The sequence below is a fragment of the Tachyglossus aculeatus genome, chromosome 3 (assembly GCF_015852505.1).
Source record: "Tachyglossus aculeatus isolate mTacAcu1 chromosome 3, mTacAcu1.pri, whole genome shotgun sequence".
Classification (NCBI taxonomy): Eukaryota; Metazoa; Chordata; class Mammalia; order Monotremata; family Tachyglossidae; genus Tachyglossus; species Tachyglossus aculeatus.
In genome coordinates, this window is record NC_052068.1 from 54,815,543 (window position 1) to 54,949,041 (window position 133,499).

Genomic DNA, 133,499 nt, shown 5'->3' on the forward strand with positions numbered 1-133,499 from the left:
GACTCTCCCAAGCACTTGGCACAGTGCTTTGCACACAGTAAGTGCTCAATAAACACTATTGACTGAATGACTGACTTATTAAAGCCTCATCTGTCCCCAGCCTGGTCCTCACTAAAAGCCCCATCCGGCCCCATGACCCCAGCATGGTCCTGGTCTCCCCAGACTTCACCCAGAACCGGCGATTGCAATCTCTGCTCCCCGTTGCCATGGCTACCCCGGCTTGCTTAATAATTTAATAATGACATTTATTAAGCACTTACTAAGTGCAAAGCACTGTTCTAAGCACTGAATTTTGGTATTTGTTAAGCGCTTACTATGTGCAAAGCACTGTTCTAAGCGCTGGGGAGGATACAAGGTGATCAGGTTGTCCCATGTGGGGCTCACAATCTGAATCCCCATTTTACAGATGAGGTCACTGAGGCACAGAGAGGTTAAGTGACTTGCCCAAGGTCACCCAGCTGACAATTGGCAGAGGCGGGATTTGAACCCATGACCTCGGACTCCCAAGCCCGGGCTCTTTCCACTGAGCCACGCTGCTTCTCAACTGCTTCCAGAACCAAAGGGCCACACGGGCCCGGAAGCAAGGACTGCTGGGGAGCAAACAGGCTCCAGAGAGGAAAACACCGGGTGGCTCAGTCTGCTGGCCTTGCTTGAGAAGGAATCAACAATGGGCATCCAACTTGTACTTCCCAAGCGCTTAGTACAGTGCTCTGCACACAGTAAGTGCTCAATAAATACGATTGATTGATTGATTTGACCGGGGAAGGGAGGGGGTCACCTCATGTTGCCAACTTGTACTTCCCAAGCGCTTAGTCCAGTGCTCCGCACACAGTAAGCGCTCAATAAATGCGATTGAATGAATGACTCCCCACAGCACATATGTATCTATGTGTATATCTGTAATTTATTGATTTATCTATTTATATTAACGTCTGTCTCCCCCCGTAGACCGTGAGCTCGTTGTTGGGTAGGGACCGTCTCTATACGTTGCCAACTTGTACTTCCCAAGCGCTTAGTCCGGTGCTCCGCACACAGTAAGCGCTCAATAAATATGACTGAATGAATGACTCCCCACAGCACATATGTGTCTATCTGTGTATATCAGTAATTTATTGATTTATCTATTTATATTAATGTCTGTCTCCCCCTGTAGACCATGAGCTTGTTGTTGGGTAGGGACCGTCTCTATCCGTTGCCAACTTGTACTTTCCAAGCGCTTAGTCCGGTGCTCCGCACACAGTAAGCGCTCAATAAATACGATTGAATGAATGAATGAATGAATCTCATCCATCCTACTGTCTCCATGCAGAATATTCTTTCTGTGTGCATATGTCTGTGTGTGTGTTGGGTGTATTTGTGTGTATGCCTGCACTAGTGGGGGAGTCCGTGGGTGAAAAACACTCATCAAGATAGCTGGCTTTGAGACTGGGCGGAAGGAAAGCCCCCACAGGATATGCAGGGTGCCCCTGTCTCTGGGGAAATGAGTATTTCCAAGCAGGAAATTTGTATTGAGCCTTCCGCAGGCCCTGAGCCGCAGCTGCTGGAGGGGCTTCGGGGCTTCCTGGAGGGGACACAGGAGCCTGCAGACCTCTCTGTGGGAAAACCGCCCGGAAGCCCCCTCTCCCCCACAACCCGCACCCTCTCTGCTCTGGGAATGGATCAGCTTTAGCTTAGGGGAAAGGGCTCCCCAGAGCAGGGCACAGCATGGGCCCTGGGCAGGGGACCCAAGCCAGCGGTTGTTGGAGCGGGAGGAGAAAGGGAGGCCCAGCGCAGCGTGGCTCAGTGGAAAGAGCCCGGGCTTTGGAGTCAGAGGTCACGGGTTCAAATCCCGGCTCTGCCAATTGCCAGCTGTGTGACTTTGGGCAAGTCACTTCATCATCATCATCAATCGTATTTATTGAGCGCTTACTGTGTGCAGAGCACTGTACTAAGCGCTTGGGAAGTACAAATTGGCAACATATAGAGACAGTCCCTACCCAACAGTGGGCTCACAGTCTAAAAGGGGGAGACGGAGAACAAAACCAAACATACTAACAAAATAAAATAAATAGAATAGATATGTACAAGTAAAATAAATAAATAAATAGAGTAATAACTATGTACAAACATATATACATATATACAGGTGCTGCGGGGAAGGGAAGGAGGTAAGATGTGGGGGATGGAGGGGGGATGAGGGGGAGAGGAAAGAAGGGGCTCAGTCTGGGAAGGCATCCTGGAGGAGGTGGGAAGGTCTTCCCTTCTCTGGGCCTCAGTTACCTCATCTGGAAAATGGGGTTGAAGACTGCGAGCCCCCCGTGGGACAACCTGATCACCTTGTAACCTCCCCAGCGCTTAGAACAGTGCTTTGCACATAGTAAGTGCTTAATAAATGCCATTATTAATTAATTAATTAATCTTAGGGCATAGTGAGGATCTGGAGCAGGGCCAGTGATAATTACTACTGCTACTACTAATAATGATATTTGTTAAGCGCTTACTATGTGCCAAGCACTGTTCTAAGTGCTGGAGTAGATACAAGCCAATCAGGGTGTCCCACCTGGGGCTCAAAGTCTTAATCCCCATTTTACCGGTAAGGTAACAGGCACAGAGATGTTAAGTGATTTGTCCAAGGTCACACGGCGGACAAGTGGCGGAGCGGGGATTCGAACCCGTGACCTCTGACTCACTAGGCCATGCTGACAAATGTGAACCTCTCCCGGGCGTTGCAGCAGGGGAGGGCGGGCCTGAGAAGGGGTTTAGGGGGAGGGAGTACTGGGACAGGAATACCGGGGGCCGTAGTGCCACTCAGTGCCAGGTTTGCCAGGGGAGGGGCTGCCAGGGAGCGCTTTTGGGGCGGGGCAAGGGCCCAGCTCACCCTGTTCCTCCAGCCCTGGACTCCTCACTGCTACAAAGAAGCAGCCGCTTAGGTCTTCCAGCCTAGGCCTCGGCTCTGCCGTCCCTTGAGTCGGAGGTTATGGGTTCAAATCCTGGCTCTGCCAATTGTCAGCTGTGTGGCTTTGGGCAAGTCACTCCACTTCTCTGGGCCTCAGTTACCTCATCTGTAAAATGGGGATGAAGACCGTGAGCCGCCCGTGGGACAACCTGATCACCTTGTAACCGCCCCAGGGGAGGCTATTATTATTATTATTATTACTATTACCCCGAGACCCAGACGGCATCCGATAGACCCTGAGCCATTCGAACACGAAGGAATAGCGCTGTACTGCATTCTGGCACTCTGCTTTGCCCACCCTGTGCCCTGCTGTGAGCCCAGGCAGGGAGCTGAGGGTCCTGGCCCCCACATAGCCATTCCTAGCGTTTGAGCTGCTCCTTCCTGGGCTTCGATAGGCTCACCCTGGGTGCTCATTTTAGCCATCTCCATTGTGCCTCGCAGGGCACTGCAGGATGCTGTCCTGGCATTCATTCATTCATTCATTCAATCGTATTTATTGAGCGCTTACTGTGTGCAGAGCACTGGACTACAAGTTGGCAACATATAGAGACGGTCCCTACCCAACAGCGGGCTCACAGTCGAGAAGGGACGAAGCCAGGAGGGCAGGTAAGACCTGTCCAAGGCCAGTACAGTCTCGGGGTGAGAGACTGGTTGATGCAGCCTCCCCCTCCACCTAGTGGATAGAGCTTAGGCCTGAGCGTCAGGAGGTCATGGGTTCTAATCCTGACTCTGCCACTTGTCCGCTGTGTGATCTTGGAAAAGTCACTGCACTTCTTTGTGCCTCTGTGACCTCGTCTGTAAAATGGGGATTGAGACAGTGAGCCCCATGTGGGACAGGGACTGTGTCCGACCTGATGACCTTGTATCATCATCATCAATCATCATCATCAATCGTATTTATTGAGCGCTTACTATGTGCAGAGCACTGTACTAAGCGCTTGGGAAGTACAAATTGGCAACGTATAGAGACAGTCCCTACCCAACAGTGGGCTCACAGTCTAAAAGGGGGAGACAGAGAACAAAACCAAACGTACTAACAAAATAAAATAAATAGACTAGATATGTACAAATAAAATAAATAAATAAATAAATAGAGTAATAAATATGTACAAACGTATATACATATATACAGGTGCTGTAGGGAAGGGAAGGAGGTAAGATGGGGGGGATGGAGAGGGGGACGAGGGGGAGAGGAAGGAAGGGGCTCAGTCTGGGAAGGCCTCCTGGAGGAGGTGTATCTACCCCAGCGCTCAGAACAGTGTTTGGCACATAGTTAGTGCTTAACAAGTACCATAATTATTGCTATTATTATTCAGGAGAAGGTGGGGTCAACCCCCCGGGTGGGGCCCACCATCTCGGCTTCTGACACTCTCCCCTCTGCCCATCATGGACCTGTGGCCAAGGAAGCCCAGAGCAGGGTCCATGGCAGGAGCAGCGGTCCAAGGGCATAATGGACCTGTGGCCACAGGAGCTTGGAGCAGGATGCATGGTGGGAGCAAATGACCAAGGGCATCATGGACCTGTGGCCACAAAAGGCCAGAGCAAGATGCCCAGTGGAAGCAACAGGCCAAGGGCATCGAAGTTAGCCATTGTCTGAATATACAAGAGCCCTGAGGAGCCACGAAGTTTGTCTTTTCTCTACAGTAGGCTTATTTACCCTCACGGTGTCCCCAGGCGCCAGAGGAGCCAAGAGCCTCCCTCTTCCAACCTCACTCCCCCCACCTCTTTTTACAGAGAGGTTCATCCAGGCCCCCAACCCCACACAACGAGGAAGATTTTTGGTGTGTGGCACGGCCGGGTTGCAGCCCCTCAGCTCTGTGAACCTGGGGCTCGGCCTCGGCTCCAGCGGGTGGACGCTGAGCGCCTGCCCCCGCCGGAGCCCTCGCCCGCATTATCTTTCCTGAGTAAGAGAGGAGGCCAAGGTTCAGGGGGCTAAGTCACCAGGGCTTCCCTTGCCCGCGGACAGTGTCAGTGCCGAGTGACCGGGTGGCAGCTGGGCCTGCCAACTGGGCTCCTGCCTGGGCAGACTCTTCAGCTCTGGACCCAGGGCGGGGCCTGGCTGATCCACCCAGCCACAACAGGAACATGGTTTGCTCTTCCAGCCTCTCTCAGTTCCAGCTCTCCCTGCTTTCACTCTTCCCTGCCCACTGGGTATAGGCTGGCTCCTGCGGGGTGGGGAGTGTGTGTGTGCTGGAGGGGGGAGAGAGAGACACAGAGAGAGAGAGAGAGACAGAGAGGGAGAAAGAGAAACAAAGACAGGCAGAAAGGAAAGGAGAGAGAGTAATAAAAATAATAATAATAATGGTTTTTGTGAAGCTCTTTCATTCAGTTGTATTTATTGAGCGCTTACTGTGTGCAGAGCACTGTACTAAGCACTTGGGAAGTACAAGTTGGCAACATATAGAGACAGTCCCTACCCAACAGTGGGCTCACAGTCTAGATGCTCTTACTATTGTTAAGCACAGGGGAGGTTACAAGATGATCAGGCTGTCCCACGGGGGGCTCACAGTTTTTATCCCCATTTTCCAGATGATGTAACTGAGGCACAGAGAAGTGAAGTGACTTGCCCAAAGTCACACAGCTGATGCAGCCGCGATTTGAACCCATGCCCTCTGACTCCAAAGCCTGGGTTTTTTCCTCTGAGCCAGTGGGAGAAAAGTCACACAAAGGAACAGAGAGGGAGAGCGGAAAGGGGAAAGACAGAGAGAAAGAAAGGGGGAAAGAAACAGAGAGAGAGATAGAGACAGCAGAGGCCCATTGGAGCAGCTGAGTCCAAACCCTCTTTATTTAGTATAAAAAATTCCGATCCCCAGGACAGAGCCTAGCGCAGTATGGGGGAACCAGAAAGCAGTGCTGAGGGCTGATCCAGCTCGAGAGCGGGCTCCCAGTCCGGCATGGTGGTGGCGGTGGCAGAGGCGAAGCAAACAGGTGATGGAAAAGAGGACCAGGGCCCGATGTCCATCTGCGTCTGTCCTTTTGTCCGGCGAGGGCTTCCGGGCAGAGGTGGGCTGGGAGGGGGCTCGTTGCTTAGGGCACAGATGTAGCTATGTTTCTAGGGACTCTCGATGACTCTGCTCGGGGCAGCTCTGCTCCAGATTAATTCCCACCATTGTCCTGAGGACGGAGACATCGTGAGAGTACATGCTCACGCACACATTCATTCCATAGTATTTATTGAGCGCTTACTGTGTGCAGAGCACTGTACTAAGTGCTTGGGAAGTACAAGTTGGCAACATATAGAGACAACAGTGGGCTCACAGTCTAGAAGTCACAGTCACATATGCTTGCACACACACATTCACTCCCTCCCACATACATATCCACATACACTAGTACCTGTGTGCACTTACATCCCTAGACACATATCTCGAAACACGAACATACATGCATGCACATGTACACTCAGCGCTTAGAACAGTGCTTTGCACATAATAAGCGCTTAATAAATGCCATCATTATTACACACATATTTGCACACATCTACCCCTCCTTCCCAGGATCTGATTGTGGCCATGCCTGTGGGGCCGTGGGTCTGGGGGCGGCGAGGTCACTGCGGTCTCAAAAGACCAAGAGGGGTCGAGGCTACGGCTGGAGTGAGAGGCTGTGAGGGGCAGGACGCAGGGTGGGGCGGGAGGGGACAGGGATGACGGGTTGGTTGAAGGAAGGCTTGGGAATGGCACAGCCAGGAGGCCCTTGAACTGGAGTTCAAGAAGAAGCCCAAGATGGAAGACTAGGCTCCATGGGGCAGGTGCCCGTGAGGGTCCAGGATCAGCCGCCCCCTTCCACCTCCTCGGCCCCCAGCCCCAGTTTTCAGGAGGGAAAGGCCAGCCCAGGGCAGATACCTCTTTCTCCGTGGCTTCTGGGACCTCTGCCGGGGCTTCCGCTGGATTCTCCTCTGCAGCCGCTTCTTCCAACTGGTCTGGGCGCAGCAGGTCCTCCTGGGGTGGGTGTGGGGGGATGCAGAGCGAGAGAGAGGATGGAGAAGGAGAAAACACCCCAGAAAGGTTAGAGTAGAGGCATGGGTGGGCAGCAAACGTGTGTGGCTGACAGACTGTGTGTTCAGGATGTGTGTGTATTTGTGTTTCTGTGTCTGCATGTGTGCAGGACATATTCTGTGGGCCCTGTGAATGTGTAGGGTTTATGTCTATGTACGTGTGCAGTGTTCTGTTCGTGAATGCAGTGTGTCCGGTGTGAAAGTCCGTATGTGCATTTTGTGTGTTGCATGTGCTTGTGTGAGCATTCTGAGTTCAGCTCTCCATGCCTAGGAGAGAGAACAGCGGGAAGCAAGCTGAGCACCTCAGAGCCGGAGCACCCCATGACCCCTGACCCAAAGGGACTCTTGGATTCCAGCCCTGACTGCCCTGGGCTCTTGGGGTCCAGGGAGACGACTCCAGTGGTGGAGGCTGGTTGTCTGGGTCCGTTGATGCGAGCGGTCAGATGGGTTCAAGGAGCACAATTTGACCAGGGAAGAGGGCTGAGGGATCCCAGCTCTGGGCTGTGACTGGTTGCGGGGAAGGGACGAAGCACCCAGGCCTCACTTCCTCCAGCTTCCCCTGGCTCTGCTTCGGGGCAATGGTGAGGCCTAGGCCCGGGAGCTTCATCTCAGGGCTCGGAGGCCAACCGGCACCAGCCCCTTCCCAATCTCCACCCAGAAAGGACCAGAGCAGAAGGGGAGGAGAGCCTAGGACAGGCAGAGGCTGGGACGCTGTCCTTGAGAATCCATGTTGCCACTTTGGTTCACCTGGCCTGGGGTCAAGAGGGAGAGCTAAGGAGTAGCATGGTCTAGTGGCTAGAGCAAGGGCCTGGGAATCAGAAGGACCTGGGTTCTAATTCCGGCTCTGACACTTGTCTGCTGTGTGACCTTGGCCAAGTCACTTCACTTCTCTGGGCCTCAGCTACCTCATCTGCAAAATGGGGATTAAGACAGTAAGCCCCATGCGGGACAGGTACGGCGTCCAACCTGATTAGCTTGTATCTACCCCAGCGCTTGGCACCTGGCACATACTAAGCGCTTAACAAATACCCTCAAAAAAAAAAAAAGGAGTCCATAGACCTGAGTTTTGATTCTTCCTTCTTCCAGGAGGCAGGCAGGGTGGAACATGGGGACTGTCTGCAGGAAGTCTGTGGGTGAGGGCTGGATCTGAGGAGCCCCTCCTCAGTCCCTCTAGGATCCCTTCTGGGCTCAGGATGGAACTAGGGACGGGGGTCTCAGGTGAGCAATCGCACCCCACTTCCTTCTCCAGGCTATTTTTAAAGGGCCGGAAACCAGGCTGGGGGAAGGCTTTGAACCCTGCAGGCCAGAGGAGCCACACAATGGGAGGAAGACCGAGAGGTGATGTTCAGCTTTGCACTGGCCTGCCCGTCCCCCAACAGGGAAGCCTCCCCCAGGCCAGGGGATTCATTCAATCGTATTTATTGAGCGCTTACTGTGTGCAGAGCACTGTGGGATCTCCACTGACCAGTGTCACAGGAGTGGGGAGACCAGACACTGCAGTCAGCCCTGGCCCCTGGGGAGCCTGAGGAAGGCCCCAACTCCCCTGCGGGTGGTGAGGGCCAAGGGGACCGCATGAGGAGGCTGGGTGGGGCAGAGTATGGCTGTCTGACTAGAGCCTAGGTTGGTGTTGTGAGAGAAATAGCTTCTTGCACCTGAATGGCTTTGACAACAACCCGTGAGATTGAGCTAGAAGTCAAGGCTTGGAATTAAAGGGGTGGGGGAGTTTCTGTCAGAAGGATCAGAAGATGAATTCCTGACTGAGCATCCTTTGGGCCTTAAAGGGGCAGGTAGCTCTTTTCCATTCTCCTGGACCTTTCTTTTCCTCCAGATAATTTGTGCTTGTCTGTCTTCCCCATTAGACTTTTGTCTCTTTGAGGGCAGGGATCCTCGTCCTGAAATATGGCTCACTATGGATATACTACCAGAATGATTGCAGATGGAGGTGTGCCATTCTGTGAGAAATGTGTCCACGGAGTCGCAATGGGTAGGAGACGACTCTACAGCATAAGACATGACAATCCCAAACCCAGAGGTTTACCGGGCTCTGTACACTGCTGGAGACCAGAAAATATTAATAAGTGGTGAACTAGACAACATCTTAGGGTCCCAGGAGGTCTGCAGTGTGGAGCACCTTGGGGCCCGGGGTCAGGAAGCTGGCTCTAGTCCATGAACTGCCCTGGCTCCGGGGTGACTTTAACAAGTCATGTAAAATGCTCTATGTCTCAGTCTCCTCACCAATAAAAGGGGAATATACTAGATTGTGAGTTCTGGGTGGGAGAGGGACTATAACGGGTTTAATAACCTTGTATTTACATTAGGGTTTAGTACACAGATAGCACTTAATACATGCCATAATTATCACCCCCAGACGTTTTTATAACTTGCTCTTTCCTACAGTCTTCTGAACTTTCACTGCCGTGAAGCAGTGGCCAAGAAAGGGGCAGTGATGATCCGTGGGTGGGGGTGGGGTGTCACACAACATGGGGGCTGGAGCTGGGAAAGCGCTTAGAACAGTGCTGGCACATAGTAAGTGTTTAACAAGTACTATTATCATTATTATTATTATTATTATGTTCTGCCTGGGAGTTTCTCTGTTCATCCATTGCGGCACTCTGAGACTTCAGTGGGCATCTTTCTGCGGTCACGCCACACACTTCTGGATGAGAGGAGTTGGAGACCAGGGCTCTAAAACCAACCAGAGGACCCCCCCGTCTCCCCCGCCTCCTGCCCAAGCGAGTCTCTGGGGCTCAGGAAGTCCAACGAACAATTGGTGAGGTAAGTAGCACCAAGTCCCCTGTGCAGGGAGGGAAGGGACCCCAGCTACTGGACTATCAGGGCAAATGGTCTCCTAGTGGATCTTTAGCCTGGGGGAAGAAGACAAGGAGACCGTCTGGGTTTGGACTGCCCTGGCTAGCCCTGCCCACACCCAGGAGGGAGCGGGAAGTGAAGGGGATCAGTGGGCGGACCCTGCCACCCCCTCTTTGCTTTAGGCACTGAAAAAAGCACAAAATGTCCTCAAAGCTCCATCATTCATTCATTCATTCATTCAATCGTATTTATTGAGCACTTACTGTGTGCAGAGCACTGTACTAAGCGCTTGGGAAGTACAAGCTGGCAACGTATAGAGACAGTCCCTACCCAACAGTGGGCTGACAGTCTAGAAGAGGAAGACCATCATAGCCAGGAGCCCGGGGAGAAGCACAGCTTGGGCATTTACGGGTGGAGTGCCAGGACCCAGCTCAGATTGCAGCAAGTGGTCTGGGAACGTGTCTATCAATTCAACTGAGTGCTCTCACGAGCGCTTGGTACAGTGCTCTGCACACAGTAAGCGCTCAATAAATACCACCAATTGATTGAAGACGGCTCCCTTCCCAGCCATAGTCATGATCTTCTGGCTTGACTTCAAACTGAGAAGTTAAAAGTTCTATTTGGACAGGGACTGAGTCCAACCGGCTCATCTTGTATTTACCCCACTGCTTACTATAGTGTTGGGCACACAGTAAGAGCTTAACAAATATGAGAAGCAGCATGGCCCAGTGGAAAGAGCACAGGCTTTGGAATCAGAGGATCTGAAGTCCAAATCCAGCTCTGCCAAAATGCTTGCTGTGTGATCTTGGGCAAGTCACTTAACTACTCTGTGCCTCAGTTCTCCTGTTCTACTTCTTACTTATATGTGAGTGGGGATGTTGTCCAACGTAATGCACCTAATCATCATTATTAAGGGGGGAATAGGGGCAGATGGAGGAGAAAGAGGGACAGTGAGGAAGAAGGGGAGAAATAAAAGGAGGGAAAGGAGGTAGGAGGGGGTAAGGAGGGAGGAGAAGGGAGAAGACTGCAATCTTGCCTCTAGGTTGTAATATTGTTGTGAGCAACTCTCTTGTATTCTCCCAAGTGCTCCGTATAGTGCTCTGCATGCGGTAAGTGCTCAGTAAATACCATTTCAAAAAAGAAAAGAAAATAAGGAAGAGGAGAGAAGAAGGAAGAGGAGGAGGAGAGGAGAAGGAGATGATGATAAGGAGGAGGTGACAGAGAAGAAGAGAAGAAGGAGGGGAGGAGGAGGGATAAGAGGAGGAGGAGGAGGAGGTGGTGGTTTCTCTCAGGCCTTAGAGCCCAGCTTCAGGAGGAGGAATGGGAAATTGGAGCTGTCTCTTGGGTCTCCTCAGTCTGGCTAGAATCCCCAGCCCCCTACCCGCGGAGGATCAGGAAGCCCCCCAGTCCCTGCTCCCCCATGAGCAGCCCCTTCTATCCCCTGTCTGGCTTGGCCCTGACCCTGTTGCCAGTCCAGACCCCAGCCCGTCCCCCAACCCCACCACTGGTTATAAAGGGATAGTCCCCAACCCCCGCCGACCACGCAGCAGAGCTTCCAGGAAGGGAAATGCCCTGTCCCTGGAGCTGGGGTTGTTACAGATAGCCCCCCACCCCTCCTCCACCACCCCGGCCATTTGTGAGCAGGATTGGAGGGGGCAGGGGGCAAAGTCTCTCCTGAATGACCCCCACACCACCAAAATAAACTTGGGGGACAAAAGTCTCAGTCCAGCCCAGTCCTGTCCATCCCAGCCCTACCCAGACAATCTCTGCCCAGGCCTGTCCTGCCCATCCCTGCCCTGTCTAGCCCAGCCCAACGTTACTCAGACCAGTCCTGCCCAGTCTAGCCCTACCCAGATAATCCCTGCTCAGACCTGCCCAGCCCAGTCCAGCCTTGCTCAGCCCAGCCAGGCCCAGGCTTGCCCTCCCCTCCCTAGCCACCCCAGCACAGCTCTGCCCAGCCAATGCCTGCTCAGCCTAGCCCTGCCCTACCCTACCAATCAATCAGTCAATCAATCAATCACTCATATTTATTGAGTGCTTACTGCGTGCAGAGCACAGCACTGAGCACTTGGGAAGTCCAAGTCGGCAACAGCTAGAGATGGTCCCTACCCAACAGCGGGCTCACAGTCTAGAAGGGGGAGACAGAGAACAAGACCAAACCTATTAACAAAATAAAATAAATAGAATAGATATGTACAAGTAAAATAAATAAATAAATAAATAAATAATAAATAAATACATACCAGAGAAGCAGCATGGCTCAGTAGAAAGAGCCTGGGCTAGGGAGCCAGAGGTCATGGGTTCAAATCCCGGCTCTACCACTTGTCAGCTGTATGACCTTGGGTGAGTGACTTAATACTACTACTACTACTAATAATAATAATGGTATTTATTAAGCACTTACTATATGCAAAGCACTATTCTAAGAGCTGGTGGGGGGCGGTGGTTACATGGTGATCAGGTTGTCCCACATGGGACTCACAGTCCTAATCCCCATTTTCCAGATGAGGTAACTGAGGCACAGAGAAGTTAAGTGGCTTGTCCAAAGTAACGCAGCTGACAAGTGGTGGAGCCGGAATTTGAACCCATGACCTCTGACTCCAAAGCCCGGGCTCTTTCCACTGAACCACGCTACTTCCCCACTTAACTTCTCTGAAGGTTGTGAGCCCCACGTGGGACAACCTGATTAGCTTGTATCTACCCCAGCGCTTAGAACAATGCTTGGCACATAGTAAGCGCTTAATACCAACATTATTATTATTAACCTGCCCAGCCCTGCCTAGGCCAGGCCTGCTTAGCCCAGCATGTGAGCGGTACTCATCTCCAGGGGGGTTCCCTACTCTGGGCTGTGCAGGCTCATGGCAGTGTATAATAATAATAACGATGACATTTATTAAGCGCTTACTATGTGCAAAGCACTGTTCTAAGCGCTGTACAGCCGGCTTCTTGGCCACACAGTGGCGACGGGGTCAAAATGGCACATAAAGACTCCCAACTGTACATAGGGGGGCTCAGAGCAGCACATCAAGAACTCAGAGCTGCACATGGGGAGTCCAGAGAAGCAGTGTGGCTCGGTGGAAAGAGCACGGGCTTTGGAGTCAGAGGTCATGGGTTCAAATCCCGACTCTGCCAATTGTCAGCTGTGTGACTTTGGACAAGTGACTTAATTTCTCTGTGCCCCAGTTACTTCATCTGTAAAACGGGGATGAAGACTGTGAGCCCCTTGTGGGACAACCTGACCACCTTGTAACTTCCCCAGTGCTTAGAACAGTGCTCTGCACATAGTAAGTGCTTAATAAATGCCATTATTATTATTATTATTATTATTATTATTATTATTACATGTAAGGGCTCAGCTTCATATGGGGGCTCAGAGCTGCATATGGAGAAGCAGCGTGGCTTAGCAGATAGAACACAGGACTGGGAGTCAGAAGGTCTGTGTTCTAACCCCAGCTCCGCCACATGTCTTCTGCATGACCTTGGGCAAGTCACTTCACTTCTCTGGGCCTCAGCTACCTCATCTGTAAAATGGGGATTAAGAGCTTGAGCCCTATGTAGGACAGGGACTGTGTCCAACCTGACCAACCTGTATCTACCTCAGCACTTAGAACTGTGCTTGGCACATAGTAAATTCATTCACTCATTCAATTGTATTTATTGAGCGCTTACTGTGTGCAGAGCACTGTACTAAGCGCTTGGGAAGTACAAGTCGGCAACATATAGAGGCGGTCCCTACCCAACAGCGGGCTCACAGTCTAGAAGGGGGAGACAGACAATAATAATAATAATAATAATGATAATAATAATAATAATAATAATAATAATGGCATTTATAAGCGCTTACTATGTGCCAAGCACTATTCTAAGCACTGGGGAGGATACAAGGTGATTAGATTGTCCCACTTGGGGCTCACAGTCTTAATCCCCATTTTACAGGTGAGCTAACTGAAGCCCGGAGAAGTTAAGTGACTTGCCCAAAGTCACACAGCTGACACTTGGTGGAGTCAGGATTTGAACCCATGACCTCTGACTCCAAATCAATCAATCAATCGTATTTATTGAGCGCTTACTGTGTGCAGAGCATTGTACTAAGCGCTTGGGAAGTACAAGCTGGCAACATAGAGAGACAGTCCCTACCCAACAGTGGGCTCACAGTCTAGAAGCAAAGCCCGTGCTCTTTCCAATGAGCCACGAGACAACAAAACAAAACATATTAACAAAATGAAATAAATAGAATAAATATGTACAAGTAAAATAAATAGAATAATAAATTTGTACAAACATATATACAGGTGCTGTGGGGAGGGGAAGGAGGTAAGGCGGGGGGATGGGGAGGGGGGGAGGGGGAGAGGACTTGCTTAACAAGTACCATAATAATAATAATTATTATTATGTGGGGGAGCTCAGAGCTGCACATGGTAGGGAGAATCTAGAGCCAGACTGGAGGGCTGGTTACTTATACAAAGGGGACTCGGAGCTGCACCCAGAGGTTCAGAGTTTATTCAAGCATAACATTGCTCTTCTGTGAAGACTGGAGCAAGGAGCAGTTGGGAAATGGAGGAGGAAAGGGCACAGGGGATGGAGAGGGACAGAGTGGACTTGTATCTGATGCAAGATCGAGGCCTAAAGGTCAATCCCTCCCCGAATGGGCTCATGCCCTCTCCTGCAGCTGGGCAGGGATCCGCTTTGACAACAAACAGACCATTTTCCAGCAGGGAGCTTAGCGGCTCACGGCACTCAGATGGCTCCCCCCTGCTCCCGCCCAGCTCCCCTTCTCATCCCTGTTTCTGGCCTAGCAGGGGAGAGGGCACTGAGCTGGGGGTCTGGGACCTATTCGAGACCCCTCCCTGTTGGATGGCAAGCCCAACTGGAGTGGGGCACCGCAGCCTGGGACCCATGGTGGAGTCTAGCTCATCTGGCGGGATCTTACTGATGATGATGTTGCAGAAGGAGACCTTCCCCATTTAACCCTGCCACCATTCTCCCCATCCCAGCAGCCCACGACTTTGGCGTCAGCCTCGACTCTCTGCTCTCCGTCAACTCACATTAGGCTACTGGTCCAATCCTGCCAGTTCTTCCTCACCGTACCTCGTTCTCTCCTGTCCCGCCATCGACCCCCGGCCCACGTCATCCCCCGGGCCTGGAATGCCCTCCCTCTGCCCATCTGCCAAGCTATCTCTCTTCCTCCCTTCAAGGCCCTGCGGAGAGCTCACCTCCTCCAGGAGGCCTTCCCAGACTGAGCCCCTTCCTTCCTCTCCCCCTCGTCCCCCTCTCCATCCCCCCCATCTTACCTCCTTCCCTTCCCCACAGCACCTGTATATATGTATATATGTTTGTACATATTTATTACTCTATTTGTTTATTTATTTTACTTGTACATATCTATTCTATTTATTTTATTTTGTTAGTATGTTTGGTTTTGTTCTCTGTCTCCCCCTTTTAGACTGTGAGCCCACTGTTGGGTAGGGACTGTCTTTATATGTTGCCAATTTGTACTTCCCAAGCTTAGTACAGTGCTCTGCACATAGTAAGCGCTCAATAAATATGATTGATTGATTGATTACCGCAGAGAAGGAACTTGTGGGCTCTTTGTCACATGCCCCTCAAACCTCTTCTAGGCTCTGTTAGAGCCCCAGTCCAGCAGGGTGTGGAGAGTTGTAGGGAGCCGTGGGGGGCCATGGGGGACTGGGGTCTGGGATGTGGCAGGGGCTTGGGCAGGGGGAAGGAGCTGGGGGCTTCTCTGGCCCTACCCAGAGGTCCCTCATCTCCATCGTCTGTCTCCAGCGCTTCCCAGAGAGTCTCTGGACCCCCTCTGGTTCTCTGGGTGGGAGCTGTTTATCCCATCCTCCCCACAGGCCTGCCCCCATCCACCCACTCTCAAAATGGAAAGTAGCCCTCATGGGAGGACGGGGAGGGCGGGTTGCACAGAGAGATTAGTCTCGGGTGGTCAGCTGACCCCAGAGGAGCTTCTCTGGCTCCCAGACAAGTAACCCCTTCCTTCGCAGGTGGAAATTCAACCGTCTGTACCCACATCCCCCCGCTGGAGGAACCCACTCTGGGTTCTGGGACCTAGACACACTGAACTGATATGGCCAGGCTGTGCTGGCGTGGCCAGACAGGGCTGACCTGGCTGATGATGACTAGTCCAGTTGCTCACGCTGTGATCCCAGGACTGGGACTCACCTTCTTGACGACACCAGCCGTGACGACGATGCTCTCCGCTCCTTCCACCGTTTTGCTGGCCACGGTATTGACGCTGGCCACCATCGCCTCACTGACCGCACTGGCCTGTTCCTTTGTCTTCTCGGCCACTGAAATGGCAAAGTGGTGATGGTCTGCCTCCTGGCATCGCCACACCTAACTCACCTGTTGTTGGGGTCAGGGGTTCTCCCTGGGATCGGTGATCTCGGCCCACAATCCGTGGAGGCGGCCGTCGCAGCCCCTCACCAAGAGGCCTCTCTGGTTTCCTACCCCGCAGGAACCAGGGCTTCCCGGGCAAGGTGATGTTGGCCCCTGCCTCCCAGGAACAGGGTGGCAGAAAGGAAATTTCCGCAGTCTATCTAAGGCTGGAAGACCTGGCTCCAACCCTGCAGCCTCCTGTGACCCAGCCTGAAGCCCAGCCTCACCCCGGTTCCCTTTGGGTGTGCCCGCCATTCCCTATTCCTTTGGATGGGCCGCTCCAGCCCTGCCACCCCACCCCGCCACCCCCTCTGGCTGTGCCAGCCTGTTGACCATGAGAAGGGGCTGGGCCTGCAGGAACCTCTTCCCTGCCTGGCGCTGGCTGAGTACGAGGGTGTTGCTAAATTCCCGAAGCCTCTGGTGAGGGCAGCCCCTCGGGGACCGAACAGAGCCTCTTACCTGAGCTCACGCTCTGCACCACCCCCTCCTTGGTCTTGGTTCCTGGAAAGGAAACAGGCCACCGGTCACTTTGGCCAAAAGAGCCTGCATACTACCTCTTTGCCCCCAGCCCCCCACCCCACTAAAAGTGGCAGAGAAATCAGGGGTGGCCTTCATGGAAGCCACAAGTTACTGCTCCAGAGAACGAAGGCAAGGCTGGGGTCCCTGCGGGGAGGGACACTATTTCACCCACGCAATCCACCTCCACCCCAGCCTGTCCCTTTGGTTTGGCTCTCTGCCTGTGGGCCCAGGGATAGTCCACGGGATCTGACCGGTAGGGGATCGGAGAGGGAGGAAGAGATGGGGGAGGGTCAGATCTCCATCCCACCCCATTCCAGACCCAAGTGAGACTCTGCAATATTGAAGAGGTCTTGGCCCACCCCAAACCGGGTGTGCTTCCTCCTCTCCCGCTGTCATCCATCCGCCCTCCCATCCATCAGCCCTGCAGCCTTCCAGGAAGCAGATCGGATAAGGCGGCCGAGCAGGGAGATGGGGCTGGCCAGGCCAGATCCCTAGCTTAGGGACTTCCTGAGCCGGTCCCATGATGACCTTCTGCTCTGCCCTCTTGGGGCCTGCAAACATCTTCCGTGCTGTGCCCCCACAATGACACTGAAGAGGGGTCTTTCCCTTTGAGTTCAGAGGGGATTCGGAGTGGGTCAAAGCCTTGAGGTTGAGATGGGAGAGCTGCTGCCTCCCTCCCTCCCAATGTCCCCTAACACTCCCTCGCCACCCCAGCCTCCCCCTCAGGCTCCATAAGGCAGGCCCCATTTGGCCTGCATCTTGTCCTTCCTGCTCCCTCCCTTCCCTGACTCCCTTCCCTCCCTCCCTTCAGAAATCCCAGTTGCCTAGGGCTACTGGAAAAGCTGGAGGGGCAGGGGCAGCATGGGGCAGTAGCCCTGATGTAGGGCGAGTGGTCGAGTATGTGGCTGCTTGGGACAGGGGGTGACCACTCCAGGCTTGGAGCGGTGCCAGTTCTACCTGCACAGGGGCCTTTCCTCCCCTCACCCCCAACTCCCAGTGCAGCCTAACACTGTTCTCCAGCTTCCAGATTCCTGCCCCCACCCCACCCTTTTCCTCCAAATATTGCCTCCTGAAGGGGAGGAGGATAAATCAATCAATCAGTTGTATTTATTGAGAGTTTACTGTGTGCAGAGCACTGTAAGAAGAGCTAGGGAGAGTACAGTATAATAGGATGGGGGGAAGGGGATGATAGAGTTGGGGGGGGAGCTGGGGATTGGGCTTGTTCACGCACTGTCTTGGGCCTCAGTTTCCCCATCAGTTAAACAGAATGGCGAATCTGTTTTCTGAGTTGAGTCACTCCTGGATCGGGTGAGAGAGTAGGAGGGTGGGACCCTGTTGGGGAGGGTGTTGCGGAACAGATGGGACCAAGAACTGGGGAAAGGGGATGGGATTGAATCAGAACTAGATCAGAACCAGGGAATGGGATCAAGTCAGGAAGGGGAAGGGGCCATATTCTGGGAGACTGGGCTGGACTGGAGTTTCTGGCCTGAATTATGGGCTGGACTGAGGGTGCTGGGAACAGAGTGGGACTCTGGGCTGGACTGAGGGACTGGACTGGGGGATTGGGGCCAGAGTAGGATTCAGAGCTGGATTCGGGGAGGACTCAGGGTACTGGGGCTGGATTGGGGGCTGGGCTGGGCTTCTGGAGTTTATGGAGGGCTGGATTTGGGGGGCTGGAGCTGGACTGGGGGCTGGATTGGAGTGCTGGGGCTGGATCTAGGTCCTGGACATGGGGATTGGGATTGGATTTGGGGCCTGAGCTGTGGGGCTGGAGCTGGATTGCGGGGCTGGATTTGGGTTGTAGACTGGGGGACTGGAGCTGGTTTAGGGTGGACTGGGGGTGCTGGGGTGGAGAGGATCTGGATGGGGGGGGTACTAGGTTGGATTGGGCCTGGACTGGGGAGTTCTGGACTGGATTAGTACAGTGCTTTGCACACAGTAAGCACTCAATAAATATGACTGACTGAATGAATGATTGTGGGAATGGACTGAAGTGCTGGGGTTGGATTGGCGGCCTGGACTGTGGATGCTGGGGCTGGATTAAGGTGGACTGGAAGTGCTGGGACTGGATTGAGAAGCAGCGTGGCTCAATGGAAGGAGCCCGGGCTTTGGAGTCAGAGATCATGGGTTCAAATCCCAGCTCCGCCAATTGTCAGCTGTGTGACCTTGGGTAAGTCACTTAGCTTCTCTGTGCCTCCGTTATCTCATCTGTAAAATGGGGATGAAGACTGTGAGGCCCATGTGGGACAATCTGATCACGTTGTATCCTCCCCAGCGCTTAGAACAGTGCTTTGCACATAGTATGCGCTTAACAAATGCCATTATTATTATTATTATCATTATTATTGAGACTGGGGCTGCTAGGCTGCTTTGGAGTATACTGGGGATGCTGAGGTTGTTTGGAGGCTTGCACTGGGGCTACTAGGCTGGATGTGAGGGCTAGATTCGGGCTGGGGCTGTGGTTATTAGGCTGCATTCGTCCCGGACTGAGTGGTGTTGGGCTGGACTGAGTGGCTGGACTGGGGTACTGGGGTTACTGGGCCAGATTGGGGGCTGGACCAGAGGTTCAAGACTCGATCCTGTCCACATGTTTTGTTTTGTTGCCTGTCAGTCCCTCTAGACTGTGAGCCCGTTGTTGTGTAGGGACCGTCTCTATATGTTGCCAACTTGTACTTCCCAAGCGCTTAGTACAGTGCTCTGCACACAGTAAGCGCTCAATAAATATGATTGAATGAATGAATGATCGAGGGGCTGGACTTGGGGGCCTGGGGCTGGATTGGGGATTTTAGACCATACCAGGCCTGGACTAGGGGTGACAGGTTGGATTGCGGGTCCCGGATCGAGAGTCCTAGGTCTTTACCTTTTAAACAAGTAATAATAATAATAACTGCGGTATTTGTTAAGCGCTTACTATGTGCCAAGCACTGTTCTAAGAGATGGGGTAGATATGTGATAATCAGGTTATCCCATGTGGTGTTCACAGTTTTAATCCCCATTTCACAGATGAGGTAATTGAGGCACAGAGAAGTTAAGAGACTTGCCCAAGGTCACACAGCAGACAAGTGGCAGATCCGGGATTAGAGCCCTGTCATCTGACTCCCAACTCCGGGCTCTTTCCACTAAACCACGCTGCTTCTCTAAGCATTACCAGCTCACTCCTAAGTAAATTAGCTGGGGGTTGGCTAGGGTTTCTAGCTGCGATGCTTCAGCAGGAGGGTCTGCGGCGAGGAATTGTAAGCAGGTGCCTCCCCACTTCTCCCCCCGCCACCCTGTGCCCACCAAGACGCTCCCTGAGATGTCTGCGATCAGCATCAGAGGCCGTTTCCAGAAGCCTCTGCATCCCCACCCTCCCCAGGCCCACCCGCCCCTGCTCTGTCCGGGTATTGGGCTCCGGACTACCCTCCTCCCCACTATTTCCAGACTAGCCTCTGGGCTAGTGAGAGGGAAGCCAGCAGATTGAGACAGAGGACTGGGCGACGTGGAGGCGGGGCAGGACCAGGGGCAAGCACTGGGGCAGAGGTGGGGGCTGGAATGGGGTTGGGGGAGGAGAGGAGGCGGGGCAGGACCAGAGGTAAGGATGGGGTGGGTTGGGATTGGTGTTTTGAGGGATTGTTGGTAGGGCAGTGGGAGAACCCAGGCCCCAGGACTCCGGCCAACACTCTGCCCAACCCAGGGTTCGGGGAAGCCCGCAGGGACCACTATGCGGTGGTGCCATGGAGGGCATCATCGTGCTGGGCTGGGCTGCACCAACTCCCTGGAAATAATAATAATAATAATAATGGTATTTGTTAAGCGCTTAATATGTGCAAAGCACTGTTCTAGGCGCTGGATGCCACCTCCCCTCCACCACCAGCCTACAGAGGTTCAGTCAAGCATGTAGGACAAGGGGCCCATGGCCATCAGAGGCAGCAGATCCGCCCTTACACCGCTCTCTCACCCAGTGACCCATAGTCCACCGCCCTCCTCCAGAACCAGCTACCCCAAAGCCCTGTAATAATAATAATAATGATAATAATGGCATTTATTAAGCACTTACTAAGTGCAAAGCACTGTTCTAAGTGCTGGGGAGGTTACAAGGTGATCGGGTTGGCCCACGGCGGGGGGCTCACAGTCTTCATTCCCATTTTCCAGTTGAGGTAACTGAAGCCCAGAGAAGTGAAGTGACTGGCCCAAAGTCACAGAGCTGACAATTGGCAGAGCCGGGATTTGAACCCATGACTTCTGACTCCGACTCTTTCCACTGAGCCACGCTGCTTCTCCATCTTGCTGACAGGGGCTCTCTCTCTCTCTCTCTCTCTTATCTCCCTCTCTCTGTCTTTCTCTCTGTCTCTGTTTCTCTCTCTCATCTCTCCCAGATGGATTGTCCCCGGGGGCGCTACCCGGGTACCAGCTGTAAACCCAGTAGTCCTGCAGCCCCCCTGCAGTTCTCACCCAAGGGTCAGAGGCTGAGGGGGCCCTGCCTGTGCCTCCGCATGACCTTTGGGGCCCCCAGGGAGCTCAGGCCGGCGGCCTGCTGACTCACCCACATACATCACCCCCTCCTTCGTCTTCTCGGCCGCCTCGGTGACCCCCTGCTTGGTCTTCTCGGCTGCGGCCACCACGCCGTCCATGGCGATGGAGAAGCCCTTCTTGAAGACGTCCATGTCGGCCCGTCCGTCTGTCCGGCTTCAGGAGGGGCCCTGCTGAGGGAGGCGAGCCGAGGGCACTGCAGCTGGTAGGCCGGTCCCGGGCTAGCGGAGGCTGCTAGCGACGAAGGGCGGCAAGTGAGGCATCGGAGCCGTCCCTGCTCTTATTGACAAAGAGCCCTGCAGTGTGGCTGGCCAATGCCTGCTGCCGCCCCGCGTTGGCTGCGATATTAATGACCCCCATCGGCTGCAGGGGCGGGAGGAGCTGGAGCGCGGCCAGGGGCGTGGAGTCGAGCGGAGACCGTTGCTGCAGGAGGATTCTCTGAAGGGCATTCTTTGGGACTGGGCAGATCCCTGCCTCCCTGGGGACTTGGGGGGACCCCGGTGGCCCTGGGGTGGCGGGGGCAGAGAGAAAGGCTTGAGAGGGCAGGGGACAGGTGGACTAAATCAGTTTTGAGCTGAAGCGTCGAGGAGAGGGTTGGCCAAAGCCAGACTGTCTCTGTCCAGTTCCCAGAGGAACCAGGCCTCTGATGCAGTCCAGAGGACTGTAAACAGTGAACCCCTGGGATGGGGAGGATGAGCCCCTAAGCGTGTCCGTGGCTCAGTGGAAAGAGCTTTGGAGTCAGAGGTCAAGGGTTCAAATCCCGGCTCCGCCAACTGTCAGCTGTGTGACTTTGGGCAAGTCACTTCAGTTCTCCGGGCCTCAGTTACCTCATCTGGAAAATGGGGATTAAAACCGTGAGCCCCCCGTGGGACAACCTGATCACCTTGTAACCTCCCCAGTGCTTAGAACAGTGCTTTGCACATAGTAAGTGCTTAACAAATACCATTATTATTATTATCATCCTCAGAGCTCAACTTCCTCCTGATCCCATGCACCCCTGGCTGTGTACAGGGAAACCTTGGCTCGGGTCCAGCAAAAATGGTACTTGTTTGTTGAGCACTTAGTGCCAGGCCCTACTAAGCACTGTTGGGGGGATACAAGCAAATCGGGTTGGATGCAGTCCCTGTCCCAAGAGGGGCTCACAGCCTCAATCCCCATTTTACAGATGAGGTAACTGAGGCCCAGAGAAAGGAAGCGACTTGCCCAACGTTACACAGCAGACAAGAGGTGGAGCAAACTCCTGGGTTGTGGACTGCCAACGGCTCCTACTCTATCCTAATCCTCCTCGACCTCTCAGCTGCTTTTGACACTGTGGACCACCCCCTTCTCCTCCTCCTCCTGGCACAGCCTCGGGCAGGGCTGTGATGATCCTGCCCTGAGGGGTTACCAGGGAACTGGGCAACAGAAAGGAACTGGGCAACAGGACCCCCAGCCCCCGTCCTCCCCCTGGCCCGGAATGCCCTCCCTCCACACATCCACCAAGCTAGCTCTCTTCCTCCCTTCAAAGCCCTACGGAGAGCTCACCTCCTCCAGGAGGCCTTCCCAGACTGAGCCCCCTTTATCCTCTCCTCCTCCCCATCCCCCCTGCCCTACCTCCTTCCCCTCCCCATAGCACCTGTAGATATGTTTGTACAGATTTATTACTCTATTTATTTTACTTGTACATATTTACTATTCTATTTATTTTGTTAATGATGTACATTTAGCTTTAATTCTATTTGTTCTGACGACTTGACACCTGTCCACATGTTTTGTTTTGTTGTCTGTCTCCCCCTTCTAGACTGTGAGCCCATTGCTGGGTAGGGACCGCCTCTATATGTTGCCAACTTGTGCTTCCCAAGCTCTTAGTACAGTGCTCTGCACACAGTAAGCGCTCAATAAATGCGATTGAATGAATGAATGAGTGAATATTCTTATTGTGATATAATATATAATACAATATATAATATAGTATAATAATGTACCATTTGTTAAGCTCTTACTTTGGGCCACTAAGTGCTTAGATACAAAAGAGTCAGGTCAGTCTCCACCCCATCCTACATGAGGCTCACAGTCTGAGTGGGAGGGAGAACAGGTACTGAATCCTCGTTTTACAGATGAGGAAACGGCGGCATAAAGAGGTTAAGTGACTTTCTCAAGGTCCCAGAGCAGGCCCCCTCAGTCCAGATAGACTGAAGCCCCCACCCGTTGGCAGTGAGCACCCTTCACTCCCTGAATCCCCGGGCTGGTTTTTCTTGGTCGTTCCCGTCATCTTCCTTGTCCCCCCCCAACCTCCGAATATCAGAGTGGGGTCTCCTGCCCAACTTACCAGCTGCCTGTGTCAGATCATGTCACCCTGTTCACGGCAATAGAGGGGAAGGACTGAGGAAGGGGGCAGACATCATTCTTGCCACAAGCCCGGGGCTCCTTCCATCCTCGGGCAGCCAGACTGCTGCTTGCCCCCTGCTTCATTCCTTCCCCTCTCTTGCCGGGAACAGGGTGACGTGATCTGACACAGAAGAGAGCTGCAGGTGGGACAGTACAGGGTGACCGGAATGATGGGGTAACTGAGGCACAGAGAAGTGAAGTGACATGCCCAAAGTCACACCGCTGACAATTGGCAGAGCTGGGATTTGAACCTATGACCCCTGACTCCAAAGCCCGGGCTTTTTCCACTGTGCCACGCTGCTTCTACTTGTCTGCTCTGTGACCTTGGGCAAGTCACTTCACTTCTCTGTTCCTCGGTTACCTCATCTGGAAAAGGGGGTGAACCTGATGTGGGACAGGGACTGTGTCCAACCTGATTTGCTTGCATTTACCCTGGTGCTTAGAACAGTGCTTGACTCATAATGAGCTCTTAACCAATACCATCATCATCATCATCATCACCCATGGAGCTGCACAGAGAAATAGTGGGACCTGCACAGGGCCATTAGTCAAAGGACCTGGGTTCTAATCCCAGCTCTGCCACTTGCCTCCTGTGAGACTTCGGGAAAGTCATTTCACTCCTCTGGGATCAGTTTTCTCATGTGTAATTGAGTCTGGGATTGAGTACCTGGGCTTCCTCCCACTTAGACTGTGAGTCCCTTGTGGTACAGGGACTGGGTCCAATTTGATGTTCTTGTACCTACCCCAGTGCTTAGCACATAGTAAATACTCATTATTATTATTATTATCATTATTATTATCATTTTTCTTATGGAGGGTGGCAAGTTCAAACCAAGCAGCTGGAAAGCCTTCCTCCCCCTGCAGGGGGTGAGCACAAGAGGTCTTCTCGCCCAAGAAGCTGCGCAGCTAGAAAATCCAGCAGGTTGTATAGCTGGAGCCTTTGCTGGGTCACTGGAGGCAGTACAGGATGGAGAGGGGAGAGTTAGAGGTGTTGGTTGTCCCACCCTTAACCGTGAGGACGGGTATCTAGGAAGACGAATATCCCAGATTCCTCAAGTATCCCTAGGTGACTGTTGGAGACTGTAAGCCCATTGTGGGCAGGGAATGCACCTACTATTGTATTCTACCCAGTGCTTAGTACAGTGCTCTGCACACAGTAAGTGCTCGATAATAATAATAATAATAATAATAATGGCATTTATTAAGTGCTTACTATGTGCAAAGCACTGTTCTAAGCTCTGGGGAGGTTACAAGGTGATCAGGTTGTCCCACGGGGGGCTCACAGTCTTAATCCCCATTTTACAGATGAGGTAACTGAGGCACAGAGAAGTTAAGTGACTTGCCCAAAGTCACATAGCTGACAAGTGGTGGAGCCAAGATTTGAACCCATGACCTCTGACTCCTAAAGCCCGGGCTCTTTCCACTGAGCCACGCTGCTATCTCGATAGATACCACTGATTGATTGGTTAGTTGATCCTGGGCTGGTTGTACCTGGACCTTCCCTGGGGTCCGGGCTCAAGGTCTGCTTTCCTTAAACAACCCGTTTTTTCCCGGGGCTGAGTCTGGGAAGGAGCTGGCTGGAGACCCTGAGGGTGACCATATACCAGTAGAGGGAAAGCCTAAAACCCCACCCACCCTTTCCTCCTCTCCACAGAGAAGCAGCGTGGCTTAGTGGAAAAAGCACGGGCTTGGAAGTCAGAGATCGTGGGTTCTAATCGTGGCTCTGCCATTTATCAGCTGTGTGACTTTGGGCCAGTCACTTAACTTCTCTGTGCCTCAGTTACGTCATCTGTAAAATGGGGATTGAAACTGTGAGCCTCACGTGGGGCAAACTGATTACCTTGTACTTATTCCAGTGCTTAGAACAGTGCTTGGCACACAGTAAGCACTTAATAAATACTATCATTATTATATTATTATTGGGTCTCCCCACTCCAGTCTCAATTCAGCGAACCGGGGAAGAGCAGATCTCCCTCCCCACCCCATATATAGGACATAGCTGCTGAGGGATTCTAGATGAATTTCTCCTGTCCAGCTGAGTCTCTGTACCCCCTGACCCCCTAAATCCCATCTGGGCTCCACCCCCTGGAGATTGGGCAGCCAAAGACTGTGAGCTCCTTAAAGGCAGGGATCGTGTCCACCAACTCTACTGAATTGTCCTCTCCCAAGCACTTAGTACAGTGCTCTGCAGCAGTAAAGGCTCAATAAATACCGCTGATCAATTGATTGTTTGGTCCACGGCTCTGGGCACAGCCATTGGGCTGTTGCAGGCTCAAAGAGGAGAGGACAAGGATTGAGACTGATCACTACTCCAACGGACCCAGGGGTCCTGGCCCCCAGTTCAGGGTGTGTCTGCCATTCCCCCACACTGGCTTCCCAGTTCTCTCCCAATCCCTAAGCTCTAGGAACCCCCACTTCCAAACCTTATTGAAGGCACATCTCCCAGAAGCCTTCCCTAAGCCCTCCTCTCCTCTTCTCCCACTCCCTTCTGTGCCGCTCTTACTTGCTCCATCACTCATCCTCCCTCTCATCCCCATAGTACACATGTATATTGTTGTGATTAATTAATTAATCTATTTATTTATATTAATGTCTGTCTCCCCCACTAGACTGAGAGCTCATTGTTGGCAGGAATGCGTCTGTTGTCATATTGTAGTCTCCCAAATGCTTAGTACAGTGCGCTGCACACAGTAAGCGCTCAATAAATACTATTGAATGAATGAATGAATGAATGAATGAATGAATGAACCCATTGTCGGCAGAGCTGAGACAAGGACCACCAATCTCTTTGGTGCTCAGACACCCCCTCCTCAGCATCTCTCTAGCCCAGAGCTGTCAGAGCGTGCCGGAGGGGCCTGGGGTTTCAAGGGTTTGGTCAGAGTGGACAAGATATTGAGGGATTTTCTTTTACAATATTTTTGAAGCGCTTACTATGTGCCAGGCCCTTTGCTAAGCACTGGGACAGACGCAAGATAATCAAGTTGGACACGGTCCATGTCCTATGGGGAGCTCACAGTTTTAAATCCCCATTAGACAGATCAGGTAACTGAGGCGCACTGAAGTTCATTGAATTGTCCAAGATCACACAGCAGGCAAGTAGCGGAGCCGGGATTAGAATCCGGGTCCTTTTGACTCTCAGGCTCATGCTCTATCCATGTGAAGCTCTTGTGCTTGGAATTCATTCATTCGTTTGTTCACTCAATCGTACTTATTGAGCGCTTACTGTGTGCAAAACACTGTACTAAGTGCTTGGGAGTGTACAATATAATAACAGACACATTCCCGACCATAACAAGCTCACAGTCTAGAGGAGGGACAGAGTCATTAATATAAATAAATACATTGATAAATAAATTACAGATATATACATATGCACTGTGGGGTTGGCAGGGAGGATGAATGAAGACAGCAAGTAAGAGCCGCGCAGACGAGTGTGGAAGGAGATGAGAGGAGGGCTTAATCAGGGAAGGCTTCTTGGAGGAGATGTGCCTTCGATAAGGTTTTGAAGTGGGAGAGAGCAAATATCTGTCTGATAACTCTGATAATTCTGGTTCCCGGCCGCCCACAGCTGGCCCCATCCTCTTTCCTTTGGCTGCTGGGCAGCCAGCTGCTGTCACGGAGAGCCTAGTTCCCTACTCTATAAACACCCCAGCCCCCACTTCCCATTTTATAGTCACTCCAGCCCCTTCTTCCCACCCTAAAGACAGTCCAGCCCTGGTTCCCACTCCCCGCCGGTAGACGCCCGAGCCCCAGCGGCCCCTCCCCACCCTGTAGCGGCTGCAGAGACCCCCTGCCTGGGCTCAGCAGGCTGAGGGGCCCATTCTGCACCAGGGCGGCCGCGACTGTTTCTGAGTTTTTCTGTAAAACTAACATCCTCTTCCTGCCTCCCGCGGACAAGGCACACCACAACTCGGTTCCTGTTGGCTGGGGGGCTCAGGAGGCTCGTAGGTTCCAAGACCCAGATTTGGGCCCAGATCCGGACTCAGGACCCCAACCAGAATGTGACCCAGATTCTGACCCAGAAAAGATCCCAACTCAAAACCCGATCCCAATCCCCGAACCTGACACCAACTCAGAATCCGAACGAGATCCTAATCCAGAACCTGATACCAAACTAGAACCTGACCCGGCTCTTTGCCTGAATCTAGCCTCAGGACCAGATCTCTACCCAGAACCTGACTTGGATCCTGCCTCAGAACCAGACTCTGACGCAGAACCTGACCCCAATCCTGCTGTGGGATTTGACACCTACTCAAAACCCAATCCGGATCCTGACCCAGATTAGGACCCAGATCCAGGCCCAAACCCAGCCCCGGAGCCTAATCCAGAGCTGGAGCTGGAGGCTTCCCTGCATAAACTCCATCCTGCCCAGAGAGGGTCACCGCCTGCTCCCCCCACCCCCCATCTCCTCCCCTTCCACCCTGGACCTGCCCATCACACCCCCGCTAAGGAGGGTGGGAAAAGGTTTTCCGGCCATTGTTGAAACAGTGTGGGATATTTTTCTTCCTTCCGAGATTTAAGTAGAGGAGCCTGGAGCCGGCTGAGTGGCGAGTCACACTGTAGGCGAAGCTGCCATGCCGGGGAACTGTGGGCTTCTCCTCTTCCTCCTCCTCCTCTTCTTCCTTCTCCCCTGGGATCCCGAGGGGCTGGCTCAGCCATCGCCCTCACCTCCTGGCCCCAGGCAGCCTGATGATTCCCCTGCCTGGGCCCCCAGGCCACCCCCGCACCGGGCTCCGAGCACCCCCCTGGTGATGCCCGGGTTGGGGGGCAGCCGGAGACCCCCAGGAATGGACTGGGTTGAGACCCCTCCACCTCCCACGCCCCTTTCCCAGCAGAGGGTCCAGGACGACCCCCAGGATGGAGCCTCGCGGCCCCGGATGGGGTAAGGACTAGAGATGGGGGGCCGTGGGTGAGGTAACATGGTGGGGCAGAAGGGCAGCATGGGCAGAGTGAATGAAGCAGACCAGATAACATCCCTGAGACCAGCATCAGGTCTTGTCTGCCCTACTGCCCCCGTGGTTCAGAATCCATAAACTCTGGGGGAACAGGAGAAGAGTAGTGGACTGCCAGTGATGAAGAGGGAGGGAGGTCCAGGACAGAGGCAGGATGATGATGGTGGTATTTGTTAAGCGCATAGTATGTGCCAGGAGGATGTGGGTGAGGGGTTGTCGGTGAGATAGATGAGATCGAGGTACAGTAAGTAGGTTGGTGTTAGAGGAGTGAAGGGTGCGGGCTGGATAATAGAAGGAAATCAGAGGGTTAGGGGAGGAGGGGGTGAGCTGAATGAATGTTTTAAAGCTGAAGAGTTTCTGTTTGAGGTGGAGGTGGATGGGCAATCACCGGAGGTACTTGGGGAGTGGGGAGATGAGGGCTGAACATTTTTCTAGAAAAATGATCCAAATATCAAAGTGAAGTATAGACTGGAGTGGTGAGAGACAGGAGGCGGTTAGGTCAGCAAGGAGGCTGATTCAGTTGTCAAGGCAGGATAAGTGCTTGGGTCAGCAGAGAAGCGGTTTGGATGAAGAGGAAAGAGGGACTTTAGAGATGTTGTGAAGGTAGGACTGACAGGATTTGGTGACAGATTGAATATGTGAGTTGAGTGAGAAAGATGACTTGAGGATAATGCCAAGGCCATGAGCCTGTGGTGTTGTCTACAGTGATGAAAAAGATATGGGAAGGACAGGGTTTGGGTCGGAAGATGAGTTCTGTGTTGGACATGTTAAGTTAGAGTTGTCAGTGGGACATACAGGCCAGAAAGAGGGTGGGCAGTGCCCCAAGGGCTGGAAGACCTCAAATGTGGTGAAAGCCTCAGGGCTGAGGACAAGGATAGAGCATGAATCCTGGTCCCTGACCCCTGGCCTCTGGTCCTTGGACATTGGCAGCAGGCCAAATCGAGGACCACAGGTGGGGCAGGGAAGGAAATGATCTCGTCTAACCCAGCAACCAGATCTGGGCCACTCTAAATCTCAGGCTAAACTGTGCCCCCCACCCTGCCCCTGCCCCCACCCATTCTGCCCCGTCCCCATCCCTGCCAATGCTCCCTGTCCCTACCCCTGCCCCTTTTCCCCCCTTAACCCCATCCCTGCCTCTACTCCTTCCCCCGGGACGGGGTATCGACCGAGGCCTCTCTGAACCCTAAAATGAGGGCCATGCCTCAGGCTAGTTTGGCCCTGGGCTTATCAATCCCTCGATGGCAATGTGATGCCAATTTGTACTTCCCAAGCGCTTAGTACAGTGCTCTGCACATAGTAAGCGCTCAATAAATACGATTGATTGATTGATTGATTGATTGATGGCTCCCTAAGCTGGGAGCAACCAGCCAGGTTGGCAGCAGGGGTAATGACTGGTGGAGAATGTGTTGGGGAGCTTACTGTGGGACCGCGGCAAGGGCCGGGTTCCAGAGGAAGGCTGGGCAGAGCCGGGGTAGGAAGACAGGCAGCAAAGCTTGAAATAGCCTTTCTCCTGGTGGCCCAGCAGGGCAGCAGTGGCAATGGCATGGCTCTTGCCATCCTCGTGGGCTCCTGGTGCACCTGCCCTGCACCCCCGTTTCCCAGAAGGGAAGACTAAGCTGGTGGGGCTAACTAGCCAGAGGACCGGGGAGACTGGAGACAGAGTCCCTAGGCTGGCCCGGGCACGAGGGGTCTTCTGCAGCCAGAGGACCCAGTCTTACTCTCTCTGCGCCTCATGAAAGGCTCTGGCCGGACTGAGGGGCTCGCCCCCTCATTCATTCCTTCATTCATTCAATCGTATTTATTGAGTGCTTAACCGTGTGCAGAGCACTGTACTAAGCACTTGGGAAGTACAAGTTGGCAACATATAGAGACAGTCCCTACCCAACAGTGGGCTCACCCTCATGACTAGGTGTCCTGTCTCAGCCGGGACTGGTCCCGGAACAGCGGCTCTGCTCGCTCCAGCTGGCAGCCAGAGCGCTTCTCCCTAATTGGGGCCCCTCCGTCCCAGAGAATCAGCATGACGCAGTGGAATGACATGGGCTTTGGAGTCAGAGGTCATGGGTTCAAATCCTGGCTCTGCCAATTGTCAGCTGCGTGACTCTGGGCAAGTCACTTAACTTCTCTGGGTCTCGGTTATCTCATCTGGAAGATGGGGATTAAGACTGTGAGCCCCCCGTGGGACAACCTGATCACCTTGTAACCTCCCCACTGCTTAGAACAGTGCTTTGCACATAGTAAGCACTTAATAAATGCCATCATTATTATTATTATTACCCTCCAGACCTGCCTCACCCTGACTTCCCAGGAAAGCAGAACGGATCTGGGGGTGAAGCCAGGATCTTCTGGCTGGAAGGGGCTTTCAGGGGCCAACTTGTTCCACTTGAGACCTCCAGCTGGGCAGGCTCTCATCTCATCACTAATACCACCTGGAGCACTTTTGGTGGGCAGAAAATGCTATGCCTGAGGCATCGGGGCCAGAGAGATAGCATCTCCCTACTCATCAAACACATCTGTTTAAAGCAGCCCCCCCCCCTCTAGTCCAGAGCTTATTTGGGGTGGGAATGTGGTGGTTTTGGCTCAAGCTGCTCAGACATGGGGAAGGGGGCATCCCAGAGAATCTGCTGCCTCCTCAACACCCAACAGCTCAATGCAAGGTGACTCCAGTCCTGGGGCTTAGACTAGGTTAGCGTGTGAAGACAGGAGCCCCTCTGCTCCCCCCTGCCCCCCCATCCATATGGATACCGCTTCTGAGCGACCAGATTTGGCGGCAAGCAGAGGGAGCCTGGCAGTTAAAATGAAAATAGCAGGCACGGAGACATCCGGTGCTGAATCTATAGCAGGCCAGGAGCGGAGCTGGCGACAACAGTGCTGTCCGATCTAACACCGGAGGAATGGCCACCCTACTAGATCTGCTTGGAGCTGCTCTCGTTTCAGTAAGCAGGGAAGGAAACCCCTCCCATCTTCCCCTTCCGGCCCCAAGGCTTCCTCAGCCTCCCTTACGAGGAGCAGCTCATGAACCGCACAGCGGGATCGGGGCAGGGGAGGGGGTGAGTCCGGCTGAAGGAGGAGAAGCGGCCATCTGGCCAGCTGGCTGGGGCCCCTCACACCCTCTCCTGTTCCTCCCAACTTCACCTGAATCTAGGCCGGCAAAGCTGGTGGGGCTGGGGGGGGGTGGTGGTGGTGGTTACTGTGATGTGTGGCCATATATGTGGATTAACTTCCCATGGACAGCACAGGCCCGGTTCTCAGCAGTGGAGACAATGCCTGGTGGACGTGGAACTCAACTCATTGAGGAGTGACTCACCCCAGGGTAGTGGGCCATCGGGTCTGACAATGCAAAGTGTGCTTTCCAAATGGTTTGGGCTCAGTCTGGGGTGGTCCCCTTTATGTGTGGTATTTTAACATTCGTTGCCCACCCTCTCTCCTTCAGAGCATTCTGATGCTAGGCTGAAGAAACTGCATTCCCATGGACCTGGGAAGGGAATAATAATGATGGTATTTGTTAAGCGCTTACTACGTGCAAAGCACTGTTCTAAGCACTGGGGAGGTTACAAGGTGATCAGGTTGGCCCACGGGGGGCTCACAGCTTTAATCCCCATTATCCAGATGAGGTAACTGAGGCACAGAGAAGTTGTGACTTGCCCAAAGTCACACAGCTGACAGTAGGCGGAGCCGGGATTTGAACCCATGGCCTCTGACTCCAGAGCCCATGCTCTTTCCACTGAGCCACGCTCTGAAGTGTGTGGGTGTGTTTGTGGGTGAGGGGGCGGCTGATGACAGGATACCATGGAGAAATGTTCTAGGTTCAGGCAAATAAGGAGGATTTATGCAAAAATGACATCCTTTTTCATCCTCAATTTATCCTGGATATTGATGTGATAGGTGTGACGTCAAATGCCTGTTGGGAACTGGGTTTTGGGGCGCCTTTAATGAACTCCCCGTCCACACATTGTGCTACTAAAACCTAGATATTATCCATCTGTTGCTGTCCTGAAAAGCACAGTCTGTCCGTTGCATAGCAGGAGGCTCTGATTGGGATCCCGGAGTATTAGCATACCATAAACCCCTAAAGTGGGATAGGTACAGAAGCCAGGGAAGAGGAATGGAGCTTGAAAACTATTTTTGGAGTTTCTTTGGTTGTTCATTTTTGTTTTTTTTTCTAAAGCTGGCCAAGTGACAGGAGAGAAGTCACATGTGTTGTATGGTACTTGTTGTTGTATTGCTTTGTATTGTACTTGTATTATACTCTCCCAAGCACTTAGTACAGTGCTTTGCACACAGTAAGTGTTCAATAAATAAGACTGAATGAGTGAATAACCTCTAGTGGCTTGCAGCTGGCCAGGGAAGCAACAGTGTCATTCATTCATTCATTCAATCCTATTTATCGAGCGCTTCCTGTGTGCAGAGCACTGTACAGAGCACTTGGGAGAGTACAATACAACAATAAACAGACACATTCCCTGAACTCAGTGAGCTTACAGTCTTGGGGGAAGACAGACATTAATATAAATAAATTAGTTACAGATATGTTCATAGGTGCTGTGGGGCTGGAAGGGGGAAGAACAGAGGGAGCAAGTCAGGGTGATGCAGACGGGAGTGGGAGAAGAGGAAAAGGGGGCTTAATCTTGGGAAGGCCTCTTGGAGGAGAGTAACTGTCTGTCAGATTTGAGGAGGGAGGGCATTCCAGACCAGAGGCAGGACGTGGGCAAGGGGTTGGCGTACAGAATATAAGGACATGCCCATAAGTGCTGAGGAGTTGGAGTGAGTATCAGAGTGCTTATGGGGCATGAACTTAAGTGCACAGGTGACACAGAAGGGAGAGAGAATGAGGTCAGGAGATGAGAGATTAGTCTGGAAAGGCTCTCTGAAGGAGATACAATTTTAGAAGGGCTTCAAAGATGGGGAGAGTGGTGGTCTGTCGGGCGATGAAGGGGGAAGCAAGGAGTGAGCAGGGGTGGATGGCGAGAGAGATGAGATCAAGGCTTAGAATTTTGGAAGGGAAGGCACTCTGCCGGAGCAGGTGCGTTAGGAAGGTGAACCAGGATGCTGTTTAGTCAGTAGCCAGAAGTTTCTAACCTGGGCCATGGTAGGCAGGCAGAGTAGGCTGTCCCTGGTGGGAAATGTGGACCTGGGGCCCATAGCCCCACGTGACAAACCCTTTGGTTCTGATGACCGGGTTTATTGAGTTGGAGCTCGCAGGCTTTAGCTCCCCCTGACCGCAGACCATCTCCCCACTGCCACCTCCTTGTCCCCACAGGGTCCTGGAGAGATGGGATCCTGATTACCTTGCATCTACCCCAGCGCTTAGCACAGTGCTTGGCACATAGTAAGCACTTAACAAATGCCATCATTATTATTATTATGGCGCCTGGGTGGGTGGGACCAAGGCATCCTCTGTAATTTATTTATTTATTTGCATTAATGTCTGTCTCCCCTTCCGCCCCACACTCACTGTGGGCAGGGAATGTGTCTGTTTATTGTTGTACTGTACTCTCCCAAGGGCTTAGTACAGTGCTCTGCACACAGTAAGCGCTCAATAAATACGATTGAATGAATGACCTCACCTTCCCCAGGGGGCCTTCCCAGACTGAGCCCCCTTTTTCCTCTCCTCCTCCCCATCCCCCCCACCTCCTTCCCCTCCACATGGCACCTGAATATATGTTTGTAAAGATTTATTACTCTATTTTACTTGTACATATTTACTATTCTATTTATTATGTTAATGATATGCATCTAGCTTTATCTCTATTTATTCTGATGACTTGACACCTGTCCATATGTTTTGTTTTGTTGTCTGCCTCCCCTTTCTAGACTGTGAGCCAGTTGTTGGGTAGGGACCGTCTCTAGATGTTGCCAACTTGTATTTCCCAAGCGCTTAGCACAGTGCTCTGCGCACAGTAAGCGCTCAATAAATGCGATTGAATGAATGAACGATGTCTCCTACACCCTCTGCTACCATCCTTCCCTACCTAAACCCACAGTGCCAGCTCTCTGGGGTCACGGTCATCAGGACAGTGGGGTTCTGGTTGGTCCTTCCTTCAGGGACAACTCCAGGGGTTTAGACAAGTAAGTTCAATCACCATTTTAATAATAATAATAATAAATAATGGCATTAAGTGCTTGCTATGAGTCATTCATTCATTCAATCATTTTTATTGAGCGCTTACTGTGTGCAGAGCACTGTACTAAGTGCTTGGGAAGTACAAGTTGGCAACACATTCGGAGCCAGACACCGAACGAAGCACTGGGGTGGATACAAGCTATTTGGGTTGGACAGAGTCCCTGTTCCTCATGGGGCTCACAGTCTAAGTAGGAGGGAGTAGGATTTAATCCCCATTTTACTTATGAAGGAACTGGGCACAGAGACCTTAGGTGACTTATCCAAGATCACACAGCAGACAGATGGTGGATTCGGAACTAGATCCCAGGCCCGTGCTGTATCCACTAGACCATGTTGCTTCTTCTGCTAAAGAGAGAGATACTTGCCCACTCCCAATCTGGCCCTCCAGCTTTGGGACCCCAAGCCTGTCAGAAATTGGGGTGAGGGGTGGCCATGGGTGTGGATGACTGGGCCCCAGGCCCAGGGTGGAAGGCAGTGTCTGTGCCCTGAAAGCAGCCCAAGGAACCCGATCCTTGAGGTGGAAGGAAGAGCGGAGTCGGCCTCCAAACCCTCCCTATGGCCAGCACCACCTTTTCCACCTCTGCTGAGCACACAGGGCCGAGATTCCCAAGGTCAAACTGTAACGACAGCTGTCCCTCAGCATGCACCGGGAGCATCACCAGCTCTTCGGCAGGACGTGAACCACACTCTTCATCAGTTCTCCCGCCCAGAGCTGGGACCACAAAGGCCCCATCAGCTCCTTCTTCCCCACACAGAGCAGGGGTCATTAACTTGCACCAGAGGCACTTAGTAACAGCAGAAACAACAATGGGCAAGGCAGTAGCAGTCAGGATGAATAATTGATGTGCCCCCACTTCCCTCAGAGAACACCAAGCCCTTTGCAAACATGATCTCATCGGTCATGACTCTCTTCCCCCTCCTACCAAGTGGCAGGGGTTGGGGTGGGGGGAGCACCACAGGGGTCTTAGATGGGAAACTTAGGGGCAGAAAGATGTGGTGACTTTTCCAAGGTCTCACAGAGAGCCAGGGTGGGGTTGGGAGAAGCGGACTCAGGGCTCAGCCGCCTGGCCCAGGCGTCGGGTCCTTCTGCAGGCTGAACGGGCATGGCCTTGGCTATGGGCAGCGGGGGTCCCCATTGCCCCCACCAAGGAGGACATACACGGCTGTGCTGGCCTGTCACACCCTCACTTTCAAGTCCCCAGAGACCTCAGCCTCTGCCCTTGTGTCCCTTTCCAAACCCCGGGACTCTCGGGTCCTACCCTTTCAAAGCTAATACAGAGGATGAAATGAGTTTGTCTGTCCTGAGGCTGGGGATATTTAAGGGAGGGGGAGAGTTTGGGGGTTTCCTTGCTATTTCCATTTTGTAAGAAGACATCTGGATGTCCTCTTTGCTCTTCTCTCAATTCAACATGCTTATAATAATAATAATAATGATTGCAGTATTTGTTTAGTACTTATTGTATGCCAGGCACTGTACTAAACCCAGGGGTAGAAACAATTTCAGCATATTCAGATGCACACCCAGGGATTACACACTCATTTACTGAGCCCTTATTATGTGTAGAGCACTGTACTAAGGGCTTTGGAGAGTACAGTATACTAGACTTGGTAGATATGTTCCCTGCCCACAGTCACACATATTACGCAGAGATGCACTGATTCCCACTCTGTCACAAGCACCCCTACCCACTTCCCCCTTCTCTAATAATAAAAATAATAATTATTATTATGGTATTTGTTAAATGCTTACTATGTGCCAAGCGCTATTCTAAGCTTTGGGGTAGATACAAGCTAATCAGGTTGTCCTATGTGGGTTTCACAGTCTTAATCCCCCTTTTACAGATGGGGCAACTGAGGCCCAGAGAAGTGAAGTGGCTTGCCCAAGGTCACACAGCAGACAAGTGGCAGAGCTGGGATTAGAACCCACGTCCCCTGACTCCCAAGCCCGGGCTCTTTCCACTGAGCAACACTGCCCCTCCCAACACACACACACACACGCAATGCACACACAGACTCACACAAACACGAAACACATGCGCATACACATACGCACCCTCTGGGAGGCTGTCAGAGGTTGTGACATCAGGTCCAGACCCCAGTGAAGAGCCATGGGGCCGTGGTGCAGTCTGGAAGAACTTCTTTAAAGCTGAGAGGCCCAGACACCCCAGAAACCCACGTCTGACATAACCCCTGTCTAACGTCCAGAGCAGTTCCATCAGCGCCAGTCACGGGCCATACTCGGCAGCCAGAGACAAACCACAAAGTCTTGGCTCAAAATCCAATCCTAGCACTGGGACTAGACTCATCTCAACACAGCTTTCCCGGGAGGAGCATGCGAGGAGAATGGATGACGCCAGCATCCCTGAACAGCTACTCTGTGATCAGCTGGAGGGTGGTAAGTGAAAGCAAGAACCAAGTGGGAGGCATGTTAAGGACGATGTAAAGGGAAGCTGCGTAGCCTAGTGGAAAACTGCACGGGTCTGGAGTCGGACGCCCTGGGTTCTAATCCTGACTCCTCCATGTTCATGATGTGTGACCTTGGGCAAGGCAGTTACCTTCTCTATGCCTCAGTTCCCTTATCTGCGAAATGGGGATTCAACGTTCATTCATTCAATCATATTTATGGAGTGCTTACCATGTACTAAGCGCTTGTGAAGTACAAGTTGGCAACATATAGCGACGGTCCCTACCCAACAGCGGGCTCACAGTCTAGAAGGGGGAGACAGACAACAAAACAAAACATGTGGACAGGTGTCATGTCATCAGAATAAATAGAAATAAAGCTAGATGCACAGCATTAACAAAATAGAATAGTAAATATGTACAAGTAAAATAAATAGAGTAATAAATCTGTACAAACATATATACAGGTGCTGTGGGGAGGGGAAGGAGGTGGGGGGGATGGGGAGGGGGAGAGGAAAGAGGGGGCTCAGTCTGGGAAGGCATCCTGGAGGAGGTGAGCTCTCAGCAGGAGAGCTGTTCAACGTCTGTGTTCCTCCTATTTAGACTGTCAGCCCCATCTGGGACCTGATTATCTTGTATCTACTCTAATGCTTAGTACAGTGCCTGATATATAGTAAGCACTTAACAAGTACCAGAACTACTATTATTGCTGATAATAATGATAACGATGATGATAATAATAATCATCCTCACCACAGCTGACGGCCGGGAGCCGACTGTGCCAGTCAGACAGATGTACGGAAAGGCAGACTGGCAAGGTGCCCTGCAATCTAGAAACATTTTTTCTTTAAGCAGAAGTTCCAGAGAATCTTGAGGAGAGGGAAAATAGCCCAAACAGCACCATGATCTGTAGACAACAAACACAACAGCACAGCCACACACAATCTGTGGGTGTGGAAGAGGTGGTTGGGATCATCAGTCCCACTGATACTATCAGTGAGGCACCCCCTTCTAACACAAAGACAAACAGACCTATGACATATAATCAGCCGAAGGAATGACCATGACAACCACGACGCAGAAGCACCTGTCTGAGAGAATCCTACTTCCTGTTTCCAGGAGTTGCCCATTGTTCACAAAGATGGGGCCAGGGAGGAGGTTTCAGGCAGCAGATTCATTCACTCATTCAATCAATCAATCAGTCATATTTATTGAGTGCTTACTGTGTGCAGAGATTCATTCAATCAATCAATCAATCAATCGTATTTATTGAGCGCTTACTGTGTGCAGAGCACACTTGGACGAAGCTGAAAGGGTCAGTTCTGGACCAGAATCTCTTCCTTCCTATCACTCTAAACAATGTCCCCTGCTCTGTGGCTGCACCTGTGAGCAATCAATCAATTGAGTGTATTTATTACCATGTGCAGAGTACTTTTCTAAGCCCTTGGGAGAGTACAAGATAATGGAGTTGGTAGGCATTGTTCCCTGCCCACAAAGAACTTATAGTCTGAAGGCCACCAGGGCTCCCTCTGGCTAGGCCTCCCACATTTGGTTCCAACAGAGTCCAGCTTCTCCATGTCTCAATTTCCTCATTTGTAAAATGGAGATTCAGTACCTGTTCTCCCTCCTACTTAGACTGTGAGCCCCATCTGGGACATGGGCTGTGTCCAACCTGATTATCTTGTATCTATCCCAGTGCTAAATACAATTCTTGGCAAGTAGCAAGTTATCATTATCATTATCACCCTCTTAGGGTCACACCTAGAGAGTTCCAGTGCTCTACCCATCGCAGTAGGGTAGACTGTGGGAGGGAGAGTCAAGCAGAGGCCTACCCATTCCATTCCTAGCTTGGCCAGTGGCTAGCGAGTGGAAGGCAATCTGCTACAAGTCAAGACTCCCCTGTGCTGGGAAGCAGCAGCAGGGGAGAGAGTCGAGGGCGGAGACTCAAGTTTACTGTGCAGAAGGAGGCAGGGGAAAACCACTTCCATATTTTTACCAAGAAAACTCTATGGATGCACTACCAGAACGATGGCAGATGGAGGTGGGGCATGCCGGGAGAGATGTGTCCACAGTGTCACTATGGGTGGGAGATGACTCGAAAGCATAAGACAAGATTTTCATTATTATTATTACTATTATTTATAATAGTAGTAGTTGTAGTAGTAGTAATAGTAGTAATGCAAGAGATATTTTAGTGCCTTAAAACTGTTGGTCAGTCGTTTCTGCTTGAGCTGGTTATGGGCAGAAAACATGTCCACTAATTCTATTGTATAGTACTCTCCCAAGTGCTTAGTACAGTACTCTGCACCTAGAAAGGGCTCAATAAATACCACTGATTGTCTGATGTGGAGAGGAATGGGCAACCGTTGAAAGTTTCTGAGGAGAGGGGAGACCCGCAGAATGACGTTTTAATATAATGAATCGGGTAACCGAAGGAAGTCAGAGCTTCAGAGGGGTGAGACTGGAGACAGGGAGACAAGTGAGGAGGCTGAGGTAGTAGTATCCCAAGTGCTTAGTACACAGTAAGTGCTCAATAAATACGATTGAATGAATGAATGAATATATAGCACTCAATGTATATTAATGATAGACTGATTGATGACAAGCGCCTTCACCAACATGGTGGATTGAAGGGAAGGAGAGGATCCTGGAAATATTGCAGAGGAAGAAATGGCAGGATTTAGCGACAAACGGAATGTAGGGGTTAAGAAAGAGGGAGGTCGCGGGTTTCAGAGACTGGTGTTGTCTACTGGTGGGATTATCAAGTATGATGGGAATTTTGAGGGGGGAGGAGGATTTGGGAGGGAAAGTGAGGAGTTCAGTTTTATTTATGTTGAGCCTAAGGGGCTGGTAGGACATCCATGTGGAGTTGTCCTGGAAACAAGAGGAAAAGTGGGATTTATAGTGCTTGTGAGAGGTTGGGGCTGGTGAAATAGATTCGGGAGTCTTCCATAAAGAGGCGGTTGAAGCCAAGAGAGATAATTAGTTCTCCAAGAGAGTGAGTGTAAAGTGAGAACGGGGTACCCGGAAGAGAGCACTGAGGGACACCCCCAGCACAGTTGGAGGGTGCCAGGCAGATGAAAGGCTGCTGAAAGAGTTGGAAAAGGAGTGGCAGAGAGACAAGAAGAGAAGAAGAGAGAAGGGAAGCAGTGAGGCCTAGTGGACAGAGCACAGCCCTGGGAGTCAAAAGGACCACTCTAATCCCAGCTTCGCCACTTGTCTGTTTTGTGACCTTGAGCAAGTCACTTTACTTCTCTGGAGAGAAGAGTTGGGAGAGAGGAAACTGAGGCAGTGGGTGTATAAAACTCCTTTGAGGACTTTAGATGGGAACTGGAGTTGGGAGATGGGGTGTTAGCTGGAGGGTGAAGCGGGATCCAGAAATTTTTTAGGATAGGGGAGACATAAGCAAGTCTGAAGGCAGAGAGGAAGGGCCCATCAGAGAGTGAGCTATTGAAGATAGCTATTAGGCAGGGAAGAAGAGAGGACAAACGTGTTTTTTATAAGGCAGGAAGGGATAGAAAGGAAGGCACAGGTAGAGGCGATAGATTTTGAAAAGAGGAGTCATGTGTGCGTCAAAAATCTGGGCCCGGCAGGAATGCTGGACTCTGCTCTACTCCTTGGGGCTGACTGTGTGGTCTTAAGGAATTTCCCTAACCTCTTCGAGCCTTAGCTTCTTCCATCTGTAAATGGGGCTAGCAGTGAAGGTGAGTGAGTCCCACGTTGGAAAGGCCTCTGAGTTTCTCTGGAGGGAGAACTGGGATCTCCCCTGGGAAGGAATTAGTTCTTCCTGCAGCATCGATGGAGTGTGGCCATGTCCCGCTGCAGGCAGCTCCAAGCCTCCGCTCCAGTGCTCCCCTCCGCTGCCAGAAAAGTCGTTACCACTGCCCTCTTATTCTAACAAACCTGGCCCTGTGAGAAGCAAGAGTCCGGCCAGCCCAACAGGAAGGCCTCGACCCCTGTTCCCACCCTCCAGGCTGTTGGAAGCAGATAAAACTGTGAGGGGAGGAAAGCGGTCCAAGCCCCGGCCAGGAAAGTCAGGGAGAAGGCAGAACAATGCCAGGCCGCCCCCGTTTGCTCCTTTGCTCCTTCATCTCTGACTCGTTTCCAGGAAGGCAGTGGCCAGGCTGTCCAGAGGCAGGCCCTCCACAAAGAAAAAGTTGCCAGGGAAGAAGAGGTCAGGGGGTTCTCACGGGGCGGGGGCCCCGCCAAACATACCCACTGCCATTCTGGGCAGCCGGGGAAGGGGCCTCCGCGCCCCATCTCCCTGCCAACCCCACTCTCCACGCTGAGCTCTTCCCTTCAGGCAAACCACAAGGGCAGCTGGCGGGGCCGGAAAGGTGGGGAGCAGGGCGGCTTTCCTGGACCAGGACCAGCCCCGTTCCCAGAAACCAGCCCTGGAAAGATCCTCCTTGGTGACCCTGGCTATGGCGGATCTCCTCCCCAGACTGTCCCCGCTGACGAGGGTGTCCTGCCAGTCAGCAGGGCCAATCCAGCAGCCCTGGCCTCATCATATGGGGCTCCTGATGGCCAAGAGCCCCCCTCCCTTCCCGCAGTCTCCTGCTGAGCATAGCCCCCTGCTAGCAAGTGCTCCGGCCTTGGCGGGGGGCCCGAGGAGAAGGGACAGGAGGAGGAGGGCAGGACTGGACTAGCCTGGACTAGCCTGCTCATCCCTACGAAGCAGCATGACATAGTGGATACAGCACGGCCCTTGGGAGTCAGAAGGTGATGGGTTCTAATTCCACACAACTTGTCTGTTGCGTGACCTTGGGCAAATCACTTCACTTCTCTGTGCCTCAGTTCCCTCATCTGTAAAATGAGGATTGAGACCGTGAGTCCCCCATGGGACAGAGACTGTGTCCAACCTGATTTGCTTGTATCCACCTCAGCACTTAGTACAGTGCCTGGCACATAGTATGTGCTTAACAAACACCATAATTATTGTTATTATTTTTATTATTATCCCTCTGTTCCATGGGGTGGGGAGCACTGTGTCCAAACCAATTTTCTTGTAGCCACCCCAGCGTTTAGTACAGTACCTGACAGTAATTGCTTAACAAATACCACAACTATTATTATTATTATTATTGTTATTGTTATTATTATCACTAGGGAGAGCAAGTTGTCTGGGCCCCAGACAGAATCAGCTGGCCCCTTCCCCTGGTCGAAAACCAAAACCCAGATCATCCTGGTTCTGGGATCCTGGAAAGTTCTCTGGATTCAGCCTGGCGGATAGCCCCACCCCTCAATCCTAGGATCATAGTCGGTCCGCCCCCCCGCCCCCAACACCCGCCGAAGCATGGTATTTATTAAATTCCTGCTACATGCCAAGCACTGAGCTAAACACAGGAGTAGATACAAAATCATCAAATGGGACACAGTCCCGGTCCCTGGTCTAGATGAGGAAAGCAGGAACTTTATCCCCATTTTACAGATGAGGAAAGTAGGGTCCAGAGAGAGTTTCGTTCAGTGGCTTGTCCAAGGCCCCACAGCAGAACAGGGGCAGGACTGGGACTAGAACACAGGTTTTCCAGCTGCCAGTCCCACATTCTTTCTACTAAGCAGCGTGGCTCAGCGGAAAGAGCCCGGGCTTTGGAGTCAGAGGTCATGGGTTCAAATTCCGGCTCCACCAATTGTCAGCTATGTGACTTTGGGCAAGTCACTTAGCTTCTCTGTGCCTCAGTTACCTCATCTGTAAAATGGGAATTAAGATTGTGAGCCCCATGTGGGACAACCTGATCACCTTGTATCCCCCCAGTGCTTAGAACAGTGCTTTGCACATAGTAAGCACTTAACAATAATACCATCATTATTAGGCCATTCATTCATTCATTCATTCATTCAATCGTATTTATTGAGCGCTTACTGTGTGCAGAGCACTGTACTAAGCGCTTGGGAAGTACAAGTTTGCAACATGTAGAGACGGTCCCTACCCATCAGCGGGCTCACAGTCTAGAAGAACTCCTAGGGGGCAGAGCTGGAGGTGCCCATTGCCCCCCACCCTCTGCACTCTATTGCTGGGGACCCTGCTCAGGGTGGCATGGCAGGAGAAAATATTGGAATCACAAGTGCCACCAGGTCCATGGGTCAATGAACTCCTCAGCTGTGGGTTCCTAGGACATTTCTAGTCTCGAGGGAAGACTAGAAGTAACCCCAAGCCCGTAGGTAGATGGGCAGGCTCCTGCCCCATTTATGAGAGCTTTCAAACTCCCCTGACTCCTGAGGATCCACTGGCTTTGTGCACTGCCCAAGGCCATTCCTTTCCCACCCTACCAGCCCCACTTCCCTTTCCTGTTCCCCATTTTCCAGACAGCCCCAACCTCAGCAACTGCACTGGCAAGGCTTACTCTGCCACCCCTCCCTCTCTGGGAAAGCCTGGGGAAGCAGGACCATGGCCCAGTCTGGCAAGGAGCCGGGGAAGCCACTACACTCCTAGACTGGCTGTAGCCTGATCCCTGGGGTTGCTCCAGCTCTCGGGCATCCTCAGCACGAGGGCCCCTTCCCGTGACTGATTTATTGGATTTTCTTCTTTCTTTTGTGGAACAAAGAATGCAGGGCCTATGATTCCCCAGCTGCTTCCCTCCTCCAAGGCCCCCCAAACCGATCCGGAGACCCTGGCCGCTCAGCCCCCAGTCCAGGCCGTTCTCCCTGGGATCTCATCACCTCCACTGACACAGAGCAGTCCAAGATGAGGTAACCTCATTTGCCCTCCTGGGCCTCAAACTTAAAACATCAGGGTGCGATCACATTCTCAGCTTAACACTTGTAACAGCCCACTGAATAATAATAATAATAATAATAATGGCATTTATTAAGAGCTTATTATGTGCCAAGCCCTGTTCTAAGCGCTGGGGTAGATACAAGGTAATCAGGTTGTCCCACATGGGCTCATAGTCTTAGTCCCCATTTTCCAGATGAGGTAACTAAGGCCCAGAGAAGTGAAGTGACTTGCCCAAAGTCACCCAGCTGATAAGTGGCGGAGCCGGGATTAGAACACATGACCTCTGACTCCCAAGTCCGTGTTCTTGCCACTAGGCTATGCTGCTTCTCAATAATAATAATGATATTTGTTAAGCCCTTACTATGTGCCAAGCCCTGTTCTAAGTGCTGGGGTAGATACAATGTAATCAGGTTGTCCCACATGGGCTCCCAGTCTTAGTCCCCATTTTCCAGATGAGGTAACTGAGGCCCAGAGAAGTGAAGTGACTTGCCCAAAGTCACACGGCTGACAAGTGGCAGACGCGGAATTCAAACCCACGATCTTCGACTCCCAAGCCCTGGCTCTTTCCATTAAGCTGTGCTTCTTTCTATTTTAAGCAACCAGCCTTCCTCCCACCCCTCCGTGGCTCCTGCTGCCAAGTTCCGCAGCCTGGAAGCGGTGCCCGTATTGAGAGGGACCGGAGAGGGAACATAATAGGCTCCCCCCGGCGAACCCCTTTAAGTCTGGGAGGCCTGGGATGGACTTCCACAAATGGCTCAGTCAGCGAGGGACTGGGGGGCTGTGTGCCCTCCGTAACACACGTGGTGTTGTGTCCATTTTTGGGTCTGGAACCCACCAGCCCATCAGCGGACACTCCGGTCTAGGGCGGGCCAACGTCGCCCTGATCTTCAGCAAGCCCACGGCAGTGGCCATCAAGCGCTTAGTACAGTGCTCTGCACATAGTAAGCGCTCAATAAATACGATTGATGATGATTGATGATTAGGGTGATGCATCTGTAGAACCCCAAAAGGGGCTGGTTTCTCCTGAACTTCCCAGGCCCGAGACCTCAGGGGCAGACTGACCCCCAGGAGGGAGAGAGATCAGCATCTTTCTCAGGCCCCACCTCTCAAAGGGGTTGGTGGGGAGAGGTTCCCCCTTCCTCTAGACTGTGAGCTCATTAATCGCGGGGACTGTATCTACCAGAGAAACAGCTTGGCATGGTGGATAAAGCACGGGCCCGGAAGTCTGAAGGTCGTGGGTTCTAATCCCGACTTTGCCATTTGTCCGTTGTGGGACCTTGGGCAAGTCACTTCACTTCTTTGTGCCTTTTTACTTCATCTGTAAAATGGGGTTCAAGACTGTGAGCCCCCTGTGGGACAGGGTCCAACCCAGTTTGGTTGTATCTACCCCAGTGCTTAGTACAGTGCCTGGCACATAGTAAGTGCTTAACAGATACCACTATTATTTAATTAATTACCATCTGGTGTACCGTGCTCTCCCAAGCATTTAGTTAATTGCTTCACACACAGTAAGCGCTCAGTAATACCACTGTTGTTGAGGCGGAAGTCTCGGGAGTTTCTGCCTGGCCTCTTCCGGCACCCACTCTTTCATTCATTCATTCAATTGTATTTATTGAGCGCTAACTGTGTGCAGAGCACTGTACTGAGCGCTTGGGAAGTACAAGTTGGCAACATATAGAGACGCTCCCTACCCAACAACGGGCTCACAGTCTAGAAGGGGGAGACAGACAACAAAACAATCAATCAATCAATCAATTGTATTTATTGAGCACTTACTGTGTGTAGAGCACTGTCTTAAGCGCTTCTCAGTCCTCACTCCTCAGTCTGAGCTCAGAAAAAACCTCTTCCTCCCGCCACAAGGGCTGGCAGTGCCTGGAGAGGGGTCTGGGCTTCCTTGACCACCCTTGGGCCAAGTTGCTGAGGCTGAGGTTCCTTGAAAGGTTGGGAGGCTTGTCCTTGTCTGTGTGCCCCCAGGGTCATGAGGCTGTGGAATTGCAGAGGAGCTGCCCTCTCCCCAAGGACGATGCTTGGGAGGTGGCAGATGATAGTCCATCCTGGCAAAGCAGCTGCGGCAACAGTCCCCGTGGGCTTCAGCCAACTCACTCCCCTAGCTGGGCTGGAAGCAGAGCAGACGGAGAGGAGACGCCAGACCAATGCAGAGGAATATTGCCAAGATCCGCCCTTTCCTCTCCATCCATACCGCTACCCTGCTCATTCAAGCTCTCATCCTATCCCGTCTGGACTACTGCATCAGCCTTCTCTCTGATCTCCCATCCTCGTGTCTCTCTCCACTTCAATCCATACTTCATGCTGCTGCCCGGATTGTCTTTGGCCAGAAACGCTCTGGGCATATTACTCCCCTCCTCAAAAATCTCAGTGGCTACCAATCAATCTGCGCATCAGGCAGAAACTCCTCACCCTGGGCTTCAAGGCTGTCCATCACCTCGCCCCCTCCTACCTCACCTCCCTTCTCTCCTTCTCCAGCCCAGCCCGCACCCTCCGCTCCTCCACCGCTAATCTCCTCACCGTACCTCGTTCTCGCCTGTCCCGCCATCGACCCCCGGCCCACGTCATCCCCCGGGCCCGGAATGCCCTCCCTCTGCCCATCCGTCAAGCTAGCTCTCTTCCTCCCTTCAAGGCCCTACTGAGAGCTCACCTTCTCCAAGAGGCCTTCCCAGACTGAGCCCCTTCCTTCCTCTCCCCCTCGTCCCCCTCTCCATCCCCCCCATCTTACCTCCTTCCCTTCCCCACAGCACCTGTATATATGTACATATGTTTGTACATATTTATTACTCTATTTATTTATTTATTTCACTTGTACATATCTATTCTATTTATTTTATTTTGTTAGTATGTTTGGTTTTGTTCTCTGTTTCCCCCTTTTAGACTGTGAGCCCACTGTTGGGTAGGGACTGTCTCTATATGTTGCCAATTTGTACTTCCCAAGCGCTTAGTACAGTGCTCTGCACATAGTAAGCGCTCAATAAATACGATTGATGATGATGATGATGAATAGCAGAATTCAGACCACCTGAGCCGGTTGGAGTGACTTGTGTTCCCTCACAGCAAGGAGCCCTGGATACTGGCCACCAGGGCCAGAGTCCTCTGAGCCAAGGCCTTGTGGCATTTTGGGGGTCTTGTCCTCCCACACTTTCAGCCCCAGGCTGGTTGGCTGGCTGGTTGTGGGAAAGAAATAGAGGAGAGTCAAGCTTTGACAACCTTTTGGGTCGTGAACAGACAATCCGTGCTTTGCAGGAATGGGGCGTGGGTGGGAAAGTGTGGCTTGGAGTCAGGCACCTTTCTCTGCTGTCCAGCAGGACTTGGGCTGAGTTCCATGACCACAGTGGGATTCCCATCTTTCTCAGGGAGCCAGCAGCACAGGAGGTGGGCTCTTGGGAGCATTCCAAGTGGACAGGACAGAGGATCCAGAGTCCCGGGCTGGAATGGCTTTAGATTCTGTGGCGGGCCAGGTGTTTCTGTCCATGCCATTCCATCTGTGACGTTACCAGATTCTTGATCAACAGCATCCTAGGGCATTCATCCACAACATCACCAAGATCTGCCCTTTCCTCTCCATCCAAACTGCTACCTTGCCGGTTCAATCTCTCATCCTATCCCGACTGGATTACTGCATCGGCCTCCTTTCTGATTTCCCATCCTCCTGTCTCTCCCCGCTTCAGTCTATACTTCACTCTGCTGCCCAGATTATCCCTGTACAGAAATGCTCTGGGCATGTCACCCCACTCCTCAAAAATCTCCAGTGGTTGCCTGTCAACCTTCTAATCGAGCAAAAACTCCTCACTCTAGGCTTCAAAGCTCTCCATCACCTTGCCCCCCCCCCCCCACCTCACCTCCCTTCTCTCCTTCTCCAGCCCAACCCGCACAATCCGCTCCTCTGCCACCACTAACCTCCTCACTGTGCCTCGTTCTCGCCTGTCCCGCCATGGACCCCTGGCTCAAGTCCTGCCTCTGGCCTGGAATGCCCTCCCTCCACATATCTGCCAAACTAGCTCTCTTCCTCCATTCAAGGCCCTACTGGGAGCTCACCTCCTCCAGGAGGCCTTCCCAGATTGAGCTCCCCCTTTTCCTCTCCTCCGCCTCCCCTCCCCATCGCCCCGTCCCTCCCTCTGCCCTACTCCCTTCCCCTCCCCACAGCACTTGTGAATATTTGTACATATTTATTACTCTACTTGTTTTATAAATGATGTGTATATAGCTATAATTCTATTTATTCTGTTGGTATTTACAACTTTCTACTTGTTTTGTTTTGTTTGTCTGTCTCTCCCCTTCTAGACTGTGAGCCCATTGTTGGGTAGGGACCGTCTCTAGATGTTGCCAATTTGTACTTCCCAAGTGCTTAGTACAGTACCCTGCACACAGTAAGCGCTCAATAAATACGATTGAATGAATGAATGAATTCATCCACACTGTTCCCCTTGGCTCATTCTGACTGTGATATCAGTTATTGTAATCTCTGGCCCTACACTGACTGACCCCGCTTGTTCACACTCCCCTCCCAAGGCTGATCCCCTGGCATGGCATAAGCTCCCAGGATTGCCTCTGATTGCTCTGCGTGCTATGCTCAGTGACTATTGGGAAACTCAGTCCTGATCCAGCCTCAGTTTCCAGAATTGGCAGAGCAGTCAAGAGCCCACCGTTTCCCCCACCCTGAGTCCTGTAGCCTGGCAGGGCCCTGAGGGCATCTGGGTCCCTGCCATACTTGGAGAAGTGCTGGATTTCCTGCTGGACTTTGACCCCTGAGCTTTCCAGGGAAGCCAGCGACTGAGTCATCTTCCTCTGGAGTGGAGGCTCTGCCCCACGCCCAGGGAATGCTTTAAGAAGCATAAAAATAACCCACCCTCCTGGGCATGGCTCCCAAGAGCACTGCCCAATTCCTTCTAATGCCACCTGGTTCCATCTCAGTCCCTCTCCCGTCCTAACGGGCTAAAGGTAAACTTGCTCCTTGTTTGACCTCCAATGATCGATTCTCAATTTCCCAAAATCTTGGGGAGGCTGGGTGGCATGGACAATTGAAATGCATAAATAACTCGAACACAAATTTTAGCCTTCTTCTTCCACCTCCTCGCCCCTCTCAAATGGGAATATCTAAATCTCCCTTCTCCCCTCATCCTTTGAGACTGAATAAGTCACACTTTGGCTAATCGAGACTTCTCCTGCCAGTACTTGATTTTGGGCTCCTGGATGGGCTAACAGGTCTGGGAGACAAATTGAAGTGGGGTCTTCCATCAATCAATCATACTTATTGAGCACTTACTGTGCGCAGAGGACTGTACTAAGTGCTTGGTAGAGTACAATCTAGCCCATTCCAGACTGCGCACCTGTATGTTAGGTAGGGATTGTCTGTATTTGCTGCTGAATTGTACTTTCCAAGCTCTTAGTACAGTGCTCTGCACACAGTAAGCGCTCAATAAATACGATTGAATGACTGAACGAATACAATCAGTCAATCATTAGTATTTTTTGAGCCCCTGCTGTGTGCAGAGCACTGCACCAGGGTTTAGGAGAGTACAATAGAATTAGTAACATGATCCCTATCCTCAAGGAGTTTACAATCTAGTGGGGGAGGCAGATCCTAAAATAAATTATATCGAAGAAGTACATAAGGCAGTGCTTAAATAATAGGGTTTGAAAGCTATGCTTAAGTAATAGGGTTTGAAAGATATGTACAAAAATGCTATAGGACTTTATGAGAACTTAAAAGTGCTTCAGTGACACAGGGAAGTAGCATGACCTAGTGGAAAGAACAGGAGATTCGGAGCCAGAGGACCTGGATTCTAATCCCACCTTCACCACTTGTCTGTTGTGTGACCTTGGGCAAGTTACTCTAACTTCTCTGTGCCTCAGTTCCCCCCTCTGCAAAATAGGGATTCAATCAATCGATCAATCATATTCATTGAGTGCTTAGCTTGTGCAGGGTACTGTACTAAGCACTTGGGAGAGTGTAACGTAATATAATCGAATAGCATAAAACAATATATTATTTTATAATATATAAATAATATAACAATAATAAAATAATATAAAACTGTAGTAGCGATATGTATAGACAGACTGGATGGTCTCTCTGTCCTCGTTCTTGGCTGGGCTACCCTTGTGGCTACCAGCTTTCTTGTCTTTCATATCTCTTGCTGAACCAAGCCCTGCCAGGGACCACTCTGGACAGAGTGGGCAGATGGTCACCCCTGGACCCCCATCCCCATCAGAAGGGGCTCAGAAGAGAGCTGGTATCGGGCCCAGTTTTTCAACATACAACGACCCCGTGGCATTCAGAACTGTCCCATGGCCTGACACTTGTCTCTGAGTGCAAAGAGAAACTGGGGCTTTAAGGGACTGCCACCCAATGGGGGCACCCACTGGGGCATTTAACCATATGCTGGGTGAGGGGAGGCTTGGGCACAGGGCCATCTCCCAAGTGGCAGGGTTGTAGCCCAGTCTGCCTTACTCAGTCCACAGCCCTGCTAAACATGATTTAGCCAGGGGAGCCAGGGAAGCCAGGGGAGCACAGAGGATGACAGTGGTGGTCCCTGGGCTAGGGTGCTCTAACCATTAGCCCGTGCTGCTTCTCCTGGTGGGCAAGATTTGTCCCTAGTACAGTGCCCTGTATCTAGAGGTCCAGTCAATGCTGGTGAGAAGGTGGTTATGATGTAGTCTTGGTACCCGGAACTGGGTTAAGAAAACCATAGGTCCCAGAAACATTTGGGGCTGAGATGTCCCCCTTCAAGGCAGCAATTCCTGGGAGGACCCTACGAGACTCTGAAATAGCTCAGTGAGCTGTGGAATTTCTGGAGGTCAAGTCTCTGTTGGAAGAAACTTCTAGTTGAGCAAATCCACTGGCCCTGCTGGCCACCTATGCCCAGTATCTCCGGGCCAGAAGGCAGCGGCCCCAGGCCAACTGACTATTGAGAGGCGCGGGCTGGAACCTTGTCGATCACCCCGGGAAAACTCCCCTTCTCCCACGCCCTTCTGCATCGCCCTGACTTGCTCCCTTTATTCAACCCCCTTCCCAGACTTACAGCACTTATATACATAGCTGCAATTTATTTACTTATATTAATGTCTGTCTACCCACTTTCCAGTCTGTAAGCTTATTGTGGGCAGGGAATGTGTCTGTTTATTGTTACATTGTAACTCTTCCAAGTGCTTAGTACAGTGCTCTGCATACGGTAAGTGCTTAATAAATACAATTGACTGACACTGGCTTCACATTCATTCATTCAATTGTATTTATCGAGCGCTTACCGGGTGCAGAGCACTGTACCAAGTGCTTGGAAAGTACAATTTGGCAACAGATAGAGACAATCCCTGCTCAACAACGGACTCACAGTCTAGAAGGGGGAGACAGACAACAAAACAAAGCGAGGAGACAGGCATCGGTAGCATCAAAATAGATAACTAGAATTATAGATATATACACATCATTAATAAAATAAATAGAACGAGAAATATGTACAAATACACACAAGTGCTGCGGGGTGGGGAAGGGGGTAGAGAGAGGGAGTTAGGGCAATGGGGAGGGGAGGAGGAGAGGAAAAGTGGGGGCTCAGTCTGGGAAGGCCTCCTGGGGGAGATGAGCTCTCAGTAGGGCTTTGAAGGGGGGAAGAGAGCTAGTTTGGTAGATGTGAGGAGGGAGGGCATTCCAGGCCAGAGGTAGGATGTGGGCCAGGGGTCGACGGTGGGACAGGCGAGATTGAGGCCCAGTGAGGAGGTTAGTGGCAGAGGAGTGGATTGTGTGGGCTGGGCTGGAGAAGGAGGGAAGGGAGGGGAGGTAGGAGGGAGTGAGGTGATGGAGAGCTCTGAAGCCAATAGTGAAGAGTTTTTGCTTCATGCGAAAGTTGATAGGCAACCACTGGGGATTTTTGGGGAGCGGGGTGACATGCCCAGAGTGTTTCTGCACAAAAATAATCCGGGCAGCAGAGTGAAGTATAGACTGAAGCGGGGAGAGACAGGAGGATGGGAGATCAGAAAGGAGGCTGATGCAGAAATCCAGTTGGGATAGGATGAGAGACTGAACCAGTAAGGTAGCGATTTGGATGGAGAGGAAAGGGCGGATCTTGGCAGTGTTGCAGAGGTGAGACCAGCAGGTATTGGTGATGGATTGGATGTGTGGGGTGAATGAGAGAGCGGAGTTGAGGATGCCACCAAGATTGCGGGCTTGTGAGACAGGAATGATGGTAGTGCCATCCACAGTGACGGGAAAGTCAGGGAGAGGTTGCCAGAGGGGCAGCTGAGTGTTAACTCAATTTAAATCCAATTTGTGTCAGCTTTTGCTCAACCGACCAGGTCCACAAGCTGGGGGCCTCTAAGTCCTATGTTCTTTCTCAAGCTGCATCGAAACGGATTTTTGATAATACAAACAATATCCCAAAGTATAAATGAAAAGTAAATGTGAGCTGCTGTCACCCGTCACCCGGGAATGTGTTCGTTGGGGAATCGGTCGGCCTGGTTAGACCCCCGAGCCGCCCTACCGGGGTGCCCTCCACTCTGGTGGCACTGGCAGCTGACCAAACCTCCTCTTCTCCCCCCTTGATTTATGACTCTGATCATTGTTCCTGGGGGCTACCATCCAGAAGGGGATTTTCCTCTCCTATGAGAGTTATCGGGACTCTAGTTCCTGTGTTCCCACCCTGAACCCATTTAAAGGTCATCCGGGCCCCCCCCTTCCCCAACTTCCCCATGCCCCCTGGGAACAATGAAGTACTTTGTTCTGTGCTCCGCTACAATAATGAGCCAAAATGTGGCCTCCTGGCATTTCCAGACTCCCTCCATGACGCAGCCGGCATTATAAGAGTGGAGTCTAAACAGCAGCAAGTTGGGTTTCTGATGGGAATGGGATATTAATAACTGCCAGAACCCAAATTCCCTAATATAGCCAAAATCCAGGAGAGCCTGAGCTCAGCCACAACACTGTTTCAGGAGAAAATGGCTCGACACTGTGAGCTAGTGTTGACCTGGATTCTAATCCTGACTCAGCCATTTGTCTGCTCTGTGACCTTGAGAAAGTTACTTAACTTTGCCTTGGTTACCTCATCTGTAAAATGGGAATTAGGGCTGTGAATCCTAGGTGGGACAGTAACTGTGTTCAACCTGATTTGCTTGCAACCACCTCAGTGCTTAGTAAAGCGCCTGGCACATATTAAGCACTTCACAAGTACCGCAATTATTAGTTAATTAAATTAATTAATTAAAATTATTAAAATCAGGAAACTTTGCCTCCACCCTGCCCCTGAAGTTGCGGTGTGACATAGTCACTGGACCTCCCTGGGTTTGTGCTTCTTATCCCATCTCACGAACCCTAAGTTCATATCTTCACTGCCTTGGGTTCCACTTGGAAATGCCACCAGCTCAATGGGGTCTGAATTTGAGAAGGCAGAAAAATCAATCAGTAGTATTTACTGATTCCTTCAGTATGCTGTGCAGCATACTAAGGGCTTGGGAAAACAATAACAATAATGATGATAATAATAATAATAGTATTTGTTGAGTGCTTACTAACTGTCAAGCACTGTTCTAAGCACTGCAGTAGATACAGGTTAATCAGGTTGGACACAGTCTCTGTCCCACATGTGGCTCAGACTCTTAATCCCCATTTTACAGATGAGGTAACTGAGGCCCACAGAAGTTAAGTGACTGGCCCAAGGTCATGCAATAGAGTTGGAAGGTACAATCTATGCCTTTCAGAAGCTTACAGATAAGCCAGAGAGAGAGAGAAATAAAAAAATTTACTTAAAGGAGAGAAAGGAAAAATGGATATAGCTGAGCAAGTGCGAAAATGATCAATATGTGGGTTGATAGGTATAGGAATGCTGTGAGTGCGTAAGTATGTAATTGGTGCACAGGTGTTGAGATGGTGGAAGGGGAATATCGCCTGAGGAGAAGAAAAAACAATAGGGGAAGGCCTTCTGGAGGAGATGGGATTTCAGAAAGGTTTTAAAGCTGGGGAGGATACCTTCAGAGCCAATCAGTCATATTTATTGAGTGCTTACTGTGTGCAGAGCACTGTACTAAGAGCCAGGCAGGAGGAGGGACTTTGAGCAAGGTTTTGGTGACGGGAGAGATGAAAACAGGGTCCTGTGAGTAGTTTACTTTAAGAGGTAAGAGTGTGAGCTGGGGTAGAGTGGGAGAAGAGAGTGGATTTGTAAGAGGGGAGAGAGGATGGAGTGCCTTTGAGCAAAAAGTCGGCAGCATCTACTTGACGTGGAGAGGAATGGGTAACGTTGGAGCTTTGTGAGAAACGGGGAGACATGCAGAAGAGAAGCAACCCTGAATGTTTGGAAGACAGAGTGAATGGGCTAGGACCTCAAAGCCATGTTGAAATCAGAACATTAGGGGAAATTAGAGGGGCAGGAAGTTATGCAACCTGGAGAAAAACTCCCCTCTTAGCACTAATGGATTCGGGAGGCATGGGGAAGGAGCCCAGTTTGAGTGTCTGAATAAAAGTAGCATGGCCTAGTGGAAAGAGCATGGACCTCGGAGTCAGACCTGGGTTCCAATCCTGGCTTCGCCACTTGCCTGCTGTGTGACCTTGGGCAAGTCACTTGACTTCATTGTGCCTCAGTTAACTCATCTGCAAAATGAGGAATCAATACCTGTTCTCCTTCCTAGATACACTGTGAACCCCACGTGGGACGTGATTATTTTGTATCTAACCCAGAGCTTAGTACAATGCTTGGCACATAATAAATGCTAAACAAATACCACAATCATTATTATTATTATTATCATTATTATTATTATTATTATTATAATATGTGTGGGACAGGGGTGATGACTGATGCAGTGGTGCCCCTGAAGCCCCGATAGTGGCAGGAAGCTGCTACCGCGGCCCAGGAGAGAACACGCTTGGTTTTCCGTTCTCTTTAGCAACTGGTGCCCATTCCAGAAGTCCAGACTGGTCACCTTCATCGCCTCCTGCAAAACTGAAAAATTCCTCGTCCATTCCCAGATGCCTTGCCCGGCCGGGACTTCCGACTGCCAAAGGGTCATGTGAGTGCGGGCCTGGGGTTCCAGTTCCAGGGCTTCCCTCACCTCAGCGTGTCCCCCCTGCCCTGGGGCTCCAGAGCAGGAGAGTGAGACCCCCTAACTGATGGAAGGGGCAGGAAGGGTGGCAGGAGGAGGGTGGGCCCACGTTGGCGGTGGCCAACGAGCTGGACGGGCTGGGCCGGGAGGGGGGATAAGGTGGGAGAAACAGAGTCAGGCCCAGCCCTCTGCCCTGTAGTTAGAACAGGGGCCCCCAACCAGATCTCCGCATGTCCCCTCTGCTTTCAGGTATCGCCTCTCGGTGAAGCCGATCTACCAAATTAAACAGAAGGTTCTGGTATCCCTGGACTGGAGGTGCTGCCCTGGATACACTGGACAGGACTGCCAACACTATGGTCAGTTGGGTGGGTAGGACAGGGCGCACTCTGCTCAGCAGAATCACAACCCCGTGGAGAAGCGGCGTGGCCTAGGGAATAGAGCACGGACCCCAGAGTCAGAGGACATGGGTTCTAATCCTCGCTGTATTCATTCATTCATTTATTCAATCATATTTATTGAGTGCTTACTGTGTGCAGAGCACTGTACTAAGCGCTTGGGAAGTACAAGTTGGCAACATATAGAGACGGTCCCTACCCAACAGCGGGCTCACAGTCCAGAAGGGGGAGACAGACAACAAAACAAAACATATTAAGAAAATAAAATAAATAGAATAAATATGTACAGTAAAATAGAGTAATAAATATGTACAAACATATATACATAAATGTGTATATGTAAATATATATAAACAGGTGCTGTGGGGAGGGGAAGGAGGTAAGGCGGGGGGGCAGGGAGGGGAAGGAGGGGGAGAGGAAGGAGGGGGCTCTACCACTTGCTTGTTGTGTGACTTTGGCCAAGTCACTTTTTTTTTTGGCTGGGGGAGGTGTTGTTTTCTGATATTTTACTTGTACATATTTACTATTCTATTTATTTTGTTAATGATGTGCATCTAGCTTTAATTCTATTTGTTCTGACGACACCTGTCCACATGTTTTGTTTTGTTGTCTGTCTCCCCCTTCTAGACTGTGAGCCCGTTGCTGGGTAGGGACCGTCTCTATATGTTGCCGACTTGTACTTCCCAAGTGCCTAGTACAGTGCTCTGCACACGTAAGCGCTCAATAAATATGATTGAATGAATGGTATTTGTTAAGCACTTACTATGTGCCGGGCACTGTTCTAAGCACTGGGGTAGATACAAGCTAATCAGGTTGGACACAGCCCATGTCCCACATGGGGCTCACAGTCTTCACAGTCTTAATCCCCATTTTACAGAAGAGGTGACGGAGGCTAAGAGAAGTAAAGTGACTTGCCCAAGGTCACACAGCAGACAAGTGGAGGAGGTGGGACTAGAACCCAGGTCCTTCTGACTCTCCGGCTCATGCCCCAGTACCCTCATCTGTGAAATGAGGATTCAATACCCGTGCTCCCTCCTAGCCTGAGAGTCCACGTGGGACCGGATTAGCTTGTTTCCACACCAGTGCTTAGTTCGATGCTTGACACATAGTAAGCACTTAACATATACCGCAGTTAAGTATTTCGATCAGCTGGGTGACCGTCAAGGGTGGGATTGGGGCTACTATGGCCAGCTAGGTGACCTATAGGGTGGCCAGTCATCCAGTTCTAAATCTGACAGTCTAGTATTGGCAGGCCCGTTCCCAGCCTGGCCCGGATCATCATCAGCATCATCATAATGGCATTTATTAAAGTGCTTACTATGTGCAAAGCACTGTTCTAAGCGCTGGGGAGGTTACAAGGTGATCAGGTTGTCCCACGGGGGGCTCACAGTCTTCATCCCCATTGTAAAGATGAGGGAATTGAGGCCCAGAGAAGTGAAGTGACTTGCCTAAAGTCACACAGCTGATAAATGACAGAACGGGCATTAAAATCCATGACCTCTGACTCCAAAGCCCGGGCTCTTTCCACTGAGCCACGCTGGATGTGGTGCTGGCTGGCTTTAGGCCTGCAATTTTGAGTCTCCTTCCGCTTGGACAACTCCCCAAGCCCCATGACGTGTCCGTGCTTCCCGAGGGTGCTGGGATGGGGCGGCAGAAAGTCTGGAGCAGGGGAGGCGGGAGGTGGGGCCGGCTCTGGGGACTGGGGATTTCCATGAGAGTCTGTAGTGACATCATTGTGCTACTTCAATCAATCAATCAATCAATCAATCGTATTTATTGAGCGCTTACTGTGTGCAGAGCACTGTACTAAGCGCTTGGGAAGTACAAGTTAGCAACAACTTGGCATAACCCGCGTGATGCACGAGTGAGCCGTGGCTCTTGTTGGGTCCACAGAGACACGCCTGACATCGACTACTGTCTCTATATGTTGCCAACTTGTACTTCCCAAGCGCTTAGTACAGTGCTCTGCACAAAGTAAGCGCTACGATTGATGATGATGATCGACTAGTGCCGGTCTCTAGAGTTTATCCCAAATGGGAAGGGAGACACCAAGGTCAGCAAGAAGGGGGACTCCAGCTCATGTGGGGATTGTGGACAGCATTCTTCACATTGCTTCTTATTCTTATTCTCATTTGTGAGAAGCAGCGTGGCTCACTGGAAACAGCCTGGGCTTTGGAGTCAGAGGTTATAATAAAATAATAATAATGATAGCATTTATTAAGCGCTTTCTATGTGCAAAGCACTGTTCTAAGCGCTGGGGAGGTCGTCCCACGTGGGGCTCACAGTCTTCATCCCCATTTTACAGTTGAGGTAACTGAGGCCCAGAGAAGTTAAGTGACTTGCCCAAGGTCACACAGCTGACAAGTGGCGGAGTTGGGAGTTGGCGGAGGTTATGGGTTCAAATCCTGACTCCACCAACTGTCAGCTGTGTGACTTTGGGCCAGTCACTTAACTTCTCTGTGCCTCAGTTACCTCATCTGGATAATGGGGATTAAAACTGTGAGCCCACCGTGGGACAACCTGATCATCTTGTAACCTCCCCAGCACTTAGAACAGTGCTTTGCACATAGTAAGCACTTAATATCATCATTGTTATTCTTATTCCTTCTGCCTGTCTTCCTGACTTTTGGCTTTTCCCCATCTTGGTGTCCTGCTCCTGCACAACTCGGGCACAGCTCCTCTCCTCTTCCTCCTCAGGTTGTCTCCTTGCTCTCTTGCACCTCACAAACCTCAGCAGCCTCTCCTCACCCAAAACGCGCTCCCTGTTTGAGAAACTGAGGCCCAGTGGGGAGAGAATGGAACCAAATCAGGAGACGGGGTCCCAAAAATAGCCAGGCTCTGCCCCTGGCTATGTGACCTGAGCAAAACAGCTTGCCCTCTCTGGGCCCAGGCCGAGGAAACCCACCCCTTCTATCTCCCCTTTCATTGTCAGACCCCAGTTTGATCCCAGTGAGCGCTAACCGGGCTGAAGGGACAGAGGAGGAGAAGCACGGGGAGGATTCCGCTGAACACAGTAAGTTTTTGAACCTGGCAGGTAATTTCTAGCAGGAAATCGGGTATCGGAAGGCTGGGACCCTTCTGGCATAATTTAGAAAGTGGAAGATGGTAAAAGTGTGAGCAGATGTGGTGTGAGTGACTGTGTATGGAGGTGTGTATGTGGGTATATACATGTGGTTGTGGGCTTGTGCATCAGTGTGTGTTATCATTCGCCACCTGGAGACTCACTGGGCAAGGAAGGGGGCATGACACAAACAGGAGGAGCAGCATGGCTCAGTGGAAAGACCACGGGCTTGGGAGTCAGACATCATGCGTTCTAATCCCGACTCCGCCACTTGTCAGCTGTGTGACTTTGGGCAAGTCATTTAACTTCCCTGAGCCTCACTTGCCTCATCTGTAAAATGGGGATTAAGACTGTGAGCCCCCCGTGGGACAACCTGATCACCTTGTATCCCTCCCCAGCGCTTAGAACAGTGCTTCGCACATAGTAAGTGCTTAACAAATGTCATCATCATCAAGGGAAACTTTCTTCAGGGCTCCCCTTTCCCACCAACACCCCCAGGGCTGGTGAGCCAGACATTCACCTGCTTCTCTGACTCCTACCTGGCTTTAGCAGTAGCGGTAACCCGGCCCGGGGCATCTGCGGTGCTCAGGAGGGCCGTCAGCAGCCAGGAAAAGCACCGGGGAGACCTGCAGAACGATATCCAGCAAGCCACTGGCCACCTCCTGGACCTGCAGGACCAGCTAGAATATAACCTCACCAGGATGACTGCGTCCGCCCACCAAACCCAGTCTGGTAAGTGGCTTCCAGTTGGCTTTTAGGCCATGGAGCTGGGGAGGAAAGCAGCCAGCAGGATCCCTGACCCCGGCCAGCATTCATTCATTCATTCAATCATACTTATTGAGTGCTTACTGTGTGCATAGCACTGTACTAAGTGCTTGGGACAATAAACGAACATATTTCCTGTCCACAATGAGCTACAGTCTAGAGGGACTCCAAGCCCAGCCAGTGCTGAGCCTTGCTCTGGCTAGAGAAGAAGCATGGCCCAGAGAAGCAGCTTGGCTCAGTGGAAAGAGTCCAGGCTTTGGAGTCGGTAGTCATGGGTGCAAATCCAGGCTCTGCCAATTGTCAGCTATGTGACTTTGGGCAAGTCGCTTAACTTCTCTGGGCCTCAGTTACCTCATCTGTAAAATAGGGATAAAGACTGTGAGCCCCCCGTGGGACAACCTCATCAACTTGTAACCTCCCCAGCACTTAGAACAGTGATTTGCACATGGTAAGTGCTTAATAAATGCCATCATTATTATTATTAATGTCTGCCCAGGGCCAGAAGGAGAATCCAGCTTTCATTGTAGTCAGAGGAAAAGTCATGGGAGATCACAGAGATCTAAGCTCACCCAGAGCCCAGTACCCATGGTGTAGTGGATAGAGAATGGGCCTGGGATTCAGAAGTTCATGGGTTCTCTTTACGGTTCTGCCACTTATCTGCTGTGTGACCTTGGGCAAGACACTTCACTTCTCTGTGCCACAGTTACCTTATCTGTGAAACCGAGATTGAGGATGTGAGCTCCACATGGGACAGGGATTGTGTTCAACTCGATTGTGCTCTGCACACAGTAAGCACTCAATAAATACGATTGAATGAATGAATGAATTTGCTTATATCCCTCTTGAGGCTTAATATGATGCCTGGCACATAGTAAGTGCCTAACAAATGCCATCATTATTATTATCCAGCTGGACTGGCTGAAGCCGGAGGGAAGGCTGGGAGCTGTCCTGCTTAAATCTGGGGCTATTCTGGGATTTTCCTTTCCTCTCCAGCCCAGGGTTCTGGGGCCTAACACAGTTTCCTGGGTCTAGCACGGTTTCCTCTGCCTTGGGAGTGAAAAGTCACGCCACCTCCCCTGCCCCCAGTGACACCCCGACCAGAGGTAACTCTGCGTCTCCTTGGTTCCAGAAGGTGCCGACCCACCCCTCCGGCCCGGGCTGGCCGCCCACCTGCAGGCCCTGCTGCGGGACCACCTCGCCCCCGTCTGGAGCAGCTACAACCAGAGTCTCCAGGCCCTGGCACGGGTGCTGAGCAATCTGACCCGAGACGTGGAGGCCAACAGGCGTGGCCTGGAGGGATTCCGGGAGACGGCGGAACCCCGGCCGGACCTGCAGGAGCTGGGGGCCAAGTTTGAAGCCAAAGTCCAGGAGAGCGCGGCGAGGGCGGACCAGCTGCGGCGGGATCTGGAGGGCCGGCTCCAGGGCCGGCAGACCGCCCTTCACCGCGACCTCGTGACTTTCGAGACCGACCACGACCTGAGGCTGAAGAGGCTGCAGAAAACCCAGCAGCTCCTTCTGCTCCCCATGAACCACAGCATGGCCGAGGTGAGGCGGGGCCAGGCCCTGCTGCAGGATCAGCTGCAGCAGCTGTGGACCAACCTCTCGGCTCTGTCCGCGGCCGCCGGCGACAGGGGCCGGGAGGCCCTGCGGGCCCTCGAGGGCCTGAACGCCACCCTGGCGGGTCACACGGAGCAGATCCAGGAGCTGTACACCGAGTCGGATGAGACCTTCGAACAGATCACCCAGCTGGAGAGGCAGCTGCGGGACCTGCAGGCCCAGAACAAGGCGACCCTGGAGGAGATCCGGGTGATCCTGATGGAAAAGTCGCTCATCGCCGAGGAGAACAAGGAAGACCTGGAGCGGCAGATCCTGGAGCTCAACTTCACGCTGGGCCAGCTGCAGGGCAGCCACTGGGACCTGCTGAAGTACCTGAAGGCCTGCAACTGTCAGAAGCTGTCCTGGGACCTCGACATGGTGCAGGAGCAGCAGCAGAACGCCACGCGCCTCCTGGAAGAGTCCCAGCTCTCTCTGGACGAGCAGGCCCGGTTGGGGAGGTCCTCCCTCCAGGCACTGCGGGCGGCCGTGGAAGACCTGGCCCTGGCCCTGGATGACCAGCGGGAGCAGGCGGCCCGGGGGGGTGGTGCAGACATCCCGCCTCCGCAGCCAGGTGCAGGCTCTGGCGGGGGACGTGGGCTCCCTGAGGCAGACCGAGCGCCACGTCCTGGCCGAGATCCGGCGCCTCAACGGCTCCTTCGGGGCCCTGCTGAATGACGCCCTGAGGCACGAGACTGTACTGGGGGTGCTGCTGGGGGAGGACGTGATGGAGGAGTTGTCCGAGGAGGAGGCCGGAGCGCTGCCCATGACCTACAACGACATCACCGCTGCCCTGAGGGATGCGCACGACCAGCTCCGGGAGCGGGACGCCCGCTTGGACGCACTCGAGGAACGGCTCAGGATCCTCGAGGTTGGCAGTGCCCAGTCCACCCCGCCCCCTGGCCCAGCCGGGGGTCCCCAGGAGACGCCGGAGATCCCGCGGCCGAGCCTCGACGCCTCGGTAGAGGGGCCGCCCGGGGATCCGGTCGGCAGGGTGGTCCGCCGCCTGGAGGAGGAGACCAAGCACTTGGCCGCAGAGCTCAGGAGGCTGGAGTCCGACTGGGCTGATGGCCGGGCCTGCGACAACTGCTCCGGGGCCACCGCCGGAGAAGCCACGGAGCGGAACTTCCAGCAGCACCTCCAGCTCTTCCAGGGCCTGTTCTCCAACTATGCGGACTTGGTGGCTGCCAACGTGAGCTTGGACCTGGCCAAGCTCCACTCCGTGCTCAGCAGGAAGGGCAAGAAGCAACAGAGGGGTCTGGATGCTCTGGGAAAGAAGGGCAAGAAACAGAAGGAGCGGCCGGAGGAAGCGGGCCCGGCACGGCGGGGGCCGGGAGACCTGGAAGCAGGTGAGAGTTGCCCTGCCTGCTTGGGCCCTCCTAGGCTGCCCAGGGAACCAGGGAATGCGCTGGATGGTTGGAGGGAGAGGGGATGACGGTCAGTCGGTGTATTGTCCTCATCACCGGGCAGGGCTGGAGCAGCAGCAGCTAAGCCACAAGCAGAAGGTCAGTGTTGGGGCTAACAAGCCCCTCAGCTCTGCCTAATCAGAGGGCCCAGGGGCTGGGGCTGTAAGAGGCCACAGAGGCCCCTCCTGCTACCATTCGTTCATTCACTAATTCAATTGTATTTATTGAGCGCTTACTGTGTGCAGAGCACTGTACTAAGTGCTTGGGAAGTACAAGTTGGCAACATATGGAGACGGTCCCTACCCAACAATGGGCTCACAGTCTAGAAGGAGAAGACAGACAACAAAACAAAATGGTCCCTACCCAACAACAGGCTCACAGTCTAGAAGGGGGAGACAGACAACAAAACAAAACAAGTGGACAGGTGTCAAGATGTCAGAACAAATAGAATTAAAGCTAGATGCACATCATTAACAAAATAAATAGAATAGCAAATATGTACAGGTAAAACAAATAGAGTAATAAACCTGTACAAACATATATACAGGTGCTGTGGGGAGGGGAAGGAAGTAGGGCGGGGGGATGGGGAGGAGGAGAGGAAAAAGGGGGCTCAGTCTGGGAACGTCTCCTGGAGGAGGTGAGCTCTCAGTAGGGCTTTGAAGGGAGGAAGAGAGCTAATAACAATAATAATAGTAATAATAGTAATAATAAGTTCTAGACTGTGAGCCCGTTGTTGGGTAGGGACCGTCTCTATATTTTGCCAACTTGCACTTCCCAAGTGCTTAGAACAGTGCTCTGCGCACAGTAAATGCTCAATAAATACGATTGAATGAACCAATGAATGAATTATGGTATTTGTTAAGTGCTTAGTATATTCCAGGCACTGTACTAAGCGCTGGGGTAAATTCCAGCAAATCAGGTTGGATACAGTCTCTGTCCCATGTGGGGCTCCCAATCTCGATCCCCATTTTACAGATGAGGTAACTGAGGCATAGAGAAGTAAAGTGACTTGTCCAAGGTCACACAGCAGGCAGGTGGCAGAGCAGGGATTAGAACCCATGACCTTCTGGCTCCCAGGCCTGTGGTCTATCTACTACACCACACTGCCTTCCAGAACCGAACACATTTACACAGCTTTCTTTCCTCACCTCTTCCATTCATTCATTCATTTACAGTGCTAAGCGCTTTGTACAGTGCTCTGCACACAGTAAGCGCTCAATAAATACAAATGAATGAATGAATTTAATCATATTTACTGAGCGCTTATTGAGTGCAGAGCACTGTACTAAGCACTTAGCACTGTAAATGAATGAATGAATGGAAGTGTACGGGAGAAGCAGCATGGCTCAGTGGGAAGAGCCCGGGCTTTGGTGTCAGAGGTCATGGGTTCAAATCCCGGCTCCGCCAATTATCAGCTGGGTGACTTTGGGCAAGTCGCTTCACTTCTCTGGGCCTCAGTTTCCTCATCTGTAAAATGGGGATGAAGCCTGTGAGCCCCCCGTGGGACAACCTGATTACCTTGTACCCCCCACCAGCACTTAGAACAGTGCTTTGCACATAGTAAGTGCTTAATAAATGCCATCATCGTTATTATTATTACTACAGTATAACAATAAACAGACATTTTCCCTGCCCGCAACGAGCTTACAGTTTAGACTTGCCACCGCAGTCGCACTTGCTCCTATCCCACCCACGGATCCCTTGGGTCCTGCTGCCACTTGGGACGGCCAATCCCACGGGATGGATGGGGCCTTCTCCCCCATCACCCCGTGACCCCATCCCCAGCTCTGGGTGCTGCAGGCTGCAAAGATGCACTCTCCCAAGCAGTTAGTACAGTGCAAGAAGCAGGGGAAAGAGTGGGTCTTTCAATAAGCACTCAATGAATACGATTGAATGAATTTAATCAGATTAACTGAGTGCTTATTGAGTGCAGAGCATTGTACTCAGCACTTGGTAGTGTACAGGAAAAGCAGTGTGGCTCAATGGAAAGAGCCTGGGCTTTGGAGTCAGAGGTCATGGGTTCAAATCCCAGCTCCACCAACTCTCAGCTGTGTGACTTTGGACAAGTCACTTCACTCCTCTGGGCCTTATCTGTAGAATGGGGATTAAAGCTGTGAGCCCACCGTGGGGCAACCTGATCACCTTGTAACCTCCCCAGTGCTTAGAACAGTGCTTTGCACATAGTAAGCGCTTAACAAATACCATCATTATTATTACTATTATAATTGTCGGCTGTGTGACTTTGGGCAAGTCACTTCTCTGTGCCTCAGTTACCTCATCTGTAAAATGGGGATTAAGACTGTGAGCCCCACATGGGACAACCTGTTCACCTTAATAATAATAATAATAATTTGGGTATTTGTTAAGTGCTTACTATGTGCAAAGCACTGTTCTAAGCACTGGGGAGGATACAAAGGGATCAGGTTGAACAACCTGTTCACCTTAATAATAATAATAATTTGGGTATTTGTTAAGTGCTTACTATGTGCAAAGCACTGTTCTAAGCGCTGGGGAGGATACAAGGTGATCAGGTTGTCCCATGTGGGGCTCACAATCTTAATCCCCATTTTCCAGATGAGGTAACTGAGGCACAGAGGAGTGAAGTGACTCGCCCAAAGTCACACAGCTGGCAAGCGGCAGAGCTGGGATTTGAACCCATGACCTCCAAGTCCCAAGCCCGGGCTCTTTCCACTGAGCCACGCTGCTTCCTCCCCAGTGCTTAGAACAGTGCTTTGCACATAGTAAGCACTTAATAAATGCCATTATTATTATTATCTGAATACAGGAAGCATTCAGTAAATACTATCAATTGATTGATTGGGGTCAAGCAGCTGGGTTGGGGGGGGGAGGGCATAGGCACAGGCTGGCCAGGCAACCAATGGCTTAGTGGAAAGATCCCGGGTTTGGGAGTTAGAGGATATGGGTTCTAATCCCCCATCTGCTACTTATCTGCTGTGAGACCTTGGGCAAGCTACTTAACTTCTCTGTGCCTCATCTGTAAAATGGGGATTAAGACTCTGAGCCCCACGTGGGACAACCTGATTACCTTATATCTACCCCAGAGCTTCAAACAGCGCTTGGCACATAGTAATCACTTAACAAATACCGTCATTATTAGAGGCTATCTAAAGCCAGCAGGGCGTTTAATGTGGGTACGAACAGGGATTCATTTATTCAATCGTATTTATTGAGAGCTTACTGTGTGCAGAGCACTGTACTAAGCGCTTGGGAAGTACAAGTTGGCAGCATATAGAGACGGTCCCTACCCAACAATGGGCTCACAGTCTACAAGGGGGGCACTAGGCGAGGCAAGAAAACCAGAGCCAAAGGCTCAGGCATCGGAACATTCACTCATTCATTCATTCATTCAATTATATTTATTGACCACTTACTGTGTGCAGAGCACTGTACTAAGCGCTTGGGAAGTACAAGTTGGCAACATATAGAGACGGTCCCTACCCACCAGAGGGCTCACAGTTTTGAAAGGGGAGACAGAGAACAAAACAAAGCATATTAACAAAATAAAATAAAATAAAACAAAAAAAATTACTCTGTTTTACTTGTACGTATCTATTCTATTTATTTTATTTTGTTAATATGTTTTGTTTTGTTCTCTGTCTCCCCCATCTAGACTGTGAGCCCACTGTTGGGTAGGGACCGTCTCTATATGTTGCCAACTTTGTACTTCCCAAGAGCTTAGTACAGTGCTCTGCACACAGTATGCGCTCAATAAATACGATTGATTGATTGATTGATAAAATCAATAGAATAAATGTGCACAAATAAAATAAATAGAGTCTTTTTTCCAATATAATTTAAAAGAATCATTTTTTGCTAATTTCAAAGTTTCGGAACAACTCCAGAATGTTTTGCAATCGAGTTTCTTGGAGGATCCGTCCGTTCAGATGGTGAAAAAAGGGAGATTATCCTAAATCGACCAAAGCCTCTGAGGCCCCGAGGCCCACACGCACGTGGCTCTGTTGCTCTCCTGTGGCAAGAAGGGGAAATGGCGGCGCAAGGAGGATTCTTCAGGGCAGAGAGGAGTGGGGAGGCTGAGAGGATGAGAGGCTTTGAAGACTCAAGGCTGAGAGGCTGTGAGGCTGCGAAGATGCAAGGCTGAGAGGCTGAGAGGCTGTGAAGATGCAAGGCTGAGAGGCTGAGAGGCTGTGAGGCTGAGAGGCTGCGAAGATGCGAATCTGAGGGTGAAGCTGAGAGACTGTGAAGATGCAAGGATGAGAGTGAGGCTGAAAGGCTGTGAGGCTGAGAGGCTGTGAAGATGCAAGGCTAAGAGTGAGGCTGTGAAGCTGTGAGGCTGAGAGGCTGTGAAGATGCAAGGCTGAGAGGCTGTGAGGCTGCGAGGCTATGAAGATGCAAGGCTGAGAGGTGGTGAAGATGTGAGGCTGGGAGGTTGTGAGGCTGAGAGGCTGTGAAGATGCAAGGCTGAGAGGCTGTGAAGATGCAAAGCTGAGAGGCTGTGAGGCTGAAAGGCTGAAAGGTTGTGAGGCTGAGGGGCTGTGAAGATGCAAGGATGAGAGTGAGGCTGAGAGGCTGTAAGGCTGTGAGGCTGAGAGGCTGTGAAGATGCAAGGCTGAGAGTGAGGCTGTGAAGATGAAAGGCTGAGAGGCTGTGAGACTGTGAGGCTGAGAGGCTGTGAAGATGTGAGGATGAGAGTGAGACAGAGGCTGTAAGGCTGTGAGGCTGAGAGGCTTTGAAAATGCAAGGCTGAGAGGCTGAGAGGCTCGGAGGCTGAGAGGCTGTGAGGCTGCGAAGATGCAAGGCTGAGAGGCTGTGAGGCTGAGAGGCTGAGAGGTTGTGAGGCTGAGAGGCTGTGAAGATGCGAGACTGAGAGGCTGTGAAGATGCGAGGCTTTGAAGATGCAAGGCTGAGAGGCTGTGAGGCTGAGAGGCTGAGAGGTTGTGAGGCTGTGAGAGTGTGAGGCTGAGAGGCTGCAAAGATGCGAGACTGAAAGTGAGGCTGAGAGGCTGTGAAGATGCAAGGATGAGAGTGAGACAGAGGCTGTAAGGCTGTGAGGCTGAGAGGCTGTGAAGATGCAAGGCTGAGAGTGAGGCTGTGAGGCTGTGAAGATGCAAGACTGAGACGTTGTGAGGCTGAGAGACTGTGAGGCTGAGAGGCTGTGAAGATGCAAGGCTGAGAGTGAGGCTGAGAGGCTGTGAGGCTGTGAGGCTGAGAGGCTGTGAAGATGCGAGGCTGAGAGGCTGTGAGGCTGAAAGGCTGTGAGGCTGAGAAGTTGGGAAGCTGCAAGGCTAAGAGTGAGGCTGAGAGGCTATGAGGCTGTGAGGCTGTGAAGATGCAAGGCTGAGAGGCTGTGAAGATGTGAGGCTGAGAGCCTATAAGAGAAGCAGTGTGGCTCGGAGGAAAGAGCCCGGGCTTGGGAGTCAGAGGTCATGGGTTCTAATCCCAGCTCTGCCACCTGTCAACTGTGTGACTTTGGGTAAGTCACTTCAATTCTCTGTGCCTCAGTTCCCTCATCTGGAAAATGGGGATTAAGACTGTGAGCCCCATGTGGGACAACCTGATTACCTTGTTTCCCCCCAGTGCTTAGAACAGTGCTCGACACATAGTAAACACTTAATAAATGTCGTTATTATTATTATTATAAGACTGCAAGGCTGAGAGGCTGTGAGGCTGGGAGGCTGAGAGGCTGCCCGACTGTGCTTCATTAATGGCCATCAGCTCATGAGCCCACTGTAACACTTCCAGCTCAACTCTAAATGTGAACTCCCCCAGATATGGGGAACAGGGTGATCTTTGTGCTTCTAATCTACCGTGGACCTATCACAAAAGAAAATGAAAGTCTCTTTAAAAAAAATGATGGTATTTGTTAAGTGCTTACTATGTGCCAAGCACTGTTCTAAACTCTGGGGTAGATACAAGATAATCAGGTTGTCCTCCGTAGGGCTCACAGTCTTCACCCCATTTTACAGATGAGGTAATTGAGGCACAGAGACTTATCCAAAGTCACACAGCTGACAAGTGGCAGAGCCGGGATTAGAACCCACGACCTCTGACTCCCAAGCCCGGGATCTTTCCACTAAGCCACACTGCTTCTCTTTACCCTGAAGCGAATCATCATCAATTTGTGGGGGTTTTTTGAGTACTTACTATGTGCAGGGCACTTTATTAAGCACTTGGGATGATGATTATAAGAATAATATGTATTAATTAAGGGCTTACTATGTGCCAAGCACTGTACTGAAGTAGACATAATCAGATTGGACACAGTCCCTGTACCACATGAGGCCTTACTCACAGTTTCTGGAGGAGGGAAAACAGGCACTGAATCTTCATTTTCCAGATGAGAAAACTTGAGGCCCAGAGAGGTTAAGTGACTTGTCTAAGGTCACACAGCAGGCCAGCAGTGGAGTTGGGGCTAGGTTCCAGGCATCCGGACTCCCAGGCCTGATTCTGTAACATTTCAGGCAAAGGAAAGCCTGATCTGGCATGTGCCATGGCTGAGTTTACCTGTTTAGAGCAGGAGGATTCAACGTTCTTTAGCCCTTTGTGCCTGCCAAATGCCAGGGACCATAATCAATAATAATAATAATAATGATGGTATTTGTTAAGCACTTACTATGTGCAAAGCACTGTTCTAAGCGCTGGGGGGGATACAAGGTGATGAGGTTGTCCCATGTGGGGCTCACAGTCTTAATCCCCATTTTACAGATGAGGTAACTGAGGCTCGGAGAAGTTAAGTGACTTGCCCAAGGTCACACAGCAGACATGTGGAGAAGCTGGAATTCGAACCCATGACCTCTGACTCCAAGGCCCGTGCTCTTTCCACTGAGCCACGCTGCTTCCCTAATTCCCACCCGTGTCTTCTTTCCCAGTGCTTAGTACAGTGCTGTGAACACAATAAGTGCTTAATAAATCCTATTACTACTCCAGCGCTTAGAACAGTGCTTTGCACATAGAAAGCGCTTAACAAATGCCCTCATTATTATTATTATTTCTACTACTGCTATTACTAACCCAGGAGGAGCAGAAATTTACCTCAGGCAAGGGAAAAAAAGCAGGGATGGGAAAAAAAGCAGGGATGGGAAAAAGAAACCAGCCTCTCAGGGGGTCCTGCCTGCCGGGGCCTCCCAAAGAACTAACCCCAGGGGCCAGATGCTGACCTTACCTCAGCCTTCTACAGGATTCCTGGATTTAGCATGGCCCCTGCTCCCTAACCAGGACATAGAGAGCCTGAAAGGGATTCAGAGAAGAGCAGCACCAATAGTGAGAAGGATGATTTTTTTTTTAATGGAATTTGTAAAGCATTTACTACGTGCCAGGCACTGTACTAAGCATTGGGATACATACAAGCTAATCAGGTTGGACACAGTTCATGTCCCATGTGGGGCTCACCGTATTAATCCCCATTTTTATAGATGAGGTAACTGAGGCCCAGAGAAGTGAAGTGACTTGCCCAAGGTCATACATCAGACAGGTGACAAGTAGAGAAGCCACTTGGCCTGGGAGTCAGAAGGACCTTGGTTCTAATCCAAGCTCCTCCACTTGATAATAATAATAATAATAATAATAATGGTATTTATTAAGCACTTTGTGCAAAGCACTGTTCTAATAATAATAATAATAATAATAATAATAATAATAATGGCATTTGTTAAGCGCTTACTATGTGCAAAGCATTGTTTTAAGTGCTGGGGGGATACAGTGTGATCAAGTTGTCCCACATAGGGCTCACAGTCTTAATCCCCATTTTACAGATGAGGTAACTGAGGCCCAAAGAAGTGAAGTGACTTGCCCAGAGTCACACAGATGACAACTGGCGGAGCCGGGATTTGAACCCATAACCTCTGACTCCAAAGCCTGGCCTCTTTCCACTGAGCCACGCTGCTTCTCTGCCGGGTGCCCTTGGGCAAGTCATTTCATTTCTCTGGGCCTCAGTTACCTCATCTGGAAAATGGGGATTGAGACTGTGAGCCCCAGATGGGACAGGGACTGTGTCCAACCTGATTACCTTTTATGTACCCCAGCACAAATTACAGCGACAGACACATAGTAAGCACTTAAGAAATACCATTAAAAAACAAAAGTGGCGGAGCCAAGATTAGAACCCAGGTCCTTTTGACTCCCAGATAAATGTTCTAGCCACTAGACCATGCTGCTTCTCAAAAATTGGTCCTCTGAGACCAGAGTGATGGAGTTGAGGAAACTGAGGTGGAGCAGGGAAGGCATAGTAGGTCTGAATCACTGCCTTCCAATCTGTGAAGACACTGGTGGGGAGGGGATGGCTCAACTGCTCTCCGTAGCTGCCGGGGACGAACCAGAGTGATGGAGCGCAAGTTTAAAAACACAAGACACTGGTTGGATGTAAGGGAGAACTTCCTGACTCGGGAGAGTAGATGCCAGAACGGGCAACCAAGGGAGGATGAGCAGACTTTCCCCTTGGAGATCTGTCCTGGAGGCAAGAGGCTGGAGCCATTTGCAGCCCCAACCTCACACCTACCACTTTCGGTGTGTCCTCCTGACCCTGTATGTCTGTCTGCATTTCCCCTTCCTTGTCTGCATGTCCACCCTTCTTGTCTCATGTGTGGGTCCACTTCTCCATTGTGAGTGTGAGAGTATGTGTGGGTGTCCACATCCTCTTCCCCAGATCTGCTTCATTTCCCCCCAGCCCTGCCCCTCAAAGATCACTGCCTCCATCCGTCCCCATATTGGGAGCCCAAGTTCCCTCCGGTGCCCAAAACGAGTGGCTGCCCCTGTCAGGCAGCATCATGGCCCCCTCTCTGTCAATCAATCAATCATATTTATTGAGCACTTACTGTGTGCAGAGCACTGTACTAAGCGCTTGGGAAGTACAAGTTGGCAACATATAGAGATGGTCCCTACCCAACAATGGGCTTACAGTCAGAAAGTGGGCTCACAGTCCCATCTGTATATACAGGTATATTTATTTATTTTACTTGTAAATATCTATTCTATTTATTTTATTTTGTTAGTACGTTTGGTTTTGTTCTCTGTCTCCCCCTTTTAGACTGTGAGCCCACTGTTGGGTAGGGACTGTCTCTATATGTTGCCAACTTGTACTTCCCAAGCGCTTAGTACAGTGCTCTGCACACAGTAAGCGCTCAATAAATACGATTGATGACGATGATGATGATCCTCACAGAGTGGTGAAAGCAGGGGGAGGTCCCAATCCCAGGACATCAGGTGGGCCTGAAGGACCAAGTCGTGAAGAGCCTTCTGTCCGTTTCAGATTCTCCTGTGGCCTTCTACACCGGCTTCTCCGAGGGGACCGACGAGCCCGGGCCCGTGAGGTTCAACGAGACGCACGTCAACTTCGGCCAAGGCTACATCGCGGAGCACAGCTGCTTCCGGGCACCTCGCCGCGGCCTGTACATGTTCACCGTGAGCGCGGCCTTCCAGCCGGGGCCCAGCCTGGGCCACCTGGTCCTGGGGAGGCAGCGCCGGACCCCGGTGGGCAGGGGCCCGGACCAGGCCGCGGGGGGCCCGGCCTTCGCCTTCGCCCTGGCCGAGCTGCAGCGGGGTGAGCGCGTCTGGTTCGAGCTGGCGCATGGCTCCCTTCTCAAGCACAGCCCGGCCCCCACCACCTTCGGTGGGTTCTTGCTGTTTAAGACTTGAAGAAGGCCCGCTGCCCCTCCCCCCGGGGAATCCTTTTGGGGGTGACCAAGGACTTGAAGGCGGCGGAGGGAGCCGGCATGCCTGTTCCCATGTACCCACATGGCCACGGGTTGGCCGCCCACCCACCCGCCCAAGGTACCCATCCGCTGCGGTCTGCCCTTACTCGGGCCTCTACCCAGTCGGGCTGGTGACCTCGAGCGGTGCTTGAATTCCTTCAGCTTTTCCCCAGTATCTGAGGCAGCGGCATTCCCTCGGCCATGGGACACCTTCGGGCCGGGCCAAGGAGCGGACGTTGGATGCAGGAGGCCGGAAGGCCGGGGAGGGATGTTTCCGGTCTGGCTGCTGCCTAAAGCTATTTTTGAAAAATCACTGCTTTGATATCTGCTTCTTTCTCCTCCGCCTCAGCCCAATGGACTACTTGAATGGGTCTCTGCCCTGCTCAACTCCAGACGGGGCTGTTCCCCTCTTCCCCGACCCTGCTTCTCTCCTCCTTCACCTGAAGAGTTTCTCTTGGAGGGTTGCTGGATGGTGGCTTTGGGGACCTGGGGATTTCTGGGGGTCTGGGCATCTCTGGATGTCTGGAGGGGTGGTCTCTGGATGCTTCTCTGATGGTCCCTAACCCTCAGAGGATAAGCCTCTAAACCAGGAGGCTGCTCTGACCAAGTCCTCCAAGGGGCTGGGATTAATGAATGGTAAACTTGGGGAGAAGGAGGAGGAGGAGTGGAAAGAAGGGGAAGAGAAGGAAGGGGGGGAAAGAAAGGGGGGAGGAAGAGGAGGAGGGGGAGGACAAGGGGAAAGAGAAGGAGGAGAGGGAAGAAGGGGGAAAGGAAGGGGAGAGGGAGGGGGGAGGAGAAGGGGAAAGAGAAGGAGGAGAGGGAGGAGGAGGAGGAGAAGGAGGGAGAAGAAGAAAGAGGAAGAGCAGCCCTGGATTTGTAAATTCCTGGAGCGGACTCCAGGGCAAAGAGCTCGAGGTGGAGGGCAGCCCACTAGTTTTCTGTAGCTACCTGAAGCCCCTGAGAGTTCATGTTTTCACTTTGATTTCCCAGTCAGAACACTTAGTTGACAGGGCTGCAGGGGAGCCCAGATTGCGATTGGGACATTAACAGGCAGCTGTCTCTGAACTTGTAGATCCACCTCTCTAGGATGCCAGGCAGAGAGTAGCAGATGGGAGCTCCCTGCCAGGCACGCCTGTCCCTGCTCAACTCTTCTGCTCCTGCCTATGATAGTTTGGGTATCTCTCCCTGGCACCTAGTGCTAGCCCTCACTCAAATGCCACCCGACCCCCAGCCCCTCTTCTCTGTCTTTTGACCCACAGCAGGGAAAACAGGACGGAGTAAGTGAAGAAGTGCGGAAGTGGAAGTTGCCCGAGCAAAGAGCTCTGAGCCACCCCCAGGCAAGCAATCAACCTCACTGATGTCCAATCAGGTCCGGGGGTCAGAGGGCACTGGGAGAGCACAGGACAGGTGCTGAGGGGAAGTCAGAGGGACCCCCTGCCCAAAGAACCCTGAACTCGAGCCCCAAAGTCTATAACCAAGAATCCTAAAGGGAAACAGGCAGGATTCTGGGAGAGCCTTCAGGGGATTCTGGGAGAGGAGCCCAGGAGCTACAAAGGGGCACTGGTAAGAAAGAGTGCTGGTGGGGTGGGATGGTGGCAGGGCCATTCATTCATTAAATCGCATTTATTGAGCGCTTATGATGTGCAAAGCACTGTACTAAGCATTGGGGAAAATACAATACAACAATAAAGAGAGACAATCCTTGCCCACAACGAGCTCACAGTCTAACGGGGGGAGACAGACATCAGTACAAGTAAACAGACATCATCATAAATAAATAAAATTGCAGATATATACATAAGTGCTGTGGGGTGAGGGGAGGGGAGAAGAGCAAAGGGAATGAGTCAGGGTGACGCAGAAGGGAGTGGGAGATGAGGAAAATTTGGGCTTAGTCTGGGAAGGCCTCTTGGAGGAGACGTGTCTTCAGTAAGGCTTTGGGGGTGGGGGGGGGGTAGAGTAATTGTCTGGCGGATTTGAGGAGGGCGGGCGTTCCAGGCTAGAGGTAGGTTGGGAGGAAGGGTCACAGACCTCACTGAAGGGATTCCAGGGACACAGGATAGGAAGCCAGGTTGTAGATTTCAGGGTCCCAGATCAGGGTTCTATGGGTGGAGTGGCACGCTGAACTGCCCTTGGGGTTCTACATAAATAACTCCCCCCATGGTCCCAGCATCTGTCCTGGGCTCCACCAGTGTCCTCTGATCTCTGGACACTGACTGGCATAGCACATAGCATAGAGCCCCAAATCATGTTATAGCACAGTCCGGCAACATGTACATCAAAATCCTTTCTGAAACTCCAGAGACCACACCTCCAGCCAGCCTTCCTCTACCCAACTCCCTCCCCTCTGGGATCCCCTCGCCTGGTCCCCTCCCCGGCCCCCTCGGATCCTGAGCCCCCGAGTGAGTGGTCTTGTAGCCTCTGCTCAGCGCCCTCTGAATCCCAGAGGGGAAGGCCCAGCCCTGGGTGTGGGTGGAAGAGCCGGACAACGACGATGACTATCACGACGACCCATCCCCAGACAGACCTTTAGCCCCTGTTTCCAAAACCGGTCTCCCTGCTGGGAATGGCATTCCCTTCCTCCACCAAAATCACCCCCATCCTGTACATGCAGAAGCACACGCTCACACACGGAGCAAGGAACACTGCCTTCCCTGTGGCCTGGCAGGGCTCTTCCCATATATCATCTCTCTGTAGGAGATTAGAACCTAGGTCCTCTGACTCCTGGCCCCGGCTCTTTTCAGTAGGCCACATTGCTTCTCTGTAGAGTCACCGTATTTAACTGCTCATTTTCCAATGGCTTCTCTCCAACTCCTTTCAAACATGCGCATGCATCCCCTATCCCAGAAAACCCTCCCTTGACCCCACATCTCCTTCCAATTATTGCACTACCTCCCTCCTACCATTCTTGAGTGAGTTGTCTACACTCGCTGCCTCCACTTCCTCTCCTTCAACTCTCTCCTCGGGCCACTGCTAGCTGGCTTCTGTCTCCTTCACTCCACGGAAACAACCCTCTCTAAGGTCACCGGTGACCTCCTTCTTGCCAAATCTTCTCTATCCTAATCCTCCTTGACCTGTTATCTGCTTTCTTTACTGTGGACCAACCCCTTATCTTGAAAACATTATCTAGCTTTGGCTTCAACCAACACTGTCCTCTCCTGGTTCTCTTCCTATCTCAATCTCTTTTTCAAGATCCTCCTCCGCCTCCCACCCACTAAATGTGGAAGTCCCTCAAGGTTCAATTCTGGGTCCCCTTGTATTCTCCAACTACACTCACTCCCCTGGAGAGCTCATTCACTCCTTTGGCTTCAACTACCACCTCTCTATAAATAATTTCTATATTGACCTCTCCAGCCCTGACCTCTCTCCTTCTCTGCAGTCTCGCATTTCTTCCTGCCTTCAGGAAATCTCTACTTAGCTGTCCCAACCACACCTTAATCTGAACACGTTCAGAACAAAACTCATCTTCACACCCAGCTTCTGTCCACCCCCTGACTTTCCTATCACTGTAGACAACTCCACAACCCTCCCTCTCTCACTAGCTCCCACTGCTCCCACACCACGGTGCACAGTGTAGAAAACACCAGACCATCAGCTCATTCCAGTCCAAGCACAAGTCCATGGGTCCCGAATAATAATGATAATTATGGTATTTCTTAAGCGCTTACTAGGTGCTGTACTAAGCACTAGGGTGCATACAAGCAAATCAGGTTGGACACAGTCCCTGTCCCACAGGGGGCTCACAGTCTCAATCCTCATTTTACAGATGAGGTAACTGAGGCATAGGGAAGACCACACGGCAATCAAGTGACAGAGCCAGAATTAGAACCCATGACCTTCTGATTCTTGTGCTCTATCCACTGCGCGATCTGACAAATCTGGCTTTTTATCCATTTACCTAATCCCTCCCCTAGACGGTCATGATGGCACGAATTCTCCATGTCCTTTCTTTGGCTGCTGGGTTGTCAATCAGTTATCTCAGCTAATTAGTGGTTGTCGCCTCCAGTGTCCACTCCTTCTGATGGAGCCCGCCAGGACTCGCCATCCTGGGTTCTTCACTACCAGATGGCCAGAATCTGGGGCTGAGCTCTGAGCAGAGGCACAGTGCTGGAATCAGACCCCCCCCACCGGACTCCAGAACGCAGGAGGCCTGGAGCCTGGGTCCCCGCTGCTGCAGAACTGACCCCTGGGGAGCAGGAGAAGAAGGAGGCACCTGAGGAGGGTTGGACCAGGTTCCTCCTACCGCTCAACTCCAGAACGTGTGGGGCAGGGGAGAAGGGGACAGAGGGGGTGGGAAACCAGGGTTCAGATCTCCAAGGAGACGGGGAGAGAGACTCTAGTTCTGCAGCAGCCCGAGTCTTTGTGTGGTGCATACATCCGTCCTCTCTCCTGCCCATGAGTCAGACCCAGGGCAACCCTCTGCCCTCCTCATCTTGGCAACCTGAACTATCCGCCTTGGGCATGTACCTGCCCTCACTTCTGCCTGTGTCCCAACCCCAGGGCCATCCTCTTCCCCAGCCCGACCTGTGGCAGCCTGAACTTTTGACATGGTGTACACACCCCCTCATTCTGGTCCGCATCCCAAACCCGGCGCTGTCCACCAATGCCCCTCGCCCACATCCCATGATTGCTGAGACACCCCACTCTTCCCCCTAGCCACTGCGGGCACACTCCAGGCTGGGATCCTGGGCTTTGCCCACCATCACAACCCGCACCCTCAATATCAGGCAGGGCAGTGGCCACCTTGGCATTGTCCTGGGCTCATCTTTCTCATTTAACCCACATATTGAGTCTGGCATAAAATCCTGTCAGTTTTACCTTCATAACATCTCTAGAGTCCACCCTTTCCTCTCCATCCAAACTGCTACCACATAGATCCAACGTGGATCATTTTTCACCTTGACAACTGCGACAGCCTCCCCAATGACCTCCCTACCTATATCCCCTGTATTATAAATAATAATGATGGCATTTATTAAGCGCTTACTATGTGCAGAGCACCGTTCTAAGCGCTGGAGAGGTTACAAAGTGATCAGGTTGTCCCGAGGGGGGGCTCACAATCTTAATCCCCATTTTACAGATGAGGTAACTGAGGCCCAGAGAAGTTAAGTAACCTGCCCAAAGTCACACAGCTGACAATTGGCCAAGCCGGGATTTGAACCCATGACCTCTGACTCCAAAGCCTGGGCTCTTTCCACTGAGCCACGCTGCTTCTCTGCTTCTATATAAATCACTTATATATGTTAACATCCATCTCTCCCTCTAATCTGTAAGCTTGTTGTGAGCAGAGAACACGTCTGCTAATGTTGTATTGTACTCACCCCAGTGCTTAGTACAGTGATCTGCACATAATATAATAATAATAACATAACACAGAGAAGCAGCATGGCTCAGTGGAAAGAGCCCAGGCTTTGGAGTCAGAGGTCATGGGTTCGAATCCCGGCTCTGCCAATTGTCAGCCGTGTGACTTTGGGCAAGTCACTTCTCTGTGCCTCAGTTACCTCATCTGGAAAATGGGGATTAAGACTGTGAGCCCCCGTGGGACAACCTGATCACCTTGTAACCTCCCCAGCGCTTAGAACAGTGCTTTGCACATAGTAGGCATTTAATAAATGCCATTATCATTATTATTATTATTATTTATTAATAAGTACCCGATAAATACCATTGATCGATTGATAGGGGTGACACAGGAGACAGTCATGAGGCCAAAGGCCCTTGGAAGTTCAAGGTTTGACCCGAGGGAAACAGCACTGTCTAGGGTGGGGGAAGAGGAGGAGGAGGAGGAAGGGAAGGGGAGGAGGAGGAGGAGGAAGGGAAGGAGGAGGAGGAAGGGAAGGAGGAGGAGGAAGGGAAGGAGGAGGAGGAGGAGGAAGGGAAGGAGGAGGAGGAGGAGGAAGAAGAGGAAGGGGAGGAGGAAGAGGAAGAGGAAGGGGAGGAGGAGGAAGAGGAAGGGAAGGAGGAAGAGGAGGAGGAGGAGGAGGAAGGGAAGGGGAAAGAGGAGGAGGAGGAGGAAGGGAAGGGGAAAGAGGAGGAGGAGGAGGAAGGGAAGGGGAAAGAGGAGGAGGAGGAGGAAGGGAAGGGGAAAGAGGAGGAGGAGGAGGAGGAAGGGAAGGGGAAAGAGGAGGAGGAGGAGGAGGAAGGGAAGGGGAAAGAGGAGGAGGAGGAGGAAGGGAAGGGGAAGAAGGAGGAGGAGGTGGAGGAGGAAGAGGAAGAGGAAGAGGAGGAGGAGGAGGAGGAACGAGGCAAGTCCGTCTCAGTTTCAAGACCACCAGGTGGCAGCCGATAAACACAAGCAACCAATCTCAAGAAGAAGCTGAGAATCAAGTTCCCCAGAGACACGTGGAGCCCCAGGCCCGGATGGCGGAAGGGCCCAGGCCAGGCCAGACGCCAGGTAGAGCCCGGGCTTTGGAGTCAGAGGTCGTGGGTTCAAAACCCGGCTCTGCCGCTTGTCAGCTGTGTGACTTTAGGCAAGTCACTTCACATCTCTGTGCCTCAGTTCTCTCATCTGTAAAATGGGGATTAAGACTGTGAACCCCCTGTGGGACAACCTGATCACCTTGTAACCTCCCCAGCGCTTAGAACAGTGCTTTGCACATAGTAAGCGCTTAATAAATGCCATTATTATTATTATTATTATTATTATCTCTGTGCCTCAGTTACCTCATCTGGAAAATGGGGATTAAGACTGTGAGCACCAAGTGGGACAACCTGATCACCCTGTAACCTCCCCAGCACTTAGAACAGTGCTTTGCACATAGTAAGCGCTTAATAAATACTATCACTATTATTATAGGGAGACTCAGCTGAGCCCAAGAGGACTGGGCTTTCAATGGGTCAGCTGGTCCCGCAGAACCCCAGGGGCTGTCCCAACCTGGGCAGAAACCCGGAGGACCGGACGGGCATTAGCTCCTCTAAGTGCCTCTCACTGCTGGCCGATGGGATCGCTGGGTGTCCCAGGGGACCCACTTTGGCCCCCAGCAGCTGGTCTCTGCCTATAATAATAATAATGGTATTTGTTGAGCACTGACTATGTGCCAAGAACCGTTCTTAAGTGCTGGGTTACCTACAAGTAATCAGGTTGTCCCACGTGGGGCTCACAGTCTCAATCCCCATTTGGCAGATGAGGTAACTGAGGCTCAGAGACGTTGGGTGGCTTGCCCAAGGTCACACAGGAGACAAGTGGCGGAGCCTGGATTAAAACCCATGTCCTCTGACTCCCAAGCCCATATTCATTCATTCATTCATTCATTCAATCGTATTTATTGAGCGCTTACTGTGTGCAGAGCACTGTACTAAGCTCTTGGGAAGTACAAGTTGGCAACGTATAGAGACGGTCCCTACCCAACAGTGGGCTCACAGTCTAGAAGGCTCATAGTCTAATGGCCATATTCTGGCCACTAAGCCATGCTGTTTCTGTAGGGTGGGGAGCGGCGCTGTCTTAGCCGGGGTGTAAGGTTAGCACAGTACTCTGTAAAAAAAAAAATAATAATAATAATGGCATTTATTAAGCACTTACTATGTGCAGAGCACGGTTCTAAGTGCTGGGGAGTTTACAAGGTGATCAGGTTGTCCCACGTGGGGCTCACAGTCTTAGTCCCCATTCTACAGATGAGGTGACTGAGGCTCAGAGAAGTTAAGTGACTTGCCCAAGGTCACACAGCAGATGTGGCGGAGCGGGATTCGAGCCCATGACCTCTGACTCCAAAGCCCGTGCTCTTTCCACTGAGCCACGCTGCTTCTCTACATAGTACATAGTATCTGCTCAATAAATACCATTGAGGAGGATATGATGATGATGGTGTGAGGCAGACAGATCCACCAACAATAAGGTTTCCCTTTTTGGGAGCCTGAATAATAATAATTATAACTGTGGTATTTGTTGAGCTCTTACTATGTGCCAGGCACTGTTTTAAGCGCTGGGGTAGAGACAAGAAAATTGGGTCGTCCCACACGGGGCTCACAGTTTCAATCCCCATTTTACAGATGCGGTAACTGAGGCACAGAGAAGTTGTGGCTTGCCCACAGGAGACCAGTGGTGGAGCTGGGACCAGAACCCACAGCAGACAAGTGGCAGAGCCGGGATTAGAACCCACATCCTCTGACTCCCAAGCCATGCTGCTTCTGTAGGGTGGGGAGCGGCGCTGGCTTAGCAGGGGTGTAAGGTTAGTACAGTGCTTTGTGCATAGTAAGCACTCGATAAATACCATTGAGGAGGAGGAGAAGGAGGATGGTGTGAGGCAGACAGATTCACCAAACAATGAGATTTCCCTTTTTGGGAGCCTGAATAATAATAATTATAATTGCGGTATTTGCTGAGTGCTTACTACATGCCAGGCATTGTTTTAAGCGCTGGGGTGGATACAAGCGGATTGGATTGGACGCAGTTCCTATCCCACATGGGGCTCACAGTCTTAATCCCCATTTTACAGGTGAAGTAACTGAGACCCAGAGAAGTGAAGTGACTTGCCCCAGGTTACCCAGCGGACGAGTAGCGGAGGCAGGATTAGAACCCAGGTCCTTCTGACTCCCAGGCCTGAACTCTAGCCACTAAATCCTGCAGCTGCCTTGCCCTTCCAGCTGAACCTCCTCTTTCCATCTGTCCCTCCAGGAGGAGTCCTCGAACTCTGCTCCTCCAAGATAAAGGGAGTGGAACTGCCTCTCCATGCCCCCCACCCCAGCCCTGACTTCAACACAAAAACAAACTCATATATGCTCACTCACACAAACACACACACAAATACACACACACTCCCTCACTTTCTCACACACATACACTCTCAAACACACATAAACTTTCTCTTCCCCTCACACACACACACTCTCCCTTAGTTTCTCACACACACAACTCTCTCTCTCAAATACATGGCGCTTAATAAATGCCATTATTATTATTATTATTATTCTTAAATACACACACATGCATACCCTCTCTCTTACACACACACAAACACACACACACACACTCACAAACATACACACACACAGAGCCCATCTCCCCTTCAGTGCACCAGGACTGCTTCTGGCTCCATCTCTGGACATCCATTCATTCATTCATTCATTCATTCATTCATTCATTCATTCAATCGTATTTATTGAGCGCTTACTGTGTGCAGAGCACTGTACTAAGCACTTGGGATGTACAAGTTGGCAACATATAGAGACGGTCCTGGACAGGGGATGAGGTTACGCATCAGCTCAAACAACTTATCAGCATAAGAATCAGGGACCCAGGAGGCCTGATGATGATGATAATGATGATGATGGCATTTATTAAGTGCTTACTATGTGCAAAGCACTGTTTTAAGTGCTGGGGAGGTTACAAGGTGATCTGGTTGTCCCACAGTCTGCCCTCTCTCCTTTTTGCACCATCTGTGCACTTGTATCTGTGACCTCTGGGCATTTGAGATTTTCCCCACCATCAGCCCCACAGCACTTACATACCTATCCATAATTCATCTCTATATGTTGCCAACTTGTACTTCCCAAGCACTTAGTACAGTGCTCTGCACACAGTAATACAATTGAATGAATGAATGAATGATTGAATGAATTATCTTGTTCCTATCTCAGTGCTTAGTACAGTGCCTGACAGTAAGCACTTGACAAATGCCACAATTATTAACTACCCCTGAGCAGCCTCTCCGGCTCCTTCCCTGTATTCCTCCCTCCATCTCAATGTCAGTCAGTCAGTCAGTGTCAGTCGTATTTATTGAGCGGTTACTGTGTGCAGAGCGCTGTACTAAGCACTTGGGAGAGTACAGAATAACAATATAATAGACACAATATAATAGACACATTCCCTGCCATACAATCTAGAGGGGGAGACAGACATTAATATAATTATAGCTGCCCTATTCTGCCTGGCCCCAGAAATCATTAATTGCACATCACCATGCGTGGCAACAGTGGCACCACCCTCCCCAGCCCCGCAGCCCTCCCCTGATAGGCATCCAGTACAGTGTTCTATACGAGGTAGGTGGTCAGTACTTTGAATAATAATAATGACAATAATAATATTTGCTAAGCACTTAGTATGTATCAAACACTCTATTAAGCTCTGGGATAGATACAAGATAATCAGGTGCCACATCAGACTAAGAAGGAGGGAGAACAGGTATTAAATTCCCATTTTGCAGATGAGGCACAGAGAAGTTTAGTGACTTGCCCAAGGTCATATAGCAGTAAATTGTGGAGCTGGGATTAGAACCCAGGTCCTCTGACTCCTAGGCCTGAGCTCTTTCCACTAGGCTACGCTGCTTCTCTAATGCTATTTTCCTAGTGAATTGTGAATTTACCTCACTTACTGAAAATCCCACATTTCTCTGAAAATAATTACTTCATTTAAAACAGAATTACAGGGTGATCGCTTAGTGATCTGCTAGAATAAGAAAGCTCACTAAATAGTCTGCTGAAGGTGGGTTTTCTGATTTTGTCAAATCCTGTGCCAGACATTTAGGGAACAATTTTCGTACTGACTTTTGGACTAACTAAACTGAAATTTTTAAGTTGAAACGAAGATTTGAACGTCGAATTATTGTCCTTTATTACAGAGGACAGGTCCCAACAGATATCATTGCATGTTACATTCTGAAGTTCTTTGCACCTTCAAAGCACTTTATTAATATGAACGAGTAAGTAATCCTATTCGCAGTACTCCAGTGAGATAGGTGATTAAGTATTATTATCCCAACTTAACTGCGGGGGAGAATGAAGCAGAGAAATTAATAACTTGCCTAAGGCCACAGAGGGAAAGAATGTCAAGAGGAAGGTTGGAATTCTGGGTTTCTGGTGCCTAGGTTTGAGTTCACCTCAATAGATGGGTCCGCTCTCATTTTCAGTACCTAAAAACAGTTCCTAGCCATTTACTTTGAATTCTTAAAAAAATCTGAGGGCCAATTTCTGATTGCTTCACTTACCAGATATTCCTCTTCCCATATTTCGGCTAGAGGTGCCACGTCTTTTTTTATCCAGACCACAGGCAACCCATTTTTGCATTCATTAGAAGCAGGATGTCCTAGCGGAAGGAGCCTGGGTCTGGGAACCAGAGGACCTGTCTCCCCGACTTTCATTCAATCCTATTTATTGAGCGCTTGTGGTGTGCAGGGCACTGTACTAAGCACTTTTAAAGTACAGTTCAGCAACAGAGACAATCCCTGTCCACACAGTACACTTAGTACAGTGCTAAGTACAGTTCGGCAACAGAGACGATCCCTGTCCACAATGGGTTCCACTTTCATTCATTCATTCATTCAACTGTATTTATTGAGTGCTTACTGTGTGCAGAGCACTGTACTAAGCGCTTGGGAAGTACAAGTTAACATATAGAGACAGTCCCTACCCAACAACTGGCTCACAGTCTAGAAGGGGAGTCTTCCTTGCTGTATGAACTTGAGCAAGTCATTTAACTTCCCTGTGGCTCAGTCACCTCGTCTGTAAAATGGGGATTAAGATTGGAAGCCCCAGGTGTGATATGGACTATGTCCAATCTGAATGTGTCTTTTAGACTGTGAGTCCACTGTTGGGTAGGGACTGTTTCTATATGTTGCCAACTTGTACTTCCCAAGCACTTAGTACAGTGCTCTGCACACAGTAAGCGCTCAATAAATATGATTGATGATGATGATAATGAATGTCTTCTATCAGTGTGGCCTAGTGGATAGACCGTAGGCTTGGGAGGCAGAAGGACCCAGGTTCTAATCCCGGCTCCGCCACTTGTCTGCTGGATGACCTTGGGCAAGTCACTTCACTTCTCTGTGCCTCAGTGACCTCATCTGTAAAATGGGGATTAAGAGCGTGAATGGGACATGGACTGTGTCTGACCCGATTAGCTCGTACCTACCCCAGCATCATCAATCATATTTATCGAGCGCTTACTGTGTGCAGAGCACTGTACTAAGCACTTAGTACAGTGCCTGGCACATAGTAAACACTTAAAAAAATACCATTAAGAATGCACTTCCTCTTCATCGCGTGAGAGAGGAAAAAGAGGTGAGAGAAAACAGGCCAGAAAGATGGAGTTTTGTGTTTGTATCCGCGTCTCCATGGCTAACATTCACCCTTGGAGCAAACTCGGGTACGTTATGTCTTTAGCGTGTGACTTCTCACCTCGTTCTGCTCCCTGTCTGATCAAGCGTCCGTCTCGTTCTTGCGATTTGCAGTTGCTTCACCCAGGGGCAGCCTGCAAAGCCACATTTCGGCTTACCTCTTGGAATGCGTGACGTTGGCTCTTGGCAACGCTCACCTCTGCAATTAGCCGTTCTGGAGCCCTGGGCTGCATTTGGACTGGGCCGTCTGTGAATCCTCCCGACATAACTCATCCCCGGATGAGGGCCAAGGAGAGGCCCCATGCAGAGGTTAGGCTTCTCCGCCCCAACCACTACTCTCATTCATTCTAGAACCGATGACGTGCCAGATGGAGTAACCGCCTGCCCAAGGAAACAGGATACCCTCTCTTCTGTTTTGCTTTATTTTTACTCTCCATCAGATTTATTTAAAGTTCGCCCCTGGCTCCGAGACCACTGGGCACAGGCCCAGAATGAAAATACCCATATACCCAAGAATGAAATAACAAAACAGATCCCACAACGTCCCCCCGACACAGGAAGGGAAGGCAGCCGGGAGAGCCTGATGACATATGCCTTTCCGCAGCACAGCACACCAGAGCAGCCCTATGAAATTAAAACTGTTCCCACTGACCATGCCGTAAACACGGGGCCCACGCTAACAGACCCACCCTGAGGGAGAAGGAAAAGAACCAGAAGAAAATAAGAACGTTCACCGACTAATCGCCCCGTCCCTGTGAGGAATTCCTCACAGGGAATGGATAAACTGGAGAAAAAAATGACTTTAATCCAGTGAGAAACTCCTTATCCTTCCTGAAGGAGCTCCTCCCTCATGATAAAGATATAACACAAGGGGTGTGTAATAGAAGATCCAGGATGGCTAAACTGGGCTAGATCTTAGGTATTAGAGAAGCAGCGTGGCTCAGTGGAAAAAAGCCCGGGCTTTGGAGTCAGATGTCATGGGTTCAAATCCCAGCTCCGCCAACTGTCAACTGCGTGACTTTGGGCAAGTCACTTAACTTCTCTGGGCCTCAGTTCCCTCATCTGTAAAATGGGGATTAACCTTGGGACAACCTGATCACCTTGTAACCTCCCCAGTGCTTAGAAATGTGCTTTGCACATAGCAAGCGCTTAATAAATGCTATTAATATTAGGCTGAGTCAATTCACTTCCCTGGGCCTCAGTTCCCTCATGTACAAAAAGGGGATTCGATACCTATTCTCCCTCCATTATAGACTATGAACCCTATGTGGGGGCCTGGTCATCTTGTATCTACCCCAGCTCTTAGAATACTGTTTGATTATTCCAATCATTATTCTTATGGAATAAATCGACTAATCACCTCAATGAATGGCATTGAGAAGCAGCGTGGCCTAGTGGCAAGAGCCTAGGCTTGGGAGTGAGAGGAAGTGGGTTCTAATCCCGGCTCCGCCGCTTCTTTGCTGTGTGACCTTGGGCAAGTCACTTAACTTCTCTGTACCTCAATTCCTTCACCTGTTAAAGGGGGAATCAAGACTGTGAGCCCCATGTGAGACATGTACTATGTCCATCCTGAATACTTTGTAACTACACCAGTGCTTAGTACAGTGCCTGCCACACAGTAGTAACAGTAATAATAATAATGGTGTTTGTTAAGCACTTACTATGTGCAAAGCACTGTTCTAAGAGCTGGGGAGATACAAGGTGATCAGGTTGTTCCGATAACTTACTGTTAAGTAAGCGCTTAACAAATACTACAATTATTACTGTGTGCAGGACACTGAACTAGCCCAGAAAAAAAGACACACCCCCTGCCTGGGGTTTATAATCCAGCAAAAGATCCTGGAAAAGGAAACCCCGTCTCAGTCAATCTGTCAATCGTATTTATTGAGCGCTTACTGTGTGCAGAATACTGTACGAAGTGCTTGGGAGAGTACACTACAACAATAAGCAGATGCATTTCCTGCCCACAAGGAGCTTACACTCTAGAGGGGGAGACAGATGTCAATTTAAATAAATAAATTACAGATAGGCACACAAGTGCTAAGTCTCTACTGAAGCCTATAGCTCAAGTCGATAGCTGAATGAGTTCAGGAAAGGCCCTGAAGGATGCAGATTTTGGGCCTACCAGTAAATGCACTTTAGCCACCTGCCTGCATTCTTCAAATGCCGAAGCAGGCAATGCTGACCTATAGAAAAGCAGCGTGGCTCAGTGGAAAGAGCCCAGGCTTTGGAGTCAGAGGTCATGGGTTCAAATCCCGACTCCACCAATTGTCAGCTGTGTGACTTTGGACAAGTCACTTAACTTCTCTGTGTCTCAGTTCCCTCATCTGTAAAATGGGGATTAAGACTGTGAGCCCCACGTGGGACAACCTGATCACCTTGTATCCCCCCAGTGCTTAGAACAGTGCTTTGCACATAGTAAGTGCTTAATGAATACCATTATTATTAAACAACAAGGACACTGCGGATATTTGCTGCTCTGTCAAGGCTGAAATATTTGTGTAACCAAGAGGCAGAAGGTTTTTTTCTATGGTATTTGTTAAGCACTTACTATGTGTCAAGCCCTGACTGTGTCCCACCTAATTATATTAACAGCATTCCAAGTGATGATGATGATGATCCCTCTCTCCCCCTCGTCCCCCTCTCCATCCCCCCATCTTATCTCCCTCCCTTCCCCACAGCACCTGTGTATATGTATATATGTTTGTACATATTTATTACTCTATTTATTTATTTATTTATTTTACTTGTACATATCTAGTCTATTTTATTTTGTTAGTATGTTTGGTTTTGTTCTCTGTCTCCCCGTTTTAGACTGTAAGCCCACTGCTGGGTAGGGACTGCCTCTATATGTTGCCAACTTGGACTTCCCAAGTGCTTAGTACAGTGCTCTGCACACAGTAAGTGCTCAATAAATATGATTGATGATGATGATGATGATGATGATGGCATTTATTAAACGCTTACTATGTGCAAAGCACTGTTCTAAGCGCTGAGCAAGTGCTGAAGTAGATACAAGATAATCAGGTCAGACACAGTCTAGTCCCTATAGACTGTAAGTTTCTTGTGGGCAGGGAATGTGTCTACCAACTGTACTATTTTGTACTCTCCCAAGTGCCTAGTATAGTACTACAGTGCTTAGAACAGTGCTTTGCACATAGTAAGTGCTTAATAAATGCCATTATTATTATTATTATTACTCTGCACAGTAAGTGCTCAATAAATATGATTGATGGATTGATTGATATCTGCCCCATATAGGGCTCACAGTCTAAGTTGGAGGGAGGAGGGTTTAATCCTCATTTTGCAGATGAGACAACTGAGGCACACAGCAGGCAAGTGGTAGAATGAGGATTAGGACCCAGGTCTTCCGACTCCCAGGGCCTCGTTCTTTCACTAAGCCGCACTGCTTCTCAGCACTGCTTCTCTGGGTTGGATCAGTTGGTAGACAGGACCCAGAGGAGAGTCCCCAGCCCAGCCCACCAACACTCCGGGGAGAATGGCTTAGAACAGTGCTTTGCATTCATCATCATCCACCATCAATTGTATGTATTGAGCGCTTACTATGTGCAGAGCACTGTACTAAGCTCTTGGGAAGTACAAATTGGCAACATATAGAGACAGTCCCTACCCAACAGTGGGCTCACAGTCTAAAAGGTGGAGACAGAGAACAAAACAAAGCACACTAACAAAATGAAATAAATAGAATAGATATGTACAAATAAAATAAATAAATAAATAAATAGAGTAATAGAGAAACTTTGCATATAGTAAGCGCTTAACAAATGCCATTATTACAGTGGCGATTCCTGGGAAGGGAGCCAGCCCAGTGCCGAAATCGGCCTCGTTGTCTCCGTCTGGATGGTACCAAATTTGCACCAGCTGCAGGAGAGGGGAAATGCGAACTGCTGAGTTCTCGCCATTAGGTCCTCTGAAACCTAGTCCCATGTTCTTTCTGTTAGACCACGTTGCCTCTCAAAGGATGGAATCAGTCTTTAAAGATCTTTGATTTCATTCTTAAGAGCCAGAAAGCCACCAGAGGAAAAGAGGATTAGTAGAGGTTCTTGGTAATCAATCAATCAAATCAATCGATGGCATTTACTGAGTACTTTCAATCATTCATTCATTCATATTCATTGAGTGCTTACTGTGTGCGAAGCACTGTTCTAAATGCTTGGGAGAGTACAATATAACAACAAGGGGCTGGTGGAGGATTCACTAGTTCCCCCTCTAGACTGTAAACTCGTTGTGGGCAGGGAATGTGCCTGTTATATCGTTCTATTGTACTCTCCCAAGCACGTAGTACAGTACTCGGCACACAGTAAGCGCTCAGTATATACGATTAACAGACTGACGGACTGGAATTCAAATCTGGCTGCTGTCACACCTCAGACAGCATTTCCAAAACCATGAGGCTCGTAGAACTCAGAAGCACTGACTTTGTCCCAGTTAATCAATCACTCTATCGATGGTATTTATTGAGTGCTTACTGTGTGCACTGCCTAAGCACTTGAGAAAGGACCTCATTTGCTTCACTTGTAAAATGGGGATTAAGGCCATGACCTCCATATGAGACAGGCACTTTGTCTAACCTGATTAGCTAGAACGGTGCCTGGCACATAGTAAGCACTTAACAAATACAGTTTAAAGAAAAAAAAAGTAAGAGGGCGAACATCCTTCCCTTGGCCTGGAATGCCCTCCCTCCACACATCCACCAAGTTAGCTCTCTTCCTCCCTTCAAAGCCCTACTTAGAGCTCACCTCCTCCAGGAGGCCTTCCCACACTGAGCCCCCTTTTCCCTCTCCTCCTCCCCATTTCCCCCGCCCTACCTCCTTCCCCTCCCCACAGCACTTGTATATATATTTGTACAGACTTATTACTCTATTTTACTTGCACATATTTACTATTCTATTTATTTTGTTAATGATGTGCATCTAGCTTTAATTCTATTTGTTCTGACGATTTTGACACCTGTCTCCATGCTTTGTTTTGTTGACTGTCTCCCCCTTATAGACCGTGAGCCCGTTGTTGGGTAGAGACCATCTCTATATGTTGCCGACTTGTACTTCCCAAGCACTTAGTACAGTGCTCTGCACACAGTAAGCACTCAATAAATATGATTGAATGAATGAATGAATGACAATGCAATCGAATTGGTAGACATAATAATAATAATAATAATAATGATGGCATTTATTAAGCACTTACTATGTGCAAAGCACTGTTCTAAGTGCTGGGGAGGTTACAAGGTGATCAGGTTGTCCCACAGGGGGCTCACAGTCTTAATCCCCATTTGACAGATGAGATAACTGAAGCCCAGAGAAGTTAAGCGACTTGCCCAAAGTCACACAGCTTGATTCTTGTCCACAAGGAACTTTCCCACACTATATCTCTTTTCTTACAGTATTAAGAGGGCATGCACCTATAAATCATGTGAACAGGATCTACCAGTTCTGTTGTACTCTCCCAAGTACTTAGTACAGTGCTTGCCACACAATAAGCACTCAGTAAATACCATTGATTGATTGGAAAGGCGTTCTTTAAGCTAGAGATAAAGTCCATTATCAACTCTGCTCCTGAATTTGCTGGTTCAGCTGAACAGTATTGCCCAACCTCATAAAATAACATCATTTCTATTTAGCTCATGGAATTCAACAATTTCAATCCAAACTCTGTATTGCTATGATGGATTGCTGCTAAGACAATACAGTCAACAGGGTTCAGTGTTTGGACAGGTTCTTTGGAGAGTCGCCTAAGAAGCCTAAATCCTTTTAATGGAATGCATATTGTCTAATGCCTATGTCATAATAATAACACTAAGTGCATACTATATGATAACCACTGTCTTGAGCTCTGGAGTAGATACAAGAGAATCAGGTCAGACACTGTTCCTTTTGCAAATGAGGTTCTCGGTTCAAGTAGGAGGGAGAGCGAGTATTGGATCCCCATGTTACAGATGAGGTAACTGAGGCACAGAGAATTCAAGTGACTTGCCCAAGGTCACAAAGCAGGCAAGTGGCAGAGCCAGGATTAGAACCCAGGTCCTCTGACATCCAGGACTGTGCTCTTTCTGCTAGGCCACACTGCTCCTCATCTACAGCAGTGTCATATAGAGGGAGGTCCAGGGGCTGTGAGGGAACACAGAAGCTATGGCAGATCTCTGGAAAAACTGAACAGTCTTTCATTCATTCAATCGTATTTATTGAGCACGTACTGTGTGCAGAGCACTGTACTAAGGGCTTGGGAAGTACAAGTTGGCAACATAGACGGTCCCTACCCAACAAGTGGGCTCACAGTCTAGAAGGCGGGCTCACAGTCTAGAAGTATGTGCCGTCAGACACATCTCTTTGATTAGAGAAGCAGCATGGCTCAGTGGAAAAGAGCCCGGGCTTTGGAGTCAGAGGTCATGGGTTCAAATCCCAGCTCTGCCAATTGTCATCTGTGTGACTTTGGGCAAGCCACTTAACTTCTCTGTGCCTCAGTTACCTCATCTGTAAAATGGGAATAAAGACTGTGAGCCCCCTGTGGGACAACCTTGTAACCTCCCCAGCACTTAAAATAGTGCTTTGCACAAAGTAAGCACTTAATAAATGCTATCATTATTATTATTATTCAGCACCCAATCGCTTGAATCTATAGAGCTCTTTCATTTTTCCAAAGGACCTCGGTGTTGCTTTTTTGGTTTGGTTCTAACAAAAATCTTGGAGAGGTAGAAGGAGGCAGGTATTATCATTCCCATTTTACAGATGAGGAAATGAAAACACAGAGAGGTTAAGTAACTTGCTTAAGGTTACACAGCAGGCTGGTGTCAAAGCTGAGACTAGAACCCAGGTCCTCTGAAACCTAGTCTCATGTTCTTTCTGTTAGATCACATTGCCTCTCATAGGATGGAATCAGACTTTAAAAATCTTTAATTTCATTCTTAAGAGCCAGAAAGCCATCAGAGGAAAAGAGGATTAGTAGAGGTTCTTGGTAATCAATCAATCAATGGTATTTACTGAGTACTTTCATTCATTCATTCATATTCATTGAGTGCTTACTGTGTGCAAAGCACTGTACTAAACGCTTGGGAGAGTACAACGGACATATCCCCTGCCCACAAAGAGCTCACAGTCTAGATGGGGAGACAGACATTAATATATATAAATAAATTACAGATACATACAAACAAGTGTGCCCAAGCAGACAATATTAAGGCAGATGATACTTACACCAACTGGGCAAACAGCTAGAAAAGCTTCCCTACTATTCTGGGTGTACAATGGGGCAGAGTCTGTCTTTCTGGCCACACAAACACACAAACAAAATCTCCAGATCAGTAACCTCAGCCAAGAACACAGGACAGTAGTGAGGCATCCCTCAATCTTTGAGAAGACTGAGTAAGGATGGACCCATTTCATTTTACTCCTTTTGAACCCAGGAGTGTGACTTGCTCTGCACGCAGTAAGCTCTCCATAAATAGGACTGAATGACTGAACGAATGACATAATTAACGAACAGTGGAAGCAGTAGTCTGGTTCCAAAGCCTCTAATCTATCTACATCTATTCCTCGATTATCTATTTCTTGGACACCTTGACAATCTGGTTGTGAATGAAAGAAACTGAATGTTCAGGTCCTGTGGACTGACAAAATAAATGCCATTGATTGTTTGACTGATTGATAAATTGGGTCTATTCACCAACCTTCCTTACCCTGGGTGGTCCAGATGACAGATGCACTGGCTGACTGCAAGGTAAGCTCCCATCAGACATTTACAAATTTATTACAACTCATCTTTAGCTTCCCTCTCCCCTCCCACAAGATCAATGGGGCTCTCTGAGAGAGAGAAGACTTGGTTCCTGCAGTTGGAAAATTGGGAAGGGGCACGGAATTCCTGGCAACTTTGGGAATGACTATGCCTGCCCAGACGCGAGGACACCTGTTTGGCTGCTCGCTTGCCTCTGTTTGTACACAGAAATGAGACACCCCATATCCCTCTGAAATCACAGAAATTGATTTCAATTTCACATCGTGTGGTGTGTCTCCATGATTTAATCTGGAGGGCCCCAAGAGAGCAGGGTGAGAGAGCAAACAGGATTAGGTACCACCTGTTTTGTCACATCTGTTGGGTGACCTTGGGCAAGTCATTTCTCTGGGTTTCAGTTAATTCTATCTATAAAAATAGAGTCAAGATACCCGGTTTCCCTCCATCTTTGACTGTGACCCCCATGTGGAACAGGGGCAGTGACTCACCTGATTATCTTGTATCTGTCTACCCTATAGTATTTGCTTAGAAAATACCATTTCCAACTTCCTCGCTCAAGATTCTCCTACCTACAGGCGCTTGCTCCTTTCCCAGTTCATTTCTGCCGCCCAAACTATATCATCCCACAGTTGCCTGGAATAGGTTTCCTGAGGGAACCCTGAGGATGAGGGAACTGAGGCTCAGAGAAGTGAAGTGACTTGTCCAAGGTCACACAGTGGACAAGTGGTGGAGCCGGGATTATATTGCACTCCCAGAAAGACTCTTGTGGCGTTATGCTGAACGTTTGCAGTATTTGACACTGCTTTCTCTTTGGCTGCCTTCTCTCTAGGGTTTTTTATGGTATTTATTCAGTGCTTACTTTGTTTCAAGCACTGGAATAGATTCAAGGTTAGACACAGTCCCTGTTCCACATGGGACTCGCAGTCTAAATAGGAGGGATGGCAGGTATTGAATCCCTATTTTGCAGTTGAGGAAACTGAGGCACAGAGAAGCAAAGTGATTTGGCCAAGGCAATTGGTGGAGCAGGGATTAGAATTCAGCTCCTCTGGGTCCCAGGCCTGTGCTTTATCCACTAGGCCATGCTGCTTTTCAGCTACGCTTCTTACTGTTCCTTATGAAGCTTTTGCTCGAATAAAACCATGTTAAGAGTTCACCATGCTTTTTGCTCATATAGAACTGCTCTTTTTGATAACAGTCCACCATACTGGTCTACCTTCGGCAACTGAATCTGCAATCTCAACTAAAATATGTCACTGTGGGAAGCTTTGATCTATCCTATCCGTAAAACGCTTCTTCTGCCTTACTTCTTTTTGGTTTCTCAATTTCAGCTTTCACGAACAGCAGTGGTTTGTGTATCCAGCCTTTCTGTAGATACTGACATTGTTTCTCATCTGTCTCCCCTCTTTGACTGTAAGCTCCTGAAGGCTGGGATCGTTGCCGTAATAATAATAATAATAATGATGGCATTTGTTAAGCGCTTACTACGTGCAAGCACTGTTCTAAGCACTGGGGGGATACAATGGGATCAAGTTGTCCCACGTGGGGTAAACAGTCTTAATCCTCATTTTACAGATGAGGTAACTGAGGCTCAGAGAAGTTAGTGACTTGCCCAAGGTCACACAGCAGACATGTGGTGGAGCCGGGATTTGAACCCATGACCTCTGACTCCAAAGCCCAGGCTCTTTCCACTGAGCCACGCTGCTCCAAACACACACCGCAGTGTCCTGCACACAGTAGGCACCCAGGTCAGTACCCTGATCACAATAGATGCCCAGTGTTCTGCCCAGGGCAGGGATTCATTCATTCATTCAATCGTATTTATTGAGCACTTACTGTGTGCAGAGCACTGTACTAAGCGCTTGGGAAGTACAAATTGGCAACATATAGAGACGGTTCCTACCCAATTGTCTCTATTGGTTTGTCTCTATTGGTTACTGAATTGTACTTCCCAAGCACTTAGTAAAGTGCTCTGCACACAGTAAGTGCTCAATAAATACAATGGAATGAATGAATAAGTGTCCAGCACAATGCTCTGTAAATAGAAACCATATTTGTACATATTTACTACTCTATTTTATTAATGATGTGATTAATGATCTATATATGGATTCATTCATTCATTCAATAGTATTTATTGAGCGCTTACTGTGTGCAGACACTGTACTAAGCACTTGGGAAGTACAAATTGGCAACATATAGAGACGGTCCCTACCCAATTGTCTCTATTGGTTTGTCTCTATTGGTTACTGAATTGTACTTCCCAAGCTCTTAGTAAAGTGCTCTGCAAACAGTAAGTGCTCAGTAAATTCAATTGAATGAATGAATGAATGAGTATCCAGCACAGTGATCTGTAAATAGAAACCATATTTGTACGTATTTACTACTCCATTTTATTAATGATGTGATTAATGATGTGTATATATCTATAATTCTCCATATATGGATTCATTCATTCAATCAATCGTATTTATTGAGTGTTTACTGTGTGCAGAGCACTGTACTGAGTGCTTGGGAAGTACAAGTTGGCAACATATAGAGACGGTCCCTCCCCAACAATGGGCTCACTGTCTAGAAGGATGTATGTATAAATGTATATATAATATATTATATAATTATTATATAGTATATGATAATATATAATATAATAATAGGTGTATAATAATTATATAATATATATCATTATATATATAATTCTATTTATTGTGATGGCATTGACACCTGTCTACCTGTTTTGTTTTGCCGTCTGTCTCCCTTTCTAGACTGTGAGCCCGTTGTTGGGTAGGGACCATCTCTCTATGTCACCAAACTGTACTTTCCAAGCGCTTAGTACAGTGCTCTGCACACAGTAAGCTCTCAATAAATATGATTGAATGAATGAATGATTAGACAATGTCCCCACAGCAGAAGGTGCTGAATCAATGTTGCCGACTACCTTAGGTGGAGGATGCCCTTGGGTGGCGGGCAATTGTCCTTGTCACCAGGGTGGAAAAGCTGCTCACTCTGTCATTAATCTATCTTCTTCCTCAAAGTGAAGACTTTGAACGTGAGGATTAGTCTCCCAGTGGCAGGCTGACATGTTGTAACAGGCAAGTTCAGTGGGTCTTCATGCACAAGGAATCTGGGTGCTTTCAACTTCTCCCCTTGATAAGTTATTGGCTTCATGGGAATTCCCAGTTTGCTGGATTTCCACAATCTCCTGGGATGGCCACATTCCCTTAGGTGGAATGCAGTAAGGTCTAGTGAAGAGATCCCTTGTAAGAGTCACAGTCCTCACCCCCGGGTGAGCAGGGCTTCAAGCCTGTTGTGATTTTAAAATCAATCAATCAATCAACCAATCGTATTTATTGAGCGCTTACTGTGTGCAGAGCACTGTACTAAGCGCTTGGGAAGTACAAGTTGGCAACATATAGAGACGGTCCCTACCCAACAGTGGGCTCACAGTCTAGAAGGCACGTCAATTCTTTTCCCCCCTCCCCCATTTTTTTAATGGTATTTTCATTCATTCAATCGCATTTACTGAGTGCTTACTGTGTGCAGAGCACTGTACTAAGCGCTTGGGAAATACAGGTCAGCAACATATAGAGACGGTCCCTACCCAAGCTAGTCAGGGTGAACACAATCCCTGTTCCACATGGGGCTCACGGTCTCAATCCCCATTTTACAGATGAGGTAACCAAGGCACAGAGAAGTGGCGGACCTGGGGTTAACAATAATAATAATAATAATGGTATTTGTTAAGCGCTTACTATGTGCCAAGCACTGTTCTAAGCGCTGGGGTAGATACAAGGTAATCAGGTTGTCCCACGTGGGGCTCACAGGCTTCATCCCCATTTTACAGATGAGGCAACTGAGGCACAGAGAAGTTAACTGACTTGCCCAAAGTCACACGGCTGAAAAGTGGAAGAGGCAAGATTAGATATATGTATATATCTAATATACATATATATGTGTATATATGTGTATATGTTTGTACATATTTATTACTCTATTTATCTTACTTGTACATATCTATTCTATTTATTTTATTTAAATATTTATTTTATTTTGTTAGTATGTTTGATTTGGTTTTGTTCTCTGTCTCCCCCTTCTAGACTGTGAGCCCGCTGTTGGGTAGGGACTGTCTCTATGTGTTGCCGACTTGTATTTCCCAAGCACTTAGTACAGTGCTCTGCACACAGTAAGCGCTCAATAAATATGATTGATTGATTGATTGATTAGAACCCAAGACCTCTGACTCCCAAGCCCGTGCTCTTTCCACTAGAAGGCAGGTCCTCTGACTCTCTGGCCTGAGCTCTTTCTGTAGACTGAGAGCCCGTTGTTGGGTAGGGACCGTCTCTATATGTTGCCGACTTGTACTTCTCAAGTGCTTAGCACAGTGCTCTGCACACAGTAAGTGCTCAATAAATATGATTGAGTAAATGAATGAATAAATGAAAAAAATGGGGTGGTAATAGCAGCAACAACAATAGTAATAATAATAATGATAATTGTGGTATTTGTTAAGCGCATACTATGTGCCAAGCCCTATACTTAGCACTGGGATAGATACAAGATCATCAGGTCCCACATGGGATTCACATTGTAACCAGGAAGGAGAATAGGTATTGAATCCCTATTTTACAGATGAAGGAACTGAGAATTGGAGCAATAAATAATAAATAAATAATAATGGCATTTGTTAAGTGCTTAATAATAATAATAATAATAATAATAATAATAATGGCATTTATTAAGCACTTACTATGTGCAAAGCACTGTTCTAAGCACTGGGGGGGGGGGGATACAAGGTGGTCAAGTTGTCCCACGGGGGGCTCACAGTCTTAATCCCCATTTTACAGATGAGGGAACTGAAGCTCAGAGAAGTGAAGTGATTTGCCCAAGGTCACAGAGCAGACGAGTGGCAGATGCGAGATTAGACCCCAGGCCTTCTGATGCCCAGCCCAGTGTTTTTTCACAGGGATAGTGTAAGAACAAAAGAAAATGAGTTATTTGAAAGCACTTTGTGAAAATAAAAGGACTGGATCAGTTCCAAGTAGTGTTATTGTTAGACTGGCTCCCTGGGACACAGTGATTGATGGATTGGGCTCTAGTAGATTACATATGCTCAAAATTCCCAGTAATTCTCTACGTTTGCTTAAAACACTTCAGAGACTTTAGAGAGTGTCTTTGCAGCCCTGGGAGTCAGTCAGGGAGGGTGGACAAAACTCCTTAGGGACTGTCCATACTTTACAGAAAGAAGGGCTAAGAGGTTAAAGTGCTCAAGGGCATGAAGAAAAATAATTCACTTGCTCCTCAGCTGCAGGAGTTCTTTCTTCTATGGGCCTGCTCCTCAGAACATAAAATAAATGACTAGTGCTTCAGTCTCAGGCACTAATAATAATAATAATGGCATTTATTAAGCGCTTACTATGTGCAAAGCACAGTTCTAAGCGCTGGGGGGAAACAAGGTGATCAGGTTGCCCCACAGGGGCCTCACAGTCAATCCCCATTTTACAGGTGAGGTAACTGAGGCACAGAGAAGTTAAGTGACTTGCCCAAGGTCACACAGCGGGCAATTGGTGGAGCCAGGATTTGAACCCATGACCACTGACTCCAAAGCCCGTGCTCTTTCCATTGAGCCACGCTGCTTCAATGTGATTGAGGGATCAATTAATCAATCAGTCATGTTTGTTGAGGGCTTACTGTGTGCAGAGCACTGAACTAAGCACTTAGTAGAGTACAATATAACAAAGTTGGTAGACACATTATCTGCCCACAAGGAGCTTAGAGTCTAGAGGGGGAGACAGACATTAATATCCATAAATAAATTATGCATATCTATCGATCAATCTATTGATAGCATTTGTTGAGCACTTACTATTCATTCATTCATTCAATCGTATTTATTGAGTGCTTACTGTGTGCAGAGCACTGCACTAAGCGCTTGGGAAGTACAAGTCGGCAACATATAGAGACGGTCCCTACCCAACAGTGGGCTCACAGTCTAGAAGGCTGGGGGGCCTAACTGTCTCCCCACTTGAAATGGAGTTTAAAGAAAAATACCAGCTTTCCTTACCTCCGGGGACTACTGAGAGGGTGAAATTGTGAGGTAACTGACAGCAAAGAATTCTGGAAAAAGATAAATGCGCTATACAAATTCAAGGCAGAAACCAGAAGCAGCGTGGCTCAGTGGAAAGAGCCCGGGCTTTGGAGTCAGAGGTCATGGGTTCAAATCCTGGCTCTGCCACTTGTTGGTGGTGTGACTTTGGACAAGTCACTTAACTTCTCTATGTCTCAGCTACCTCATCTGGAAAATGGGGATTAAGACTGTGAGCCCCCCGTGGGACAACCTGATCACCTTGTAACCTCCCCAGCGCTTTGAACAATGCTTTGCACATAGTAAGCGCTCAACAAATGCCATCATTATGTGCAGAACACTGTACTAAGCTCTTGGGAGAGTACAACACAACAGAATTAGCAGACACGTTCCATGCCCATAACAGGCCTAGAGGGGGAATACCATTTTTCCCACTCTTCCCTATCACCCAGTTTTACTCCCTTTATTCACCCTTCCCTAAGCCCCACGGCACTTATGTACATATCCGTAATTTATTTATTTATAATAATGTCTGCCTTCCCCTCTAAACTTTGAGGTCTCTCTGGTCAGGGACTGTGTCTACCAACTCAGTTGTATTATATTCTCCCAAGCACTTAGTACAGTGCTCTGCACACGGTGGGCATTCAGTAAACACGATTGATGGATAAATAAGCAATTTATTATATATAATTTAAATATATGTATATAAATGTTACTGACTGGGGGTGAATAGAAGGTGCAAATCTAAATGCAGGGTAATGCACGTAAGGGAGTGGGAGAAGAGGAAATGAGAGCTTAGTTGGGAAAGGCTTCCTGGAGGCAATGTACTTCCCTTTAGACTTTAAGCTCATTGTGTGCAATGCTCGGCCCACGGTAAGTGCTCAATAAATATCATTGGTTAAATGATTGATCCTGGGTCCTTCCTACATCTGAACCGTCAGTCAAAGGGCTAGTGGATTGGAATATGCTGCTCCGATGTGCTTGGTTTCCACTGAGGACCCAACAAGGAAAAATGGAATTCAGTGGCAGCAGGAAGAGTCTGAGCAAGCCATGTGAAAGCTCACTGTGGGCAGGAAATACGTTTGATGTTCTAGTGTACTCTCCCAAGCGCTTAGTACAATATTTTGCACACAGTAAGCGCTCAATGAATCCAATTACTATTATTAATAATTATAATAATGTGAAGGAAAATGGTAATGGCAATAGAATACTTTTCTGAGGAGGGTGCAGTGGAATCCCCTTTCCACAAGAGCAGAGGGCTCCAGGCATCATGTATTCATTAGTACTTACTGGACACCTCTTGAATGCAGAACACTGTACTGGGGACCTCTTGAATGCGGAACACTGTACTGGGGGCCCAGTTGACAGTTTTTGCAAAGGCTACAGGTTGCCGTTAAGCAGCGTTATTAAGGTCATACCTCTTCCAAGATGCCTTGACTAAGTAGGAAGGAGTAGCATCTAATCTACCCCATCATCTATGCACTTGGATCTGTGACCTTTATATTCGATATTCACCCACCCTCAACTCTACCGTACTTATATACATATCTTTAAATGACATATCATTAATTATTTATTTATATGAAGGTCTGTCTCCTCTTTTAGCCTGTAAACTGTGGGTAAGGAATGTTTCTGCCAACTCTGTTGTGTTGTACTCTCCCAAGTGCTTGGTACAATGTTAGACACATAGTAAGTGCTCAATAAATACCATTTAGAAGCAGTGTGGCCTAGTGGAGAGAGCACGGGCCCATGTTCTAGTTCTGACTCTACCACTTGTCTGCTGGGTGACCTTAGGCAAGTCATTTAATTTCTCTGTGCCTCAGTTCCCTCATCTGTCAAATGGGGATTGAGACTGTGAGCCCCATGTGGGACAGGGACTGTGCCCAACCCGATTTGCTTGTATCTACCCCAGGACTTAGTAATGTGCCTGGCAAATGGTAAGTACTTAACCAATACCACAATTATTATTATTATTATTATTATTATTATTATTATTATTATTATTATTATTATTATTATTATTGTTATTCGGGACATGCCAGTTGTGCTGTCTTTTGCCTTTAGGCTCCGGGATTGGAGAGATCTTGGGCTTCCACATTTAATGCTGGGTGTGAAAAGGCAGGGATTTCAAACATAAGAATATGAGGAATGCCAAGACTGGGATCACCAATGATCCTCTAGATCTGAATTCTGTTTCCAACCATGGCAACAAAGAACACTTCATTCAATCGTATTAATTAAATTCTTACTGTGTGCAGTGGACTGTACTAAGCAGTTAGAGTAATAGTGTGTAGTTAGCTTCTTTTATATCCCAGAAATCATTTCATAATATTTTTGAGTGCCGACTCTGTGTAGAGTGCGGTAGAGGGCACCTACTGTTTGCAGATCTCTGCATTGGGCATTTACTGTGTGCAAGGCCCTTGGCTGATACTTATTAGTGGGCAGAGCACTGTACTGGATGCCTACTGTGTGCAGAATATTACATACTAAGAGTTCCCCCTAATCATTCTTCTGGAGAAGGATAGTCCATCAAACCTAGTGACCTAATGGAAAGAGCATGGACTTTAGAGTCAGAGGACCTGGGTTCAAATTCTGGCTCTTGTGTGACCTTGGACAAGTCACTCTACTTCCCTGTGCCTCAGTTACCTCATCGTAAAACGGGGATTAGACGCTACTCCCTCTTACTTAGACTGTGAGCCTCATGTGGGACAGGGACTGTGTCCAAACTGATTAAGTTGTATCTATCCCAGCACTTAGAACAGTACTTGACACATACTAAGCGCTTAACAAATGCCATAAAACCCCTAACTTTCTCTCTAATGGCCCACGAGAACCTCTTATCTGTGACTTCATCCAGATCTTCCTTAAAGCTATTGTATCAGCAGGGCTGTTTTTCCCAACCTATTTCCATCATTTTGATTCAGTGAGGCTGATCCTTCGGCAGTATCTCACTTGTTCACACCAGACAGGGCAGCATTGGAAACTGGCTCCTAAGGGTTGTATCTCCTGTTCAACCCTTTCCAGATCTCCCTCAGGCAATTCTCTCCTTTGATTTCTGGTTTTTATTCCCCGTGAGCCGTGGATTTGTTCTGGAATTCCCTCCCACCACCTTTCCATCAGCCTGTGTGGTCGCACAGGAATGTGTACAGGGAATTCTGTTTCTTTCCCCTCTAGGCAGAAGCTGCTGTTGGGGTTTATGTTCATTTCATTCATTCATTCATTCATTCATTCATTCAATCGTATTTATTGAGCGCTTACTGTGTGCAGAGCACTGTACTAAGTGCTTGGGAAGTACAAGTTGGCAACATATAGAGACGGTCCCTACCCAACAGTGGGCTCAAAGTCTAGAAGGGGAAGACAGAGAACAAAACATATTAATAAAATAAAATTATTAGAATAAACATGTACAAATAAAATAGAGTAATAAATACGCGCAAACATATATACATATATACAGGTGCTGTGGGGAGGGAAAGGAGGTAAGGCGGGGGGGAATGGTGAGTTTTCCTTCAGAAAGATGCAACAGGGTTTTTGAAGAAGAAATTCTGGCTTGGCTCTTCTAGACTGTAAGCTTCTTGTGGGGAGGGAACGTGTCGACCACCTCTGTTGTATTGTAACAATAATAATAATAATAATGGCATTTGTTAAGCACTTACTATGTGTAAAGCACTGTTCAAAGTGCTGGGAGGATACAAGGTGATCAGGTCATCCCACGTGGGGCTCCCAGTTTTAATCCCCATTTTACAGATGAGGTAACTAAGGCACAGAGAAGCTAAGTGACTCACCCAAGGTCACACAACTGACAACTGGTGGAGCCGGGATTTGAGCCCATGACCATATTGTACTAACCCAAGTGCTTAGTACAGTGCTCTTTGACCAGTAAGCGCTCAATGAATACCATTGACTGATTGGTTGATTCTCCCTTTGATAGTGGCACAGGAATCTGATGTATCGGTATTCCCTGTCTCTGCAGCAAAGAGACACGGGGAGGAGTGTGGTGTCATGGGAAGAGCATGGGATAGGAGTTGGAATACCTGGGTTCTAGTCCTGGTTCCACCACTTGCCTGCTATGTGACCTTAGAGCAAGTCACTTGACCTCTCTGAGCCTCAGTTTCCTCATCTGTAATTTGAGGTTTAAATGCCTGCTCTTCCTCATTCATTCATTCATTCATTCAATGGTATTTATTGAGCGCTTACTGTGTGCAGAGCACTGTACTAAGAGCTTGGGAAGTACAAGTTGGCAACATATAGAGACAGTCCCTGCCCAACAGTGGGCTCACAGTGTAGAAGACTAAGCGCTTGGAAAGTACAATTCAGCAACAAAAAGAGACAATCTCCACCCACAATGGGCTCCTCTCTCTTAGACCTAGTCTTGTGTGGGGCAGGGACTGTGTAAACTGATTATCTTGAATCTATCCCAGTGTTTGGCACAAAGTAAGTGTTTAACAAGTACCATCATTACATGTGCTCTGGGAAGAGAACCTGGGCTTGAGCTTGACATGATTGTTCACATTCTAAAGCGATTTTCAAATATGGGTTAATGGCCATTTTGCAAAGTATATTGGCACAGTTTGGGGACAAATGGTGGGACAGTTCCAAGGCACCAAATTCGTTTGAAGTTTTAATAGACAGTGCTTAGTACACACCTTTGCTCACATATAGCGCTCGATAAATGAGATTGAATGAAGGAATGAATAGACAATTATATTTCAACAGACTAAAGACATTTCCAGGTTGCAACTATGTCAAATACCCACAGAGCAATACTGCTAAGTCATAATAATGTCTAATATTTGTTAAGTGCCTACTATGTGCCAAGCACTGTATTAAGCACTGGGTTAGATTCAAGCTAATCAGGTCGAACTCAGCCCCTGTCTCGTTCGTTCGTTCAATCGCATTTATTGAGCACTTACTGTGTGCAGAGCACTGGACTAAGTACTTGGGAAGTACAAGTCGGCAACAGATAGAGACGGGCCATGCCCAACAACGGGCTCACAGTCTAGTAGGGGGAGACAGATAACAAAACAAAACAAGTAGACAGGTGTCAATACCATGAGAATAAATAGAATTATAGCTATAATTCTATAATTCACATAGCATTCACAGTCTAAATAGGAGGGGGAACAGGTATTTAAACCCCATTTTACAGTTGAGGAAACTGAGACGTGCAGAAGTTAAGTGACTTGTCAAAATCACAGAGCAGTCAGCGGCAGAGTTGAGATTAGAACCCAAGCCCAAGCTTTTTCCTCTAGGTCGTGATGCTGCTCATCTTTAACTTCTTCTCATACATTTACCAGGGCATTTCTGTGCCCCTGGCAAAACACTCCTTTCACCTCAGGCGCTCTTCTGCTTTATCCTAGAGAAACACTAGCAACCACAAGTGGGGAGAGGCAGAAAACACAGGGGAGGGGTGGAATAACAGCTCTAGACTGTAAGCTCATTGTGGGCAGGGAACGTATCTACCAATTCTGTTATACTGTACTCTCCCCAGTGCTTAGTACAGTGCTCTGCACACAGTAAGCACTCACTATATACAATTTATTTATTGATTGATACTGCTGACGGCTTATTAAGTGCCGTCGAGTCATTTCCGATTCAGAGCGACTCCATGGATATACTTTCTCCAGAAAGTCATCATCATCACCATCATCATCAATCGTATTTATTGAGCGCTTACTATGTGCAGAGCACTGTACTAAGCACTTGGGAAGTACAAATTGGCAACATATAGAGACAGTCCCTACCCAACAGTGGGCTCACAGTCTAAAAGGGGGAGACAGAGAACAAAACCAAGCATACTAACAAAATAAAATAAATAGAATAGATATGTACAAATAAAATAAATAAATAAATAAATAAATAAATAAATAAACAAACAAACAAATAAATAAATAAATAAACAGTCCTGTCCTCTGCCGTGATCCGCAACATTTCTAATGGTTCTTCCGTTATCGTTGTTATTGTCTTGATCCATCTAGCTGCCAGTCTGCCTCTTCCACGTTTTCCCCGGACTTTTCCTAGCGTTAGTGTCTTCTCCAGAGAACTAGTCCTCCTGATTATGTGTTCGAAATATGCTAATCTGGGTCTACTCATTTGGCCTTCCAAAGACCATTTTGGTTTACATATATAGTAGTAGCAGTAATAGTATTTGTTAAATGCTTACTGTGTGCAGAGCAGTGTACCAAGCGCTTGGGAGAGTAGTAAAATTAATTATTATGGTATATAATAATGATAATAATAATTATGGTATTTGTTAAGCGCTTACTATGTGCCAAGCACTGTTCTAAGAGCTGGAGTAGATGCAAAGTAATCAGGTTGTTCCACTTGGGGCTCACAGTCTTAATCCCCATTTTACAGATGAGGTAACTGAGGCACAGAGACATTAAGTGGCTAGTCCAAGGCCACACAGCATACAAGTGGCAGAGCCAGAATTAGAACCCACATCCTCTGACTCCCAAGCCCGGGCTCTTTCCATTAAGCCATGCCGCTTCTCTGTATTTGTCAATAATAATAATAATAATGGCATTTGTTAAGCACTTACTATGTGCAAAGCACTGTTCTAAGCACTGGAAAGGATACAAGGTGATCAGGTTGTCCCACATGGGTCTCACAGTCTTATCCCCATTTTACAGATGAGGGAACTGAGGCACACAGAAGTTGGTGACTTGCCCAGATTCACACAGCTGACAAGCAGTGGAGGCGGGATTTGAACCCATGAACTCTGGCTCCCAAGCCCGTGCTCTTTCCACTGAACCACACTGCTTCTCTAATCACTTACTAGGTGTCAGGCACTGTACTAAGCTCTGGTGTGGATACAAGAAAATCACGTTGGCTATAGGCCCTCTCCTACTTGGGGCTCACAATCTCAATTCCCATTTTACAGATGAGGTGACTGAGTCACAAAGAAGTGAAGTGAATTGTTCACAGCAGACAGGGGGAAGAGCTGAGATTAAAATTCAGGGCCTTCCTACTTTCAGGCCTGTGCTCTATTCACTGTGCCATGTTACAATACAGTAGTAATAGTAGTAATTATAGTATAATTAGAGAAGCAGCATGGCTCAGTGGAAAAGAGCCCAGGCTTTGAAGTCAGAGGTGATGGGTTCAAATCCTGGCTCTGTCACTTGTCAGCTGTGTGACTTTGGGCAAGTCACTTCACTTCTCTGGGCCTTAGCTACCTCATCTGGAAAATGAGGATAAAGACTGTGAGCCCCCCCGTGGGACAACCTGATCACCTTGTAACCTCCCCAGTGCTTAGAACAGTGCTTTGCACATAGTAAGCGCTTAATAAATGCCATTATTATTATAATTATGGTATTTGTTAAGCGCTTACTATTAGCCAAGTGCTGTAGTAGTAGTAGTAGTAGTAGTAGTAATCATATTTAGTAAGTGCCAATTGAATGCAAAGCCCTGTACTTAAGTGCTGGGAAAAATAAATACATGGGTGAGAATTAGACACAGTCCCCAGCTTACCAGGGGCTCATGGTCTAAAAATAATGTGGGCACAGGTTTGGCAACAGACACAGTAAGAAAGATGAGCAACATAATAATAATAATAATAATAATAATAATAATGGTATTATTTAAGTGATTACTATATGCCAAGGACTGTTCAAAGCATTGGGGTAATAATGTTGGTATTAAGTGCTTACTACTTGCAATGCACTGTTCTAAGCACAGGGGAGGTTACAAGGTGATCAGGTTGTCCCACGTGGGGCTCACAGTCTTTATCCCCATTTTACAGATGAGGCAACTGAGGCCCAGAGAAGCTAAGTGACTTGCCCAAAGTCACACAGCTGACAATTGGTGGAGCTGGGATAGATACAAGGTAATCAGGTTGTCCCACGTGGGGCTCACAGTCTTAATCCCCATTTTACAGGTGAGGTAGCTGAGGCACAGAGAAGTGAAGTGACTTGCCCAAGATCACACAGCAGACAAGTGGTGCAGCCGGGATTAGAACCCATGATCCCTGGCTCCCAAGCCTGGGATCTTGCCACTAAGTCACGCTCCTTCTCTAATAAACGGCAAAGTTCAGAGGTCAGCAAGTCCGGTAGTAAAGGGGATCTGTTTTTTATACTGTGAGCCCACTGCTGGGTAGGGACTGTCTCTATATGTTACCAACTTGTACTTCCCAAGCGCTTAGTACAGTGCTCTGCACACAGTAAGCACTCAATAAATACGATTGATGATGATGAGGATGATCTGTTGGGGCCTGGGAATGGAGACTCTCAGGTCACCGATGGGGTCTTTGCTCGCAGCTGCGTTGGTGGTTTCAGGGACTCTCGCCCAAAACCCTCCCACCCCATCTACTTGCCAACTTGTACTTCCCAAGCGCCTAGTACAGTGCTCTGCACACAGTAAGCGCTCAATAAATACGATTGAATGAATGAATGAAATCCACCTCCCTCGTACCACACCTCCCGTGAGCCTGAGAGAAAAACAAACTCCACCATCCCACCACGTACCCGCCTCTTCACCTGCAGAATTTCAGTGAGAGTTTCTCCTCCCCTTCCTCAAAATCAACTAACCCTCCCTCATTAAACCTCCACCACCCCAGGTCCTGTGACCCCAGAAGCCATCCTTAGCACATTTGCGTGTATTGTTCTGTGTGGTCTACCGGTGAATTCACTGAGCTATTCATCTCTTCGTTTTTCCCTGCTCTTGCTAAGACTAGTCCCATCGTCGTCATCAGTGATATTTATTGAACGCTTTTTGCGTCCAGAGCGCTGCTCCTGCTCCTGCTTTGTGTAGATAATTTGTATTTTCCTGTCCCCACTTTTAGATTGTAAACTTGCTAAGGGAGGGGAGTGTGCTCTCCCAAACCCTTACTATGCAACTCTGTACACATTACATATCCAGGGCTCACAATAGGGGCTCAGTACAGTGGCCTGCACACAGCAAATGCACAGTACAGTGCTCAGGACAGAAGAGGCTCCCTGTACAGTGTTCTGCACACAGTAGGTGCTCAAAAAATACCATTGTTTGATTGTTTGTGAGCCTGACGTGGCTGAACATTCATAGACTTCAGTCAATCAGCCAACCGTATTTATTGAGCCCTTACCGTGTGCGGAGCACTGTACTAAGCAGTTGGGAGAGAACAACATAACAATATAACAGACACATTCCCTGCCCACAGAGAGCTTACAATCTAATTTCTCCACAGCAGTATCACCGTTCGCTTCCTAGCCAGGCACTATGTTCAACTCCCAGTTCTGGGCTGAGTCTGCTGAGAACCATGGGTTCCCCGTCATCATTTCCAAATGTTTCCGGTCCTATAATTCCAGAGGAAGAGGAATTTCTCCACTTCACTTGGAAGCCGCCTCTTTCCATTCACTCAGTCGTATTTATTGAACGCTTACTGAGTGCAGCGCACCGTACTAAGTGCTTGAGAAAGTACGATGCAACAATAAACAGGGACATTCCCTGACCATAATGAGCTTACAGTCTAGAGGGGAGCCCTTTTCCCCTCTGGAGAATTTATCCTATTTTGGCCCTAAATACTGCCATTCCTGGGTGCCCACCAGAGAGGGGTTGGGTCTCCTGTGTGACCCTGGGCAAGTCCATTTACTTCTCTGGGCCTCAGTTACCTCATCTGTAAAATGGGGATTGAGACTGTGAGCCCCACGTAGGACAGGGGATGAGTCCAACCCAATTTGTTTGTATCCACCCCAAAGCTTAATACAATGCCTGGCACATAATAAGCCCTTAACAAATATCCCAATTATTATCATTATTATTATTATTATCAGTGGGGGCATCAGGCCTAAGCCCTCATCTCCTCTTTTTCCTCTCCCTTGTCCTTGGATTTGTATCCTTTATTCACCCCTCCCTCAGCCCGCAGCACTTAATTTATATATATCTGTAGCTTATTTATGTATATTAATGTCTGTCTCCCCCTCAAGACTCTAAACTCATCGTGGGCAGGGAATAAATCTACCAGTTCTGTTATATTGTACTCTGACTGATTGGTCTTCTACTTTAAGTGTTCTATTGAAGGATTTCAGTTTTTGTTTTTTTTTCCCATCTTGATTGGAGCAATTCCAGCTGGCTTGATTCTGTCTTTTCCAAACAGCACCTATCCCAGGCTGTTTCCAAAACTGATTAGCCTGCCAGGCCAGTCAGATGAGTCTCCGGACTGTAAAGAAGATGGAGAATTGTGCTAGCCATGGCCAATTGACTCTAGCAGGAAGGAGCGAGGATTCGCCCCTTGTTGTGACTGGTTTGATCTGATCTCCTTCTGCTGGGTGCTGCTGGAGAAACGAATCCGCAATTATCGGGTGAGATGCTTCTCTTCTCCTCCGCGTTCCTACCTGTTCAGGTGTAAGCAAACTCCCTGCATTCATGATTTCCCCCCAAATCCCAGTGTCTAGAATAGTCCGGGGAACCAAGTTTTCCAGTTAAGACAGTGGGAATTCAGAAGCAGATGTCCAACCTTTCACCCTATTTCCTGGTCCCAGCCTCAGAGCAGAGGATAAGCTACACGGGCAGCCAAAGAACATCTGAAGTTTTCACTATGGAGATACAATGACGGGGTGGTCAGCCCTCGGGCTTCAGGGTAGGAGATGATGATGACCACCTGTTTGAAAATGGAAACTCTCCCCTCCCCACAAAAGCTGCGTTTTGAAGGCCCAGGATGGGGACGGACTCCTGAGAAGTGATTTATGCCAGGTGAAACAACTCTTTCTGTTGTTCCAGTTAGCACCCCTACATCAAACTTACACTTTATTTCACCTCAGATCAGTAGTGCTAATAAAATGTGTGGTGGGGAGTCTGGTTTCTGAGCACCAAGTGGAATTTGTGGGATGTCGTGCTAAGACTCTTAATGTGAGTAGAATAAAGCTCCTATTTAGACTGAAGTTTATCGGCAGGGTGGTAGGACTGGCACCAAAATTAGATCTGTGTGTATTTTAAAGTTGTTTTCTTATGGCATTTGTTCTGGGCAGGAAATGTGTCCGCTATGTTGCTGTATGATGCTATGTAATGCTGTATTCACTTAACTTCTCTGGCCCTCAGTTACCTCATCTGTAAAATGGGGATTAAGAATGTGAGCCCCCCGTGGGACAACCTGATCACCTTGTAACCTCCCCAGCACTTAGAACAGTGCTTTGCACATAGTAAGTGCTTAATAAATGCCATTATTATTATTATGATCCTAAGCATTTAGTAGAGTGCCCTGCACACAGTAATCAATGAATCAATCAACCAGTGGTATTTACTGAGCGTTTAACAAGTAGCATAATTATTATCATTATCACTTACTACTTATAGAGCACTGTACTTAGCACCTGGGAGAGTACAACAGAATTAGCAGACATGTTCCCTGCCCCTAAAGAGCTTACAGTCCAAGAATTCAGGAAATCCTACTGACTGATTTGCTAAGCACTTCCTATGTACCAGGCACTGTACTAAACACTGGGGTAAGTACAAGCTAATCAGGTTGGACCCAGTCTCTATCCCACATGGGGCTCACAGTCTTAATCCTTATTTAACAGATGAAGTAACAGAGGCACAGAGAAGTCAAGTGACTTGGCCTAGGTCACACAGTAGACTAGTGGAGAAGCCAGGAGTAGAACCCAGGTCCTTCTGACTTTCAGCCCAGGGCTCTATCCACTAAGTTACTGCCCCCACCCCCCCTACCTCCACTGTATCAATCCACAACTTGCCTACTTAATAATAATAATAATGATAATGGCATTTATTAAGCACTTACTATGTGCAAAGCACTGTTCTAAGCACTGGGGAGGTTACAGGGTGATCAGGTTGTCCCACGGGGGGGCTTACAGTCTTGATCCCCATTTTACAGATGAGGTCACTGAGATACAGAGAAGTGACTTACCTCCTTCCCCTTCCCACAGCACCTGTATATATGTGTATATGTTTGTACGTATTTATTGCTCTATTTATTTATTTATTTTATTTGTATATATTTATTCTATTTATTTTATTTTGTTAATATGTTTTGTTTTGTTCTCTGTCTCCCCCTTCTAGACTGTGAACCCACTGTTGGGTAGGGACCGTCTCTGTGTGTTGCCAACTTATACTTCCCAAGAGCTTAGTACAGTTCTCTGCACACAGTAAGCGCTCAATAAATACGATTGACTGAATGAATGAATGAAGTGACTTGCCCAAATTCACACAGCGGACACTTGGCGGAGCCGGGATTTGAACCCATGACCTCTGACTCCAAAGCCCGGGCTCTTTTCCACTGAGCCACGCTGCTTCTCATAAGCTTCTCATACTTGTGTTTATGAGATCTTTCCCCTCATTCTTTAAAGCAATGCATATGATTGATTGGCTTACAGTCAGAAGAAAGACAAAAAAGGGGATATGCACACAAATTACAGCATAAGGAATAGTGTATGTAGGTATGTCAGTTCTTGAGAAGCAGCATGGCATAACAGCCAAGCGCTTAATACAGTGCTCTGCACAAGTAAGAGCTCAATAAATATGATTGAATGATAATAATAACATAATTATTATTATGAGGAGCATTATTATTACTAGCATTAGAAGAAACATTAACATTATGTTATATTAGAACATATAAGACATAGAACATATGTTATACTGGAAGAAACATCACATTAACATAGCAGAGAAGCAACGCGGCTTAGTGGAAAGAGCCCAGGCTTGGGAGTTAGAGGTCATGGGTTCTAATCCTGGCTCTGCCACTTAGTAATAATGATATTAATAATGACATTTGTTAAGCATTTACTATGTGCAAAACACTGTTCTAAGCTCTGGATTGTCAGCTGTGTGACTATGGGCAAGTCACTTCACTTCTCTGTGCCTCAGTTCCCTCATCTGTAAAATGAGGATTAAGATTGTGAGCCCCACATGGGACAATCTGATCACATTGTATCCTCCCCACTGCTTAGAACAGTGCTTGGCACATAATAAGTGCTTAACAAATGCTATCATTATTATTATTATTATTATTATTATTACTGGAAGAGCTATTATTATAGCTATTATTGTTGTTGTTATTGTTATTATTATTATTATTATTATTATTATTATTATAGTTGTGTTGCCAACTTGTACTTCTCAAGTGCTTAGTACAGTGCTCTGCACACAGTAAGCGCTCAATAAATACGATTGATTGATTGATCGATTATTATGAGAATTATTATTACAAGAAGCAGCATGGCATAGTGGCTAGAGCATGAACCTGGGAGTCAGAAGGTCATGAGTTCTAATCCCGACTCTGCCACTTGTCTGCTGTGTGACCTTGGGCAAGTCACTTCACTTCTCTGGACCTCAGTTACCTCATCTGTAAAATGGGTCCACCCGACCCCATTTGTCTCCATCTGGCCATCTTTTCTTCCCTCCACAACTCAAGGTGACCTCCTTTTATCAGCCTCTGCCTCAGGCATTGCTGCGGTTCCCGATTTGCTGCTTTGGATGTTGCGGCAGCTACTGATTCACCACCTCGGGAAAGAAAAAGCGGTTGAACAACGATGGGAGAGCAGTAGCCATCACAAACCGGTGTGGCCACCACAAACTAGCTAAAGTTTATGCCGGGAGTCCATTCCACCACTGACAGCCATCACGAACCAGCACGTTCACCATGAGCCGTGTGGGGCAGGGACTGAGTGCCTGGCATATAGTAAGTGCTTAACAAATACCATTATTCATTCATTCAATCGTATTTACTGAGCGCTTACTGTGTGCAGAGCACTGTACTAAGCGCTTGGGAAGTACAAGTTGGCAGCATGGCTAACTGGAAAGAGGACGGGCTTTGGAGTCAGAGGTCGTGGGTTCAAACCCCGGCTCTGCCAGTTGTCAGCTGTGTGACTTTGGGCGAGTCACTTAACTTCTCTGGGCCTCAGTTTCTGTCCCACATAGGGACTCACAATCTAAAAGGAGGCAGGGATAATAATAATAATAACGATAATAATAATTATGATACTTGTTAAGTGCTTACTATGTGTCAGGCACTATACTAAGCACTGGGGTGGATACAAGCAAATTGGGTTGGACACAGTCACCATCCTCCATAGGGCTCACAGTCTTGATCCCCATTTTACTGTTGAGGAAACTGAGGCCCAGAGTAGTTAAGTATCTTGCCAAGCGTTGCTCAGGGAGAAGAGCATGGGCTTGGGAGTCAGAGGTCATGGGTTCAAATCCCGGCTCCAATGCTTGTCAGCTGTGTGACTTTGGGCAAGTCACTTAACTTCTCTGCGCCTCAGTTACCTCATCTGTAAAAAGGGGATTAAGACTGTGAACCCCACGTGGGACACCTGATCACCTTGTAACCTCCCCAGTGCTTAGAACAGTGATTTGCACATAGTAGGTGCTTAACAAAGCCATCATCATTTTTATTATTATATAGAGACTGTCCCTACCCAAAAACGGGCTCACAGTCTAGAATAATAATGGCATCTGTTAAGTGCTTACTATATGCCGAGCACTGTTCTAAGCTCTGGGGTAGATACAGGCTAATCAGGTTGTCCCACGTGAGGCTCCGTCTTAAACCCCGTTTTACAGATGAGGTAACTGAGGCATAGAGAAGTCAAGTGACTTGACTAAAGTCACACAGCTGATCAGTGGTGGAGCCGGCATTAGAACCCACGACCTCTAACTCCCAAGCCCGTGCTCTTTCCACTAAACCACACTGCTTCTCTAATTATTCTTGTTATATAAGTTAAGTGCTTACTCTGTACCAAGCACTGTACTAAGTGCTGTGGTAAGCACAAGATTGGATACAGTCCCAGCCCCACATGGAGCTCACAGTCTAATTGGAGAGAGTAGGATTTAGGCCTAGTGGAAAGAGCACAGGACAGGGAATCAGGGACCTCAGGTTTTAAACCTGGAACCTGGGAAGCATCTTGGCTTAATGGAAAGAGTATGGGCTTGAAAGTCGGAGGTCGTGGGTTCTAATCCCAGCTCTGCCACTTGTCTGCTGTGTGACTTGGGCAAGTAATTTAACTGCTCTGTGCCTCAGTTACATCATCTGTAAAATGGGGTTTAAGACTATGAGCCCCACATGGGACAACCCAATTACCTTGTATCTACCCCAACGCTTACAACAGTGCATGGCACATAGTAAGTGCTTAACAAATGTCATGATTATTATTATTATTATTATTGTTTTAATCTCTGCTCCATCACTTACCTCCTGGGTGACCATACACAAGTCACTTCTCTGTTTTTCAGTTTCCTCACCTGTAAAATGGTGGTGAAAGACCTGTTCTCGTTCCCGCTTAGACTATGAGCCCCATATAAGACACGGACTCTGTCCGATGCGATTGGCTTATATCTTCTCCAGCACTTAGCCGAGTGCTTAAAACCCAGTAAGCGCTTAATGCATGCCACAGATATTCTTATCATTAGGTAATGTTGAAGTGGCAACTGGGGGATAACTGGGGAAGGTCTCTTGGAAATGGGATTTCACAAGGGTTGTGAAGATGGGGAGAGCAGTGGTCAGCCAGACGTAAAGGGGGAGGGAATTCCAGGCAGGGGAAGTGGTGTGATCAAGAGGTTAGCAGCATGAGAGATGAAAGACATGGGTTCTAATCCTGGCTCAGCCACTTGCCTGCTGTGTGACCTTGGACAAGTCACGCCACTTCTCTGTACCTCAGTTACCTGAGAAGCAGCATGGTTTAGTGGAAAGAGCACGGGCTTTGGAGTCAGAGGTCATCGGTTCTAATCCCAGCTCTGCCACTTGTCAGCTGTGTGGCTTTGGGCAAGTCACTTAACTTCTCTGTGCCTCAGTTACCCCACCTGTAAAATGGGCATTAAGATTGTGAGCCCCACATGGGGCAACCTGATGACCTTGTATCTACCCCAGCACTTAGAACAGTGCTTAGCACACAGTAAGCACTCAATAAATATGTTTGAATGAATGAAAGGCTCTCTATTTAAAAATAAGGGGAAAGAGAAGGACTGTGACAGATAAATCAGGAGAGATGAAACAAAACAGAAAGATAGCGTAAAGACATGGACAGATGAACAGATAAAAACAGATGCATTAATATTATTATTATTATTACCTCATCTGTAAAATGGGGATCAAGACTGTGAGCCCCACTTAGGACATGGACTGTGTCCAGTCTGATTAGCCTGTACCTACCCCAGGGCTTAGTACAGTGCCTGGCACATAGCAAGCACTTTACAAATACCATTAAAAAAAAGATGAGATTGAGGCCTGCTAGGGAGATCAAGTTAAAAGGACTGAAGAGCGCAAACTGGAATATACTGGGAGAAGTGCATGGTTGGGCAGGAGGGAGATTGGTGATTGAGGGCTTTGTAGTGATGGACTATAATTTCTGCTTGAGAATGGTAACCACTGGAGGCTTTTGAAGATTGGGAAGATGTGTGCAGAAAACATTTGAGAGAATGATCTGGACAGTAGAGTGGCCTGTAGAATGCAGAAGGGAGAGCCTGGAGCCCATAAGACCAGTGAGGGGCTGATGCAGTAGTCACCACCATTTGTGGTGACCATTTGGAGAAAAAATAGCAGGATTTTGCAACAGAGTGACGATGGGATTTGAAAGAAAGGGAGACGTCAGTAAAATACAAAGGCTATGGGCTTAAGAGATGGGGGCGGGTGTGCTGGCAACTGTGGTCATCATTATCAGTGGTTTTTACCGAGCATTTACCATATGCAGGGCACTGGACTAAGTGCTTGGGGGAGTACAATACACCCAAAGTTGGTAGACACATTCCCTGCCCACAGCAAGCTCGCAGTCTAGAGGAAGAGACGGACATTAACAGTAATAGAGATACATCTCCTGTTCATTATTTGTTCAGTGCTTAGAACAGTGCTTGGCACATAGTAAGCACTTAACAAATACCATTATTATTATTATTTGTTGCTGAATTGTACTTACCAAGGACTTAGTACAGTGCTCTGGACACAGTAAGCGCTCAATAAATATGAATGAATGAGTGAATGAATTAATAAACGCCAAGGTGAGGTGGAGGAGAAGAGTTGGAAGGGAAGAGGAAGAGTTCCTTTTAGTCTAGTCAGTGGGATATCCATGTAAAGATGTTTTGGAATAGTGAGTTACAGTAGTAGTAATATTTATTACGTGCTTACTGTGTGTAGAGCACTGTACTAAACACTGGGAAAGAGTACATACGTGGGACTTCGACAAAGTTTCCTGGCCCTCAGAAGGCTCTGGACTGTAAGCCCGGTGTGAACAGGGATTGTCTCTCCTTATTGCTGAATTGTACTTTCCAAGTACTGCTTAATACAGTGCTCTGCACAAAGTAAGTGTTCAATAAATATGATTGAATGAATGAAAGTCTCCCTATCTAAAAATAAGGGGAAAGAGAAGGACTGTGACAGATAGATAAGGAGAGGTGAAACAAAACAGAAAGATAGCGTAAAGACATGGACAGATGCACAGATAAAAACAAAGCTCAGTAAGGAACAGAATTTCACGGTCTTCAGAGCTCAGAGCCCACTATCCCAAATGCGGAAGCGTGGCTCAAAGACCCTGCTAACTGATCATTTCTATCTGGCAGTCGGGTTTGGGAAGGGCTCTGATGTTTCCATCTTTGAGAGAAGCTGCATCTCCACCCTCTTTGAGAAGGGCAGTGGTGTAGCCAACTGGAGAGAAGCCATACAACAACCGTACTTGAGAAGGTCCAGGTGGCCGGGGTCTTTGGAAAGATCCCGATCTCCTCCGTGTTCGCCGGTGACCATTTTTGAAAGATCCCTGGTAGATACCATATTTGAGAGTTCCAACCGGCGCCCTTATTTACTTTCAGAAGCCAGCCTGAAGACAGTACTCAGCACATATTAGAAGCTCAGTAACTATTATCGAAAAACTAATTGATTTAGAGGGTAAATTGCCTTGGCTGTTGACCTCAGTGGGGGATGAGGCTTCCATTCCCTCATGAGGTACAGCTGCACGGGTCTCCAGCCGAGAAGAGACCCAGAGCGCATCAGTGTTGAGAAGCAACGTGGCCTAGTGGATAGAGAATTGCCTGGGAATCAGAAGGTCATGGGTTCTAATCCTGCCTCTGCTACTTGTCTGCTGTGTAACCTTGGGCAAGTCGCTTCACTTCTCTGTGCCTCTGTTACCTTTTCTGCAAAATGAGTATTAAGACTGTGAGCCCCGTGGACTATGTCTGACCCGATTAGCTTGTATCTACCCCAGCACTTAGTACAGTGCCCGGCACATAGTAAATGCTTAACAAATGCCATTGTTGCCCACAGCAAAGCCAAGCTGGGAATCTAAGAGCCACCCACATACTGGCTTCCCAGGATGATTGAGCTCCAGGCACTTGGATCCCATCTGGCCACTGTCTACCTTTCAGTTGAGATCGGTGATGTACGATATCAGGAGGCATAGCGTGGGACCCAGGCCCTAAGACCATCAATCTGGTACGCTCTGTGAGCTTGAAATTGAGTTTCCCCTGCCCTCCAAACCCTTTGATTTTTTCCTTTGGGCCCAACCAAATGTGCTTAGCAGATGTTCTCTCCACCCCTTAACTTCAGTTCTGTGTTGAAGTGGGCCTTTTCTACCTAATGATGAGGATGGCATTTATTAAGCACTTACTACGTGCAAAGCACTGTTCTAAGCACTGGGGAGGTTACAAGGGGATCAGGTTGTCCCACGGGAGGCTCACTAATGCAAAAAAGGTGATGGAATCCTTCTGGGAGCTAAATGGATGTAGAACCCGAGTTATTTTGAGGCAAATGCCAAAGAGTGACTGTCATCCCTGAATGTTTTTCAGTTTTCTAAGGTGCAGGCCATTTCTGTCTAAGACCCACTTATCAAATGTAAATGAGTTGTGCATAGAATGGCATACAAAGCCTTCTTATTTGAGAAGAATTTATAACTATGCAAGAGTTGATAGTTTCCTGGAACCCTTGCTACAATTTCTCCAGCTGTTTTTCCTCCTTTGTTTCTCCAAATTTCATGATTCTCAGGAGATTATTGGCCGATGCAGAGCAGATAGGCAGGGAGTGAGACTCATCTCCAAGTTCCCAAAAACCACATTGTAATGGGGTACACCAACTTAGACCAGTGACAACCATCTCTTGGTCCATTAAAACGTTCGCCTTTCACTACACTGAATGTTTGTCTTCCAAATGATATCGCAGGTTCTGTGGAGTAACATTCTCGGGGATTCATCATCTGGCCAGCCTGGCTCCATGAAGTGAGACTGGTTATGGTCCAGGCTTCCAGATGATCAGGCTGAAGGGGGAGGGAGCGGACCAGAGCAGGGCTGAGAATGCCCAATTCCCACTAGGAAAATGCAGTACCACTTGGAAGCAAAAGGTTTTCCTTCCTTCTGGAGCCCCTGCCTGCACACTCTGGGTAAAGGGTGGAGGTTTCAGGGATCTGGAGACTAACCACCCTCACCAATCCTGGCTCACTCTTCCCATTCGCCTTCAGTTAGCCAGTTGAAGCTCCTACCGCAAACTAACATGATCTGAGTTGCTACTTTAAAACAACATACATCTGTATCAGATTCAAAACACATGAAAGACGCCACACACAAACTTGGCTGGAAGAGTCTTTTTAACCACGATGTAAATCCATCGAGCTATGCCTTCATGTATGATGCTCAGCCTATTGCAAATCCTCGACATTTTTTCATAAAAACATATTGGATACAAGAACACATCTACAGCAAATCTGGAACACAGTTTCCCCAGAACTTGACTCTTATATCCCGTTTCAGGCCCTGTAACCGAACAAGGATTATTATACCAAAATCTGTTAACCTATGCTTTGGATCATGTCACCCTGAATGGAAACGGTTTTAGTTTAAAGAGTTTCATTACTCCCTATTGAAGCTACTGATGATAACAGCAAAGGTTGCTGTTTCAGAAATAAGAGCTGAATAAGCATTGTTTCCACAATTCTTTTTTTATTCATTTGTTTCATATTCAAGAGTTCTTTGAGTAATGTATCTCTTCCTTCCTTCCTTCCTTCCTTCCTTCCTTCCTTCCTTCCTTCCTTCCTTCCTTCCTTCCTTCCTTCCTTCCTTCCTTCCTTCCTCCCTTCCTTCCTTCCTTCATTCACTTGTTCATTCTATAGTATTTATTGAGTTCCTATTGGCCAAGCACTATACTTGGTAGTTGGGAGTGTGCAGTAGAAGTAGAAGTCACAGTCCTTTCTCTCAAGGAGCTTATAATCTAATGAGGGAAATTGGCAGGCAAAAATTGTGTTCCCAAACTGTATATATTGTGTATCTTTGTAAGCTCGCTGGAGACAGGGAACATGATTATCAACTGTATTGTATTATACTCTCCCAAACGCTTAGTACAGTGCTCTGCACCCAGTAACTATATTCTTCAATGAATATCATTGATTAATTGACTGATCATAGAGTAATAATAATAATAATGGTATTTGTTAAGCGCTTACTACGTGCCGAGCACTGTTTTAAGCGCTGGGGTAGATAACAAGGTAATCAGGTTGTCCCACTGAGGGTGCATGCCCACAAACACATTAGCCCGGCCGGGACACTGTAGTTTGAGGGTAGATTGCTTCTTGTCCTAAAACCTGATCTGTTCAGAGCCTCAGCACCCAAGTACAACCTTAGGGACTCAAAAGGGGAGGAGAAGCTGAGGAGCTGCATGATTTAATGGATAGAGCAGGAGTCAGAAGGGCCTGGATTCTAATCCCAGCTCTGTTATGAGTCTACTGTGTGACCTTGGGCTAGTCACTTCACTTCTCTGCACCTCAGTTCCCTCATCTGTAAAATGGGGATTAAGACTGTGGGACACAGGCTGTGTCTAATCCAATTATGCTGTATCTACCCCAGCGCTTCTGGCACATAGTACTTCACAAATTTACTTAGGGATGAGCTGGTAATGTTTCAAGAAGCAGCATGGCTTAGTGGAAAGTGCCCGGGCTTGGGAGTCAGAGGTCATGGGTTCTAATCCCGTCTCCGCCACTTGTCAGCTGTGTGACTTTGGGCCAGTTGCTTCACTTCTCTGTGCCTCAGTTACCTCATCTGTAAAATGGGGATAATGACTGTGAGCCCCACGTGGGACAATCTAATTACCTTGTATTCATTCATTCATTCATTCAATCGTATTTACTGAGCGCAGAGCACTGTACTAAGCGCTTGGGAAGTACAAGTTGGCAACATATACAGATGGTCCCTGAACAGTGCTTGGCATATAGTAAGTGCTTAACAAACAACATCATTATTGCTATTATTATTATTAAATATCATAAAAAAGAGTGGAGCTGGGGAGCTAGGCTGTAACGTTTACAACTGGCATGCCCCCTAGCAAATTGTAGTTGCTGGGTGGCAGAGTGATGGCGTGGCATGCTAGAGCAAAGCACCATGGTTAAATTAGACTGGGAGAGTTGCGGCAGGAGGAGGCAGGGTCATCTTCTGGCGGACATCCAGCTGCACCCAGTGGGGAGGCTCCGCTCTCCTCCACGCCCAGCTTAGAAGCCAAACTTTCCCCAGAAAGGCGGAGAGTCCCCTTCCCTCCCCTGAATCCCATGCTCGTATGACAAGTGTGTCACGTTCAGCAGTCCTGCCACACCGGAATGATCCCCTTCACTCAAGTCACTGCCCAAGAGCGGTGCCTCTTGTGCTTTCAGCAATCAACAAGGTCGTGTTTTCCCACACCGGTTCCCCACTGCCTTCAGCGGCCCAGCCTTCTTCCCACATTCTCCTGGGGCCTCTCCCTTTCTCTCCCCTGAGCCATTTGGAAAACCAAAACAGTGAATCCCAAACAAGAGGGCTCTCATCCTCTGTGCCTTTAATTAGGGCTTTTCCCTTTTGGAAGAGCTGTCCCGGTTATCGGCTTCCACTAAGTTTGGATCTGGGCAAGAAGCAACACAGACTAGTGGAGCAATCACAGGCCTGAAAGTCAGAAGAATCTGGGTTCTAATTCCAGCTCCGCCACTTGTCTGCTGTGTGACTTTGGGCAAGCCACTTACCAAGCAGCCTGGCTCAGTGGAAAGAGCATGGGCTTTGGAGTCAGAGGTCATGGGTTCAAATCCCGGCTCTGCCAATTGTCAGCTGCGTGACTTTGGGTAAGTCACTTCACTTCTCTGGGCCTCAGTTACCTCATCTGTAAAATGGGGATTAAGACTGTGAGCCCCCAGTGAGACAGCCTGATCACCTTGTAACCACCCCAGTGCTTAGAACAGTGCTTTGCATATAGTAAGCTCTTAATAAATGATATTATTATTATTATTATTATTATTATTATTATTATTATTATTACCTTCTCTGTGCCTCAGTCACCCCATCGGTAAAATGGTGATTAAGACTGTGAGCCCCATGTTTGGACTTGAATACCTTCCATCTACCCCTGTGCTTAGAACAGAGCCTGGCATAGTAAGCACATAATGAATTACATTAAAAACAACCCAAACCTGATTAGCTTGTCGCTATCCCAGAACTTAGTACAGTGCCTGGAACATAGTAAATACTTAACAATAATAATAATAATTATAATAATAATAATAATGGTACTTGTTCAGCAATTACTGTGATGAAAGTCAGTCATGTTGGTCACCTGTCTCACAAGGGGCTCACACTCTTAATCCCTGCTTTACAGATGAAGGAACTGAGCCCCTGAGAAGTGATGTGACTTGCCCAAGGTCACACAGTAGGACATGTGGCTGAGCCAGGATTAGAACCCAGGTCCTTCTGACTCCCAGGCAGGTGCTCTATCCACTAAGCCATGCTGCTTCACAAATGCCAAATAAATAAATAAAGAGAGAGAAAGAATCCAGCCAGCGGCTTGGTTTCCACCCCTGCCGCCACTGGACAACTATTTGCTCTAACTGTGCCGCTCTAGTAAATCTAACCAGATTCCTAAATACCGAATGTGAGTTTGCTCAGTCTCTATGTCCTGTGGCCCACACTCTACTTGGCCTCTAGGATGAAGATCTTCATCATCAATCGTATTTATTGAGCGCTTACTGTGTGCAGAGCACTGTACTAAGCGCTTGGGAAGTACAAATTGGCAACATATAGAGACAGTCCCTACCCAACAGTGGGCAGCCTCCAGATTGCCTGTTTCTCTAACACTTACAGTTTCTTCAGTCTATCAGTGGTATCTGTTGAGCGCTTACTGTTAGGTACGTATGTTGCAGCACTGTACCCCATTGGTTTTCTTCCTTCTACTGATTCTTATAGATGCCAACTATTCCTAGGTCCACCCAAACCACTGAATATTCCAATCCACCTGCCTTAAGCCTAATCCTGAGAAGCAGCGTGGCTGGGGGAAAGAGCCCGGGCTTTGGAGTCAGAGGTCATGGTTTCAAATCCAAGCTCTACCAACTGTCAGCTGTGTGACTTTGGGTAAGTCACTTCACTTCTCTGGGCCTCAGTGACCTCATCTGTAAAATGGGGATTATGACTGTACCTCACCGTACCTCGTTCTCGCCTGTCCTGCCATCGACCCCCGGCCCACGTCATCCCCCTGGCCTGGAATGCCCTCCCTCTGCCCATCTGCCAAGCTAGCTCTCTTCCTCCCTTCAAGGCCCTGCTGAGAGCTCACCTCCTCCAGGAGGCCTTCCCAGACTGAACCCCTTCCTTCCTCTCCCCCTTGTCCCCCTCTCCATCCCCCCATCTTACCTCCTTCCCTTCCCCACAGCACCTGTATATATGTATATATGTTTGTACAGATTTATTACTCTATTTATTTATTTATTTTACTTGTACATATCTATTCTTTTTATTTTATTTTGTTAGTATGTTTGGTTTTGTTCTCTGTCTCCCTCTTTTAGACTGTGAGCCCACTGTTGGGTAGGGACTGTCTCTATATGTTGCCAATTTGTACTACCCAAGCGCTTAGTACAGTGCTCTGCACATAGTAAGCGCTCAATAAATACGATTGATGATGATGATGATGACTGTGAGCCCTGGTGGGACAACCTGATCACCTTGTAACATCCCCAGTGCTTAGAACAGTTCTTTGCACATACTAAGCACTTAATAAATGCCATTATTATTATTATTAAATGTCAGGGTTCTAGAATTAGCCTAGAATCAGTTGTACCACTTTGGCTTGACCTTTTTGCTGATTTCCATAATAGTTGCTCAGAATTTATGGGCAAGGCATTCTGGGGGCCTCTTTGGGACATGAATTACTTCCCCTATTTTCAACATTGATCAATTGAAAGATGGGAGAATACCTGGGCATACAAAGACAGCAAAATTCTTCCCATCCAAGAACAATTGTCTGGATTTTCAACTGCTTGAATGACTTTAATGCAGATTCCCATTTTTCTAAAATCCTTTCAGCTCCACACTAGACTGTAATGATGACTTGCCTTTTAATGAGGATGAAGTACAGGTTTACAGCATTCCTGCTTGGGTCTGGTCAGTCATGACAACCCCCCTCTCATTTTCTTCACCCTCCTGAAATTATTTCCCCAAAATGCCAGGGTCAATCCGATTCACTTTTTCTTGCTATTTTCTATTCCTTCCAGAATGTTTCAATACATTATTTCCATGGGATGTCTACCTTGATTAAGTGATCTACAACCTCACTGCAGAGTATTCCCCATACTTACCCCATTACTTGAGGTAACCCATATAACGTAACCCCTCATGTTTTCAACATGTCAGAAAACAAGAGCTAGATTCTAAGGCCAAATAACTAGAAACATCTACTAACAAGCTCTCCTTATGGCAGACTTCTGGACCCTGGATTACTACCGCAGTTAGTGAACATATTAGTGAAAGATGCTGGACATTGTAAGTGCCTAACCCTACAAGGCCTCTTTAAACTAATCCCTTTCCTACTCAAAAGAAATCCTGCCTTGCACACAAAATACTGGCCATCTTTGACATCTGAGAGGTAAAAGAGGGTGAGAAAATTACTTGTTGCTTCATTCTGACCTTTTACAACATTCCTATATTACATAAATTGCTTTAAACTTTTTTCTTGCAGTTCAAAAGGATTGAACTGAGAGCTGTATGAAAACCTGGTATCGAAGCGTCAAAATTGTCGGACGTAAATTGCCATCCTTTCCTCAGAAAGGGGACTGTGGGGGAAACGCGGAGGAAGAAAACTCACAGCCCAGTTCTGGGCTTCCTGTCTTTTAGATCTTCTAACATGTAAATCGACCGTTACAAAGAGGATTAAGGACTGGAATTGTACTACTGAAAACCAACATTCAACCCTGTTTTTCATCCAGAGCCAGCCTGGTGCCGTTGTCCAGAATCCTAATGGCTCTCTTTTCAGATGGGTTGATATGATCTGCATACTAACCAAGGAATCATCATTGTTTTCGAACTTTAATTTGTCGGCAGTTTTAAGAATCGGCTATTTTTCTCCTAATTGTATCTTAAGTTGCTAGGACAGAGTCAGGCAGCAATTGAGATGCAAGACGCGCAAATTCATGAACTACAGTTATTTGAAAGACCTGAGCTTTTTAAACATTCCTCTGAATTCTGCTTCTTGTGAGTTTGCTCTCTGTTCACATAAAGTAAATCCAAAGGTCAGGTGGATCTTTCTCCCCCGTCTAGACTGTAAGCTCATTTGGACAGGGAATGTGTCTGTTTATTGTTGTATTGTACTTTCCCAAGCACTTAGTATAGAGTTCTGCCCACAGTAAGCGCTCAATAAATATGATTGAATGAACTAATGAATGAACACTGGTAGACAGAAGAGCTCAGTTCTTGTCAATCAATCAGTCAATGGTATTTATTAAGTGCAGAGCACTGTACTAAGAGGTTGGGAGAGTACAACATAAAGAAGGTGGTTTCCACTAGACTAAAAACTCCTCAGGGGTAGGGATCATATCTACCCACTATACTGTACTCTCCTAGGCAACTGGTAGAGTGGTTTGCACACAGTAAGCGTTCAGTGAATAACATTTATTGGTTGGTTTTGCCACTTGCCTGCTGTGTGAGCTTTTTTTTGGTATTTGTTAAGCACTTACTATGTGCAAAGCACTGTTCTAAGCACTGGAGAGGATACAAGGTGATCACGTTGTCCCATGTTGGGGCTCACAATCTCAATCCCCATTTTACAGATGAGGTAACTGAGGCACAGAGAAGTTAAGTGACTTGCCCAAAGTCACACAGCTGACAAGCAGTGGAGCCGGGATTTGAACCCATGACCTCTGACTCCCAAGCCCATGCTCTTCCCCCTGAGCCATGCTTGGCAAGATAGTTAACTACTCTGGGCCTCAGTTTCCTCAACAGTAAAATGGGGATCAAGACTGTGAGCCCTATGGGGGACGGTGACTGTGTCCAACCCAATTTGCTTGTATCCACCCCAGCGCTTAGTATAGTGCCTGGCACATAGTAAGCACTTAACAAGTATCATAATTATTATTATCATTATTATTATTATCCCTGCCTCCTTTTAGATTGTGAGTCCCTGTGAGGGACAGGAATTGTGTCTGATTTGACTGTGTTGAGCTAATCCAGCACTAGCACAATGCTGGGCACATAGCAAGCACTCAATAAATATCATAATTATTATTCTGCTTCATTGCCTTTTAACAAGGACATCTTGTTTCTTTCCTAACTTTCTGCGTTTCTGAGAAACAGCCTCCTGTTTTTCCGTTCTCGAAAACTGGCTTTCAGTCGCCTTCAAGATTCATCTTGGATTCCGATATGAGCAGCGTGACAGAAAGTATGAGGAAACATGTGGCTCACAACTCGTCATGTCTAGGAAGACTGAGAACTTGTCACTTTGTAATTGCAACATTCCAGGCAGTGCCTGCTCAGCTGGGTCTCCTGGGCCACATGAGATGTGTTTGGAAGGTCAACACTGGAAATGGAGGCTCCCATGGAAACCTGGAGGATGAAGACGAGAATCGGTGGGTGACAGCTAGTTTAAGGGGGAAGTACTGTGCTGTTCTGAATGCTGTGTATTGTTATGCCGTGGGGGAGCCATCTCAACCCCTTTTTTTACAGTATTTGTTAAAAGGTTACTAAGTACCAGACACCGCACTAAGCGCTGGGATAGATACAAGGTGATCAGGTTGGACACAGTGCACGTCCCACATGGGGCTCACAGTCTTCAACCCCATTTTCCACATGAGGGAACTGTCACGAAAGCATCCTGGATTTGGAGACTGGAATCCTGGAAGTCTCCTGGACCAGATTTATGCATGGTGGAGGACAACAGCAAGCCTGGTGCAAACCTATTGCTCAAGTCTTGCAACCCTTGTGCCTTATTGCAAGTACCTCCATTTTCCATGGTGTGGATTTTCACTAGGCGTGTTGGATAGAACGCTGTTGGGGAATCAGGGACCGTTCTCCAGATCTTACCACTCTATCCTCCCTCCCTTCTGTGTCATCTGTGTAACTGAGATCATACCCCCAAGCACTCTTATACTCCCCCCACCCTTACCCCTAAATCACTTGTGTTCATATTCCAGCTCCGCCAATTGTCAGCTGTGTGACTTTGGGCAAGTCACTTAACTTCTCTGGGCCTCAGTTCCCTCATCTGTAAAATGGGGATTAAGACTGTGACCGCCCCATGGGACAACCGGATCACTTGTAACGTCCCCAGACCTTAGAACAGTGCTTTGCACATAGTAAGCACTTAATAAATGCCATCATTATTGTTATTATATCTCATACTCTGTCACTTCCTCGAATGGCAGTTCCCCACTAGAGTGTCAACTCCTTCAGGGCAGGCATCGTTTTGTATTGTACTCTTCCAAGTACTTAATATAGTGCTTAGTAAATACCATTGGTTGATTGATTCTAGCAACCTGTTTCCATTTAGCTAGAGCATGATATAATGCAATGAAATTGATTTATTCCTATTATTGCCTGTCTTCCCCTCTAGACTGTAAACGCATTGTGGACAGGTAACATATCTACCAACTCAATAAATATGGTTGAAAGAATGAATGATTGAGGTCATGGGTTCAGATCCCAGCTCTACCAGTTGTCAGCTGTGTGACTTTGGGCAAGTCACTTAACTTCTCTGTGCCTCAACTCATCTGTAAAATGGGAATTAAGACTGTGAGCCCCACGTGGGACAACCTGATCACCTTGTATCCTCCCCAGCGCTTAGAACAGTGCTTTGCACATAGTAAGTGCCTAACAAATATCACTATTATTATTATTGTAGTGATGTGGGAAAACTGTAACAGGTCTATATAAACCAGGATCCATATAAGCAAGACCTATTTAACCCTGAGGAGGAATTGTTAGGGAAGTAGGCGCAATTACCTTGCAGCAGAGAATCAATCAATCATATTTACTGAATGCTTACTGTACCTCATTCATGACTGTCTATCAATCAATCAAGCGAGCAAGTGGTATTCATTCATTCATTCATTCATTCGTATTTATTGCACACTTACTGTGTGCAAGATGGGGCCTGGGCTCTGACTCCTCCCCAGACTGTATTCTGGGAGACACCATTATCTTGGGTCTACCCCAACGCTTAATACAGTGCCTGGCACATAGTAAGTGCTTAACAATACCAAAATTAGTAGTAGTGTTGTAATAATGGTATTTGTTAAGCGCTTACTATGTGCCAGGCAAAGCTCTGAGCACTTACTGCGTTCAGAGTACTGTACTAAGCGCTTGGGAGAGTACTACACAACAGAGTTGGTAGATCCATTCCCTGTCCACAATGAGCTTACCGTCTAGAGGTGGAGGGAAGATCTAAGAAGGACTAGGCAAGAGCATTCCATCAATGAAGGTTATCATATGAGTAGCTGTTCTGCTTCCACAGAGTTGTCGTGCTCTGCACACAGTAAGCCTCAATAAATACGATTGATGATGATGATGACAGGCACAGACTGCAGGAAGAGAAGCTCAGGCTAGATATTAAGAAGTTGAAAGTAATGAGGCATTGGAGTGCATGACCAAAGGAGATGGCGGAGTTTCCTCTAAGGACCTTTTAAGAAAATACGCTGAAAGCTATCTGTCTAGAAATCATCATCAATCGTATTTATTGAGCGCTTACTGTGTGTTATAAACCAGAAATAGTTTATGACCGTTCCAGTCAATCAATAGTATCAATCAATAGTGCAGAACACTCCACTCAACACTTGGGAGAGTACAGTAGAATTAGTATATTTGATCCCTGCCCACAAGGAACCTACTATGAAGTGGGCTGGAAACGGACATTAAAGTAAATTAAAGTTAAAGGAAGGAAGATAATAGAAGTATCTATAAATAATAAGAAGAATTGCCTTGTCTTATGCTATTGAGTCATAGCGATTCCATGGACACATCTCTCCCAAAATGCTCCACTCTCCATCTGCAATCATTCTGGTAGTGGATCCGTAGAGTTTTCTTGATAAAAATATGGAAGTGGGTTACCATTGTCTTCTTCCGCACAGTAAACTTTAGTCTCCACCCTCGACTCTCTCATGCCTCTGCTGCCCAGCTCAGGTGAGTTTTGATGTAGCATAATAACATTTGCTAAGCACTTACTGCATGTTAAGCGCTGTTCCAAGATACAAGTTAATCTGGTTGGACACAATCCCTGTCCCACAAGGAGGTCACGGTCTAAGTAGGAGGTAAGATGGGTATTGGATCCCCATTCTACAGTTGAGAAAACTGAATTACAGAGAAGTTAAGTAACTTGCCCAAAGTCACACAGAAAACAAGTACAGCTGGACGGGGATGTGTAAGTATCCAAGTGCTTATGTAATGCAGAAGCTCTGAAGTAGCATCAGTAGGGATATAGAGTAGAGAGATGAGATTAATCAGGGAAACCCTCCTGGAAAAATGTGATTTCAGAAGGGCTATGAAGATGGGGAGATTTTTGGTCTTCAAGATGTGCAAGGGAGAGAGTTCCGGGCAGAAGGGAAGACATGATCAAGAGGTCAGCATCACAAGCGATCAAAAGCGACGAGAACAAGGTGCGGTAAGTTTGTTGCTTTGAGAGCTCACCTCCTCCAAGAGGCCTTCCCAGACTGAGCCCCCTTTTTCCTCTCCTCCTCCCCATCCCCCCGCCCTACCTCCTTCCCCTCCCCTCAGCAGCTGTATATATGTTTGTATAGATTTATTACTCTATTTACTTTACTTGCACATATTTAATATTCTATTTATTTTGTTAATGATCTAGCTTTAATTCTATTTGTTCTGTCAACTTGACACCTGTCTCATCCTATCCCGTCTGGACTACTGCATCAGCCTTCTCTCTGATCTCCCATCCTCGTGTCTCTCTCCACTTCAATCCATACTTCATGCTGCTGCCCGGATTATCTTTGTCCAGAAACGCTCTGGGCATATTACTCCCCTCCTCAAAAATCTCCAGTGGCTACCAATCAATCTGCGCATCAGGCAGAAACTCCTCACCCTGAGCTTCAAGGCTATCCATCATCTCGCCCCCTCCTACCTCACCTCCCTTCTTTCCTTCTCCAGCCCAGCCCGCACCCTCCACTCCTCCACCGCTAATCTCCTCACCGTACCTCGTTCTCTCCTGTCCCGTCATCGACCCCCGGCCCACGTCATCCCCCGGGCCTGGAATGCCCTCCTTCTGCCCATCCACCAAGCTAGCCCTCTTCCTCCCTTCAAGGCCCTGCTGAGAGCTCACCTCCTCCAGGAGGCCTTCCCAGACTGAACCCCTTCCTTCCTCTCCCCCTCGCCCCCCTCTCCATCCCCCCCATCTTACCTCCTTCCCTTCCCCACAGCACCTGTATGTATGTATATATGTTTGTACATATTTATTACTCTATTTATTTATTTAATTATTTTACTTGTACATAACTATTCTATTTATTTTATTTTGTTAGTATGTTTGGTTTTGTTCTCTGTCTCCCCCTTTTAGACTGTGAGCCCACTGCTAGGTAGGGACTGTCTCTATATGTTGCCAATTTGTACTTCCCAAGCACTTAGTACAGTGCTCTGCACATAGCAAGCGCTCAATAAATACAATTGATGATGATGATGATGATGATGTTTTGTTTTGTCATCTGTCTCCCCCTTCTAGACTGTGAGTCCACTGTTGGGTAGGGACCATCTCTAGATGTTGCCAACTTGTACTTCCCAAGAGCTTAGTACAGTGCTCTGCACACAGTAAGCTCTCAATAAATACGATTGAATGAATGAATGAATGAAGAATAAAGCCTGTGAACTGGGATGTAATGGGAGAAAAGCAAGAATGAGTAGGGATTAAGAGCTGATTGAGGGTCTTAAAAACGAGTTCCTGCTTGATGCTGAGAGAAATGGACAGTCACTAGAAGTTTTTAAGGCAGTGAAAGATGTGCCCAAGATGATGTTTTAGCTAAAAGATTGGACAGTATAGTGAAACAGGGGCTGGAGACATTAAAGTGAAGAGGTAGGGAGGTCATTGAGGAGGTTGATGCCAAATCAAGCCCAGTTAAGACAAGTTCGGGGATCGAGGTGGGTGGCAGTTCAGTTGGAGTGGAAGGATGGACTCTGGAGGGGTTGCGGAGGAAGAATCAACAGGAGCTGGTGACAGACTGAATATAGGGCTTAAGAGAGGGAAGAGTAGGCCACGGGTAGCAGCATGGGCTAGTGGATAAAGCACAGGCCTGGGAATCAGGGGGCCTGGTTTCTAATTCTGGCTCTGCCACTTGCCTGTTGTGTGCCCTTGGGTAAGTCACTTCACTTCTCTGGTCCTCAGATACTTCATCTGTAAAATGGGGATTGAGACTGTGAGCCCCATGTGAGACATGGAATGTGTTCAACCTGACTAGCTTTTATCTACTCCGGTGCTTAGTACAGTCTCTGGTATATAGTAAGCACTTAACAAATACCATAAAAAATAGAGTAGAGGATAATGCCATGGTTACAGCCTGGAGAGAAGGAAAGGGTGGTGCTGATGCCAACTCCAAGCACTTAGTACAGTGCTCTGCACACGGTAAGCACTCAATAAATACGATTGAATGAATGATTGGTCAGTTAGGAGGAACGGGGGAATTTAGGAGGGAATATGAGGAATTCAGTTTTGGATACAGGAGCATGAGGGTTCAGAGGGATCTCCTGGAGGTAAGAGAAGTGGGAGTGAAGAGGAGGAGAGAGATCAGGGCTAATGAGGCAATAATAATGATAATAATAATAATAATAATAATAATAATAGTATTTGTTAAGTGCTTACTATGTGCCAGGTAATGTACTAGGGTGCTTACAAGCAAATTGGGTTGGACACAGTCCCTGTCCTGAATAGGGTTCAGTTTTAACCCCCAATTTACATATGAGATAACTGAGGCACAGACAAGTGAAATGACCTACCCAAGGTCACACAGCAGATAAGCGGCAGAGCCAGGATTAGAACCCCTGACCTATTGACTCTCAGGCCCATGCTCTATCCACTACATCGTCCTCTTAGAGGTAGCAGCTGAAGCTTTGGGAGCTAATGAGCCTGCTAAAATCTTTCCATTCTGTTTTTTGGGGTTGTTTTATGCATCAGGAGGATATTTCACCTCTCACTGTGAAGAGTGTCATCAGAATAGAAAGCCAGAGGATTAAATTGGGCCTCGTTTATAGTGAGATTAATGAGACTTGGAAAAAATAATAAGCTGCATCCTGAAACTCTACCAGGGTCTCAGTGTTCAAGCCTTTGGTTATTGGTCTTTTGAAATCTGACCCTCTCATGTGATGCTGTTGGCTCAGCTTTGTGTGTGCACAGTAGTTCTTTTGTTGCTATCTAGGACTGAAATAAACTGTATTGGATTCACAAATCTACTATTTCTTTCCCTATGGTACAAGTTTATTTTGCATCGGTCCACTGAGTCTTGGCATTCAACGGAAATATGATTCAGCCCACAGAAAATGACCTACCTTACGGAAGCTTGAATCTAGACCATTCCATCCTACACAGTGAGCATAAATGGGATTCCTCATAGTTCTGGCTATTGGTTTAAATCAATCAATAATAATAATAATGATAATGGTATTTGTTAAGCACTTACTATGTGTCAAGCACTGTTCTAAGCGCTGGGAGAATACAAGGCGATCAGGTTGTCCCACGTAGGTAGGGCTCACAGTCTTAATCCCCATTTGACAGATGAGAGAACTGAGGCACAGAGAAGTGAAGTGACTTGCCCAAAGTCACACAGCTGACAAATGGCAGAGCCGGAATTAGAATCCATGACCTCTGACTCCCAAGCCTGTGATCTTTCCACTGAGCCACGCTTTTTACCAATTAAGCGTATTTATTGAGTCCTTACTCTGTGCTGTAAGACTTCTACAGCTTCTAGACTGTGAGCCCACTGTTGGGTAGGGACTGTCTCTATATGTTGCCAACTTGTGCTTCCTAAGCGCTTAGTACAGTGCTCTGCACACAGTAAGCGCTCAATAAATGCGATTGAATGAATGAATGAATGAATGAATGCTGTACTAAATTCCTGGAAGAGCACAATAGACATAGCAGACACAATCCCTTTCCTCAAGCTTACCATCTGGCGGGGAAGACAGACATTAAAATAAATTGCAGGTAAAGGAAAGTAATAGAGTTTAAAAGTATATACATAAGTGTTGCAGTGAGCAGGAGATCTGGTAAGTACCTAAGATTGAAAGGTACTAGTATTTATATATCAATTCACATGTTCTTTTTTTTCACTTGTTTATTAGGTTATTGATCTCTCCTTACTCCAGCTATGATCAGTTATATCTGATTTTTTCCTCCTGCCCCCATTGTGTATGTCTACCTCTCAGTAGAGCATAAGATCCTCTGGGTCGGGAACCATGTCTGTTACTTCTCTTAAACTTTCCCAAGTGTTTAGTTCAGTGCTTTGCGCAGGACAGGTTCTCAGTACATCATCATCATCATCATCAATCGTATTTATTGAGTGCTTACTATGTGCAGAGCACTGTACTAAGCGCTTGGGAAGTACAAATTGGCAACACATAGAGACAGTCCCTACCCAACAGTGGGCTCACAGTCTAAAAGGGGGAGACAGAGAACAAAACCAAACATACCAACAAAATAAAATAAATAGGATAGATATCTACAAGTAAAATACAGTGCTTTGTACACTGAATAGTAATAACAACCATGGTATTTGTTAAATGCTTACAATGTGCAAGACACCGTACTAAGCGCTGGGGTGGATACAAGCAAATTGGGTTGGACACAGTCCCCGTCCCACGTGGGACTCACAGTTTTAATTCCCGTGTTACAGATGAGGTAACTGAGGCACAGAGAAGTGAAGTGATTATGGGCAAATCACTTCACTTCTCTGGGCCTCAGTTCCCTCATCTGGAACATGGGGATGAAGTCTGTGAGCCCCACGTGGGACAACTTGATTACCTTGTATCTACCCCAGTGCTTAGATCAGTGCTTTGCACATAGTAAGTGCTTAATAAATGCCGTTATTATTATTATTATTAAGTGACCTGCCCAAGGTCGTACAGCAACCAAATGGAGGAGCGGAATTAGAACCCAGATCCACCTGAGTCCGTGACCCACGCTGTATCCACTAGGCCATGCTGCTTCTCACGCAGTTCAGGAGAGGCACACGGTTCAGTGTTCTCACACAGTAGAAGTCCAGTAAATACTTCTGAATGAACAACTGCATTCCAAACCTCTGTTGGGCTTATTTATAAAGAGAACAATAGAAATGCCATTCCCAGGTCAGACCACTGACTCTGTACATTAATGTGTGCAGGGCAGGCCCTGACAGTACATTCCACAGTTTGGGGGTGTGCCCAGGGGCAATACAAGGGAGCGGCTGACTCGCTAGTAACAATTTAGTCCTTCAGGATGGCCGCCTTGACGTTACTCCATTCATTCATTCATTCAATCGTATTTATTAAGTGCTGACTGTGTGCAGAGCTCAGTACTAAGCACTTGGGAGAGTACCGTAAAACAATAAACAGACACATTCCCTGCCCACAGTGAGCTGAGGCACTGATTGAAGCAGCTCGTACAATTGTGTTGGGAGGGAGAGAATTAGAGGTTCAGGAAGGATAGGGTAGGGGAGTAATTCTCTGAAGTATGTGGCTGGATTCAGGGATTGGAGAACCATGCTCAGCCTGTGAATCCCCTCTGTACGAACAATAACGATCCTTTGAGTCTGTAGAACACAGCTTAATTCCCCTAAAGTGCTTTCCCATCTCATTTTTCCTCTCACAGAATCCCTGTGAGGTAGCAGGTATCTTAGCCCCATTTTACAGCTGAGGAAACTGAGGCCCAGAGAGATTTAGTGACCTGCCTGCCATTACCCAGCAAGCAAGGGCAGACCTGGGATTAATAATAATAATAATAATAATACCCACTGTTGGGTAGGGACTGTCTCTATATGTTGCCAACTTGTACTTCCCAAGCGCTTAGTACAGTGCTCTACACACAGTAAGCGCTCAATAAATACGATTGATTGATTGATTAATAATAATGGCATTTTATTAAGCATTTACTATGTGCAAAACAGTGTTCTAAGCGCTGGGGAGATTATAAGGTGATCAGGCTGTCCCACGGGGGGCTCACAGTCTTAATCCCCATTTTACAGATGAGGTAACTGAGGCACAGAGAAGTGAAGTGACTTGCCCAAAGTCACACAGCTGACAATTGGCAGAGCCGGGATTTGAACCCAAGAACTCTGACTCCAAAGCCCGGGCTCTTTCCACTGAGCCATGCTGCTTCTCTGATTAGAATCTGCTTCTCTCTGATTAGAATCCAGGCTCTCTGACCCCCATCCTCACGCTCTTTCTGCCAGGCTATCCTGCCTGATTTAACACACAAACCCCAGTGGATTTCCAATTATGATTATTTGGTGGAGCTGTGCTAGTTACTCATCATAAATCATATGTATTGAGCGCTTACTATGTGCAGAGCACTGTACTAAGCGCTTGGGAAGTACAAATTGGCAACATATAGAGACAGTCCCTACCCAACAGTGGGCTCACAGTCTAAAAGGGGGAGACAGGGAACAAAACCAAACATACTAACAAAATAAAATAAATAGAACAGATATGTACAGGTTAAATAAATAAATAGAGTAATAAATATGTACAAACATATATACATATATACAGGTGCTGTGGGGAAGGGAAGGAGGTAAGATGGGGGGGATGGAGAGGGGGAAGAGCCCTGGAGAATCAGCGTGGCCTAGTGGAAAGAGCATGGGCCTGGAGACTGAAGACCTGGGTTCTAACCCCGACTCTGTGCCTGCCGTGCGACCTTGGCGAAATCACT

General features: G+C 48.6%; 2 protein-coding genes across 2 annotated transcripts; one reads left to right on the forward strand and one right to left on the reverse strand.

Annotated features, from left to right (window-relative positions):
• Positions 1-5,697: 5,697 nt before the first annotated feature.
• SNCG (synuclein gamma) lies at positions 5,698-21,445 on the reverse strand. Its single transcript, XM_038744053.1, has 5 exons — positions 21,178-21,445; positions 16,596-16,637; positions 15,921-16,048; positions 6,778-6,873; positions 5,698-6,049 (listed from the first exon to the last, which is right to left on the reverse strand). Exons 1-5 carry the CDS (start codon positions 21,296-21,298, stop codon positions 6,032-6,034), a joined length of 405 nt encoding a protein of 134 aa, XP_038599981.1. The 5' UTR covers positions 21,299-21,445; the 3' UTR covers positions 5,698-6,031.
• Positions 21,446-28,071: 6,626 nt separating this feature from the next.
• On the forward strand, positions 28,072-71,716 carry MMRN2 (multimerin 2). The gene is given in 8 exon segments (XM_038743873.1): positions 28,072-28,413; positions 54,607-54,729; positions 55,012-55,118; positions 58,090-58,170; positions 58,771-58,950; positions 60,113-61,116; positions 61,118-61,925; positions 71,206-71,716. Coding segments are annotated over 8 exon segments (2,997 nt in total). The 5' UTR covers positions 28,072-28,105; the 3' UTR covers positions 71,592-71,716.
• The last annotated feature ends 61,783 nt before the right edge of the window (positions 71,717-133,499 follow it).

Coding starts and splice junctions, on each gene's coding strand:
- SNCG (XM_038744053.1), bottom strand. CDS start 21,298: ATGGACGTCTTCAAGAAGGGCTTCTCCATCGCCATGGACGGCGTGGTG. Junction 16,638..21,177: donor GGAGGGGGTGATGTATGTGG/GTGAGTCAGCAG, acceptor TTTCCTTTCCAG/GAACCAAGACCAAGGAGGGG. Junction 16,049..16,595: donor GGTGCAGAGCGTGAGCTCAG/GTAAGAGGCTCT, acceptor TTGCCATTTCAG/TGGCCGAGAAGACAAAGGAA.